We start from the raw sequence: 144,179 nt of genomic DNA, 5'->3' as shown, positions 1-144,179 counted from the left end.
TGAAAAATAGACCTGCTTGCGACCAAAACACGCGCCTACACCAGTGCAGGCCATTTTTTGGCACACCTTAGTAAAAGGGCACCTCTGTTTGGTAAAAGGACCCCTGATTTTGTACATGAAATCACAGTAGCAGAATTTTCATTGTTTGTTTATTTATTTATTTATTTTTATTGATTTACAGAGTCACATATATACAGAAGAAATGTAACTACAATTATTTAAAACCCTAGAATCACAAAATGAATCACAAGAAATGATACACACAAAACATATGATAAAATACAATAAAAACAATGCTGCATATTTTCTCCAAAACTTCACAATTATAATTTTTTCTTGTGGATAAAAGGGTTTTGAGGGTAATCATTGATGCCTCTTATTCATTTAAGGTTTGTTAATAAGATAGTAGAAGGATCTCTCCCTTTTTTATGCAAATGAGCTTCCTATGGACTCCTCCTGGTTTTTCCTCCTGTATATGGAGGAGTGGCCTAGTGGTTAGGGTGGTGGACTTTGGTCCTGAGGAACTGAGTTCAATTCCCACTTCAGGCACAGGCAGCTCCTTGTGACTCTGGGCAAGTCACTTAACCCTCCATTGCCCCATGTAAGCCGCATTGAACCTGCCATGAGTGGGAAAGTGCAGGGTACAAAAATAAATATATGTGGTCTTTTCCCGAAATTCTATATAGGTTGCCCAAAGCTGCATGCTCAATTTTGGGTGCGGATGCCAGATCTGCATCTTAACTAATTAATCATGCAATAACCATCACTGCTTAAGACCTTAAAAACCAGAACCAGGATCTTAAACTGAAAAGTACTCATGTAATATTATCTTCAAATTGACACATGCCCATTAACGTGTGTGGTTCAATTTTGTATTAATTGAAGTGCTTGCAAAGCACAAGTAGGAAGACCCAGATGCAATCAGTTACAATTATCAGGTTAGATGTAATCAATGATTGAAGAATGGTGTGAGAGCTACCTTACCCATGGATAATGGTGTATTTTTAAAATATTGAAAAGAAATGTTGCTTGAGAAATACAAACCTTACCAGGCAATCCAATTACAGTGATAACTGTTTTAAGCAACTTGCATCCTCACTTTTCTATCAAACTGTGTATTTTGCTGCTAGTAATGATGCATGAAATGTGACAACTTTCTATGCCACAGAAGCATTTTATAAGCTGCTCTACAGGTTACAACTAGCAGCAGTGGGTAGATTTTTGCTCAGAATTCATGAGTAGGTGTTGAATTACATCTCTGCTTGAAAGTTCAAGAATTCAGGATGGGCATGGGCGTACCTCTCCCAGCTTGGCTTGAATACAGGTCTGAATCAGTGAATATTTTCAGGAGTGAGGAGGGATAGGGCAAGTCAAATGATAAGTGAAAAGCTGAATGGTAGTTTTCTGAAAGTTTTCTCTGATCCATTTCAGATTTAAATTCAGTGAACATCTGACATAAATTTATTTGCTTAATCACTGGCAGTTTTGATTCAAGTGAAATCTGTGTAAACAAAATGGATTTGTTCAAAGAGGTTCATGATTATACCAATATCCAAACAACTGAGCTGATCAAAATATCCCAGGATAATGTGAATCTTCAAACACTGTGAGTGAATTCATAAATATATAAATGCTCACATCTGAACTTGGTAAACTATCAGAACCAGCCATATCTGGAAGCCTGGGGCTAGCCAGAACTGTGAATGGTGTGGTTATTTAATCTCATTTTTTTTTTGTAGCCTGTCCTGGAATGATTCTGATGATCTGAGCTCCCTTGTTTCTGTAGGGTTCTTACTTCAACCAAATCACTTTACCAATCCATAATAAAAATGCAGTACAAAGCCTTAAACTGTTCAGCAGTATGTTGATAGTACTTTATATACACAGGGCCCAATGTTCAGGACTCTTTAACAGGCCAGGAACAGCACCTGGCTGGATAAATAGCATGTAGCCAATATTCAGCGTGAGACAGCCAGTTATCTCCGCTGAATTGTGCTGGCGGCTAGCTGCTAACCAGCTATGTCGCACGACTGCTTATTTCAAGGATAAGCAGCACAAAATCTGTTTTACTGTTCTGGGATCTCGCCAGGTATTTGTGACCTGGATTGGCCACTGTTGGAAAGAGGATCCTGGGTTTGATGGATCTTTGATCTGTCCCAGTGTGGCAATGCTTATCTTCTTATGTTCTTATATTCAGCGCTAACCAGCTAAGTTGAGTAGGTAAGATAGGCCTTCTATTTAAGCGGCCTATCTTTAACTGCTATTAACTTAACTGGCTAGCACTCAATATTCACTGAAGGGTCCTATTACAAAGGCGAACTAGCATTTTTAGTGTGTGCTAAAAATAAGCAAGCGCTAAACGTTAGTCGCCCATATATTTCTATGGGTGTCGCTAGCATTTAGCGCACTAATAATGATTAGCGTACCCTAAAACTACTACTACTACTATTTAACATTTCTAAAGCGCTACCAGGGTTACGCAGCACTGCACAATTTTACAAAGAAGGACAGTCTCTGCTCAAAGGAGCTTACAATCTAAAGGACAAAAAGTGCAGTCAGTCAAATTGGGGCAGGCTAGATTTCCTGGATAGAGGTACAATGGTTAGGTGCCGAAAGCGACATTGAAGAGGTGGGTTTTGAGCAAGGATTTGAAGATGGGCAGGGAGGGGGGCCTTTGTAAAAGACCCCCCCCCCCCCCCAGCCAGTTAAGTTGCCACGGCCAAAACTGAAACTAGATATTCAATGTTGGTTGCTGGATACAGCTCGGCATTGAATATCCAGGGTCAGCGCCAATGGCAGCTGCTAACTGTGCTGCCTGCCGAAGGCTGAATAGCAGGGGGCCAGTCTTAAAACATGTTTCCTCAGAGAACAGAGCAAGATAGCAGCTTGAGCAGTCACTGGTGTGTTTACCTCTGATTTTTTTTTTTTTTACGTGCTTTTGAATTTACCTTTACAATGCTGTCAGTGTATGAAGGGAAGCTGTGGGTCATTCCCCTGATATCTCTTCAACCCTTCAGTTTAGGAAAAGGTGGATGCATTTGTAAGTCACAATCTGGGTGTGTTGGAGAGTGATGCCTTTGCTGCTGTGTCTCTGTCACTTGGTGAAACAGCATTATCCCACCCCCACCCCCGATTAACGTCCATCATTGCTTCACCAAGGGAGTGAGGGGGTGTTAGTGACACCGGCACCAGAAGATGATATAATGAGCAGTGAAACCTGGAAAGAGGGATTCCATCAACTTAAGCTCAGTGACTGTAGTGGCAGTGAAAGAGCCAAAGGAGCTCATTTTCGAAAGAGAAAAACATCGAAAAAGTGGAATAAATCTGCATTTGGACGTTTTTTTCACAAAATGTTTTTCTATGAAGTTCATCAGAAATGTGTTCAAATCACAAGGGGGCATGTCAGGGGTGTGTTAAGCAGGGGCGTATCTGCGTGGGGCCACAGGGGCCTGGGCCCCTGCAGATTTCGCCCTGGCCCCCCTCCCCGCCGTCAACCCTCCCCCGCTGCTTACTTTTGCTGGCGGGGGGCAACCCCCGCCAGCCGAGGTCCGACCCGCAGTCTTCATATTTCGTCTTCCTCCGTGGCCATGCTGCAAGGAAGTAATGCTGCAGTGCTGCTTCGTTGAATCCAGTTCGGAGTGGAAAGTAGAGGGTTAATATTTGAAGTGTGGTGTTAATGTTAGTTGATCATTATTCTTATTTCCTTTTCTTGGCTCCTTTCCCCTGTGAAGTGGACTAGAAGAGGATATTTATGTAAATTGCCTTGATTTCATTTTCCTGGAATTAATGATTACTGTTTCAAATACCTCCCTTTTCTTTTTTTTTTTTGTTTCTTTTGGGAATTGTAAAATGTGTAAATTGCAATAAAAATAATCATAACCCTCACTATCGATTTATGGAAATACAAAGTCACTCTTCTGATATTACCTATATTTAGAATAGAAGAAGGAAGAACATGAAGCAGATTCCTGAGTGAAACTAGTGGAACAAACTGCGAGAAGCTGAACTCATTTGGCCATACTTCAATTATTTCCTCACCTCAGTTAAACAAGCTCAGAAGCAGTCATCCACAGCTCCAATGAAAACAATATGCAAAATGGCAGAACACATACAAGAAAGAAAGCTAACACCAGGAAATGAAATCCTCTGCCTTAGGAAAGTTCAATGCATGATTTTTAAGGATGTACATTTGTTAATGTTCATTTGATTCCTTAAATGAACATTAACAAATGTACATCCTTAAAAATCCTTAAGCCATGCATTGAGCATGGCTTAAAAAGAGAGAGCCCTGTTGGAGCAGTTTTCCAATTACGATTTCCTTGCAAGTGTATTTTGATATTCAAGGATAAAAAATATATATATTCTTTGAACCTGAACAATTAAGGTCATTCCTTGATATGAGGAAAGACCAATGCTAATTCCATCTCTGGTTTATGGTTCTGTAAATTAAGGAGTACCACTGCTTGTTTTTCCTCAAACTTTAAGTTAATAGTACCAAACTTCCTTTGGTTTATCAATCTTGAATCCCATTCCCCCCTTTTTTTTTGTGGACTGTTGTAACCAGATTGTAGAGAAACTTTGTATGTATACTATATTCTTCAGTGCATTTGTGTTTATATCTGGTGTATCTTTTCAAAGATGTATTCTTTGTATTATCACTTAAAATAATAAATAAATAAATTAAAAAAAAAAGAGAGAGCCCATTACACAGTCCATGGCAGACAGTGGCTTTTTGTAAGCCGCTGACAGTTGTGGGCTGAATTAGGCCTGGATCCCCCATTGACTATCTGGGTCAATCAGCCACCTAGAAGTTAACTGGGCACATGCCGCTACTCAGACCACTGCCCAGTTAGATTGGTGGATAATGTTAAGACAGCCTTTTTGCTGTCCTAAATTTATGTGCTTACTTAACCAGTTAACAGACTGAATATTACCTTTAACCAGTTACGTGCTGGCTCAGCCCTTGGACCACCCTGGAACTTACCAAACAATGCTGACATGTTCAGAATTGATATTCAATGGCACTGCCCCATTAATTACCGCTGAATATTGGCAACTAGTCTGCTCAGTCTGGTTTAAGTGGGCAGGAGCCTCTTCTGCCTGCTTAAGCCACACTGAATATAGACCCCAAGAGTGTTTGAAAATTTGATTTAATAATTTTTAATTTTTTTTTATATGTATTCAATTTCCAAAACCTTTCAACATAAAGATAAGCATGACTCACAAAGTCAAGATAATAACAAAAAAGTAAGTGAAACAGAACAATCAAGAAACATTACATTCACAGGAAATACAACCACTATTCTACAATCATAAAGTAATATGGGAGAACAAGAATCATCTGGAAACATAATAGCAGACCAAACTGCAACCCAAGTGGTCATACCTTTAACAACCCTATTTCTACACTCTAAATAATTCCAACAGATCTTTAATCATAGGGGGTCAGCATTCAAAGAAATTTAACCATCCAGAAACAGCCAGTTGCATCGTCTGTTTGGGGCTAACCGCTAATTTTCAGTGGCAATTAACAGGTTAGAGCTGCTGAAAATAACTGGTTAGCACTGAACTGAAAACTGGCAATTTTGGGGGCGATCCGGGGCGCAATCAACACTTGGCTGATTAAGTGCAAATATTCAGCACTTAGCCGGCTTGGTTAACCGCATAAATAGAACCACATAAAAGTCAGTCCTACCCTTGGGTCCCTTTTACTAAAGCTTAGCACACACTAAATGCTAAGAACCCCAGGTATAAAGGGACCCTTTATGCAGTAACCTACAGCTGGTTAAATGCTGAATATCGCATTTAGGGGCCCATTTACAAAGGTACGGTAGGCTCTATGCACATGCAGTATGCCAAAACGAGACTACTGCCAGACTAGCACGCACCTTTGATGATAATTTCAGATTTGGCACGCGCCCATAATGCCTGGACAAATTTTTTTTTTTATTTCCTACTGCACGTGGCGTTTCCGGCATTAATCGGCAGTTGGCACGCGCTGACTGGTCACCACACATGTAGCACGTGAACCCTTACTGCTAGATCAATCGGTGGCATTAAGGTCTCAGGCCGTAAATAGGCATACGCTGGCTTCAGTTTTACTGCAGGCCCTTTTCCTGGCCCATTGAAAAAAAAAAATAAAGCCCTTTTTCCCAGATACAGTTAAAAACTGGCCCAGCATGAGCCCAAAAGATGTGCTTGCACTACCACAGGCCACTTTTTGCCATAGCTTAGTAAAAGGACCCCATAAGTGGCTATGCATTAGCCAGCTCCAGAAACCCGGAAATTCAATGCTGGTGCCCAGACATGACCAGTGGCGTAGCCACAGGTGGGCTTGGGTGGGCCAGGGTGGGATTGGGAAGGAAAGAGGGCCATTGTCAGTGGGCGGAAGGGGGCTCGGGGGCTTTTTCAAATACCAGGAGTGTGTGTGTGTGTTCAAGAACATGTCAAACCTGAAGAAACGAATTAAACCAATATGGGCTGATGGATAACCTTTTGTGCTCTGATCCACTGACAAAGTGAAGTACTTTAATGGAGTGTTTATGATGGGTTCACTTCCTGTATATCTCAAATGTATTTCGCTGATCTGTTTCAAATATATTCTGGCAGATCCACATATCTCATAACTAGACCATTTTATGATGGTTAAACTATGGCAAAATCTAAATTTTCTGAGACACTTGCTTTCAGAAGTTCAGCCTTTAGATGTGAGATTTTTCTTTCACGCAGGAAACCTTGGATATCTGCTCCTGGGCTCATATTGAATTGCAGACACTTCAGTGGCCCCTGCAACTGCTTGTTATTTTCACTATTATCCGCCTTTTAGAGCCTGGCTTTCTTCGTATTCTTCTCAATTCCCTGGTATTATCAAAACTGGATTATCGCAAATCTATTCTCATAGGTCTACCTGCATACCAGTTACACAGACTACAATTAGTACAAAATACCGCTGAAAGACGTCTTTACGGCAATAGAAGTACAATCATGTTAATTCCTTTCTTACCGCAGAGCACATGGCTTCCAGTGCCCTACAGGATTCCTTTTAAGATTAATATTTTATCGCATCAGATCCAATCCTTAGGTCTCCCTTCTTTCTTAGCCAGTCTCTTAGGGGTCCTTTTACTAAGGTGCGCTGAAAAATGTCCTGTGGTAGTGTAGGCACGTGTTTTGGGCTTGCGCAGATCCAATTTTCAGCAATGCCTTTTTAAAAATTTTGCTGAAAATGGACGTGCAGCAAAATCAAAATTGGTGAGCCTCCATTTAGGGTCTGAGACCTTACCGCCAGCTATTGACCTAGCGGTAAAGTCTCATGCGGTAACTGGGCAGTAATGATCTACGCGCATCAAATGCCACTTGGTGTGCTTAGCGGATGCACACCAGAAAATAAAAATTATTTTTCAGACACGCATATCGGACTTACACCATGTCAATAGCAAGCATAAATGCTGTAAGTTATACACGCAAATGTTGGTCTCTCCCATGCTCCTCTCTTGTGAACGTCTGCCATGCATTTACGCACTAAGCAAGTCGTATGCATTTTATTTATCTATTTTATTTTTTTTCCGTTAATTACATGGACTTGATGTACCATCCCTCTCAAATTCTATAAACTTGTATGCACAATTTTATGCTTAGAGCACAAAGATTCTCACACAAGTTATTGCGTATAACTTAACACAATCATTTGCCATTAATTGGCCTAAACAACTGATAATTGGCTGTAATTGGTGTTAATTTGTGCTAACTGGCACTAATTAGAAGTTACGTACATAAATGTCTGTAGTTGGGATTTTGCAAATTGTGCATGCAAAATCCACAGCAACTGCAAGGGGGGGGGGGGTGGACCTGGGAGGGGTATGGGCGGATCAGTGGAGTGCCTAGCACTTACACTCGTGGGTTACAGAATACTACAGTTAGGCACAAACATTTACACCTGCCATTGAGCTGAGCTGGTGTAAGTGCTTGTGCCGAGTTAGGCGCACAACTGTGGACTTACACTAGTGTTCTATATCCGTGCTTATGCACATAACGCCATTATAGAATTGGTGCATAGGTTGCATCATCCTGGAACCTCATTTTGGGCGATCTAGAGAGAATTACCCCCTTAAGGTTGAATTCTATATATGTCACCCAAAAAAATGCTATTCTATAAGCAGGGCTTAAAGTTAGGCACGGTTTATAGAATAGTGCTTATGCCCAGGGATCGCACTTAACTTTAGATGCAGCCATTTGCACCAGCTGAAACGTGGTGCAAATGTGTGTGTGCCTAAATTTGGCTAGTATTCCTCATATTTTGTAAAAATGCTCGTAAATGCTAGGAATGTCCCTGTTCCGCCCATGACCGTCCCATTTCAGTGTCCCTTTTTTTTTTTGCTCATGGGAATTTAAGCACATAGGGGCCCTTTTCCTAAGCAAAGGCAAAAAGTGGCTTGCAGCAGTGTGAGCATGTCTTTTGGGCATGTGCTGGGCCAGTTTTTCCTGCGTCCTGGAAAAAGGGCCTTTTTAAGAGGCCGGAAAATGGACGTGCAGCAAAATAAAAACCAGTACATGTCCATTTTCGGCTTGAGACCTTACCGCCACCCATTGACTTATCGGTAAGGTCTCATGCGCTACCCGGACGGTAGGCATGCAGTGGGCATTCACTGCCATTTACCACCCTGTGGTAGAAAATAGAAAAAAATTTCTACCGTGTATTTTCGGTGTGCACCAAATTCAGAATTACTGCCCGGGGGACGTGGTTGCCAGGCGGTAATGCTGATTTGGTGCATGCCGGACACGCGTAGGCCCTTATGCACCTTTGTAAAAGGGCCCCATAGGGCCCAATTTACTAAGCTGTGCTATAGGTGCGCTAACATTTTAGCATGTGCTAATGAAAGAGACACCCATAGGACAAGGAGCAATAGTGGGATTTGACCTGGCCATCTCTGGATGTCAAAACCAGTGCTCTAACCACTAGGCTACTCCTCCACTCAAATAAAAATTGTAAACCACATAGTCGCTTCAGGGATCACTTGTGGTATATCAAGCACTGAAAATAAATAAATGAGTACATATAGTGCTAGTTTATGATGAAATGTTTACTATAGGAGCCACCTTAAGAAACAGCTGCACACTAATGTGCTTCAGAGCTCAGAAAGCTTTCTGGAATGCAGGGAGTGTATCTGTGATCAGCTATCACTGACTCCTCTTTTTTTGTTACATTTGTACTCTGTGCTTTCCCACTCAGGGAAGGCTCAATGCGGCTTACATATTGTATACAGGTACTTATTTGTATCTGGGGCAATGGATGGTTAAGTGACTTGCCCAGAGTCACAAGGAGATATCTGTGCCTGAAGCGGGAATTGAACTCAGTTCTCCAGGACCAAAGTCCACCACCCTAACCACTAGGCCACTCCTCTTCTAGTCACTGTATAGGAATTTTTATGAGAACTATGTTGCATGGTTTGTTTGTTGTTTTAAGCCAAGTGAAAAGGGAAATACCAAAAGATAGAAACAAAAAAAATAAATAAATAAAAAAGGAAAAGGAGAGTCTCAAAGATAGGGTTGGGGCAATGGGAGGTGCAGAGGAGAGTCAAGGGAGTGGGAGGAATAGAAAAAACAGCTTAGAGGAAAAAATGCAGGGAAGCAAAGGGCGTAAACTAGCTTTACCTTGATCTAACAAAATGTTTAGGTTTCCTCTTTTAGTAAGAATTATTTACAACTGTGTATAACATTTTATTAGTTCTTTCATCCAAGCTGAATTGCAATCATACTACTACAGAAATATGCAGACAACCACAGGTATGGAAGTGGCTGTGTGAAACTTTAGATACTGAGCGTGACTCTCCTGACACAACAGCTCCCTCTGCTGTATAACTTTAAAATGTGCAGGAAGATGGAGTCAAATATATCTTGTTACAGGAAAGATCTCTTAGAATTATTTCTTAAAAGTATACGGCCTCAAACTAGTCCATATCTGCAACTTCTTACTTTGTTTTTCTGTTTCTCTTATCACATGGCCATGTGGGATGGAGCCCTTACCGCCACCTACTGAGGTAGCGATAAGGGCTCCCGCGCTAACCCAGTGGTAATGGGTCAGCATGCGGCAATGCTCGATTACCATTGGGTTTATCGCCATGCAAGCCATTTCCAGAGATTTTCTTTTACCACAGAAATGGCGCGCGCTCAGGGTGGGACTACCACCGGCGGCCACATTGGGCCAGCAGTAGTCCCGGAAGAGCAAGCAGTAAGCCCGCATTGGGCTTACCGTCGCTCTGTAAAAGGGACTTTAAGTTTGTCACAGGGTAGCCATAAGATCTTCAAGAGGAACTGGCATATTCTTGATATACATGACTGTTTAAAGAATTCATGGTTGCTCTTTCTAGAAATAAGAGAGAAAGATAACAAATTCAGGGGGTCTTCTACTGAGCACTGGTAAGCCGCTAAGTAGAAGAACCCCTGAAAACCCGCTTTCGATGGAACAATGCTAGATCAAAATTGCAGCAAATTTTGCTATAGATTAAAACTCTGAGAAATCTACTACAGAGTATCCTCTCATTTTCTGAATTTTATTTCAGAGACTTGGGGAAAAACTACGGTTCATTCATACTCACAAGCAAGTGGAAACATCATGAGAAATGCAGTGAATCCCAGCTCACCGGCTATGCCTGTTGCTGATCTGCCTGGCAGTGTCAACAATTGCTTGGATAAAACAGAAGACCAAGCACCTTGTGTGATCAAAACCATTGCTCTTGATGAAGAAACCATAAAGAGTAAGCAGTTACTGTAAATCTAAATGAATGGACTTACACAGAGCAATATTTTCATATTCTGACTGTGAATAGATGTCTTTAATGGCTGGAAGACACCCTTTTAAGTAGTTATATATCTTCAAATAGGTTATTTTTGAGCACGCAAAATAGGAGGTAGATCCAAGGAGTATATCAGAAGTCTTTATTGTATACAGCTGAAAGACGACTCAACACGGTCGTGCTTCAGCACAAAGGCCTGCCTGAGAGGTCAGGTGAATCTCTAATGTTTTGGCAAAAATGCTTAACAAAAGAGTATTGTCAAAGTCCAACGTTTGCTGGTCGGATGGCTAATGCAGCTCAGCATTTTTGTCCTATTGAGGATATCACAGGAATTTAACAGCCTGGACTTTGACAATACTCTTGTTAAGCGTTTTTTGCAAAAACATTAGAGATTCACCTGACCCCTGAGGCAGGCCTTTGTGCCGAAACACGGCCATATCGGGTCATCTTTCAGCTATATACAATAAAGTACTTGTATTTTTGGCAAAGAGAACTTACTACTAGAGTTCGGAAGATGCAATTTATATAGGCAACTTATCAAGGTGTGCTTGGAAATTGCTTTCAATCAAGCTAGTGACACCCAGCATAGTAGAAGATGTTTTTGTATCACGGCACGGGTAGGCAGAATGCTTGTCACCACTGGACATCACCCCTCTCCCTGCCCCCAGCCCTATATACATATGACACATGAACAGAAACTCACCAGCAAACCAAATATCGAGAAGAAATGTATTATTAAATATATAGATATATGATGGCCATAGCATGACTACTAAAACTCTGAAATCAAACAAAACAAGCCTAAGTCTAAGAAAATATAAAAAATTCAACTTTCTGTTTTCTCATTGCTCATTAACATAATTCAGTTTATTTTAATATGGAAGGAATGTGGTTATTCACCTGCACTGACACACAGCTCTCTTATGGGTTCCTTTTATCCACTTGCATACAGTACATTCTCTATGTCAGCACCTTGTAGACGTTTGCTTTCAATGTACAAAGGGATAGCAAAACTTCTCTTGCCAAGGAATCTGCACATTTTAGGTACAGCTGTAGCTAAACCTCCCGATTAAAACTTCCACTGCATCGAGAAAGGCACTATTGAATTTGCCCAAACCTACTCCTTAAAGGTGCCTGCCATTAGGGAGATACAAACAAGGAAAACTCTCCATGATCAAATCATGTGTAATGCACAGGCCAGTCGAGCATTCATAGTACCAATGAATTTATGTATCGTCAATTTGCTGTTAACGGCACACTATTTTTTTTATCATCCTTGTCCATTGCTTCCTGTGCATCCCTAACATGACAAACCTCACCACAGGCAGCACTCCTCCATGCTTCAGTTGCTGTGGTTCCTGAAAACTCCACAACACCAAAATAAGGGGTGTGTTACTAAGCCACACTAGCAGCTTCCACGCGATTCTTTTACTAAGGTGTGCACTAAAAACACTAGCACGCCATATTAAACAGGGCCCTAAGTGCACCAATTTATGATGACTACTAATATTTTATAGCTGCTGGTTGATACATCATAAGTCAAAAAACCTGCCACCATCCGTTTTAGTTATAATTACTGTCTTTAATGTGCCTGATATTATTATTTACTTCTTTTGTTGTTGTTGTTGTTGTTGTTTTTAGATTTATTCTTTATTGTTATCCATTATTATACAGCACAAACAATATATTTGCAATTTGTAATAATCTTCAAACCATTACCTCTATTAACATAAGTTGAAATTACTCTTATTACATTCGACCTAAACTTTAAAGAAATATAGATCCAAGAAAAGGAAATTTTCTAATACATATTAAATCAGGACAGGGAATGCTGCTGACCTATTGTCTTCCTCCAAGCTATCTTACAGCGTACAATCTGTTACTTGACTATCACATTTACATTCACTTCTTCTTTAGAAGCCAGGAAATTTTCTAACTGTTTAGGTTCAAAGAACTGAACATTTTTTGACTGGAATAATATTCGACATATACATGGAAACTTAAGCACAAGGTTGACCCCTAGGGCCAAAGTCCTTTGACGCATCGCTAAAAAACCTTTGCATCTCTTCTGTGTTTCTCTAGCAAGATCTGGATACATTCTTATCTTAGATCCTAATAACAGTGAATCTAAATGTCTAAAGAAAAGTCTCAAAACAGTGTTATGATCCATTTCTAGGGCAAAAGACACCAATACTGTAGTTCTTTGGGTAATTACTTCCAGTGAAGATTCAATGAAGGATGTTAAGTTCATACCCTCTCCCATATGTGCTTGAGAAATTCCTATTTACTTCTATTATCACTCTTTCTTTTTGTCATTTTTCAAACATCCAATTTTGGAAAAATTACGTTAGTCGTGCAAAATAAAGCTGCTGCTTTAAAGCTAAGTAATTTTTCCAAAATTGGATGTTTGAAAAATGACAAGAGAGAGTAATAATAGATAAGTAAATAAGATTATAAGGTACATTAAATACAATAGTTATAATTAAAAAGGATGGTGGCAGGTTTTTGACTTATGATGTATTGACCAGCCGCTATAAAATATTAGTAACGCTGTCAAAACTGAACTCTTTCCTCCACCTTATAATTAATTGTCATCATACACTGGTGCATTTAGAAAGCAAACTTAGCTTGGTTTTCTGGAGTTATAATTTATTGGTTTGCAAGTCTGAGTGTGGTTCCTGAAAAGTAATCTCTCAATTCCATTTCGAATGTTGCTATCACTGGTATTAAACAAAACAACCTCTTGTAATATAAATTGCAAGGTACTAAATGGTTGTAGATTCCTGTGAAGTGCAAAAATGAGAGAAGGGAAGAAGCCTTTGCACCCACTCCTCCACCCAGCATTTAATATGTATAGGGTAAGAAGGAAAAACCGTGGGTAAACTTTCTTCATCGGCATAAAAAACCCTTGATTTAATACTCTTCGTGCTAAAATCTTCACAGGAATAACATCAGTAGATCCAAAAATAAGCAGTAAAAAGAGACAACTTAAACTTCCAAATTACTTGTAAGACGAATGTGCAAAAAAGGTCAGCCACACCGACTATGGCCAGAGTTTCGTTATCATAAGCTGTCTCAAGGTGTGCATGACATGAGTGCAAAACGTCTTCAAAGTTATATCATTGGTATTAACATAACTGAGAAGTGCACATAATCTGGTCTATACATACTATGACAACTTTTACCCACAAGAGCACATGTAATGATAGAGCCACTAAAGATGAACATGAATTGACACTTTTTTTTTTTATGGTATGATGGAAAAATTCCCTGTGTTAGATTCATCAGGGAATAATTTCATGGAGAGAGTGGTGGATGCTTGGAATGCCCTCCCGCGGGAGGTGGTGGAGAGGAAAATGGTAACGGAATTCAAACATGCGTGGGATAAACATAAAGGAATCCTGTTCAGAAGGAAAGAATCCTCAGGAGCTTAACCGAGATTGGATAGCAGAGCCGGTAGTGGGAGGCGGGGCTGGAGGTTGGGAGGCGGGGATAGTGCGCGGCAGACTTATACGGTCTGTGCCAGAGCCAGTGGTGGGAGGCGGGACTGGAGGTTAGGAGGCAGGGATAGCGCTGGGCAGACTTATACGGTCTGTGCCAGAGCTGGTGGTGGGAGGCGGGGATAGTGCTGGGCAGACTTATACGGTCTGTGCCAGAGCCGGTGGTTGGGAGGCGGGGCTTTTGGTTGGGAGGCGGAGCTAGTGCTGGGCAGACTTATACGGTCTGTGCCCTGAAGAGCACAGGTACAAATCAAAGTAGGGTATACACAAAAGTAGCACACATGAGTTGTCTTGTTGGGCAGACTGGATGGACCGTGCAGGTCTTTTTCTGCCGTCATCTACTATGTTACTATGTTATTATAATATGAAAACCTGAAAAGAGATATGCTCCAGTTTTGCGGTCTTTCTGCATCTTTTGAGGAGCCTCTTACTGTGCATGAATGTTGTCCATTTCCCACCAAATGATCACTGCCCACGATGAAGTTTATGACCTTGTCCTGTAGAACTAATGCTATTAGCTCATCCCATAGCTGCTTCTATTGGCTCTGTCCCATGAAGGATGTGTTATTATTAACCAAACCCAGATGTGCACCCACAGTTCTAGCCAACAAATGACTGACCTCATATCCAGATGTGGTGCTGTGTTCTTGGCCCACCTGAAATAAACAGCATATTTTATTTTATTTTATTTATTTATTTATTTATGCATTCTTGTATCCCTCTGTTATCCAAAAACAAGTTGCAGTTCAAAGTGGCTTGCAAATTACATTCTGGCTAACAGTTACAGTATGGTTTACATTTTACAGTTTGGTTGAGACTTATAGTGATAGTTTACAATTACAGTTTTCATTTTGGTTGGGACTTATAAGCATAGTTTACGGTTATTAATCGGAATGGACATCGATAGCTAAGTTATTTGTTGTAGAATTTTTTTAAAGAGGTATGTTTTCAGTTCTTTTCTAAATTAAAGATAGTTTGTGATGCTTCTTGTGATCTTTGGTATTGAGTTCCACCATTTGGAGCCTAGGTAGTTAAAACCAGCCATGTAGATAGATTTGTAGGTTATGTTTCTGCAGTTGGGTAGGTGAAGAGGTAGGTTGCTTCTAGTTTCTGGGCTTGCATTTCTTGGGGATAGTTCTACCCAGTGCTTTTTTGGTAGAAAAAAAAGGTGCCGGTACTCATTGTGGGTGGAGTCACCACATATGGCCCCACCCCTATTATAGCCACACCCACATTTGCCACACCCCTTATACCAGCCAGAGCGCATATAAACAGACATCATTGAAAATATTATACTGGTATAGGAGAAAAATGTGATTTTTTTCATTATAAATAATTTCTGTGAGCTGTTACAGCTCCAGTATACCCAATGCAAAATAAGACAGCAGATGTAAATTCTCAAATTGGACATATTCCAGACACTAAAATGAAAATAAAATGATTTTTTCTACCTTTGTTGTCTGGTGACTTTGTTTTTCTGATCATGCTGGCTCAGTATCTGATTCATCTGCTATCTGTCCTCTTAACTCCATTTCCAGGGCTTCCTTTCCATTTATTTCTTTACTTTCCTCCTTTCTTCTTCATTTCTTGCCCTACATCCATAAGTAAAAGCTGGGTTCTCCGCAGACTTGACTGTCCAGTGGATCCAGCTTCTGCCTATTTTCTACATCCATGTGCAGTTTTTCTCCTCTCTTCCTTTTCCCTTATCTCATCTCCTTCCTCACTCTTCCCTCTCCTCCATCCATGTCCAGCATTTCTTATCTCTCCCTTCCCTCTCCTCCATACACCCATGTCTAGCAGCCCTCCTCTCCCCTGCCCTCCATCCACCCATGTCCAGTGATTCTCTCTTTCCCCTGCCATCCACCCATGTCCAGCGACCCTCCTGTCCCCCTGCCCTCCCCTGCCATCCACCCATGTCCAGCAACCCCCCTGTCCCCACCCTTACGGAAATTGGAAGTTATATCAGAGGGCAGGACACAGTGAAGGAAGGCCGGCCGATGAGGCGATTTTTCTTCTTTTACAGGCAGACGTAAGGCACCGCTCCGCCGCTTCGTAGATTTTTTTAAAGGCTGGGTCACGGTGCCGGGTGGCAGGAGAAGAGAGTCATCAGCACGGAGCTGGTAGGCAGGTGGGGACTGGGTCGGAGAGAGGACCTACAAAAAAGGTGCCGGTACGCTGTACCAGCGCGTACCGGCATAAAAAAAGCACTGGTTCTACCAAGTCTAACATGTATTCTGGTGGCAAACCAAATAATATTTTGTAGATGATGGTGCTTGATTTGAAGATCAGTCTTGCCTTGATTGACAGCCAGTATAATGTTTCGAGTAGTGGGGTAGCTCTTTCATATTTTGACTTCTTGAAAATTAGGCTTGTCACTGTATTTTGGACGGTTTGCAGCAATTTCAGTTTGTTTTCCTTGCAATGTACACTGCATTGCAGTAATCCAGTTGTGAAAGTATTGTTGATTGTACCATTATCCGGAATGATTATCTGGGAAAATAGTCTCTGTTCTTTTTCAAGTTCCATAGTGTTCTGAAGCATCTTGTTGTTACTGCTGATATTTGACTATCTGGTGTTAGGTGTTTGTCGAGAATGATTCCTAGTATTTTTTTTTTTAATTTAAATTTTCCAATATATCACCACATAAAGTGAATATGCAATCGGCATTATTTAACATTAGGAAACAAAAATGATAAGTATATATCTTTACAGCCCATTTGTCCACAAGTTAAAGAAATTTGATTCCAAGATTAAGGAAATTAAAAAAGAAAAAAAATACAAAAATTAATAATCAATAGATGCTTCCTCTGGTTCAGACCCCAGCCTGCTAAATTAGGGAAGGTTTACTATATTCACATCAACTCTTGTATCAATAAACTCTTTCAACTGTTTTGGATCTACAAACTGAAAATGTTTACCCTCAAGCATCACATTACAAAAACAAGGAAATCGCAAAACAAAATTTGCTCCCAATGCCACCACCCTGGGGCGAAGTTCCAAAAAGGCCCTTCGTCTCATCTGTGTAGGCCGTGAGAGATCTGGAAAGATACGGACCTTTGAGCCCAAAAACAGATTTTCTAAGTGTCTCAACGAAAGCCGTAGTACGGCATTCCTATCAGGCTCCAACGCAAAAGTGGCAAGCAGAGTTAACCTCTGAGTAACTATTTCTAATGAGGTTTCTAGGAATGAGGTAAGATTCATTCCCTCCCCTATTACGGGGGGGGGGGGGGGGTCCCACCTCCACTCCAGTACTCCCGATGTAATAAGCCCGTGTAATGGAAGGGAGGGAGTCCTTGTCCATTCCCAGGATGTCCACAAAATATTTTTTAACCATCTCCAAAGGAGAAATTAACGGCGATTTGGGAAAATTAAGAAACCTAAGGTTAAGCCTTTTAGTCTGATTTTCAGGGTATTCAAGTCGTTTATGTAGGAAATTATTGTCTTTAACCAAAGCTGTTTCTATAGATCCCATTTCTTGAATTTTGATATCCACACGTTCCAATTTCTGGGTTTGCTGTGCAGTCACTTGTGCTTGAAGCAGGGCAGCCTCAGAAAGAACTTCAATATCAGAAGAATTCTGCTTTAAAGTAGTTTGCATAGAGGTTTGGATATTGTAAACCATATCCCATGGTGACTCCAGCGTCACAATTGCTGGTCTAATCACTCCATTAGCCAGAGGAGGAGATTGAGGTAGACTATCAGTCCGAGCTAACTTGGAAACAATAGCTTGAGGCAATACCTTTGAAGCCTGTTGTAGTAATGTTTCCCGAAGTTGAGAATCTATCTCCGTTGCTGCAGTCACACCCTCAGACAGGACCAGCTGAGCCACTTCGGTGTCTGTCTCTGTTTGAACAGCCAGCAACTCTCCTCTAGGCTGGGGAGGTGCAATTCGCTCCACAGGGCTCAAGGAAGCCCCGTTTCCACTCTCAATCGACTCCGAAGGGCCGAGAGCTGCAGTGGGGGTCGAAGTTCCCTGAGGACCCGGTTGCTGCCTGGGAAATTGCAGGGTTGTTTGTTTCATCGTCGAGGAGGTCACAGGAACCGAGGGAAATTCCTTTACCTTCCCCCTCTGCTTCCCCATGGTTAACGAGGCTACAGAGGCACCGAGAGAAACTCACAAACACAGCAGCCTCCAGGAGCAAACACAGGTGTGTCTATTCACTGCGCCATCTTGGAGATTCCTAGTATTTTTAACTGTGTTTCAATTTGGTATGTTTGGTGGTTAATTGTGAAATTTTGGTGGGCTGTGGAGTTATGCAGGCTTGACAGTACCACGAATTTGGTTTTGTCTCTATTTAATTTGAGTTTGAAAGTTTCTTTCCAGTTTTCCATAAGGTCCAGACCTTTTTTGACTTTTTCCACTATTTCTATGATATTGTTGTTGAAAGGTATATAAATGGTGATATCATCTGCATAAATGAATGGGTTAAAACCCATGATCTCCACTTTTTTTCTGAGTGGAGCCATCAATACATTGAACAGTATTGGTGATATTGGGGAGCCCTGTGGTACCCCACACTCAGAGATCCAGGATGTTGATAGCTGATTGGACATATTTATAATGCAGGATCTGGTCTTTAGGAAGCCACTGAACCATGTGGCTACTGTACAGCTGACTCCCATGTGATCGAGCAGGGTCATCAGTGTTGTGTGATCTACTAGATCGAACACACTTGACATGTCACATCGCATTATTAGTATATTCTGACTTTGGCTTATTAAGCTTCTGAACTTCGTTAACAGAGTGGTTAGGACCATTTAAGTGCTGTGTTGTGGTCTGAAACCTGTTTGGGATTTATGTAGGACTGAGCATTTTGTTAGGTATTCCATTAGTTGTGTTACCAATCCCTCCATCGTTTTGGTCAATAGAGGTATTGAGGCTACTGGTCTGTAATTTGTGAGATCGCTGAGCTTGTTGGTTGTGTTCTTGGGGATTGTAGTGAGAATGATTTTACCCTTATCTTTTGGGAATTGTCCTTCTGTTAACATGTATGTGATATGTTTGGTGATGCATTTCATAAACCAGTCTGGTGGGGTTTTCATCATGTGGTTGGGGCATTTGTCTAGCAGACATTTCACAAGTGTATTTTGTCAGTAGTGCCTTTACTATGCTCATTTTGGGTGGTTTGAATTTGGATCAGATTTTGTCTGCCATGGTATGGGTGTCGTTGATTTTGCAGTCTTGTAGGAAGTCAGTGATGGATGTTTGTGGTATCGCGAGGTTAGATCTTGTCTTTGCTATTTTTGTTCAAAGTATTGAGCTAGTTCGTCTGCAGTAGGTGGTGTTTCAGCTGATGCCAGTATGCCTTATGCTTTCAGTAGATTGTTCATGAGTTCAAATACTTTGTCTGTTCTGGATTCATTCATGTGTTATAGTATTCTGCTTTGGCTTTCTTTATATTGTGTTTGTACATTCTTATTTCTTTTCTCCATATGTCTTTGTTTGTTTCTTTTTTGTTTTTGGCCCATTTTCTTTCTAGACTATGCAGGAGTCTAGAAAGAAAACTGCATAGTTTTTTTCACAAGCAGTAGCTCATCATTGAACCAGGGTCTTGGGTGTTTTTTTATTTCTTGTGTTTGTTTTAAGTGGTGCTATGTTGTCCAGTGTTTTTTCGCATGTTTCATCACAGCTCGTCATGAAATGGATGTCATTTGGTTCTAAGTTACTATGTTCAGTCATCACTGTTATCCAGAAGGTGTGGTTATCCATCTTCCTTCTGGTTGTGAGTGTATGTGGTGATTTTGGTTTTCTGTTCTTTCCATTCGCTTTCCATTGTAGTTTAAAAGTGAGCTTATTGTGGTCTGACCATGGTACCTGTTCCCATTTGTGGTTCTCTGTTGTGTGATTGTTGTTTGCTGGTAACCGGTGGGAAAACAGGTCCAATAGGTGGCCTTTTGTGTGGGATGAGGTGCCTTGTGCTGTTGTAAAGTTCCATTGGTTTAAGAAGTTCATTAGAGTTTTGGTGTTAGTATTGTTCTTGTTGTCTAGGTGCAGATTGATGTCGCCAATTAGTAGGACGTTTTGTTGGTTTGTACAGGTGTTTGATACAAAGTCCATGAAATCATCTTAGGCATTTGTCCAGATACCTGGGAGTCGATAGAACAGTTTGATACAAAGTTGACCTGTGAGTGTTGTGTCAGTTATTTTACATGGCAGGATTTTGATCGCTGAGGATAAATGTTTAGTGACAGGCTCAACGGTGAAAGTGGATTTGTATATTATTGCAACCCCCCTCCTTTCTTTTGTTTCTGTTTATGTGCATTATTTTGTATCCTGGTGGGCATAGGTCCAGCAGTATTGGGTAACCTTCTAGGTGTAGCCAGGTTTCTGTTATAAGTAGTAATCCTAGTTTTTCCATTTCAATCCAGTCTCTCAGTAGGGCTGTCTTGTTGACTGCCGATCACACATTTATATATCCTATGGGTATTTTCATGTATGTATCATAACTGACTTTGTTGTGTTTGATAATCTGTAGTTGTCTGTGCGGTCTGTCTGTTTTTAGGTTGTGATCTTGTTGTGTGTTGTTCTGATTTGTCTTTTTGTTGTTGGTTGTTAGTTTTGTCTCTATTTTGTTGTGAGGGTTATATTTTGGTTCTTCCAATTGATGATGGGAGGTCGTTGTTTGTCGGTGATGTGTTTGGGGATTTTGTTCCATTCATTCGGTTATGTCACTAGAATCCCAGTTTATTATCGTGCAGTATGAAGCCCATGTTCTTATGTTTGCCATTCTAAGTTCCTTTTATCACGGGGAGCTGCCTATCAGAAGTCCTAGTGTGGATCCTATTTAGGTACCCTTTAGTTGTTCTCCTATATGGTGTTTAGGCTCAGAGTCCTTTTGGGGATCCTATGTAGGGACCCTCTGGTTATTACTAAATTATTATTATCTCTCTATATAAAAGGCACCACCAACGTTCTATGAAGCCTCCAGCCAGAAGTGTGAAGGGGGAGAGATATCCGGTTTCCCCATGAGTGTCTGCCCCGCCCTCTCTGTAACACAAACAGTCAGTGAAGGAAAACACAGCAAAGCACGAAATCAAATCGCTCTCTCTGTAACAGTGAAGGACTCAGAGGGGGGAGGGGAGAGAGGGCAGAGGGCAGGGACACACACACTCCCACATGCACACAGAAGAAAACCTTGCTAGCCCCCGTTTCATTTGCATCAGAAACGGGGCTTTTTTACTAGTTATTAAATATATAGTATTAGAGATTTGAGGACTCATAAGAATGGGATCGCCAATGCATGGTATAGTGTCTTTTTCAGTGTAGAATTGTCCTCAAATGTTATTCAGCATGATACAATGGAGGCTGCATCAGTGGGAAGTGACTTGATGAAAGACAGTGGCTTGCACATACAACAATATCTGCAACAGTGAAAGCAGATAGGAGAGAAGTAGCTTGCACGTACGGCAATACCTGCAGCAATGAATACCAGCCCTGTAATGACAATCAAGGCTAGAATAAGATGTGTGGTGGAGATTCATTTTATTCATCATTCTGCATATTGAATTAGATCACAGGAGTATATGTGAGTCAGGTTGTTGGGTGAGAGAGCAGAGGTGTTACTCTGAGAGGTGGTGCTGTGGTTTGTTGTGGCAGCCAAGATAGGTGGTGGTGGTGGAAGGGGCGCACACCTGCCGCATTATCCTCAGACAAGGGGTCTCCAATCCAGGTTGCCGTTCTTCTTTTATAGGTCATACAGCACCGAATAGAGAGACCGAGAGACAGTAAAACTTAAATTTAACAGCACCTGTGGCAGGGCCAGTTTTCCCCCTGCTCCGGTCATGGTGGCTGTGATCAGTCTGTGCTGGCGTGCATAGGAGCCAAGTTTTCAAAATTATTGGGGGTGCTAAGCCCAATGGAAATAACCCCTCCCTGGACACATACAAGGAAGTTTCTCAATATTGGGGGTGCTCAAGCACCCACAGCACCCACAGAGTCGGCTCCAATGCTGGCGTGACCTCACACTCCTTCCAGGGCTCACAGAAACTCTTGTGGGACGCTGGTCTCTAGGGGCAAGATCTCTCTGTTTCATGGACTTTACCTGGCTTCTCCGGATGTCAGCTTCCTGTGATCCATCTCTGTTGTTTTTAGGTTCACCATGCAGTTCCTGTGAGCAGCTCCAGTCCGTTTTTGTTCGTACCAGGCTCGCTATGCGGTTCTCGGAGTTTGAAGAAGCCAGCCGATGGAAGGTAGATTTTGGATTTGATCTACCCCTGCACCTTCTCAGTTTGGATCGGGTCAGCTTCCTGCGAACAGTTCTGGTCCTTCTTTGTTGTTCCCAGGCTCAACGCATGGTCCACAGAGTTTGGGACAGCTAGCTTTTTAACTTTTTAGTTTTGATCTTTCCATGTGCCTCTGCTGGTTTGATCGGGGCTACAGGAGGCTCCGATTCACAGTTATGTGGGGTGGTCTGGTTCGGAGCAGGATGATTTGTTGTCCCACTGTTGGGATCTACCAGAGCGGAGCTCTGTATTAGGCTTTTCTCACCGCACCGCAGAAAGGGCTTTCAGGCTCTTGGGGCACACTCGTGGCTCAGCTTGCGGCAGGGTGCATTTTTCACAGTATCTCAGCCACCCCTCTGCCGAACCACTGATCCTTCCAGCTCTAATGCTAAGTCTCATGGGGCAATATCACGTGGCCTCTGCAAGATGGGCTCTCAGCTCCCAGAGTTCACTCGTGGCTCAGCTTATGGTAGGGTATGCTGTTCCCGATGTCTTGGTAGCCACTTTGCCAAGTCATCAATCTTACCCTGCTTTGGTGCTGACTCGCATGGGGCTCTGCCGAGTGGCCTCCGCAGCTTGCCCAGGTCGCTGTTGTAGACCGCAGCCTTCGGGCAGCTAGTCTCCACTCCACCTCATTATTCTCTCTCTGTTCTGTGAGAGGGAGTTGTGATTCACAAGGGAGAGAACCGGAAGGATGGCTGTAGGATAGAGCTCTGAAGTGGTATGACTTGTTAGGGCCATTTTATATGTTTTTTTAGGCTTACTTATTAATATAATATATATTAATATTATATTAATGTATTAATATTATATGATAATAATATATTTATATTAATATTAGGGTGGAGAACCAGAAAGCATCTCCAATTTTGTTCATTCAGACGTGACATACAATTTATAGTGGTGGGATTACTGTATGCATATTGAATTATTTGTTTTGGAGACGGACCTATAGATGCAGCAGCAATGCAGAATGAATGAAGCTGTAGCATCTCTTGTTTAAACCCGAGGCAGACCAGCACAAGCACACCAGTTAAATTTTGGAATAGTGGAAGCAGCTGAAGATGAAGCAATTCTCATACAGTAACTGGAAAAACGGTTCCAGATGTTCCATTCTGGCCACAGTGATAAGTATTTACTGAGGATATAATGCCAAGCGCAAGGATCTGTCTGGAAGACTGTGCAGCAATATCTCATTGCTGTATCACAGGCCATTGGATAAGTGTTACAGAGCTGAACATATGACCCTCTGAATTTTAATGGCTAACTGTTATGTAACTATTTCCAGTGTTTCATTTCGCTCATCATTTGGATTTTTTTTTTTTTTACAATTACCATATAAGGACCGTCATTCTAAAACTATTTCTTACTGCTCTCACTAACTCTACATAACCTAAAGCAGTGAAAAATGATCTATATCAATGTTTACTTTTAACAGTTAGATCTCAGAATTGTCCCTTAGTTTATCTTAGCTCCCTTAACCACAGGACTTCCAGCATGATTAGAGAGAATTAAAAATAGATTAGATAAATAAGGAGGAGATGGTAATACTTGCTATGTTATGTTTCTCTACTGCTTTACATTTTCTCAATGATGTTAGAAGTTCCACTAAGCTCCTATTGTCAATATAAGATTTTCTTATCCTAAAGCTCACTTACAAAAACAACATCAGTAACTCCAGCACTATTCACCGCAGAGGATGCATGAAGGAACATGCAGATGAGCTACAAGACTTCCCCAGTACCTAGTTGGTCACCAGAAAGAGTGCAGGGCAGTGGCATACCTAGGTTGGCTGACACCCGGGGATGGGTCGCAGCTACATCCCCCCAGTACATCACCCCTCTGCCACACCAACCACCCCGGCACATCACCTACCTCCCCATCCTCCGAAGTGCATCAACCTTACCACCTGGGGGTGCACGGAGCAGTTGTGTGGCTGTCGGCTCCACTGTTCCCCTGCCCCGGAACAGGAAGTAATGTCAGAGGGGGGCATCTGCAGGACTGCTCCGTGCACCCCCTTGCTGCTTGCACCTGGGGCAGACTACCCCCACCGCCCTGCCTTTGGTACGCTAGAGGTGCAGGGTAGCAGGAGTTGAGGCCCAAGTGGATCTGGCTGGAGCTGGGAGTCACCCTGCAAGACACAGGAAGGAATATATAGATAGACGAGATGGGCTGCAAGGTCTCCCTTGAGAAACCTCATTAATTACAGGCTCCTACTGCATGGCCTTGGGGCAGCTAAATGTAGACTCCCAGTTATAAAATTGCCCCCATAGTGGTTAAATGTTGTTCACAAAACTTAGTCCCACTTCAAAAATGCTGCTGGCCATTCCTAAACTTCTGTGAGTACATGTTTGCTGTATATTGAATTATGCAGAAAATATTTATCCATTTGAGGCTAGATTCTATACATAGTACAAAAAAAATCAGCACCGAAAGAAAGCGTTATTCTATAAGCTGCACTTCAAGAGAGGTGTAGATTATACAATAGTGTGTACACCCGGGAATCTCATCTAACTTGGTGCAAGTGTACCTGCCTACATTAGCCATGTATCCCCGTTATTCTATAACAACCCACATTAATTTTAGTTACGCCCCCCTTTACGCTCATGACCCTCCCATTTCTGCACCCCCTTTTTCAGATCATGCATACATTTTAGGTGAATAAATGCCAAATAAGTCTAATCAATGCCAATAATTGATTGTTAAAAAGCCAATTATTGGTACTAATTAGCTCATTTAGGGCCTTGTTTACTAAGTTGCATTATAGGCGCGTTAGCGTCTTTAATGCTCATTAACTATGTACGCGCGTTAACCGTGTATGTGCCTACAATGTCTCTATAGGCATATACACAGTTAACACATGTGCTAATTGTAAGCATGCTAAAATGCTAACGTGCCTTAGTAAACAGGGCCCTTAAATTGCACATGCAAATTGGCGGCTTTTATAGACTTGGGTGGTTGCTGGCAGCATTTATGCTGATCCTGTGCTTTTGTAATATTAGCTTTTTGTTCTGTGAGGGCTTCCAAGTATATACATATATCTGCAGTTACACACCTCACTGAAAAGTCACACGTGTGGTATGATTTAGCTTGATCTTACTGCCTTGTCAGAACGACTAATGACCCACTGTTAAGAAATTAAATTTAAATGTATAACCTGCTGTTCATTGGATTGTGCTTTCAACTAATTCTAATCCAGCTCCTGACTTTTTAAAATATATATATATTTTTTAACAGCACAAGTTCCAGAGGAATCTTGGCTCAAGAAACTTGGAAATTATAAGAACAGACTATCTTGCTTGAAGCGTTTTATTGGATTCAAAGAAAATACCACAAGTACAGAAAGAGGTACTTCAAAACAAGCCCTAGCAAATACTGGACACAAAATCCTAGGCTCTCACATACAGTACTCTCACATGAATTTGACAAATTTAGGGGCTTTTTACTAAAGCTTAGCATGCAGTAATGGACATTAGTGAGCACTAAGGGTTGAATTCTATATATGGTACTGAAAAAAAAGCGCTAATTTATAAGCCATGCTTAAAGTTGGATGTGGTGTATAGAAAATGTTTATGCCCAGGAATCATGTCTAACTTTAGGCATGGCTATTTGCACCAACTGAAATGTACTACAAATGTATGCACCTACGTTAGGCGCATATCCCTGTATTCTATAACAACGTGAATAAATGCTAGGAACACAGGCTCAATGTGGCTTACATAGTACCGTAGAGGCGTTTGCCAATTCGGTTGATAACAAATACAAAGTTATATTGTGGTCAGATGAGGTAAGTGTGGATCAGGCATCAAAGGTCGAAGGAAGTGAAGATTATAAATTGTCCAGTACGATCATTAGTTATGCTGTGTTGCTGGGTGCTGGGATATATGTTGGATCGGTGGGATAGGCCTTTTTGAAGAGGTGAGTTTTGAGTGATTTCCTGAAGTTTAAGTGGCCACGGATTGTTCTCACAGCATTTGTGAGTCCGTTCCATAGTTGTGCGCTTATGTAGGAGAAGCTGGATGCGTAAGTTGTTTTGTATCTTAGTCCTTTACAATTTGGATAATGTAGGTTTAGGTATGATCGTGATGATCTAGTTCTGTTTCTGGTTGGTAGATCTATTAGGTCTATCATGTATCCTGGTACTACACCGTAGATGATTTTGTGTACCAAGGTGCAGATTTTGAAGCTGGTCCGTTCTTTGATTGGGAGCCAGTGCAACTTTTCTCGTAGAGGTTTAGCACTTTCGAATCGTGTTTTACCATATATCAATCTGGCTGCTGTATTTACATCCCTATGCTCTCTTTGGGTGCCAGGATAATCTAGCGCCAGGAGTTTAGGCACCGGATCATTTAGATGCCAAACTGTGAGTGCCTAAACACTGCTTTCTGACAGCCCTGCTAACTTGATACTATCTTGATATTATATTATTCTGCAACACAATCACAGCTATGGATCCCACCTGAAAACGAGCTTCTGGTGTTTCTATTACACACTATACACATTCCCTTTCTTATCTCTCAAGTCATGTTAATAGGTGCTGTCCAAATCCCTTCTAGTCCAGCAAGCAATTCTCTATTTCGGCACATTTTGTACAACTCCATCATAACTGACAGAAGGCACAGGTGGGCCATGACGACAGCGAGTTTTGGAACCACCCTGTCCCTTTGGCCCTCCTCCTGATGGACGTTGTTGCAGACTAGTGCAGTAAGGGAAGGGGCCAAGGTAGGGTTACCATATTCTGTCCCCCAAAAAGGAGAACGCATGTCCTGCCCCCACCCCACCCGCCCCCTTTCACGCCCTCGCTCTGCCCCTGTCACATTTTCCCCTCCCCCTGTCATACACCCTGTCACCCCCTCCCCGTCACCCCCTCCCTTTACCTTACTACTGCCCTGGTGTTCTAGTGACCTCTTCGGGGCAGGAAAGAGCCCCCTCTTTCCTGCCTGGAGTGCTGCCCTGCATGCATCCTTCCTGTTGCTGATCTCGGCGCCAATTCAAAATGGCCACCGAGAGTTGCAGTCTCGTGAGGTCACTTCAACTCTCGGCGGCCATTTTGAATTGGCGCCGAGATCAGCAACAGGAAGAATGCATGCAGGGCAGCGCTCCGGGCAGGAAAGAGGGGGCTCTTTCCTGCCCCGAAGGCGGAAGAGATCACTAGACCACCAGGGCAGTAGTAAGTAAGAGGAGGGGAGGCTAGCAATCTGCCCGTTTGTCCGCCCACCAGCCTGCCTATTTGTCCAGAAATCTGGACAAATGGACAGATTGGCAAAACCTGTCCGGTTGCCCGAACATGTCCTTAAAAAGAGGACATGTCCGGGTAAATCCGGACATATGGTAACCCTAGGCCAAGGTGTCATAGAAGCCGGGGCAGGAATCCTTAGAGAAAAACTGGAGTCATGGTACAGAAGGAGGCAGTTCAGAAGGTAGGAAATGTCAATGTTAGTGTGGGTATATGAAGTACAGCTCTTAAGCACTCTCTGAGCATTTTGGCAGGTATGTGCACACTTATGCATGTACAGTAGGTGCTAGTATTCTAGACACTTATATATGGTAACAGCAGACACCTAGATTATAGAATTGCCCTCATAGTGCTGCTCAATATAGATATAATTTGAAATGTCTATATTAGAATTTTCAAATTGTATGTGAAATGTTTTAATAAAATTTTGCCTGTAGACTTTGTATAGAACAGAATATATCCTGCATGCTTTGACATGCATGATCTGTTCTTTTTCTATGAAACTGTTATAAATAGGCTGCTCTATTATTTGTGGGGAATAATGTTAGGGTATTATTTAACTGTGAGTGATTTTCCATTTTTGAGAATATTTCAGCTTTTTTCCCCATATTTCAACCATTTTGGTATTAAGGCGCCACCTGGTGGTTTTCAACAAAGAATCCATTTACTAGTGAATATGAGCATTCAAGCAATTTGTAGCATTTTAGAATTTACAGTTTAGCTCATTAAAAAGTCTTATAATAGGACCTGACCATACGACATGCAAAGTAAAACTTATAGGATATTCTTTTCCAGGCAAAATCTTCAGCCTCTATTTTCGTATCATGTTGTGGTCTTCACTAGTTTAATATTAGCGTTCTCGTTTTAAATTCTTATTTGTTTTTGTTTTTATGACAATAAATAGGCCACAAAAAGAAATAAAATCCCTACATAAGATTATTTGGATTTCTACCTAGTTAGACATTACCTGAGGCAAACTGTGAAAGAAATCTTCAGCTACCTGGTCAGATTAGGTGCATACATTGAAAATATTAAGGGCCCTTTTAGCAAGCCACGGTAGGCACTAGTGAATGCCTGTTGTGTGCCAAAGATCATTGCTGTAGGACATGCAGAGGCATCCCACATTAGTGATCCATTCACCACACACAAATCTCACACTAAAAAAAGTAGCTTTTATTTTTTAGCATGGGGGTGTGTTTATGGGCAGAGAGTAGGCATGCCCTGCACTAATCAGGTGGTGTGGGTACATTGCCACATGCTGCCAATTAGCACAGGATTAGCATGGGTGCCCTTACCTCCCAGTAAATAGGTGGCAGTAAGGGCACACGCGCTAATGACCACACGCTAATTGGGGAAATTAGCTTGTGGCCATTATGGAACCAGTGAAAAATGTGGCCATTTATCACCACGTTAAAAGTGACCTCAGCTCATGGGAAACCCATGCACTAAAAGTAGCATGGGTCACTTTCTAGTGCAGCTTAGCAAAAGGGCCCCTAAGATTTTTAATATTTAGTATATTTGTGGCACTTACACCTGTTCAGTATCTGTTTATATAATTCGTACGACAAAATTCATTCTTGATTTAAAATTAAGATGGACACTGCCAACTAAGTTTCTTATAGGAAAACTGGCCTCATCAGATCACTTTATCTGTGTGTCATCCTGTCCTTCCCAGCTCAAGGATTTATGAGCTATTCATCCAATTTCATGCAATTATCTGCCAAAAAACATGTAAACATGTGGTGATTTCATACAATATGACACAAGGGGAGCCTCATTGCCTCCAGATTTTACTTCAATGTTTGGTTAGTCAGAATTAGGTTTGTAGTTACAGTAACCATAAATAGTACAGCACTCGGTAACCCCCCTCCCCCCCAGGCTTATCTTTTTCATGGTTCCCCTGATGTCCCTCATACTGAATCCCTATTTTTTTCCTAGAGAGAAAAGGCCACTTGAAATCCTGGAGAGGTCAAAGAACATTCCCCCAGATTCTATATAATGTGCTTAGATTTAGGCATCGGAATCGGCATGGATTCTATAACACCGCACATAACTTAATTGGCACTGATTAGAATTTAGGTGCACAATTCGCTAAGCATATTCTATAACGTTATGTGCCAAACGTCTAATGTGAGAAGGCAAAAGGGGTGTGGTTATGGCAGGGAAATGGGCTTTTCATGGGCATTCTGAAATTTAGCTGCCTAGTGTGCCTAAATCTAGACACCGGGATTTACGCCATGTTTTAGTTGGCGTAAATGGATGCGCGCAGATTTAAGTGCTGAAAAATCAACTAAGCATATGCTATAATCGGCACCTAGATTATAGAATACACTCTGTCAGCGTTTTGAAGTCACCCCGGCATCGGTTAACACTGATCATTTTTAAGCCCCTAGCCATTAGCAGTCAGTGATCATCGATTGACTCCATTTCTTGCCTAGTTTCCCATGAGAAAAAAAATCATCTCCAATGTTTAATGTATTGCACATAACTTCTCATAACTTCTGTTGTAATAATAGTTTGCAAACATTTGTACCAAAGAAGGAATTTAAACATGAACTGTTCATACCATACCATACATGTATTTGTATCCCACCTATATCTGCACAAGAATCAAGGCGAGTCACAACAACTTAATAAAGCATGTCTAAAACATATCAGAAATCATTCAAGTGTTTGTTAAACAGATGTCTTCAATGATTTTTGGAACAACAAATAGTTATTCATTGTCCTTATAGATACTGGAATAGAGTTCCATAAAATACTAGATTAGTAACTAAATGAACTATCGTGAAGTTTTTAAAGTAACACATTCTGAACTTAGGGGCCCTTTTACAGAGTGGCTTACCGTTCACTCTTCTGGGACTACCACCAGCCCAACGCGGCCACTGGCAGCAGTCCTGCCCCAAGCATGCGCCATTTCTGGGGGGGAAAAGACCTCCCCCCCCCCCCGGAAATGGCTTGTGCGACAATCTGTCGGTAATCAGGCATCTCCGCATGCTGCCTGGTTACCACCGGGCTAGCACCAGAGCCCTTACCGCCACCTCTCTTACCGCATGGCCTTATGTGCTGGGGGCTTTTTTACCCACTGTAGTAAAAGAGGCCTGGCGCATGGGAAAATGGCCCCCGTGGCTATCGCAGGGTAAAAGGACCCCTTAATGTGGAACAGAATCAAGAAGTTCTGAAAGAAGATATGGATAATAATTGTATGTCAGAACTAAGGCATTAACTATAAATAATCTTAAAGACCATGCATGCAACTTTGAATTCTATGCGTGCGACAACAGGCAGCCAGTGTAAATCAATCAACAATGGCATAACTCGATCATATTTTTATACTCCATAAATCAGTTTTCCAGCCGTACTTTGCATTAAATGCAATCTATTCTGTAATTTATTTTGTATTCCTGAATATAAATCACTGCAATAATCTAGATATGATAAAATTATTGCTTGAACTAAAGCCCGATAATTTTCAAGAAAAAAATCATCATTTAATAGCTCTTAACTGACAAAGCTTAAAATAAATCTTTTTGCTCAAACCTCTCACTTGGCTTTCCATTGTTTACTGAGAATCCAATATAATACCTAAAACCCTACTAGAGGTCTCAAAATTCAATTGTTCCCCAGTCAATAAGACAATTTTATTGGGAACCTCAGATAAAGGTGAAGTAAAATATAACAATTTTGTTTTAGTTGTATTTAATTTCAATAAATTCATGGAATCTTTTTTACTTTATACTTTTTGTTTTGTAAAAAACCTCGAAACCAATTTAAAACAACTCCAGTACAACCGAGGTCACTTAATCGATCCAGTAATAATACATGATCAACAGTACGAAACACTCCCAAAACATCAAATTTTAATAGGACAGATGGAATTTTACAACTCAATAATTTTTTTACGTTAGTAACCAGAGTTAAAAGTAACAATTCAGTGCTATGATTGGATTTAGAACCATATTGAGTACTATCAGGTGAATTTTCGAAAGAGAAGGGCGCCCATCTTCTGACACAAATCTCCTAAGCATGCCCCAGTCCCGCCTTCGATACACTGCCGACACGCCCCCGTGAACTTTGGTCATCTCCGCGATGGAAAGCAGTTGAAGGCACCCAAAATTGGCTTTTGATTATGCCGATTTGGGCAATCTTGCGAGAAGGACGCCCATCTCCCGATTTGTGTTGGAAGATGGGCGCCCTTCTCTTTCGAAAATTCACCTGCAAATATCTCTACCTACAGAATAGGGGCTCATCCTTCTGTTTACATAATAGGGACGTCTCCTACTGTTTAGTCTACAGGCCACATTAGGCTTACCGCTGCTTTGTAAAAGGGCCCCTAATTCATCTGCAGCAGGATGGTAAATTTCAGAAACCTCAGTTATTGATGTTTTAGTATGATTATTAAAGATTTTAAGCAGCATTTTAAAATTTGAATTATTCTGTCCTATTAAAGTTTTATAATACTGCTTTGTTTTCTTCAGAAACTGCCTTTTGATATTTTTGAATCATTTTACGCCATAATATCATCCTCTGTGGATCTAATGTCTTTCTTCAAGCTCTTTCTAACTTGCAACAAGATCTTTTTCTCTCAATCTGTATACCAGGAACCTTTAAATATAAACTGTTCAGATCTCTTCTCTTGATAAATAAGAACTATAGGGCAATTTTAAAAGCCATTTTTGTGGGTCCGACTGTGCTTTACTCAAAGGGATATGCTTTATGAAAATTGCCCCACATGTATGAGGACAGAGCTATGTGTTTTCATGTCCAATGTGTACACATTTACCTGCATTAAGTGGAGGTATTTTGGGAAGTGGGATTACAACAGGGATTGCATACCACATGTAGTTTTGCATTTTCAACACTATCCCACGGACTCTATAAAGCGTGCCCAGCATTCCACACCAAAATCCAAGAGTATTCTATAACAATGTGCGTAATTTAATTGGCTTAACAAGCCAATCAGCCTTTTTAACAGCGCTTAACAAGCAATAATGAGCACTAATTGGCAATAATTAGGATTTGCGCACCCAACTCGCTAAGCATATTCTGTAACGCAGAGCACCTAAACTGTAATGTGTACAACTAAAAAGGGGCATGGTTATGGGTGTTTTGTGGGTGTTCCATAATTTATGCGCACTGTTATAGAATATGCCCTTCTGTGCATAAATCTATGCGCCGGGATTTACACCTTAATCCCTCCAGTGGTCAGCTGCTCAATGTGTGCCATTACAAGCATAGTGCTTAGGTGCCCTGCTGTCACTTACATGTGAGTTCTGTATATGTACGTTCGCTATGTGGGCATCCAGTTACAGAATTGCCTTTCACATGACTTAGCATTTCACTGATGTGAAAATGTAAAATAGGTGTGAAGTTTATACAAAACACACAGTACTTAAATACAAATATGAATATGTTTATTTGTGGCCCCATGTTAAAAGCTATTATTTTCTTCCAGATCTGCAGAGCACTTGCAGAACCTGTTTTGATGACAGTAGGAAGCCTTTGGAGGCAGCTGAGTGCTGTGCTAAAGGAGGCCAGCCGTACGTTCCTTACAAGTTGGCTAAACTATATATAAACAAGGTAAAAATCAAAAACAAGACTTCAACAATGGAGAAATGTTTTGTTCATATGGAGAAAAAAGTGTTAAAATGTTGCTTTAGGTTGACTGATTTCAAAACTGTGTACTTTAACGTAATCTTTATCGTCTCCATCCCTCAGGAGATTACGGAACTTTCTGTCATGGTATCTGCCATTTTAATTTCTTTCTTTCTTTTTGTGTGGGGGACTGATGATTCAAAGGAATTGTCTTACCATTACAGGGCCCTTGGAGCTCAATTCCGTATGGATATTCTAGATCAGAAAAGGGATGTCAATGTTGTGATGTGCAAATTTCTGCAATGTATTGTAAATGAAGAGCACAGAGGCGCTGAAAAATGGACCTGCGCATGTCCAATACACACGCCTACAACAGCGCAGGTCATTTCTCAGCGCACCTTAGTAAAAGGACCCCTGAATGTGTGAGTTGTGGCACTTATACACATGCAAGCAGCAGATTTTGCAAAACTGCAGATCCCAGAGGGGCCAATCTGTAAATTCAGAGTTTTTGAGGTAGTTTTGAACAATAATAATAGCAATAGCACTGTAGCTTGTATCTCCACAAATACCTCGCAGTTCAGAGCAGATCACAATTCACAAGAAGCTGGACATTTCCAGGAAATACAAATTATCTAGTTTGAGAAAAAAAATCCAGACTAGTTATTAAATTGTAATACGAATTTCCTAAATAAGTAGGTTTTGATATGTTTTTGAACCTGGAAATAATTTAAAGTAGTAGATAAAAGAATTTGAATATCTTTGTTAAGATGAGCGGCTTGAAATGAAAGAAGGTTATCCAATAATCTGGATCTTGTTATAGTTCTTAAAGAAGGAAAAGTAAATAAAGCAATTGATCTAGTGATCCTTGATATTTGAGAGAAAACAAAATGGGGCTAGCCCATACACCACTTTATAAATAAGACAAAAAATGTGAACACCCTCCAGTCTGCTGGTACCACACTTGAATTTAAAGATGTTACATTACTAATAATATGTGTGTAAGTTCACTTTTTTTTTTAAGTTCTTTCAATACTCCACTGCCGATCCCAATTCACTGATTGCGGATTCGACAGACCCGCTTCTAATGCTCTTTAAACCCAACGCTATCGAAGCGTTTCACCGCTAGGCATCTTCAGGGGTTTAACTTCATTTTTTTGTTATGTTGTGCTCCAGCTGCTACCACAAGTTTGGTTCCACCACAGGATCTCAGAGTAATGGCACAAAGAGGTGGGAAAATGTGGGATACAAATGCAATAAATAAATAAATAACAAAAAAATTAGAAGCGGGTCTGTCGAATCTGCAATCAGTGAATTGGGATTGGCAGTGGAGAAAGCTAAATAGTCAAGTCTATACAATATAGACTCGATGGTGGACATAACAGCCATAAGGAAAAGCAATTTTGGACACGAGGAAGAGACAGGATTGATTTACACTGTCACGAATCAGGACTTGGAGAAAGGACCATCTTTGAATGAGCCCAGCATATGGGATTGATCATTGGACTGTGGTTTAAAGCACAGGGACAATTGAATAAATACATCTATGTTAAGAGGTGGTATCTCAGATGTGATAAAAAGACGTTTAGGTTTAAATCAGTATAGAACAACTTCCTGTTAGTACTCGTGTCTGTATAGTATGTATATGAATTTTATGTTTTGTTTAGAAGAGTGTCTGATTAGAGTGAATGCAGTAGGATAAAACTAGAGGTGGCATATAGGGTGATAACACGTATTTAAGTTATATATAATAACATTTACGATAAAGAAAAAAATTATTTACATATACAAAGTGGTTACATAGTAATTATACAACTTTATATAAAACTGAGATACATTACCATACTTTTTCAAAGAATAAATCAGTTGAAATGCAGTATTCTGAATGGATTTCAACCACTTCAGTAATTGTTTAGGGGATCCTAAGTAGATAATGATAAAGTAATCCAGTGTACTTAGGATCAATGATTGTACTTTCAAATAAAAATGGTCTTGACAAAAGTACTTGCGAACCCACATGTCCAGCATGGTAATTCTGAATTTGGCGTGTGCTAAAAACATGCGATAGAAAAGGTCTCATGCGCTTACCCGGCGGTAAACAGCAGTGGGCATGTGCTGCATGATTACTGCCCAGGTAGCACAACAGACCTTATCGCTAAGTCAGTGGGTGGTGGTAAGGTCTCAGGCTGAAAATGGATGTGCGCTGGTTTTCATTTTGCCGCATTTCCATTTTCCAGCCCTTTTTAAAAGGCCCTTTTTCTAGGATGCAGTAAAAAATGGCTTGGTGCACGCCCATAAGACGCGCTCGCACTATTGCAGTCCACTTTTTGCTGTGGCTTAGTAAAAGGGCCCCTTAATGAGAGAAGATGTTTGAGACAGTGTATCTACATGGGATTCAAATGATAACTTAGAGTCCAGTAAAATGCCTAGCACATTTATAGATGGAGAAAATGATAAAGGTTCTGATTGATCCTAACATTTTTTTCCTCTTCCAATGTAGAATGACTAATCAATAAGAATTTGTTTTTCCTGCATTCAGCTTAAACTTATGCATTTTCATCCATAAATCTAGAGTATCGATGATGTCATGAAGTAGAACTGAGTGGGATGCAACCACCGACGTAGTGGGAACTATAACTGTGATGTAATCAGTGTAACTATAGAAATAAACCCCTAACCTCTCCAATGCATAGCCCAAAGAATGCATATAAACATTAAAGAGGCGAGGGGACAGTGGGGATCTCTGTGGAACTCCACTAGGATTGCTCTACTTTTCTGACAGATTACCATCTAACTTTACTTTATAGAATTGAGATTTAAAAAAAAACAGAAAACCAGTTGAGTACCTTCCCAGTAACTCCTAGACTTTCTAGAGATTGAAGAAGAATTTCGTAGCCCACTGAGTCGAAAGCACTGGATAGGTCAAACTGTAGCCCCAGAGCTTTCCTGCCTTTACTCAATAGTTTACGAGTATTATCTATCAATGAACCAATAACTGTCTCAGTGCTTAAGTTTGACCTAAATCCAGATTGTGAAGAGTGAAGAATATTATGATGATCTAAACAATCAGGCAACTGGTGGGTCACCACTCCCTCCATCAGCTTGCAGAAAAATGGTATAGAAGCTATTAGCCTATAATTTGAAATTATGTTACTAGGCTCTTTGTTATTCTTCATAATAGGAGTAACAATAATTTCTCTCAAGTCCAGGGGAAACTCCCCTAAATCTAATGAAGTATGTAACCATTCCTTGAAGCAGATTTCATAATATGAGAAGGGCAAGTATTCAGAATACAGTAAAAGGAAGTGTACTTTTTATATAAAGCGTCCACAAGGAATCAAGATATGAGAGAAAATTCCTCCCACACTCTATCTACAGATATTAAATCAGGGTTGGACATGAAAAGATCCTAATTTGGATTATTATTCATAAAGAGGTCCCTAATGGTTGTTATTTTGGAACTGAAATAATCCACCAACTGGGAGGCTGAGGGTCTTTTAACAGTCGATGAAGTAGTACAGGGTTCAACATCAGTAAGATTAAGTATCTTGAAAGAATTTTTAAAGTTAAAGAGTTACTAATAATTTAGAATAGTAATTCTTTGTTTTTGATTTTAATATGTTCTTGTAATCTTTATTTACCAATTTTCAACTCAGTTTATTCTCATCAAATGGATGTTTATGCCATGATCTTTCTACAGACCTGCATTTTCTCTTTAGAGCTAACAATTTAGAGTCAAACTGAGGACCTAACTATTCTGGTTCTGGATTTATATGGAGCCAGATTATCTAGAATCTCCTTACGAAGATAAAACCAATCATTAATAAAATCAAAGGATTCCTGAGATACACTTTTTTCAAGCGATTCACGTCTACCCATTCCATTCCACTCAGTATTTTATAGACCTCTATCATATCTCCTCTCAGCCATCTCTTCTCCAAGCTGAAGAGTCCTAGCTACTTTAGCCTTTCCTCATAGGAAAGTCATACCATCCCCTTTTTCATTTTGGTCACTCTTCACTGTACCTTTTCTAATTCCACTATATCTTTTTTAAGATGCAGTGACCAGAATTGCACACAGTATTCAAGATATGGTTGCACCGTGGAATGATACAAAGGCATTATAATGTCCTCATTTTTGTTTTCCATTCCTTCCTAACAATACCTAACATTCTATTTGCTTTCTCAGCTGCTACCACACACCGAGCAGAGGGTTTCAACCAGTGGTGTGCTGGAGCAGGCTCTCACAGGCTCTCGAGAGCCGTTTGTTAAGTTGTTAAGAATTTTGGGAGCCGGTTCTCCATGGCTACTTTAACAAATGGATCCCAAAATGTGGGCTTGGGCCCCTCCTGAATTCTCTTTTACTTTGCTGGTGAGAGAGAGCCCCCTGTTAACAATTTACCAGCACACCCCTGGTTTCAACGTATCATCAACAATCACACCTAGATCACTTTCCTGATCAGTGACTCCTAATGTGGAACCTTGCATCAAGTAACTATAGTTTGGGTTCCTCTTTACCACGTTCATCTCTTTGCTCTTGCTCACATTGTCATCTGCCATGTCCAGTCTCCCATTCTCATAAGGTCCTCTTGCAACGTTTCAGAATCTCCATGTGATTTAACAACTTTGAACAACTTTGTGTCATCAGCAAATTTAGTTACTTCACTAGTTACTCCCATCTTTAGATCATTTATAAATATGTTAAAAAGCAGTGTTTATAAGCAACTTGCAAATGTGAACATGGGGCAGATGAGATACATCCCAGGACATTAAGGGAGCTCAGAGAAGAATAAGCAGGTCCTTTAAAGGATGGGATTAATATATCTGTGGAGGTGGGGAAAGTTTCACAGGATTGCAGAAAGGCTGATGTGGTCTCCTTTCACAAAAGTGGAAACAGAGAAGAAGTGGGAAAGGCCAGTAAGCCTTACCTGGTGATGGGAAATATAATAGAGACATTGTTGAAGTAAAGGATAGTGAACTTTCTATAATCCATGGGGTAGCAGATCTCAAGGCAACATGCTTTAGCAAAGGCAGATCAAAACAAATGAATTTGATTGTTTTTTTCATTGGGTGACAAAAGAACTGGATTGAGGACATGCACATATCAGCTTTGATATGGTTCCTCATAACAGGTTTATAAATAAACTGAGAGGCTTGTGGGATCCAACTTGGTAAACTGGATCAGAAATTTGTTGACTGACAGACAACAGAGGGAGGTGATAAATGGAATTCATTCTGGTCAATATTTTGGGGAGTGATATTGTTGGAAGTATGCTATTTTCCAGATGACAAGATTAGCAACAGAATGGGCACCTCAGAGGGAGTGGAAAACAGGAGAAGTGATCTACTAAAATTAGAAGTTTAGGCTAATGCTCAGCAGGTAAGCTTTAACTTGAAGAAATGTAGAATGACAGTGCCTGAGGATCTCAAGGTGGCGCAGCAGTGTGGCAAGGCCGAAAAATGCTCAGCTGCATAGAGAGATGCATAATCAGCAGAAGGGAGGAGGTGATAATGCCCATGTACACATCATTGTTGAGATCCCACTTGGACTACTGTATGAAGCCATATCTTGCCATGGACATAAAAGACTCAAAGCTGTTCAGAGGAAAGCGACCAAAATGATGTGAGGTCTCTGCCAGAAAACATATGAGAAGAGATTTGAAGACATGAATATGTATACCCTGGAGGAGAGGAGGTACAGAGAAAATAAAATACAGACATTTAAATACTTGAACTATTTTCATGAAGAAGCAAACCTTTCCCATAAACAGAGAGGCTATAGAACCAGAGGACATGAAATGAAGCTGCAAGAAGGAAAACTTAAAAGCAATGTCAGGAAATACTTTTTCACAGAGGGAATGGTGGATGTCCAGAATGCTCTTTCACGGGAGGTGGTGGGGACAAAAACAGGGATGGAATATAAAAAGTTGTGAGATAAACACAGAAGATTTCTATAGGCAAGAGAAGTATATTCACTCAAAGCAAAACATAAATGGCTTTCACTCTTTAAAAAAAGGCATAGAACAGGTAACTTGTATGTAGCAGCAGTTACAACCCTAAAGACAAAGGTGGGGGGGGGGGGGGGGGGGAGTTAACCTGCAGAGAAAGGCAAGTAGAACTCTGGACACCCTTCTGGGTAGACTGGATGGGACTTACTGGTCTTTATCTGCTGTCATTTACTATGTTCCTATGATCCCAGATTTATTTTTAAGTGGTTCTTTTAGATCCTTTGAACAGCCTTTAATTAACCATGATGGAAACAGGATCAATAATACGGGTAGATGTTCTACTCAGTTTTATAAAGTCTACCATTTCTTTAGAAATATTAGGGTCAATATGTGCTGCAGGTTTAAAAAAATTACTGCAAAAAAAGATGTGGTCAACGTCATAGATTGGGTTCAGCTTACTTTCTGTCGAAAAGTTTCTTAGTCTTATATTTTGCTCCTAAGATCTTAAATGAAAAAATATTTTTGTCTAGTATTACATAATTTAAGATGAAATATTTGTTATTCTATTTTCATCCTTTAATAAAGCTCTGATATCCCTTTCATTTCATAACTTGAAGTTTATCTGAAATCCACAGTACTACCATTAGGGGTCAGCCTTTCATAGAGGTTTTAATAAAAGACTGCTTATGCATTCATTAAGCATGCTTAATTTTGAAGGACTATTTTATAATGCTTATACATTTGTTTGAAAAGTTTGTGCTGATTAGACTTTACTGTATTTGGATTTGGTGATGTTCCTGATCATTCAGGAAGATCTATGGTGGATACTCATTCATGTTTAGAGCAGAGCTTGAGCCAGTTAAATAGACTTATTTAACCGTCTAGGGAGCTTGAGACAATTGAATAAAGTTATTTAAAGGCTAGGGAGCTTGAGCCGGTTAAATAGGCTTATTTTGTCTGATCTCCTGAAGATGCCTTCAGCAAAAGGTGGAACCACGTCAGGATCGAAATTTGTAGGATCTTATTAATTTCACGCAAATGGTAATGGAATGACACAGTCATCTCCATCTGATTCAGCAAGAAATTATTGCAGTTCTCTTCAGTCGAGATCAAAGCGAAGGGGGGTCTTTTTACAAAGGTGTGGTAAAAAGTGTCCCTTTCTGTATCGCATCTGGAAAAAAGGAGTTTTTTTAATGGGCCGGGAAATGGACGTACGGCAAAATTAAAACTACCGCACACCTATTTGTTGCATGAGCCATTAACGCCATCCATTGACTTAGTGGTAAGGGCTCATGCACTATCCATGCAGTAAACACGCAGCACACGCCAACTGCTGATTACCACTGGGAATACCCCTCCCCCCATGGTAGAAAATAGAAAATTATTTTCTACCGGGGGATTCGGCGCATGCCAAACTGAGAACTACCACCAGATGCACGCGCTACACTGGCAGTAGTGCTGATTTGGTGCACACAAAACACGCATTAGCCCTCCCATGTCTTTGTAAAAGGGCCCCTAATTTGCTATATTTAATGCTTGGATTAAATCGTTGAAAGACTGCAGAACTTTTTACAGGACTGCCCAAGCATAGTTTGATGCAGTGATTGATATTTGAAAGATTTCAGCTTTTAGCTGAATCAGGTTGTGGAGTCTGAGCACCTTCACATTCACATATTTATACAATATAAATTTAATTTTAGATTCTCCATAAAATGTAGAGTTAGCTTTTATTGCCATGTACTATGTTATGTACCAATTTTCCAATGTTAGATTATGAATTCCAATAGAATTTGACATACCTATATGCATTAATTCGTAGGTTAATGCAGATTAGATTGATTTTGCACAAACTTTTATAAAGGTGTCTTAATAAACCAAATGTGAGCATATTGAGCAGTACTCAGTTAGACTTAAATGGGAAGTTATCAATGTGGACTACCTTTGTGGAGGAATAGCCTAGTGCTTAGTGTGGGGAACTGGGTTTGATTCCCACTACAGCTCCTTGTGACTCTGGGCAAGTCACTTAATCCTCCATTGCCTCAGGTACAAATAAGTACCTGTATATACCTATGTAAACAGCTTTGAATGTAGTTGCAGAAACTACAGAAAGGTGATATATGAAGTCCCATCCCCCCCTTATTTTACCACTAACTCAGGCTATTTTTGCACAGGTTCCATTTTATGCAGTGAGACCTAGTTACTAATATCTGGGGTTAACAGTAAAATAACACAACTGAACAGTTATCCAATAGGGTAATTGGAGGAAGGAAAGATGGTATGGAACTTCGATCATGAGTTGCATCAGCCTGTGCCAACTTGAGGAGAAGCCTGGGCAAAAAGAAATATCTTAAGAGCCCTTTTAAATTTATGAAGAGACAGTTCCACTCTGATAACTATAGAGAGCTCATTCCATGCCTTAGGGATCACAACGCCGGAGCAGGTAGACTTGATGACATTGAACCAGATATGTTGATAAGATGATATAGTAAGAAGACATATCAATGGACTTAAGGTATAAGAAGTATGAATAAAATGAAGGAAGATGAGAATGGTGATCTTGATGAACAATAGTAAAATATTTAAAAGAAATACAATAGGCAATTGGCAGCCAATCTTCAGACAGAAATAATGGGATCATGTGATCATGGTTTTTCTTTATTTCGCCTGGTAGTTTCTTCTGCTCCATTGGGCTCCCATCTCAGTTAAGACCAGTCTTCACTAAGCCTCCACAGCTCCATGTATGTTAATTAGTAATTACCTAGAGGGATTGCCCTGGGATTGGTAGCATGGAATGTTGATACTATTGGTTTCTGCCAGGTACTTATGACTTGGATTGGCCACTGTTGGAAACAGGATACTGAGCTAGATTGACCATTCTTCTGACCCAGTATGGTTATTCTTATGTTTTTTTATTCCATGATTTCCCCTGTTCTATATAATCTTACAACATAGATGAGTCATTGTATTAACAGTCCTCAACTAGGGACCACAGACTGTGGGCATCTTGAAAACACAGTAACATGGAACCTACATCTGGTTATTAGGGTACTAGGGCCAGTCCAGCATTTGGAAAGGTGACATAATAGAGAGCAGAGACAATGACCGAGAGAATTTAGTTGATTAGGCATATTTTCAAAGCACTTAGACTTACAAAGTTGCATAGTAACCTATGGAACTGTGTAAGTCTAAGTGCTTTGAAAATGAACTTGAGGCAATGGGTGCCCATGCTGCCTGGCATTAAGTAAGAAGAGGAGGAGTGGTAATAAATCAGGTTTGTTTTGCTGGCAAAAGGCTGATTTGACTTGGGTGTCCTGTACCATTGCACTGGGTCCATAAGAGTCACAATTGAGCAATGGCACGGGCTTCTTTTCCCCCATGGACTGGACCAATGCTAGACATGAATGGGCTCAGGGCAGACACTATGGAGGGGGCCCCAAAGCTTGTTTGCAGACTATCCCTCTTTCGACTTCAGGCAAATTTGGGGCCCCCAGTGACATGGGGGCCCAGGATAATTGCCCTGTTTGTCCACCCCTAATGCCAGCCCTGCCCATGGGAACAGTATTTCTGCCAGATCCTCAGTGGGTACTGGCCTAGGGAGCAAAGTCATTGCTCAGGAATTGAATCTAATGCACAGCACTGTCACTGTATCCCCTGGCCAACTCCTGTCCAAAAGTTGTCAATAACTTCCACTGTACAAAACTGAAGAACATGCAAAATTTGTTGATCAGTAATTTCTGTGTCTCTATTATATATTTTTTCAGGTAGTGGAAGACATGCAACAGATGAAACTCAAATACAAGAAAATCATTGAGGAATTGGAATTAATAAATGAAGACCAGGTGAATTTCTTTAGGAAGGGGATGTTAGTTTGTTGACTTCTTGAAAACAGCACCTTTTTTTAAGCCGCATTACAAACAGTTCCAAATTAGGATGAAGAAGTTCAGCTTTTATTAGCTTTATTGCAAAGACTTTATTAAAGTAATGTGAAGATACAGTACAGCAACTAAGATATATCTATTTATTATCTATTTCTTTATTTGGATTTATTAGCCATCCAAGGTGGTGTATGGCAGATACAAATAAAGATGACATGCCTGGGCCGTAAGTCGCAGTCAGCTAGAGCAGAAGGCAAACAAGTGCCAGGGGCCAATTCAGGGAAAGACATGCTAAATTCACATTTATCATCCAATTTATGTTCGTGAGAGGCAGAATGCAAGATCACCAAAAATAAGCACAATAAAATTTCAGCAAGCGTACTAAAATTTTTGTAGGCAAAGGAACCAATAGCTCCTATGTCTTATACTTTTTAGTATTTGTATGTTATTTATCTAATGCATAGTGGTGTTTTTATCTTACCTCCCTCTCATCTATTTGTAAATCTGACTCCCTCCTCCCCCCACAAGGCAAAACCTAATATCTGACAAAATTGTTAGAGTTTGAGCTGGTACTGAAGATACTTACTTTTGGCTTATGCAGTAATGCATTGCAGTTCACTGAAAACAGTTCAGTTCTCCTTAAACTCAGAGTAGCTAAATCTAGAATCTACATGAAATTGTAGCTAAACTTACACAAATATGTAAGCAGGAAGCGACTAGGTTTTGCTTTGGGAGGTCAGAAATATATAAAACAGAGCAACAGAAGCAAGCCCATGGTCTTGACATCAGTGTGTGTGTGGTGGAAAGAGAACTACTGGATCTAAGAGAAGAGGATTAGATTGAGGTGAAACGCCGAGAGGATGATGGCAGATTTTTGTGAGGAGGGTCTTGTGATTCTTGCTTTCTGTACTATTTCTCTATCGATTGTGTGGTGTTTCTCTTTTGCTGTCATTTTGAGTCTGTCTGCCTATTGGTCTCTTGTCTTTCTCGAGTTCTGCTGGCATATGAAATATGGTTTAGAAGAAAGGGGTGGCAGTGCATTAACATAGAGAGGAATGATGGCAGCAAGAATGAGCATAAGTGAAACAGTGAGCTTCAGAGGCCATGGAGTGAGCAGAGGGAAAGGGGCCATTATAGCAGTAACATAGCTACGGGGGGAGGGGGCCATGGGGGCCTGGGCTCCCCAAATTGGCTCTGGGCCCCCAGTTTGGCTGGTGGGGGTCCCCAACCCCTGCCAGCTAAAGCGTTTGTCCCGTGCTGGTCTTGCATTGCCTGGCACCCTTTCCTGTATTCAGTTGCTTTGCACACTCATTTTAATGAAACTGAGCATGCTCGCACATGCTCAGTTTCATTAAAACGAGCATGCACAGTGACTGAAAACAGAACAGGGTGCCAGGCAATGTGAGACCAGCGTGGGACAAATGCTTTAGCTGGTGGGGGTTGGGGACTCCTGCCAGCCAAGGTACCTTCATAATGGCAGTGTGGGGGGGGGGGGAGTGGCGGTGAAGGGGCAGAAGCGGCAGCAGGAGGAGGGTGGCGGCAGGGAGTTGGTAGTAGCCACGGGGGGGGGGGGGCGGAAGTGGCGAGCCAAAATGTGCCCCCCCCCCACCTTGGGCTCTGGCCCCCCTCCTGTCGAGGTCTGGCTACGCCCCGCATTATAGTGAAGAACAGCAAAATCTGCTTTGAAAATTACCCCCCCCCCAAAAAAAAAAAAAAAAAATTTTGCACTTGTCATTTACAACTGCTCTTTGGCATGCACAAATTTCCCGGGTTAATTTACATGTTTCCGGTCACCTTTTCTGAAGTGTGTGCATGTTCTAGTAAATGAGGACCCCACTGGTAATAGTGAGTAAAAGCATTTATTTACACACACGAAGCAAGCAGAAAGTACAGTGAAGCAAAAGATATGTTCACAACTAACCCAGGAATATTCAGTACTACCAAGTATGTGATCATACGACCCAATGCATTCCTGGGGAAATCCATTTTCAACTGCTCAGAAATCATACATACTACTAGTGTTTCATCTGACTCAGGCTGGACTTCCGTGCAAATTCAGCCCTCAGTCTGTTTTATTCTCCCAAGAAGAGTTGTGTCTTTAGTCACAGGAGCCCGCTGTTGGTGCTAGTGGTGCATATTATTATGTTTCATTCACTTTATTGTTTGTAAGCTTCCAAACAATCAAGTGAATGAAACATAATAATATGCAGACTATAACACAAATTACAATAAGTTGAAGAAGCAAATTAATGCATGTGCAGAACAAGATTCTTGAACAAGCTTCTTCATTGTTTTTTTTTTGGGGGGGAGGGGTAATTTATACTGTGTTCGGTACCCCCAGTCATTTTAAAATGTTGGCACCTATCTCATCAGTGCCTGGTATTGCAACGACTCCCTCACAGTAGCTTCAGTTCTCAGGCTGTTATCACACGTCAGACTGTGCCAGGGTGAGCGCAGCTGTTTTTCCACATTCCAAATAAGTTTTTCACAGAACTCTTTGTCTACTGATATGCTGCCAATCTAGCTAGTGAATTTCTATTGTGAGAAAGACCATATATTTTTCCCACACAGGGCCTGATTCTATATATGGTGCCTAAAATTAATGTGCGTTAGGCAGTCACGCCTAAGTGTATTCTAAATACCACGCGTATATCTACGTGCAGTATTTAGAATATGCTGGCATGGCTCATGCGACTAAATCTAGCCATGTCCATTTACACCAATGAAAAGCTGGCGTAAATTCCCGCATGTAGATTTACATGCACTGGCCCATACTTTATAACGATGTGCCTAGATTTTGGAATGCCAATGAAACACCCATTTCCACGTCCCCTAACCACGCACCTTTTTACCTCTGCATGTTAGAATTTAGGCGCAGAATACGCTTAGCAATGCTCATGAGTAAATTCTAATTTTTGCCAATTAGTGCATGTTATTGCTGGTTAAGAGCTCTTAACAATGCTTAACAGCTTATTAAAACAATGAATCTACATGCGTAGTTATAGAATACACCTAGATTTACATGCAGAACCGCACATAACTCTAGCTGCGCTATATAGAATTCGGGGGACAGGGCATAACTGAAAAGCCCTCTCAACTCCAACCCTGGCAATGGCTCCACTCTATCCAGGTGAACAAATGTGGATACTGGCTGTACACATATCAGGCAAGCAACTTCATGAAAGATTGTTTTCATGGGTAAAGCATCATTTTACCCTTGTAAATCTTTCAAAATTATCCTCCCAGCTTGCATGTTAAGGATTTTGGGGGCCTATTTATTAAACTGCTCTAAGCAGTTAGTGCAAGTGTTAGCATGTGATAGCTCTTGGTGTGGACCCATGGTAACAGAGACTGCACACTGAAGCCAGCCAGGGTGGTAAAAATCCCATGCTAGCTGCTTAGCACTGATAGGGTCAGGATCCAGGTGTGTCATGGATGGAGATGGGGGCGTGGCCAATTTTGACAGCTAGAGCGCAGGACGTTACCGCATGTTAGCTATCAGGATTGCAGGTAGCATGGCTGCACTTAATGCCAAGATGTGGTGTTGTGCAGCTGTGCTACTGGTAGTCTGGGAACACAGCCAAGGCCCTTAAAAAGAAATCCTGACCTCCCCCTGAAGCAATTTTCCACCTTCTCACAGAATTCCCCACTTGCACATCATCCCTCCTCACAAGACCCCCCCTCTCTGCTCCTGTCTTCTATTTGCTAGGGTTGAAAATGGCACCTATGACTCCTGGCATTAATTTCATGGCAATCACTCTTTATATAGCAGGTTGACACCTAGTGGTAGTACCAGAAGACTACCACTAAGGGTCAAAGCTACCGTTTTAAAACCTGGCAGCTACTGGATGGGCAGTAAACAAAAAAGCAAGGTGGATTCAAAGAGCATATCAAGAAGTCTTTATTGTAAACAAGTTGAGAAATGACCCGACACGGCCGTGTTTCGGAACAAGACCTGCCTCAGGGGTCTGGTAAATCTCCAATGTTATGGCAATCTAGCAAGAAAATATTGCCAACATCCAAGCCATTGAATCCTTAATTATACAATCATACTAAGCTGCAACGTCGTACAACCAGTTAGGGTTTGTGACTCAAATGATGCAAAGTCACAAATCCTAACTGATTGGATGATGTTGCAGCTTAGTATGTTTGTACCATTAAGGATTCAACGACTTGGATGTTGGCAATATTTTCTTGCTAGATTGCCATAACATTGAATATTTACCAGACCCCTGAGGCAGGCCCTGTGCCGAAACACGGCCGTGTTGGGTCATTTGTCAACTTGTTTGCAATAAAAGACTCCTTGATATCCTCTTAGAATCCACCTCGCTTTTTTGTTTACTACTCACGGTAACATGAGGTTGCGTCTCCTTTGTTCTCGTCTTAGCTACTGGATGGGAGCAGAGGGGGTCCACTCTTGACCCATCAACTAAATTACCAGGTAGGTGCTGAGGGGGGGGGGGGGGGTCAGGGATAAACACTGGAGGACCTGTACTCAAGAAGGTTTATGTTTGTTGGGGTCTTTTACGGGGAGGATAGTGTTCATAGGAATTTGGGTTGTGCTGCTGTAGCAGCAGATCTTTTTTTCTTTATACCAGGGTCCATGGTACATGTAATATGGGCCCATGCAGTAAGAGGATAATTTTATTAACTAGGCACTAGCATTTACTTACACTTTGCATGTTTAAATGTTTAGAATACTGGCATAGATATTCATGTGTGTATATGCCAACCTGCCACATGAGCGCTATAATGCAAATACCCGCTGAACTATGTGGTAGCCGTGCAGTTGAATGTTGACCTCTTTATCACCAACAATGTATAATAATTCTTCCTTTCCCTTTTCAGATTGAAAATGTTTTATAAACATAGCATGTATGACTTTGTATTAGCCAGTACTATCTAAGTTGTTCCTTCAGAGCTATTTGTTTCTTTCTCTTGACGTTCTTAACATTGTTTGCGCAGGAGGAGGACAGGATGGCTCTAAGAAGTCACTACAGTAGCAAAATGGATATTCTGCAATCCAAAGTGAAGGCTTACCAGGAGCAGATGGATAAGCAAAACAGCTACTTGGAAGGTATTATTAAGGTAAAATAGAATTCTAGACATGGACATAATTAATCTAAGGCAAGAAAAAAATCTAAGTTGAGTTATCCTGGCAATGATCCTCTTCCTAAAAGCACAGTATAGGAGTTAATTTTGTAACTGGATGCACACACTCATTATTTTATGCAAACTTCTGAAAGAGAAAGTATGATAACACTCAACCTACTGAAAACTATGAATATACATATACTAGTAAAAAAAAAAGGCCCATTTCTTAACGCAATGAAACGGGCGCTAGCAATGTAATGAGTTCCTGCCATTAATGTTTCCACGGTTGTATTCTGAATATAATTGTTGTTTACATGTGTAAGATTTCTTTATGTACAATATTTTTTGTGTAAACTGTGTTACAATGTGGTAAAAGGTTTCCTTGTTCAGGCCCTTCAATCAGTTTAACAATCACATCAGAAGAGGTCCTTACTCGTGAGAATGCAACATACAGTTGCCCATGTGAGAGACTGAGAGTGACAGTGTAAGAGAGAGATACACAGAGTGATTGTGTGTGTGTGTGTGATGTGTGTGAGTAAGTGACAAAGTGATTAAATGTTTGTCTTCCCTTCCGTTCTGTGTTCGTACCTCCCTGTATATGATTGTTTGTTAGAGATTCAATCCACTCCACTTCCCTCCTCCAAGTTCCGTTCTGTCTGATTGGTTCTTTGTTCCTGTGACGTCGCGTTTGTTTGCTTGGCAACTGTGCAGCATTCCCTTTCCTCGATGTGAGGGCGGGGACAGTGAGAGCCAATGAAACGCTGAACTACAGACTTACGAACCCTACACTGCCACTGTGCCACAGAGTCAGCTTCAGAATGTTGGAGGTGCTTTTTATTATATAGGATACCTGTGGGGATTACAGTTTTGGGGGGTTAATTTATGCATATATGTTTGAGTTTTGAAAAGTATGCACATTAGTGCTTCCCTAACACCACCCCAAGTATGTCTCTAAAAACATAAGAACATAAGTATTGCCATACTGGTCCAGACCGAAGGTCCATCAAACCCAGTATCCTGTTTCCAGCAGTGGCCAATGTAGGTCAAAAGTACCTGGCAAGATTCCAAAACAGTAAAAGAGATTTTATGCTACTTATCCTAGAACATGCAGTGAATTTACCCAAGTCCATCTTAATAATGGCTTATGGACTTTTCTTTAAGGAAATTATCCAAACCTTTTTAAAACCCTGCTAAGCTAACTGCTTTTACCACATTTTCTGACAACAAATTCCAGAGTTTAATTACATGTTGAGTGAAGAAATATTTTCTCTGATTCGTTTTAAATTTACCACTTTGTAGCTTCATTGCGTGCCCCCTAGTCGTAGTATTTTTGGAAAGCGTAAACAAGTAATTCACGTCTACCTGTTTCACTCCACTCATTATTTTATAGATCTCTATCATATCTCCCTCAGTCATCTTTTCTCCAAGCTGAAGAGCTCTAGACGCTTTAGCCTTTCCTCATAGCGAAATTGTCCCATCCCGTTTATCATTTTTGTCGCCCCTGAACCTTTTCTACTTCCACTATATCTTTTTTGAGAGGCACACTTTATAAAATAAGCCTAAATTTCTGTGCGGTTTATAGAACACGCCAAGTGCCTGTTCATGTGCTACTTTATGCATATAACTGACCTTGATTTATATCTGCCATTTTCAAGGCACAGACCGTAGAAGTCTGCCCAGCACTAGCCCCGCCTCCCAACCACTATCCCCACCTCCCACCACTGGTGCTGCCCCCCAATCTCCACTAAGCTTCTGAGGATCCATTCCTTCTGAACAAGAATGTAACAGAGATGTAGTCGGGGTAACCTTACACAAAACAGAACATAGCTCCTCCTTGCTAACTGTCCAAAACTCTGACCCTTATTCTCCCATCATCGAATCACCGTCAAAAACACGCAAATCCTCCCTATCACCCAACACCTGATCCAATATATCCATTTTTTTAATTCCAAAAATCCACAAACTCATCCACATTTGGCCCTAAAGAAACATCAGAATTCTTATAACCGTTCACCTCTTGATCCATCCAGTCTGACCAATAATGCCTGACGTCTATGCTTCTCTCTGCAACTAAGGGTCTCTTGAACATGGAAGAAGGAAAAAAAAAGTTTCCTTTTATTAATATCCTAAAAAGACACATGTTTGGGATGAGCACAATATAAAGTTTTCAGTCTGTTTTGGGTTCATATGACCTTACACACACACACACTAACCCACTTAATGGGCCAGATTCTATATTTGGTGCCAAAAAAATCAGTGTGGATAGAAAAATGCGACTATGCGTATTCTATAAACAGCATCTAAAGTTAGGCGCAGTTTACAGAATATGCATAGCACCATCCATTCTCCTAAAAATTTAGATGCAGTCATTTACACCAATAAAAACCTGGTGTAAATCCCCACGCCTACCTTTAGGTGCGGAATGGGTTATTCTATAACAGTGCATGCAAATTTTAGGAACGCCCATGAGCTCCCTTTTGAGATCCACGTGGTAGAATTTATGTGGATTACTTTATAGTATACGCTTAGCGAGCAGTGTGCGTAAATTCTAATTGGTGCCAATTAGAGCTGATAATTGCTTGTTAACATCCAATTATTGACGCTGCTTAGCTTGTTAACCAATTGGGTTGCACGTGCAAATCAAAATACACTGAGATTTGAGTGTGCAACTGAATTCGTACTATATAGAATTCGGGGGAATACGTGTAAATTTGTAGGCTAACATGCGTTACTAATGGACTGAATGTACACTAATGAATACATATTCCTACAGCTAGAGAAATAAAGCCAGCTAAGTATTTCATTGCATAGCTCAAACTAGATTCCATTTCAAATTTATATAGCAAATAATATTTATGTATGTTCTGCATGTGATTTCTTAAGCACTGCAAATGCTGGAGGCCTAGAATAGTCTTGAAATTGTCTTAGGAAAAAGCATAATGCAAGATTTAGAAAGAGACTGTAAATGTCTTTCTTGAAGTCTGTGCTCCAACAATATTTCCAAGGAAAAGGGTTGATAAGGTAGCTTTTAGTAGCTAAAAGAGATGCAGGAGAATGGCAAGCCTATGTGTGAGGTTTGTACAAGTCCAGTGCTAGATATGATGGGGCCCGGGGCAGACGCTAGGGAGGGGACCCCCAAGCTTTCTTGCAGATAGTACCTCTTTTAATTTCAGGCATGTTTAGGGCCCCCAGTGGCATGGGGGCCCAGGGCAATTACCCTGCTTGCCCACCATTAACACCAACCCTGTGTTTGTAACCAGCAGCAAGAAAAGAAGGTGAAGCCTAAAATGTTGCCTTCTACTGCTCTAGAGCAGTGGCGTACCTAGGGTAGTTGACACCCGGGGCCGGTCATTTTTTAACACCCCCCCCCCCCCCAAATCCAGTACTAGGCATACCGAGAATACAAAACACTCAGGACCTATAGAGCAATTCTAGCATATCATAAGCAGTAATTTCTACCAGTCACACAAGGAAAAGGAAAGCATCTTAAACACTACAGTGAGCTCTAGAACATCAATTCACCTATTGTAAAACGAAAACAGACAGATTAGTACAGATCGTAGATCCTGCACAGTCAATGCCAACTGAAAGCCATGTCTTTTTCACAAACACAGACACACCCTAATCCACTATAGAATACGTAATCATAAACTTTCTAGTTAGACTAAAATTAAACTGACCCCCCGATGCCAGACTCTGCATACAATGCAACACCACAGAAACAGAAAATGTCCCCTAGTACTGTGCAAAATATAAAGACAGCAGATGTAAATTTGAAAAAACTAACAAATACCAATCACCACTTTACAAATTAACAAATAGAAATAAAACAAATACAGAAAATAAAATAATACCATTTTATTGGACTAATACATTTGGCTTCCAGAGGCCAAAATCTCCTTCCTCAGGTCAGTACAGTATAGTGCTGTTACAGTATCCTATCCTGATCTGAGGAAGGGGGGTTTGTTCTCTGAAAGTTAAGTCAAAATGTATTAAAATTAGTCCAATAAAAAGATTACCTTATTTACATGTTCTATTTATAAACAACACAGCTACAATACTATATCCTAAAGCAAAATAATAAAAATATATATTTACAGTTTTCTCTGGTTTCTGCTTTCCTCATCTTCTTTTCACTGTCTTCCTTTCATCCAGGATCTGTCTTTGCTCGCTCTCTCTCTCTCTGCCATCCAGTGTCTGCCCTCTCTAATGTCCCTTCCATCCACGGTCTGCCCTCTCTCTCCCTTCCATCCACCATTTGCCCCAGTCTGCCCTCTTTCTCTCTCCCCTTTCCACCCACCATCTGCCCTTTCTCTCTGCCCCTTCAATCCGTCTGCCCTCCCTCTCCCATCCATCCAGGGTCTGCCCTGCCTCACGCTCCCCACTTCCATCCAGGGTCTGTCCCCTCTCTCTCTGCCCCCTCTTTTCAGCCCCCAGTTTCACCTGCCCCTATTTCCAGCCCCAGCCCACATCTCCCAGCCCTTTTCTCTCACCAGTCCTGAGCTCAGCCCCAGCCAGTTCTCCCTGTCCCCTTTAAAGCCCCCAGTTTCAGCCCCTGCCCCGTTTCAGCCCACAGTTCCAGCTCTAGCCCCCTTATCCCAAATACCCTCCTTTTCAGCCCCCTTCATCCACCACATGCTTTGCATCCCCCCTTTTCAGCCCCAGACCCATTCTCCCACCTGCCCCAGGCATGGACCCATTCTCCCTCCTGCCCCCTTGTCAGACCCCAGTTCCAGCTTCAGACCCCTTCTCCCCTCTGAGCACCCCAATCCCCTTCTCCCCTGTGAGCACCCCTCTCAGCTCCCCCACCCCTCCCCAATTCCCTTCTCCCCTGTGAGCACCCCTCTCAGCTCCCCCCACCCCTCCCCAATTCCCTTCTCCCCTCTCAGCTCCCCCACCCCTCCCCCATTCCCTTCTCCCCTCTTAGAACCCCTCTGAGCTCCCCCCACCCCTCCCCAGTTCCCTTCTTCCCTCTCAGCTCCCCCACCCCTCCCCCATTCCCTTCTCCCCTCTTAGAACCCCTCTGAGCTCCCCCTACCCCTCCCCAATTCCCTTCTCCCCTCTTAGAACCCCTCTGAGCTCCCCCCACCCCTGTGAGCACCCCTCTCAGCTCCCCCCACCTCTCCCCTCCCCTCTCCTCTGAGCTCCCCCACCCCTCCCCAATTCCCTTCTCCCCTTTTAGAACCCCTCTGAGCTCCCCCCACCCCTCCCCAATTCCCTTCTCCCCTCTCAGCTCCCCACCCCTCCCCCATTCCCTTCTCCCCTCTGAGCCCCCCCCCTCCTCCTCCGTGGAGAGCGACAGAGCCCTCTTCTCCTGCCACCACCCTGCATTTTTTTTTAAATCCATGCAGCGACGCAGGTATCCGCTCTGCTGTGTGCTGTGAAAAAAGAAAATCGCTTCGTTCGCTGGCGTCGGCCCTTCCTTCACTATGTCTCGCCCTCTTTTGAGGTAACTTCCTATTTCCTCGAGGGCGGGACATAGCGAAGGAAGGGCCGACGCCAGCGAACGAAGCGATTTTCTTTTTTCACAACACACAGCAGAGCGGATACCTGCGTCGCTGCATGGATTAAAAAAAAAAACGCAGGGTGGTGGCAGCAGACAACGGAGCACCCCCCCACCCGCCGACACCCGGGGCGGACCGCCCCCCCCCCTTGGTACGCCACTGCTCTAGAGGTCTGATAAGAGTAGGCAAATTTTGGATGCCTGCATGCTTCATTTGCTGGAGCTTCTCCTGGTCTTTCCCCTGAGATCCAACTGAGAAGCCTGAGGTCAGCAGGCTACACCTCCCAGTAGAACCCCTTTGCCTGGCAGAGGTGCCCTGACAAATTCTCTGCCAGATGACAGCAGACCTTTTTTAAATGCACTTCTCTCATATGGTCTAGTGGTCAGGATTCCCAGTTTTCACCCAGGCAGCCTGAGTTCAACTCCCAGAATGGGAAGGGTTTATCTTCTCCTACATACTGGCCCTATCCTACCATGAGGAAAGAAGGGGAAATCTTTCACTTCCTTCTCTCTCCTTTTAGCCCAAAGCTTGGTTAATTTACATGCCTTTCTCTACCATCCCTGCAATAAAATAGAACCTATGATGCATGCTAAATTAAGCAGCCTTGCGCGAATGCCACTAATGATATTTCTTTCCAGAGTTTCTAATACTAACCTCACTTTTGGTTTGGTACCACAATGTGGTCAGGATTTTATGCAGCTGCAATTACCACCACAGGGAGAAATTATTCACTTTTGGTTCAGTAATGGGTTGTTATATAGCTGCAATGACCTGCACAGGGAGGAATGCCCGCAGAAAAGGGAAATACACCCACCCTTAAGAAAGCAATAGTACAGTAGCAGAGAGTAATACAGCAATATAAATCCATCTTAGCAAAAGAACAGGCACAACCATCCTTTGTCCTAGGGTTATCTCCACAATTAAGACTATCATCTGTCTTCTCTCTTCCCTTCCTTCCTTCCTTCCTTCCTTCCTTCCTTGTTTCTTTCTTTCTCCCTTCTATCTTGTCTTCTTTTCTTCCCCTCTCGAACTTGTAGTTTGCATGGCACTGTTTTTGGTCCTCCTAATGGGGATACTTACATATTTTGGGAATGATCTTATGAAAGCTTTTCCCATGAAAAAGGGCTTTTGTAAATGTATTCACAGAATATGCACGTAAAAATACTCAAGATGACAAAAAGCCCAGATGTAGGTTTGTGTGGGAGTGCAGTCTGGTACAGCAAGGGTAGTATGGTGAAATATCAGCAAAGTTTATAAACTATACATGTAACACCTGCTACTAAGCAGGTGTAGATGTACACAGGGACATTTTAGCCATGATTGTTGCAGCTCTTGTGACTTTCTTTTACAAAGAACTTTATAAAATGGCCCCCGTATAGGAGGCTTCTTTTATTTTCTACCTAGGTGACCTGTTATAAAATTCTCCTCAAAGCTACTCTTGCTATTTAAAAATTGAGAAACATCAATGTAGTTATTTTGCAAACTGTGAAAATTTGCTCATATTGCAAAATAAATCAAATCATTTTTATATAACGATGATTGTTCTATGAATTCATCCATTATTTTTTTTCTGTTGGTGCTGCTCATGATAAAATGTATTTTCATTTGTTTCAGAGCCTGAGAGAGGAGAAAAGAGATTTGATAAAAGACAAAGCAGATCTCCTTCATCAAGTAAAACAAATGCAAGAAAGGTGGGAGAAAGAGAAGGTAACAGAAAGTAGGTTTCATGTGCCATCAGCAGTATAAAGATATAAAAAAGTAGCACTGGATTCATGACCTTGAACCATTTTGCCCAGGATTCTAAATATGACGTCTTAATTTCCATGTGAAAATCGAAGCGTATTCTATAACAGTGTACGTAATTTAATTGGTTAACTATCCAAATTCATCTTGTCATTTGCGGGACACAGACCCTAAGAGTCTGCCCAGCACTGTCCTCACATTTCAAACTACTGGCGTTTCCACTGAAGCCCTCTCCAGCCCATCCTAAACCGGATTACCATAGACAGGACCCAGACTGCACAAGCTTGCTCAGCACTGGTCTTAGTTCTTCATAACTGGAGTCGCCATCTAAGCGCCACTTGACATGCAAGCCCATATGCAACCATTTAAGTTTTGTTTTTTATGCCATACACCAGTAAAAAAAAAAGCCCGTTTCTCATTGAAATGAAACGGGCGCTAACAAGGTAATGACCTTCTGCCATTAAAGTTCTCCCCCCTCCTCTCCTCCCTCCTCCCCTCATCTCAGGACCCCGCCTGTCATCTCAGGACCCTCCTCCCCCCTGTCATCGCAGCATCCCCTCCCCCCTATCTCTCTCGTCTCAGGACCCCCCTCCGATGTCTGCGCCCCCCTCCTCCCATTTCCGCCGGCCAGCGCCTCCCTCCCTCTGTCTCTGTGGCCTCCGACAGCAAGGAGGACATGTGCGGGTGCCCCAGCCCTTCGTACGTGGCAGCTGCTGTTTAAAAGGTTTTACCTCCTGCTCGTCCGGCAACACTGAAGTGCAGCAAATACAGACGCTGCTTGATTCAGCTGTTTCTCTGGTCCCGCCCTCATTTCCTGTTTGCAGAAGGGCAGGACCACAGGAACTACAGAAACAGAAGCGAAACCACAGAGTTCCCTCGAGGGCGGGGCAGTGATTGGGAGTGCGATTACGAACCCTACAAACACTACACGGCTTCACTGCCACGCTGCCACAGAGTCAACTTCAGAACGTTGGAGGTGCAAATTATTATATTAGATTTTCTGGCTGGTGATAAATGAAAGGGAGGGACAGCCCTAACCTGAGTCCCTGAAGAAACTTTGTTTCAAACCCGTGGTGTCAGGCATTCCATCATATTCACAGGGAAGTGCAGTCTTCTTTCCATGACATTTAAGCGGTATTATCATCGGAGCCCTTAGAGCATGGTTTTAAGACCAGCGCAGGGCTGACAAAATAAGTTTTCTACTATCTTAAGTTATTCTTCTGTGCTGGCTTTGTCTGTTATTTTCAGTGCATTTTCATTATTAGTATAAGTGGGCACAATTTGCACAAAACTGCACATTATTACACATAAAAATTACCACTGTGAGTGAGTGGCCCAATGAATGAAGTGCAATGTTTCACCCATTCATGGTCTTCATCGACTACCGTGTGGGTGTATACATTTCTGAGGGCGCTTCTCCTTACTATATATCTGGTACTTTCTCCTGGTTTTGGATGTTAAATACATTTTCTAATTGGCATAAAAATTAGATCCTTTGTGTTCAGCCCTTGCCTTTTTGAATTCCATCACCATTTTTTTCTCCACCACCTCCCTCAGGAGGGGATTCCAGGCATCAACCACCCTCTCCGTGAAACAGAATTTCCTGACATTACTCCTAAGTCTACCACCCCACAACCTCAATTAATGTCCTCTAGATTTACTGTTTTCCCTTCTCTGGAAAATATTTCTTTCTATATTAACACCATTCAAGTATTTGAATGTCTGTATCATATCTCCTCTCCTCTAGGGTATACATACTCAGGTCTTCCAGTCTTTTCTCATATGTCTTTTGGCGCAAGTCCCATACCATTTTTGCCACCTTAGCAAGATGCAGCTTCCAAAAGTGAACACAATATTCTAAATGGGGCCTTACCAACGATTTGTACAGGGGCAGCAACACCTCCTTTCTTCTGCTGGTTACACCCCTCTCTCTCTACAGCCTAGCATCCTTCTGGCTACAGCAACAGCCTTGTCACACTGTTTCATCATCTTCAGATCCTCAGACATTATCTCCCTATCTGTGCATATCAGCCTCTCACCTCCTAGCACATACTGCTCCCTTGGATTTCTACTCCATAAGTGCATCACTCTGCACTTCTTTGCATTGAATTTTAATTGTCAAACATTAGACCATTCTTCTAACTTTTGCAGATCCTTTTTAATTTTTTCCATTCCCTCCAGGGTGTTCACTCTGTTACAAATCTTGGTATCATCTGCAAAAAAGGCAAACCTTACCTTCTAACCCTTTGACAATGTCGCTCACAAATGTATTGAACAGGATTGGCCCCAGCACCAATCCTTGAGGCACTCCACTACTCACCTTTCCTTCCTCCAAGTGAATTCTATTAACCACCACCTTCTGGCATCTGTCAACCATTTCCTAATCTATTTCACCACTTTGGTTCCTAACATCACTACCATTACTTTTCCAATAAGCAAAGTGAGGCTTATCAGCCTGTAATTTCCAGCTTCTTCTCTGTTACCACTTTTAGGAAGATGGACCACATCCACTCTTCTCCAATCCCATCTCCAATGATTTATTAAACAAATCTTTAAGAGGACCCACCAGAACCTCTCTGAGCTCCCTTAATATCCTGGGATAGATCCAATCCAGTCCCATGGCTTTGTCCAACTACAAATTTTCAAGTTGTTCATAAATACTTTCTTATGTAAATGTTGCCATATCCACTCCATTCTCATTTGTACCTTTGCCAGCCAATTGTTGTTCTTTTCCATGATTTTCTTCCATGAACACAGAACAAATATATTTGTTTAGCACGTTTGCTTTTTCCTTATCATTCTCCATATTGTGGTTCACAGTATTTTTGAACCTCACTATTCCATTTTTAGCCTTCCTCCTTTCACTAATATACCTAAAAAAAATTCTTCTCCCCTCCTTACATTTCTAGTCATTTCTTCTTCAGCTTGCACTTTTGCAAGATATATATCTCTCTTGGCTTTTTTCAGATTCATCTGGTATTCCTCTTTGTGGTCCTCTTCATGAGTTTTTCTGCATTTCATGAATGCCAACTTTTTTGCCTTTATTTTCTCAGCCACTTGCTTGGAGAACCATATTGGTTTCCCTTTTCTCTTGGTTTTATTTACTGTCAGATATTAGATACACTTTCCCCCATTTGTGAGCACCAGATCCAGCATTGCTCCTTCCCTTGTAGATTCTGTCACCATTTGTCTGAGCAGAGGTGATTAAATTTGCAGAAGACACAAACATGTAGATTGTGAAAAATTGCAAGAAAACCTTGTTAAGTTATGTGCATTGTTATAGAATCAGCACGGATCTCTAGGCACACTATATAGAATCCAGGGGATTATACATAGTGTTGAGTCATTTACCGAAATCTACAGGAACAGACCTTACAGTTGTAGATAACTATTGTCCTGTTGCCAGTATTCCTTGGTTGGCTAAACTGATTGAATTTACAGTGTTGCTCAGGTTGTGAGCCCTTGAGCCCAGGCCGAGGCCTAGTATAGGCCGAACAGGCACTACACACTACCCCAGCTACCAAGCCCCACACACACCACAACCAACTTACACCTCCAGAAAAGGGAAGATAGGCCATGAGGCCCGCCTGTATGCCTTATCAGGAACCCATTTACTCAGAATTCAAGCATGCGGGCCTCACGGCCGAACCGGAACAGACTCATACATAGGAAGGGGAGAAACACATCCAACAGAAGGGAAATGAGGGACTATGAAATAAAGATACTGTAGGCAGAGACCCTCAGCAGACAGGGAAAGAAAAGTCAGCAAAAATGGAGTGCGGAGCCTAACACACATACATCCAACACAGAAAGGGAATGGTGCTCAGCAATACAGAAGATAGTTACAGCAAAGCAAGAACTAGAATGGTCACAAGGGAAGACTTCACTAAGCAGACAACTGCCAGAAGCAGGGAAACTCTGCAGATAAAAGGTTAAACCAAACTCTGAAACACACAGCTGCCAGAGGCACGGAACACTGCAGATAAAGGGTTAAACCAAACTCTGAAACACAGCTGCCAGAGTCAGGGAACACTGCAGATAAAGGGTTAAACCAAACTCTGAAACACACAGCTGCCAGAGGCAGGGAACACTGCAGATAGTGGGTTAATCAGAAGTACAGAGAAAGAACACACAAACAACCACCCACGGAGAGAAACAAAGGGGCCAGAGTCTGCTACAAGGACAGGACTTACAAACAGAATACAAACACAGCACATGAGGGTAACTCCGAAGGAAGGGGAACTAAAAAAAACAAACTGGAACGGAATGAGGTAGGAGCTCACCACACAGCACCACAGCCAAACAGAGAGAATCCCAGGTGCAGAATAAAGAGGTAGACACACGCTGGAAGCAGCCAGCAGACAGAAACAAAGCAACAGAAAACTACAAGCAAGGTAAGGAGTAACCAAACTCCACAAAAACACAGAGCTAATAGCTCAGACAGAGCGAAGGGAAGGCTTCAGCAGAATAGGAATAACGCCAAAGCAGGGGTTGTAGGGAAAGGTAAGCTTAAGTAGATCAGACTGACATCAGCTCAGCCCTGACGGGCCGATCAGGAGCGATTCCAAGCATTCCCCTGTCTGACTAGCAGAATTCTAACAGAATCATAACATACAGTCAGCGAGCAGTTTCTTCATTTTCTCTTTTGTCATGATGTTTTACATTTTACCCAACGTGGTTTTAGGCTGTTGCACAGCACAGAATCTTTAATGTTGGCTATGACTTCTGAAATTGGGAAGCATTTAAGCAGAGGGAGATAGGTTGCCCTTTTGCAATTTGATATTTTGGCAGCCTTTGATGCCATAAATCATGCTTTATTTTTCTACAGATATGGTGAACTTGGAATGTCAGGAGCAGTTATGGACTGTTTCTCTGGATTTTTAATGAATAGAAAATAATGTATGAGAAAACAATACGTTATCCATTGTTTGGCAGCCAGGATGTGATGTTCCTCAAGGTTCACCACTATCACCATTATTGTTTAATACCTTTCTCAGCTATTAGGGCAATATTTAACACAATTAGGGATCTTCATACTGCAGATGACATCTTTCTTCTCTGTATTGAAGAAGGCACTTTTCAGAAAACAAAAAAATGAAGGAATATATTTCTCTGAAAGACCTATGGTCCAGGGAGAATCATTTAAAATTAAATAAATTAAAAATGAAATTGCTTTGGTTTGGAAATTATGATGACATTCCAGAGAAAGAGCTTATTTTAACACCTGGTGAAGTTTTGAAAATAGAGAGTGATTTGTGAGTGCTAGGAACAATTTTGGATTCTAAATTAATATTTGAGTCTCGGATTAAGAGTGATATTTTCGATATGACGTCTAAATCCGATTTTGGACGTTTTGCGAAAAACATCTACAAATCATGTGGCAAACATAGCAATTTTCAAACTAGAAATACATCTTTTTGTTTTGAAAATGGACATTTGCTAGATGTTTTTGTACTCAGAGCATTTACCTTTTAGGACAATTTAAAAAAAAAAAGTCCAAGGGAAAAATTCCCAAAGAACAGCCACTACAGTGGACTTCACATAAAAACTCCCATGTACACATCTCACCATTACTCACTTATATTGTATAGTGAGCCCTCCAAAACCCACCAAAAACCTACTGTACCCAACTGTACACCACTACAACAGCCCTTATGACTTTAGGTGTCACCTGTCAATGTCAATGCTATACTTCTTGACCACTGCTTTCCCAAAAGTAAGATTCAGCATGGTGTACAATAAAGGCAACATCCAATGTTATACAACTGTAGTAATAAACTTCTAATTAAGCCCGACTAAAAAGATAAGCTTTCAGCATTTTACAAAATGTCAAATAGTTCTGTTCCATTCGGATTATCAGTGATGTTAACTAGTCAAGTTATCAGGCTACCTTTAACTAGATTTGGCACTGGTAAATATGAGGCACTTGATTTCTTAAGCACCTCCTAGCACTATCAAACACAATACAAACCATATAAGTGAATGTAATCTATATATATAAAAGTCAAGACCAACGTTCTATGAAGCCTCCAGCCGGAAGTGTGAAGCGCCAGAGATATCCGGTTTCCCCATGAGTGAAGGAAAACAGCACAGCACGAAATCCCTCTCTCTGTAACAGTGAAGGACTCAGAGGGGGAGGGGAGAGAGATGCCCTCACTCTCTCTGTAACACAGAACAGCAGGAAACTTAACACTGAAGGACTGGACTCCAAGGGGGGAGGGGGAGGGAGAGAGGGCAGAGGGCAGGGACACACACTCCCACATGCACACTCTGAAGAAAACCTTGCTAGCCCCCGTTTCATTTGCATCAGAAACGGGGCTTTTTTTACTAGTATTTTCATAATTCTCACAGGTGAGACCTGGCTACATTTAAAGTGCACATTTACAGTTATTCATGTGTATTCATTATATTGAAACATTTTAGCTAACTGGTGAAACAGAGAAACAGGAAGCTTTGATACAAAACATTGATCTGGTAAAAGCCCATATCACAGTGGAAAATGTGATAAAGTCTTTGCACAAAAAAGAAAAAGATATGTCTGAATTTCTGCAGTGTGAACATACTGGGAATAGAGGGCCTAATCCACAAATCACAGTGAATACATTACTACAAACTGTTCTGAGCAAGGTAAGCATTTGCTTTTCAAGAATCATATGTTTACTGTTTATTCTCAAGATGTCTTGTGAAATCGTATTTACATTTTAATAAATCATTATAAAAACTAACCTTTTACTTAAGAAACATTGTAGCAGGAAGTATGTGATGGTGAATTCATGTCCTTGAGAGGCTGATGTAAGAAGCTGTGTTAGACAAAGTGCAGTTTATTGCTTTCAGTTTAGCGCTAGATGTTGTGCACTGAGATTTCCTGTAATATTGGCAAAGGTTGTTAGGCATGGACTGATCTGAGCCAGTGTCCCAAAAGAAGAAGGGCTTCAGACTCCCATCAGGAACTATTCAGCCTCCTGTGGATCTGGTTCTAACCAGCCCACTGCTAGCTGTCTTGTGTTCCATGTATATTTGGTTCCTTTGTTGTAACTGGCCCAGAGGGATCCAGCTTAGCTTGGTTTGCAATTTTCTGTCCTGCCTCTGGGCTTGTTCCCTGCTGGTTCATTGTATCCTTCCTTGAGTTTACACTGGTTGGTTCCTGTCTTGTCTAGCCTTCTTGACCTGAAGAACTGAATTAGTCTGTGTCTCATTTTGGTTACTGATGCCTCAGTATTCTTGCATCTTCTCATGTTCCTCAAACTTAAGTACATAAGTATTGCCATACTGGGACAGGCCGAAAATCCATCAAGCCCAGCATCCTGTTTCCAACAGTGGCCAATTCAGGTTACAAGTACCCAGCAAGATCCCAAAACAGTACAATACATTTTGTGCTGCTTATTCTAGAAATAAGCTGTGGATTTTCCCCATTTTAATAATGGCTTATGGACTTTCCTTTTAGGAAGCTATCCAAACTTTTTTTAAACCCCACTAAGCTAACTGCTTTTACTACATTCTCTGGCAGTGAATTCCAGAGTTTAATTACACACTAAATGAAGAAATATTTTCTTCAATTTGTTTTAAATGTACTACTTTGTAGCTTCATTGCATTCCCCCTAGTCCTAGTATTTTTGGAAAGAGTAAACAAGCAATTCATGTCTACCTATTCCTCTTCACTCATTACTTTGTGGTTCCTGTTTATTTTCAACTCACTTTTGAAGTTAAAGTGAAAATAAACTTTCTTGGCAGTTCCTATTTCATGCATAGTCTGTGGCAAGTATGATTCAAGTCTTTATGGTCTCTACCTCAGTGGCTACCCATGTCTTGACCACAAGACTCCATGAAAAAAAGGGATGTGCACAAAGCAAGGGGGGAAGTTATCAAGGTACGATAAAAGGTGAGCTTTTACCATACCTTGGTTTAACACAGGAGTCACCAACCTGTGGTTCCACATGTTGCTGACTACCATGGGAAATGAATAATCCTGATTGTAAGCCACCTCACAAACAGTGTTATTCCATTAGCCTAGGAACCTTGGGCTGCCAAACCTGATGCTCTCAGGTCATCTTCTAACATGCTGGTCATGGCTAAATTTTTCTGCCCCCATCATTCACTTCCAGTCTAACTACCCCCCCCCCCCCCAAATAGCTGAGCATCCCTCCCTACATGGCCCCAAATCAAGCCCTCCCAAAGCAAAAGCCTCCCTACTGGAAGTACCCCCCCCCCCCCCCAAGCAGAAATACCCTCACTGGAAGTATCCCCCCCCCCCACACACACACCAATTGGAAGGACCCTTCCCAACTATCAGAAGGGCCCCTTTGGGCCTACCTTACATTATCCCTGGGGTCTAGTGGGGGTCCATGCAGGATTGATTCCCAATCTATCCTGCCCTCGCTGCTCCCAGGATTTAAAAGCAAAAACATAATTAAAATCAACCTTCTCAGCAGATCAACCCAAAAGGGCAAATCTTTCCCTAGTCAGATATCCAGCAACAAGGGATTCTGAAGTCTTTTATCAGTTACTCATAATGCCCAATGGCATGTGATATTCAGCTGGGTATATCTAAATCTAGAAGACTTACATGTATAGTAACACAGAGTCCAGTGAATGTAGCAAAAGTGAACTGACCTGAGACAACAAAATTATTTTTAATTCTACAGGAGCTAGGGATTTGCATGTTTTATTGTACATTCAGTTTAGGTGCCTACAAACTGGCACATTTACAATTAATTTGTATGCATTAAAAGTATTGTAACATGTTAGAATATTTGTTAAAACAAATGTGTGAAACAATAAAAAAAAAACACTTAAAACCAGAAAAGAAGCCAAATGAACAGATATTGGGGTTTTTTTTGCCATGCACATCCCTAATAGTAATGCTACACCTCAGAATTTTACTGATATAATTAACGTTTTAGATTGAACCAACCACACTGCTGGCAGTCAGTCTAAGGAATACAACTATAAAGGCATATGAAAGTGTTTTACTGTAGAGCTGGAACATATCTTGAAAATCAGGGCATATCTAACTACCTGATCAGCAGCCATTGTAGTGCAATCTGCCTTTTAATCTCTTAGATTCATCTTATATACTGTGAAGTACCTGAGGTACAGCAGTTTGTCAACCATCTTTGCAAGAAGAATGATGCTGAACTAGCTGATTTGAAGAAAACATTTGACATTTTCTCCTATGAAACAACTGCAGGGAATGTGCCTTCGGACTATGACAGGTACTGTGTACTAGAGAAAAGTAACGAAACAAAAAAAAAAAAAACAACAACAGAAGAACTGCCCTCCGCAGGTACCACACAGAACAAGGAAACAGTGGAGGGGGACCAAAAACAGAAGTCTCACGCCAAAGGTGTCAAAATCAAACTTTATTTAGACCTTCACCAACTCAAAGCAAATCAAATTTCGGCCTAGATGTCCTGCACCAGGAGTCTAGAAGATCAGTGGTCAATACAAAAATATACATCATTAAATGTTCTATTGGGAAACCTAAAACTTTTTCAATATCTCACAACTGCATCTCAACAAGCGAGCTCACGATAAAGAATGTCTTGAATCTTTGGCATGAGACTTTTTGGTCTTCTCCAGTGTTTTCCTTGTTCTGCTAGAGAAATGTACCAATTCCATCCAATATTCAGCCAGCAGTAGGAAGTGTTCTTTTAAACATTGCCCAGCACCAGCCAAACAAGACCTGGATATTCAGCGTCAGGCCATATCCAAGCACCAGCACAGTATATCAGGATCTTTGGCAGCTGTTGGAAGCTATCCTAGCACTGCTGATATTCAGTACCACAAGTTTCAGGTTTCAAGTTTTTATTAAAATTTACTCTCCAGCCTAATGGCAAGTACCATCTAGGCAGCATACAGTCTAAAATCAAAGATAGGCTAGACTATTAGACGACAACACACAGTAGGGAAGAAGAGGGAGAACTCCAATTTTCGATAGGAAAGGGGGGGGGGGATGGAAACAAAAGGTATCAGAATTTTCAGACACACTACCGATATCACAAAAACAATGTGAATTGTGGGGCCCTTTTACTAAGCCGCATAGTCAGTCTGGGATTTTCCATCCTTTCAGCAGCCTCCTCTCTCAGCACTGAAACTCCTATGCATTGTACATTTTCCCTAATATCTAAGTGCATGTTTGTTTGTTGCGATTTATTAACCATCTTGATGAAAAGATCACCCACAGCAGCATTACAGCTTGACATAAAATGTATGAGGAAGCCATCATGATGATTTCTTCTCTGTTTTCTGAGTCCAACAAACGGGTTGCTGTGATCTTTTTCAGAAGTACTGTAAATACTAAGAGTAATTCAGAATATGCAGAACATGAGAAAATAGTACTGGATTGCATCAAAACAGGAGACATCCCAGAATGGATCTTCAGGAATAGTTTATATACCTCCATAACAGGTGAGATTATTTGTATTCATTTCTATTAGGTTTGACAGATTAAAGGATTAGATATATTGAAGAATGCATACCAAAGAACATATGATATAAAACCCAAGAAATACCATGCTACGGCAGATCAAGGGGACCCAGAGTCCAACATCCTGTCTCCAGCAATGGCCAATCAAGGTTGCTTGGAATAACCCAGAACTACAGGATATGAGGTTGCAGGGTGGCAGACGTAGGGATAATGTAAGGAAGTACTTTTCCACAGAGATGGTAATGGATGCCTGGAACACTCTTCCTGTAGAGACGGTGGAGTCAAAATCATTGAAGAATTTCACAAATGCATGGGATAAGCACAAGGGTTGGCTATATAGGAGGACAGAAACAAAACATGGCTGTTGAGATATTATGTTGGACAAGAGTAGTTGGGAACGGCCAGTGCCAGACTGACTTCTACCATCTGTGCCCCATAAATGGCAAAAGACGGGTGTGGATTAGGGAGCTAAGGCCAATGCTGGATGGACTTCTATAGTCTGTGACCTGCAAATAGCAAAAGATAGATGAAGATTAAGTGTGTATTTTATACCACTTTACTACGATCTCATGTATTTATTTATTAGGATTTATTTACCGCCTCTTTGAAGGAATTCACCCAAGGCGGTGTACAGTAAAAATAGATCAAACACGAGCAATAGGCAATTACAGCAGTAAAAATATTCAAAAACATTATAAAGTATGGCATAGATGGGCAAATCGAAAGGGGCGCCCAAGTGTTCCTGAGGACGTCCTCGCAGGACATCCCGGCGAAGGGGCGGGGAAACCTGTATTTTGAAACAAGATGGGCGTCATCTTTCATTTTGATAATATGGTGGGGACGCCCAAATCTCTCTCAGGAGGTCATCTGGTCAGTTCGGGGACCTTTTTGTGTCAGACTGGAAGGACCGTGTAGGTCTTTATCTCCTGTCATTTACTGTGTTACTATGGAGCTCATTTTCAAAAGGGAAAAACATCCAAAAAGTGGCATAAATCTGTATTTGGATGTTTTTCTCACAAAACATCCAAATTGGTATTTTCAAAACCAATTTTTAAGACCTTTTTCTATGAAGTCTATCAGAAGTACTTTCAGATCATGGGAGCATGTTAGGGGCATGTTAAGGGCGGGATCTGGGTGTTCCTAACACTTGGACGTTTTCCATAATGGAACAAAACAAACCATCCAGGACTAAAACTAAGACATTTTGAGCTAGACCTGTTTTTATAATGAATAAGGCACAAGAAGGTGCCCTAAATGACCAGATGACCACTGGAGGGAATCAGGGATGACCCCCCTTACTACCCCAGTGGTCACTAACTCCCTCCCACCCCCCAAAAAAATGTGATTAAAAACATTACCTACCAGCCTCTATGCCAGCCTCAGATGTTAAACTCAGGTCCATTAGAACAGTATGCACATCCCTGGAGTAGTCTAGTGGTGGGTACAGTGCACTGCAGACAGGTAGACCCAGGCCCATACCTCTCCCTACCACTTACACTTGTGGTGGAAACTGTGAGCCCTCCAAAACTCACCAGAAACCCACTGTACCACATATAGGTACCCCCTTCACTCGTAAGGGCTATGGTAGTAGTGTACAGTTGGGGGTAGTGGGTTTTGGGTGCCCTACTGCTCTGCTGGGATGTCAATGTGGCCAGTCTACTAAGAATGCTGGCTCCTTCTATATCCCAATGGTTTCATTTTGTGTGTTTTTCACTTGGACTTTTTTTTTTCATAAATGGACCAAAAAGACACACTGAGCACAAAACATCTAGCAAATGGCTATTTTCAAAACAAAAAGGATAAACATTTTGGTGAAAATGGCTATATTTCCTATTCAAAACTGAGACGTTTAGAGTAAAATGTGAAAAGTCAGATTTATCAAAAATGCCCTTCTCTGTACAACAGTTATAAAATTGTAAGGGCTCAAATAATCTTTTAGGTGACATATCATTTGCAGTCTATGAAAAATCTGCACTATCTTCTTAACGTAAGCCTTCATTGGTTAAGAAGGATCTAGGATCACACCAATGTATCAAATTTCATGGACAATGGATATAATAATGTCATCAACCACCAAAGAGTGAGAAAATTGGGCAAAGGGTGATTAGATAACAACAAGACCTGAGTTTTAGTCATATTCAGTTTTAAATGATTTGCCTTCATCCACGTATACATTGACAGCAAGCAAAATTTCAAATAGTCCAGACTTTCCGCTAAAGATTTTTCAATACTGAAACAAAACTGATTATCATCTAAATATAATTTGTATTGTAAAACAAAGCATTCAAAAAGCCTACAAAAACGAAGCATGTATAAATTAAACAACATGGCTGAGCAAGCTGAACCTTGAGGCACTCCAGACTACATTCAAATACCTATCTGCTAGGAAAGAGGAAAACCAAGCCAAAACCACACCTCTTATTCCAAGAGACTCAAGCCATTTAAGTAAAATGACATGGTTTACAGAAAAAAATGTAGCAGAGACATCCAGTAATTAGTAGATAAGAAAGACCTTTGCCAAAGCTAGTTTTGACAATATCTAGCACAGAAATCAATAGTGTCTCAGTATCATAATGTGCACAGAAACCAAACTGATGACTGTACAAGATGTTATTAGAATGAACTGGCCATAAACCAATTTTTCAATAACTTTAGCTAAGAATGTAATGAAGGAATTGGTCTGTAGCTATCAGTAGACAGAGGATCAGGTGTACCACATTTAAGCAGACAATAGACCTCAGCCTTTTTCAAAACATCAGGTTAAAAATAAAAACTTCATTCAATGATTTATTAGGTACTAGTACAAAAGGCCCGTTTCTGTATGAAATGAAATGGGCTCTAGCAAGGTTAACCCCCACCCTCCCTCGCTCTCTCCCTCTGTCCCCTCCGAGTCCCACGCCCCCCTCCCTCCCCTCCGAGTCCCAAGGCCCCCTTTCCTCCCCTCCGATTTCCAGGCCGTCCTCCCTCCCCTCTCCCACTCCCCTGCAACTCACCACTTTGTCCACAAGTTTCCAGGTCTTCTCTATGGGCTTGATTGGGGGTGTTTTTTTTTTTTTTACAGGTGGTGCATTCCCCCATCCCTCCCCTGGGAGTTCCATGCCCCCTCCCTCCCCTCTCCTGCGAGTTCCAGGCCCCCCTCTCTTGTGAGTTCCAGGCCCCCCCTCTCCTGCGAGTTGCAGGCCCCTCACTCTCTCTCTCTCCCTCCGAGTTCCAAACCCCCCCCTCAGAGTTCCAGACCCCCCTCCCTCCCTCTCGCTGTCCAAGTTCCAGAGCCTCCCTCCCTCCGATTTCAAGACCCCCCTCTGAGTTCCTGACCCCTGGACCCCCCTGTCGCGACCCTCTCTGGGCCCCCCTTCCTGCCGCCAACCCTGCCCCACTGCCGTCGCGTACCTGTGCTGGCGGGGGACCCCAAACCCCGCCAGCCAAAGTCCTCTTCTTCTCTGCACGGCGTTGACGAATGACGAATGATATGATCAAGTTTGAATCCATTTCTATGCGTGCATCTGACTCACAGAAACTTGATTAGATCATTCAGCAAGCAATGCCGCACAGCCGAAGAGGACTTCGGCTGGCGAGGGTTGGGGTCCCCCGCCAGCACAGGTACGTGACGGCGGCGGGGCAGGGTTGGCGGCGGGAAGGGGGGTCGAGAGGGTCGCAGCAGGGGGGTCCAGGTGTCAGGAACTCAGAGGGGGGTCTGGAACTGGGAGGGAGGGAGGGAGGTGGGGTCTGGAACTCGGAGAGCGAGAGGGAGGGGAGTGTGGAACTCGGAGGAGCTGAGAGCGAAGAAAAGGGAAGGCAGCCAACTCGCCGTGTGGACATCATACTGTGAAGGTGACGTCAGCCTGGCTTCGGAACCTAGCAGACCAACTCAGCCATGAACACAGGCAGCAAGACAAAATGTTGGAGGTGAGAATTATTATATAGGATGGGGCCCTTTTACTATAGCTTAGTGCATACTAATGAAATTAGTGCATGCTAAATGCTAAGAAGCCCATTTTATACTTATAACAGCTAAGAAGCTAACTATTGTACTTTTGAAAGATTTTACAATGGAGAGATGACAAAGGGGGCATTTTCAAAAGGGACGTCCAAGTTTTGATTTGGACGTCCTCGCAAAACGTCCCGATCCAGGGACGGGGAAATCTGTATTTTTGAAACAAGATGGACGTCCATCTTTCATTTCAAAAATACTGTCAGGGACGTCCAAATCCTTAAATTTGGTCGTCCCTAGATTTGGTTGTCGCTAGACATGGAAGTTTCTGATTTTCGACGATAATCAAAACCAAGGACGTCCATCTCAGAAACGACCAAATGCAAGCCATTTGGTCATGGGAGGAGCCAGCATTTCTAGTGCACTGGTCCCCCTGACATGCCAGGACAACAACCGGGCACCCTAGGGAGCACTGCAGTGGACTTCCTAAATTGCTCCCAGGAACATAGCTCCCTTACCTTGTGTGCTGAGTCCCCCAAAACCCACTACCCACAAATGTAGACCACTACCATAGCCTTTACAGGTGAAGGGGAGCACCTAGATGTGGATACAGTGGGTTTGTAGTGTGTTTTGTAGGGCTCACTGTTTCCTCCATAAATGTAACAGGTGGGGGGGTGGGCCTGGGTCTGCCTGTCTGAAATGCACTACACCCACTAAAACTACTCCAGGGATCTGCATACTGCTGTCATGGACCTGAGTATGACATCTGAGGCTGGCACAAAATATTTTTAATGATGTTTGTTTCGGGTGGCAGGGGGTTAGTGACCACTGGTGGAGTAACGGGAGGTCATCCCCGATTCTCTCCAGTGGTCATCCAGTCATTTCGGGCACCTTTTTGTGCCTTAGTCATAAGAAAAACAGGTCCAGCTGAAAACGTCCAAGTGCTTGTCAGGGACGTCCTTGTTTTTTTCCATTTTGGGTCAAGGACGTCCAAGTGTTAGGCATGCCCAACTTCCACCTTCGCTACGCCTCCAACATGCCCACTTGAACTTTGGCTGTCCCTGCGATGGAGTGCAGTTGGGGACGTCCAAAATCAGCTTTCGATTATACCGATTTGGACATTTCTGTGAGAAGGATCTTCCAATTTGTGTCAAAAGATGGGCGTCCTTCTCTTTCGAAAATGAGCCCGAAAGTTCTAACGGATAAACAGATGATTTCCCTTTCGATGAAACAGCGTATTCAAAATACTAGGTTAAAGTACTTAAGTAAAAGTAAACATGCATACATATTTTAATGCTTAAGTAAAAGAACACTGAAGTAAAAAAAGTTATTGTTAAGATTTTTATCCCAACAACTTTATTGCTCTACAATTTAATCCACTGCCTTTTAGTAAAACTAAATTTTGAAAATGACTGTCACTTATTTGGATGCACTGCTAAAGATGCTGCTCAATAACAGCACAGCAGGAAGAGGAGTGTTCAGTTGAATAAAGTTTCTTCAAATTAGACCAGGCTGTAATGTTGCTGATATCTTCTGACTGGGTCTGCAGGTATTGAACCTCTCTCTGAAACACTTGACTTCCATATAGCAAAGAATGTTTTACCATCATCATTAACATCTAGAAGAATGGGAAAATCTATAATACAAGTATGATAAACTGAACCGGTCTTGGTTTCAGCCTTGCTCGTTTTTTAATGAGGAAAAGCCTCGAGAAGCCCCCAGCTCTACTTTAGCCTCGGGGGCTGGGCTGCTTCATCATCAGCAAAAACTTCTTTTTAGAGTTGTAATAAATGAGTGATCCTAATAAATCTTTTAGATTGCTTAAGTTGCTAAACTTGTACTTAGCTTATGTTGTCGCTTGTTGCTTCTTTTTTCACGGCTCGCTATTTCTGATACGAGTCTTGGGGTCTTTCTACCACCTTGGATTCTGGATTCTGACCACGACCAACGATGGCCAGCATTTCATTGACCTGCCTCAGGGTCTGTGGTCTCCGTTATTATCTCTGCTGTGGTAGAGCATAAGAGACACGCTAGTATGCAAAATGGCCGCCCTTTAAAGCTGCATTACGTCATACGCCATCTGCATTAGAAGTAGTGCTGTCTATTTCATCAATTGCATCTTCATATTTATCTTCCTTATTATGAAGTCTAATTATGAGAAGGCTTTCACAAAGTTGGAATCGTTGTTGTTCTAACAATTTTTTATATGATAGCAAACTCTATATGAATGTCTTCGAAAACTGATGCAAAAACATCAAATACATGTGAATCCTTCAATCTTCTTAAAGCCAGATAAGTAGACTCTTATCAATCCACTGGACAGTCACCCTGATGTAAAATTTCCCACGGGATGCCCAGCAGCCTTTTGTGGTAGAAACATGTCTGTTCACCAAGAATTGCAGCCAGTTTCAGCTTCATCTCCTCTTCAAAGTGACCCGACTCATCACTGTTCAGTTTGGCTGGAGACCAGTTACCAGGTCAATAAACACAGTCAGCTCCATTGTTCTCAGAAGCTGTATTCTCTGAACAGAAGATTTTAAGATGAGATGATGTACTGTTGCTTGTATGAGGAGGTTTGCATTAGCAAAATCCAGTTCCAGTTATTGCTGCTTCATTTGGTTCACTGAGTAATTGTTATTTACATCTGCTTCTGTTTTAATATTTTACTTTTAATTACAAGCATCATTTGTAACTAAGTAAAAATAGTAAAAATTGGTAAAATTATCACTTTAGTAAAAGTATCAAATGTTTCCACACTCCTTTACAAGTAAACATGACAAAACTTTTACTTAAGTATAGTAACTAGTACTTTTACTTAGTTACTGTGCAACACTGTCTGTAGGACAGGGAAAGTCTGTCATGAAAGCTGACCACCTCTACCCCACCCCCCTGGTGCCCTTCCCTCAGTGAAGTGGCTGGCAAGGAGCCATGAATCTCTCATCATCAGCCACAAGTCACCATGGAACAGATGGGGTAGTGCTTTATATCACTACCCTGGGTGGCATCAAAGGTGGTGATACTGTACATTGGTGAAATTATCCTCATGGATAACTAAATCTGGCTGACAAGTTGTAAATACTATTGGTTTAGGTGGTTGCTGCAGCTCTTAGCCACAAATTATAAAATGCCCTCTAAAACAGCTTTTAGTTGGTACATGACCCCCACCCCCTAAACTCAATGTCATGCTTGAATTCAAAGATAACTTGCCAAAATACATGGAGATATTATCTATTTTATGAGTGGCATTTGGACCACACAGAATGCCATATATGCTCCCTGACAGCACGCAGGTGGAGGCCAGACAAGGCAGGAGCAGGCAGCAGATCAAAAAAGAGTGTGCTACTTGAATGCAGGTGGGTCATGCCGCACACCCAGGTTATGGACCAAAGCCATATTTTAAGGTATTTTATTATCCAAAGTGTGGGATGGAATCAATATGTTCTTATAGTAGCTGACCGTGATGACTTTATTCAGCATATGATTCACGATATGATTGAGGTCTATAAAATCCTGAGTGGTGTAGAGCAGGTAGAAGTGAATCGATTTTTCGCTCCTTCAAAAAGTACAAAGACCAGGGGACACTCAATTGAAATTATATGGAAATACTTTTGAAACAAATAGGAGGAAATATTTTTTCACTCAAAGAATAATTAAGCTCTGGAACTCATTGTCGGAGGATGTGGTAACAGCGGTTAGCATATCTGGGTTTAGAAAAGGTTTGGACAAGTTCCTGGAGGAAAAGTCCATAGTTTGCTATTGAAATGGACATGGGAAAACTACTGCTTGCCCCAGGATTGGTAACATGGAAGGTTACTACTAATTGGGTTTCTACCAGGTACTTGTGACCTGAATTGGCCACTGTTGGAAGCAGGATACTGGGCTAGATGGAACATTGGTCTGACCCAGTATGGATATTCTTATTTTTTTATTTTTTTTGTTACATTTGTACCCCGCACTTTCCCACTCATGGCAGGCTCAATGTGGCTTACATGGAGCAATGGAGGGTTAAGTGACTGCCCAGAGTCACAAGGAGCTGCCTGTGCTGGGAATCTAACTCACTTCCTCAGTTCCCCAGAACAAAGTCCACCACCCTAACCACTAGGCCACTCCTCCACTCCATATGCTCATTTCTTGTCCTTTTATTCTATTGCCATTATGTTATTAGAGTCAATATGATTGTAAATTCTGTTGCTATAAATTACAGTGAACAACTTACAGATTCTAAGTAAATACGTTTTTGGTTTATAGTTTTGGGGAGGTTACTTGGGTCTCTCTTTGGCATGATGAGTGTTCTTCCTGTTATTAGTCATTGTGGTTAGGTCTGACTGACTGATCTTTGCAGTTTTCTATATCTCCAAGAAAATTTAACTGTTTGGACCAAAAGTTGGGCACTTCATCTGGGCAGGGATCCTCCAGTTTTAGGCTTTGTTCAAACCTGGTCAGAGCTCTTTTTTTTGCTACTTGAGGCCACTATATATATTTGCCTTCTCCAAATTCTCCTGTATGCTGGACGGCCTTTCTGCTTCTTTATTTCTGCTCTATGGGGTCCTTGAATACATTTTTTCCAGCTTTGGTTGGTGGTATTTTAATGCAGTAAGTTCTTCTCCAGTTCTCTGTACAGTTACTTTAAACTCACACACATAACTTGATATCTTTTTCTTCTTTCTTCATAGCCTTGCAGATTTTCTGCTTCTGCTGCTGCAGTTTGTTTTTGGAGGGTATGAATTTAGGGTCTTCTGTTAGTACAGGATGTTTCAGCCTGATGTTTCAAATCTTTCCTGTTCTCTTTACTGATCTTGATCCTCTGAGTTACTTACTTTTCAATGACACTACAGCATGTAGTGATTCTGTTTTTCCTTCTCTGTTTCCATGGAGGAGTTATCTTTCCCCCTTTTTTCTGGCATTGTGCCCTTATTGTTGCAAAATACTGTATCCTGTTATTTTTGTAATAACAATATTTGGTTCCTTTTAGGCACATTCCCTGGGATTCTGTATATCGCGCTGAGATTTCCACACGGAAATCAAAGCATATTCCATAACAATGTACAGAAGCTAATTGATTAATCAGTGTTGATAATTGGATGTTAACAGCCAATTATCAGAACTAATTGGAATTAATTAGAATTTACGTATAATACTTGCTAAGCATATTCTGTAACGTGGTGCACGTAAATTCTAAGTTGCATAGTGAAAAGGGGGTGTGGCCATGGACGTGAAATGGGCATGTCATGGGCATATCTAAAATCTGTGTGCATTGTTATAGAATAAACCTGCTCCATGCCTAATTTAGGCATTGGGATTTACATCAGGTTTTACGTGACATAATTTGTCATGACTAAATTTTGTCGCGTGGACCAGTGCTTGGCGTATTCTATAAACCACAAGGAATTTAGGCTTATTCTATAAAGTGTGCCTAAATGAAGGTGTACTTTATAGAATATGCTTAAGCGAATTTCATTTTGGCATCCAATTTTTAGGCGTGATATATAGAATCTAGTCGATTGTGGCCTTGTTGATTTTAATTATCATGCTTTTTACTTTGGTTTAACTTAGGCAGTCTTTCCTTCTCTTGGACCCCAGCATAAGTATCCATCTCTATGTAAGCCAGGGGATCAAATGCCAGCTGTTCTAATGGTGCACATTAATGATAGCTTATATTTATGTATTTATTTATTTATTTCTGTGTTTTATATATTTGTTTCAGAATATTTCTAGTCTGCCACTTGAGTAAGTTCTAGGTGGATTACATAAAAACGTATGACTTAATCATAATACCCATAAATAACAATGCTCATACTAATATAAACATAAAAAATAAGTCAAATACACTAGAAAGCTCACTCATCTATTTGGGGGGGATGGGGAAAGGAAAAATCATGCCCTAATTAATAAAATCTATAGAGAAATGAAATGCTTTGATTTTCTTTCAAAAGTCACACAAATTCTTTTTTATATCTCAAGTATTCTGATAATTTATTCTAAGGTTCGGTCCGTGCAATTCAGAACTTCAGTTTATATGTATTCACATAAGAGGCAACCTCAGTGAAGGCTATGAGCCTTGGGAGTACCATGTTGGTAATTGTATAAGGAGCTGCATAGTTTTAGGTGGCAGGAAAGAGCCTAAATCAGTGGTTCCCAAACCTGGTCCTGGAGGCACCCCAGCGAGTCAGGTTTTCAGGATATCCACAATGAATATTCATGAGAGAGATTTGCAGGCAGTAGAAACAGTGCACACAAATCTCTCTCATGAATATTCATTGTGGATATACTGACAACATGACTGACTGGGATGCCTCCAGGACTAGGTTTGGGAACCACTGTCATAAATCATGGTTTCCTTATCATCCCTCCAGACCAGTCCAGATAATTGGGTTATGCACACCTACCAGCAGATGGAGACTGAGAACACTGAACTTTAGGGAGTTCTATATCTGTCATGTGCACCCCCAGACAGTCAATATTTTTCATTCTCCAGCAGATGGCAGATGTGGTTAAGCCTATGCACTCTGATCAGAGCAGGTAGGCCAAATAGTTAGAGACTATTGTTAAAAATAAAAATAAAAAACAGGAAAGAAATTGAGTTCAGTCTTTTTAACATTGCATAATTAAATGATATAAACAAACAAAACCTAGCACATCATATTACATTATTCATATTTGAAGTAGAAGAAGATGCTTCATAGAATTTTACCAGTGAATCCCAAACTTCATTACTAAAGGCACTCTGCTTTCTGATGGGGGCAAAGGGTCTTTTTAGGCTGTGCCCTAGGGCTGCTGTACTTGGGTTGCTGAGTACCTCTCCATCTTCCTGAAGCCCTCTGGTTGGGGATCCTCTCAGGAGCAGTGTGTGCCTTGGACAGTCTTCCCTTCCTGTCTGAGGGGAAGTCCTGGAGTGCCAGTAAGTGCTCACCTACAGCAAACACTTTGAAAACAACAACAAAAAAAAGATATTAGCAATAGTCTGTCTTGTACAGGGAAGATCCCAAGTTCTGTCTGAGTCTTTGGCAGGACACTATTTTGACCCTGTAAGGGAGAAAAAGCAGTAGCATCAAGCTTAAGAGGAACAGTTTAATCTTTCCCTCAGGACTGCGGCTCAACCTTGCCAGTGCCAGTCATACAGCAGGCATAGTGTGGAGGAGTCGGGCATTTGATGTCGCTTCTGCAGGGTGCAACCCGAAAGTTTGTCCACATCTGAATTGGCCCAATCAGACTCCCTGATGCTGACAGTCTGCATGTACTGCTCAATTGGAAGAGATGGTGGTGTCCCCAGCTTTTTCGGGAACTACCACCATATCGGACAGTATGTACACCTCAGAGAAACTGCTGTGGCTTGAGTTGATGGCAGGTCTGCTGCTGGTACTTTGTTGGTAGACTGTTTTAGGAAGGAGTGTCACCTCCCCCCCAGGAAATTGTTTTAGCAATATGTGAGGCCATTTGCTTATGTTAGTTGGGTGCGGTAGTGCATTTACATGCCTAAGTGACAACTTATAGAATACCGACTAGCGTAAAAGTACGCAGCATGATTTCATGGTGCATACTTTACTTATGGGCATGTGCATAGGTGAGGTATGGACAGAGTGCACAGATATGCATGTAAATTATAGCATTCTATCATTTGCATGAATTTGTGCCAACATCCAGGTGCGGGCATTTAGTCCAGCTATAGGACAGGTGTAGGTAATTGCACTTTAAATGCAAGCACATTTTTGGCCACTTGAGCTAGTATTCTATAAAGAAAATAGACAACAGAACTAAGGACCAACTGGTGCAAAATAGTCCTAAAATTATCAAGATCTATATAAGCCAAGCAATGTCCACAGATCAAAAAATGCACTGCTTACTGTACCGCACATGTTATATGCATCCTAAACCAATTAAACCTATGCACCCTATTAAAATTCCTATATGATTAACTTCTTCGTGAATTGGGACAGGTTGTAAATCAACCATATAATTCATTCAGACTATTATGGTGTAATCATCTTACCACTGGCATAATGCACATTGAGGCTCTTTTACTAAGCTGCGGTAAAAACGGACCTGCGCCAGCGGCAGCAGCCATTTTTGCCACGCACTGAGGCCCTTTTTACTGCAGCGGGTAAAAGGGCTGAAAAAAGAAATGGCCGTATGGTAAGATTGAGCTTACTGTATGGCCATGCGGGGGGGTGGGGAGCACTTACTGCCAACCACTGAGGTGGCGTTAAGGGCTCCCGAGCCAACCTGGTAGCAACTGGGCAGTGGTAACACCCTTGTGGAAATATTTTTCAAATATTTCTGCTAGTGCTGAAAATGTCATGCACTGGGGGTCAAAACTACTGCTGGTGCCTGCGTTGGGCCAGCGGTAGCTCTGGATTGGTGTGCGGTAAGCCCACATTGGGCTTACCACCGCTTAGTAAAAGGGCCCCTCTGCCATTTGCTGCTATGGCAAGAGAAATAGCCTAGTGGTTAGTGAAGTGGCCTGAAAGCCTACAAAGCTGGTTTCAGTTCCCATTACGACTCTTTGTGACTCTGGGCAAGTCACTTAACCCTCCATTGCTCCAGGTACAAAATAAGTGCCTGTATGTAAACCAGTTTGTAAACCACTTTGATTGTAACCACAGAAAGACGATATATCAAATCCCACCACCTTTCGGTGTTGTGTTTGTCTTCTCTACAGGCAAACGTAACATCACATCAATGGCATAAAAACAATAAAAAAGTGTAACTCATCACACAAGATAGACAAATCCAGATTAATAGCATTGATGACAACAATGATCCCTGTGGCACACCTCACTGAATATTATACCATATTGAAAACTCCTCAATTTGAATCTGCTGTACCCTTCTCTTGCAGATAAGATGAAAATCATTAAATTACATTTGGGCCATCCATCCCACACATTCAAAGCCTATCTAATAGAACAGAATGTACAAAAGAATCAAATGCTGCAGAGATATTTAAAAGAACAATTACAATACCCAATGTCCTTTGTAGGAAATGAGACCAGAAGTCTAATGTGGGAAACTAGTAAAGTTTTTGTACTATATAAGTAATAGTAACGAACATATTATACAATACCAAAGAACAGATACATTAAAAGGCAAATACACTTGTAAAAAGATATGCTGACTAACCAGAAGTTCGTGTCCTGCCAGAATCTGACTACAACACTAAGAATGATCCGAGGAGCAGCCTTTCAGATGACGTCAAAGAAATGCACAAGAAAGAAACTAAGGTAACGAGTTAACATTGTAGACCTAAGACAAGAACACATGAAGCAATTCACAATAGTTTGAAGAATATTGTAATTCCCTTTAATAGAACAGAATAGAATCTGTGTTCAACAGCATTTGCATTCTTCAAGGATTTGGTGTCGGTCAAAAAACATGTTTTGAATAGTATGTCACATCTATAAAGATGTTCTGCTAGCTTATAGAATTGAAGTTTTGCGGAAATAAGGTTATTGTGTTGATTTGCAGAAATAAGGTTATTGTGTTGATTATCTTAATATTGTAATAGAAACATTTCATTCTAGTGCAGCATTATACCTGGCTATGGTCTCATTTTCAAAGTAATCCGGTCATGCACCGGAGCATAGGGGGCAGGATTTGGACATGTTTTTCTCCTGGATATGGTGTTCCGCATGAAGATGAAATTGAAATACGGTCCTGTACTGGGGAACAACAGTTATTTAAACCTTTTTGTAATAATATGTGGCAAGAGGATTGAAGAATATCATTGAGATGACATTAGGATATCACTTCCTGTGGTTGTGGAAACACACTCTTGCATTTTCTATGAGGATGGGAACAGCGCAATTAGCAGCTGAAAGTGGAGTGTCCTCATCGTAGTTCCTGCAGAGATGTATGGTCATTGGTGATAAGGATACATGCCAATAAGAGACAACCGTTGTGTTTGAACAGCACACACAAGGACAGCATACCAGTGTGTAACTTTTTAAGACCTCCAGAGACCTACAGTGGTTTGAAGAACTATTGTGCAGGTGGAGCATTGCAGCACTGTGACTAAGACACCAGTGGGTGTAATTGCTCTATGCTGACCATTTGAATGAGAACTGACATTACTGAAATGTTGCAATGATGGTCCCAAGAAACACAAGCAGTGATATGTAAAATATAGTGCTATGTCATATGATTTAGTATGAAGTATGAATGAATGTGAATGAATGGGGTTGAGGCATGCATTGTATTTTAAGTAATGTATAATAAAGTTGGACATTTGATGCAATTAAAGTCTGTTATAAAAAGTAGACCGATACACATATATAAAAACAAAGAAATAATTTATTCAAACCAAGATAAAAGCTTTTTTCTTGGTTTGAATACATTATTTCTTTATTTTTATATATGTGTATTGGTCTACTTTTTATAACAGACTTTTATGTAGCAAGTAGACTGTTGCCTTTTTTGTTTTTCATTTGATGCAATTATACTTGAAACTCTAGAGAGTGGTTAATACAGTCTCATTTTCAAAGCACATAAACTTACAAAGTTACATAGGAGCTCACTTTCAAAAGAGAAAAAAACATTTAAAGAGTGGCATAAAGCAGCATTTGAATGATCAGAGAGAATTGCGTGCTTAAATTTGCATGCAATTATCTCTGATCATAGGTCCGGTAAAGCCCCGCACTCTTCCAGCGCTATTTTTAGAGCGCTGTTTGGAACAGCACGGGGCTTTTCATCATCTGCCTAAAAGTTAGGCGGAAAGCGTGCCAAGCTACCATGCTGTAAAAGTAGGAAAACTATTTTATTCTGAATGTATTAATTGGAATAGATCAGCTTTGGGAAATGTGCATCTCTGAAACCTTGAATTTCAGTTTCTATTTCTCTAGTATTGCTGTTCATGCAGAGTCTGATGTAGTCTCTGGGAGGTATTCTGCTACTGTTTAGTTTGTGTGTAGGGATCTGTAGCACTCTGACTTGTTTTGTTTTTCCAGCAGGAAGTATACTGCTATTCTAGAGTGCTGCCTTTATATAGGTAGCGTTTTTGTTATTTGAGCCCTGAACCTTATTATGACAGAGGTCTGGAATGTGTATGTGGGGTTTTTGTTTGTTTGGGGTTTTTTTAATATACTTTGATTATTGGAGCTCTGCAGGGGTTCTTCGTCCTTTAGGTTCTCTCTACCTTGGGAGAGATGGTGTTAAAGGGGCCCATCTCAATTTTTCCCCCCAGTATCCATTCAGTCCTGGCTACGCCATTGCACAGAGAACTATCTTTAACAATATACAAAAGTTTTGAGAACTTGCAGATACTGTTTAAAAAGTAAGCAAGAACAAGTTATCTGTGTTCACTTCCTAGAGATGAGCAAATTAATCTCTTACGTGCACAGTTGCTCTTTTCTGCATGAATCACTTTGTTGTCTCTGATGACATTTCACAGTAAGTGTACCATTAGTGAAAAAAATAAGAAAAAGGAAGATGTAGCTTTTGTTGAGGGGCCATTAGATGTACTAACATATAAAATTTCTTTTATTAATAGAGAATACTGACTAACATTTTGAGTGCCTCTTAGGACAAATGGTATGCAATGTCAAGAAATCTGATTACAACCAAAATACAGAAGAAATCTGATTACTCATACATATACGTATACCTTTTAATTCAGATTCCATCCCTAGATAAAATTACGTAGGATGGATTTCTATAGAAAAATAGATTATTTCCTTTAACTGGAGACAGCAAAATACCATATTAACTCAATCGTTTATATTTATTTCTGTCAGTTGCCAACTCTGCAACATTTGTTAATGCACTTAACAATGTCATTTTGTTTCCACTATAATAAGTGTAATTAACTGATGGAAGACTCACTGGTTAATACTATAAAACTACTTCTTTGTTTTCACCATTACCCCATAAAGCGATACTGGAAATGAGGGGTCTGCCTTGGGTGATTAACTGTGTTCCCTACAATGACCAATTATAGGTTGTTCTGTCTCTTCAAGCAATTTTTCCACAGAAACAGTGAAGCTAATTTTATAATTGGGCAGTAGGCAGTGAGGGCCTTTATAAAGTTTGCCTTTCTGAAACCTGCCGCCCAAGGCAGGAGTAACTTTGAATATGTGACAACTGGAGCAATTTTATAAGTGATGGCACCCCTGGATTCTATATAGGTTGCCTAAGGTTGAGTACACAAATTTAGGTGCCCATGACAGATACATATGTATAATACCCCTCTCAATGTCAGGAGTGGAAGCTTTCCCCGAGTCAGAGAGAAGAGTTGTACCTCGGTGCTCTTCAGGGCATAGACAGGGTTCCACTCAGCTGAGGCAGGCACAGACTCATTCAGCGTGGTCTGAATACAGTTAGGAGTCTGAATGGGACCATTCAAGAGACTCAGAAGAGGACCCTCATTACTTCTTCAAGAAGGAATCTTATGGGGTACCTGCTGATCTCTCCACACTTAAAAAGAGACATAAATCTCCACCTGAAGGTCTCTCTTTCACTGGTTTTGTCATGGAGATGGCATCTGCCATCCCATTTAAGTTAGAGATGGAGGAAGAGCCCAGGGCACAGATGTTAACTGTCCTGGACTATGAGTCTCCTCTTAAGAAAGAAGGACACAGTACCATTGCCCCCTATCCTAAAGGATGCGCTAATAAGGACCTGGGAATCTCCCCTATCAGTGCAGGTCACACCTAAGAAGGTGGATATGCATAATCATATCCAGAAGGCTCCTGGATTTGAGAGGGCTCAAATGCCTCCCCACTCTCTGGTGGTTAAATCCACCCTCAAACAAGCTAGGAGCTCCAGGACTCATGCCTCGGCACCCCTAGGTAGAGAGACTCAGACACTAGACTCGTTTGGGAGGAAAGCTTTTCAGGGCTTGGTGCTCATTGCCCACATCCAGTCCTACCAACTCTACACAGCCTTTACTTACAGACTTTGGCCTGCAGTACACTCAGTCTTGTGGATTCTGTAACACAGGACCAATCCAGTAAGCAGCTATAATATATCTGGCCAGGGGCACCCATGACTCTTTTGACATAGCATCCAGACTCTCCGCCATAGGTATGGGGATGTGCAGATTCTTATGGCTGCATATGTCTGACCTGGAACCAATGGTTCAGGAGAAGTCGGTGTACATTGTCACATCAGCATGGAATCTGAAGATAAAGTAGAAGAGTTTGCTGACCTCATTAAGAAACATACAGATAACATTCAAACCCTGTCTCGGCACCCTCCAACTGCATCCTCTTCCTCACAGAGGTTGTCTAGTGGGCCTAGGCAGCGGCCCTACTACTCTCAAAGGCATAGGTTTCTGCCACCTTCCTGCCCAAACCCCTCAGGCCTAGCTTTCACAGTCTCACCAGTCCCACCCACAGAAGCCCCAGCTGGCTCCCTAGTCGAAGCAAGGGACAAGCTTTTGACTGGCTCCAGGAGAGCATAGCTGCACTCAAATTAACTGTCCAGGACAGCTTACTGGTAGGTGGAAGGCTGAATTTTTACCATCACAGGTGGACCCTTGTAACCTCAGATTAGTGGGTTCTTCAAGTAGTCCATCTCAATTACACCTTGCATTGGCACCAAAGACCACCAAATTGCCCACTGAAAGCATCGTTCATCAGCTCTCAGCACAAGCACGTACTTGCAGCGGAAATCTTCACCCTTCTACAGGCCAATGCAGTCAGAAGAAGGGAAGGGATTCTATTCCAGCTACTTCTTTGTGCCCAAAAAGTCAGGAGGATTTTGTCCAGTCCTAGACTTAAGGGTCCTGAACAATTTCCTGGTCAAAGAAAAGTTCAGGATGATTTCCCTGGGCACCCTTCTCCCTATGATTCAGGAAAATGATTGGCTATGCTCTTTGGAGTTACAGTATGCCTATACCCACATTTTGTTATTTCCCAGTCATGGGAAGTATCTCAGATTCCGCATACGGAAATACCACTATGAGTACTGCGTTCTGCCATTTGGCCTCGTGTTAGCTCTCTAGATTCACCAAGGGGCCACCCGGCAGGAGGCAACCCGGCTAAACTCCCATGGTCTGTGGGATATTCAGTGCTGGGCCATTTCCAGAGACCTGTATTGAATATTTGGCTTATTTTTGGCCAGTTTAAACTTAACCAGCCAAGCCAATATTCAGCACTGAGCACTCAAGTTTAAACTGGCCAAAGATAGGCCTACTATTTCAGTAGCCTGATTTGGCCAGCAAACATAGCTGGCAATGACCCAAATATTAGCTGAGTGCTGACCAGGGATATTCAGTGGGAGATGACCAGCTATCTCCCACTGAATATTCGCAAATAACTGGTTAATGTCACATTTACAAGATAATTTGTAAATCTGAAGGTGCGGTTCTTCCAGTTCAGGAACAAATCCTAAATTTAGCTTCTTTTCCTCCTTTATTCTTTGAGAGTAAAGGACAAGGTTAGTTTATTTGTTCCACTGCCTTGGTTGTGAGTGTGTGTTCCCTGGATATTCGCCACGACTACAACCATCAGGTATCTGGGAGCACATCACTATCTCCTCACCTGTCCTACAGAAAAACTGCTTAAATACCTTTTACATCTCTCTGTCAGGTTTAAAAAACAACAACTCTGTAAGGGTTCATCTCAGTGCAATTAGTGCTTATTGTCTCCATGTAAGAGTTAAGCCCATCTCTGTACAGCCTCTAGTTGTTTGCTTCATGAGAAGTTTGTTACTAACAAAGTCTTCTGTCAAACCTCCAACTGTGACATGGGATCTCAATGTTGTCCTCATCCAACTGATGAAAGCTCCTTTCAAGCCACTAGATTCCTGTCATCTGAAGTATTTGACCTGGAAAGTTGTGTTTTTGGTGGTGGTCACTTCAGCTCACACAGTCAGTGAGCTTCTGGCCCTAGTAGCTGATCCACCTTACACTAAGTTTCACCACAATAGAATATTTCTATGCACACACCCTAAGTTCCTTCCTAAGGTAGTGTTGGGTTTCCATCTTAATTAGTCATTCATCCTACCAACATTTTTCCCAAAACCAAATACCCATCCTGGCGAGAGTGTACTGCAAGCCTTAGATTGCAAGCGAGCCTTAGCCTTCTATCTGGAATGGACTAAAGCCCATAGACAGTCCACCCAGCTTTTTGTTTCTTTTGACCCAAACCAGATGGGGGTAGCCATTGGCAAATGCACAATTTCCAATTGACCAGCAGATTGCATCTCCATGACTCTAGAGGGTCAAGTGAAAGCCCATAATGTCAGAGCCATGGTTATGTCAGTAGCCCACTTAAGATCAGCCTCTATAGAGGAGATTTGTAAAGCTGCGACGTGGTCATCTGTCCACACATTCACATCTCATGACTGCCTTGAGCAGGATACCTGACGTGACAGCCGGTTTTGGGCAAGCAGTCCTGCAGAATTTGTTCGGAGTCTAGAATTCACCCCCCTAGGCCCAGGTTTGTTCTGTTCCAGGCTGCACCTCCATACCTAGTATGTCTAAGGTTTCAGGTTGATTGAATTGTAGGCCTCGACATTTTGAGTCCCTATTGTCCTAGCACGGTTGTATTCAGTGAGAATACAATGGCCTGCTTGTCTTCAGAGAAAGCAAACTTAAAGATCTCAATATGCATTCTCCAAGGACAGCAGGCCAAGTATTCTCACATATCCTCCCACCTCCTCTTGGAGTTCTATTCTTTAGCTTTATAAAAGGGACCCGCGCTTGTGCATTGGGTGGAAAGGCACTAGCGCATACATGGTGGGATGCTGCTAGAAAGTTCTAACTATTATTGCTAGTCAGTGTCCATGCCAGGTTCCATTGGATGACCTTCACCCATCTGTGAGAATATTTGGAGAACACCTGCTCTAGGTGAGCACCTTTGTTTTATCTGCATAGAGTATGTAGTTTATAAAAAGCCATTTCTGAAGGTACAGCACTGCTACACCCATGGAAATGGCTTTGAAAGTTGTCGTAAATGTTTATTAGCTCTGTATGTTTCTTTTTTTTTTTAATTTGTAAAGTTTATTGAACAAACCACATAAAAATTACATTACAGTGTCTCATCCTAAACTCTATGAACATCCATCGCTCCCGCACCCGAACCTTGGGATACAGACATATAATCATTAAAGAATGCCACTCTGTATGTTTCATCTTGGACTTAACCTTTTACTCTTCTCCAAAACAGAAGCAACATTCAGCTAACGCTTTGAAAGTTAGTGACAAGAATGATGCTGGTGAATGGAATCAACAATCATTTGACCCCTGGATTTTTTCCAAACCACTTTTCTACTGATCAAATCTTATGGAAGTAAGTTGTATACAGATAGGTTGAAATAATTGGATAACATTTCAAAACTTAGATGGGGCTTTGTTTTCTGTCCATCTTCTTCCCCTTCTTTCTCTTTCCTGTATGTGGTTTGATTCTTTTGTATGCCTGCTATTCTTTCCTATCAAATATTATTGTTACTTTCTATCTCTTTACATACTTTTGTACCTATGTAAACCACCTAGATCTGCCAGTTAGGCTTGGCGGTATATCAAATCTAATAAACTATAAACCTATAAGGGATCATGGGATCCATTTACTTAGCTCAATAAGCTGTTAAATGTGGGAATTACAACACAGTAACAATCAGAGTAGGTCCATTATAACAGTACAGTACCTTATCAGGTAATTCCTGTATTAAATAGCTAACCCACAGGGGGCATGGAATGGGTGGGGACCATGTCTTACAGTTAATATTCAGGTGGATACAGCACATTAACAGTTAACAGTACATATAACAGAGAGCAGCTAAAAATCATATAGCCTATCCAGTCTGCTCATCCACACCAAACACTCACATCTTCATCTCCTTCAGAGGCCCTATGCTATCCACTATCTCTGCTTCTCCTCTAGAGATCCTATGTGTTTGTCCCATGCTTTCTTGAGTTCAGATACACTCTTGGTCTCCACCACTCCACCTGGAGGCCGTTCCATGCGTTCCCACCCTTTCTGTAAAGAAGTATTTCCTGTTAATATATGGCCTGGCTTTAAGGCTACCACTGGAATAGTGATGGCCAAAGCTATGCAGCCTAAAACAACTGAAAAAGTACTGACTAGGCCAAACAACAAGTAAATGATTTAATATTTGAGAATCTGCAAAAAGCAGGTCTGAATAATGAGTCCTGACACAAATTGGTACAATTTTTAAATCAAATACAGCACCTGTAATGAAAGAATGATGGATCAGATGAATAAAATGGAGCTTATAATTTTGGTATACAATGATACAGAGGTAATACAGAGTTCATGAGATGGTATGAAAAGTATGAAAGGTATGAAAAGTATTGCAGCCGGAAGATGTGAAACTGTTATCTCAACGCTTCCCAAAACATGTTGATAATTAGCAGTAGCTGAGAACGGAAGGAGGTGGGCACATCAGACAGCAGACCGCGTGGGAAAGTATGATCTCAGAAAGTGAGAAAGATTAGGAGCAAGGTTTCTCACCATTCACTTCTATGGAGAGGTTTGTGTATAAAAGAGGGGAGATTTTGCCTTAGTTTGGAACTCCTCCCCAACGCTTCTCTCAGACGGCAGGGCGCTGTGCAGATAAACCCAGAATCTGATGTCTGTATTTGTATCAACTTGAAGACTTGTGTTTGGGTAAGAAATAAAATGTACCTATCTATCTAAACCTATCTCTGTCTCTATTTTTATTGATTCTATCTTCTCTTTACCTAACATTTAGCCTACAAGGTAGATCACATACAAGTGACACTCAGTTTTGGACAGAAAGCAGTAGTTATGGGAATTAGTTTTCAATTACGGCTCCTACTGCCACCCCCTGGTGATTGGGTGACAATGGAGGTTAGAGAAACTATACAGAACCTGATATATGAAATAAGTACCTTTAGTCCCCCGTGTGACGGAGTCAGAAAGAGGTCTATAAGAAGAGGGAACTAAAAAAAAAAAAGAGTGGTGACCCCGAACGCTGCCCTTACTCGCTGCCCTTCTCGTCCTCCATTTGTACGCAAGAGGGGATACTTAAATTTGTGCGTTCAAATGTTCTATGTTACCTTTCTATCACTTTCTATCAATTTCTCTCACCTTTTCTTCCCTAATCTCCCTGCTGTTATTCCTTCCTTTTTTCTCTATCATGGACACTGCCCACTTTAGGGGTATTGGGCACTATTGTTCTGTCCAATTTTCTTGTTCTTACCCCTGTCTTTCTATTTTTTCTGTCTTCTCCCTTTGTTCTTTGCAGGTTCCCTTCTTTAGCACTACACTTGCACACTTTTTCTGACCCCTATCTTACATATTCTTTTACCGTCTTGCTGTCTTCATGCCCTGCGCTGAACTAATACACCTGCTTCCCTAAATTTCTTCTATCCTGTCCGTCTCTTTGATTTGCGTGATGTGCGCAAGAGTGTGCTTGTTGTGTGAATGAAGCATAACAACGAATCCAGGCGACTGCGATTGGGTTTTGCTGTAAGCTTATTTCAATGTTCAAAATCTTTGGATTGGTCTTTATGCTAGCAATTCTCGCTTAACAATCCTTAGAGATTGCGCATTTTCTGCTTCCAATCCCACCCTGTGTTCTGTCTTAATCCCTCCTTTTCAAATCCCTGTTCCCCTGTTCTTATCATGTATTCTGTTCTTTCTTCTTCTGTCGACCTTATTTTCCTCCCCAATCCCTTTTCCTGTTCTCCTTCATCCTAACTTCTTCTACCTATCTCTCCTATTAGTCCCCTGGGTCTAATCCTGCTCTTTTCTCTTCTGTATGTTCTAGGAGAACAGCACGCTTTCAGATTGCTCTCCTCTAAAATCCTTCTGGTTTCTCTGTTCTTATAACCACTCCTCAAAACTGACAGCCCCCACCTTTTCACATCTGCTATTGCCTTCACGTCTCGGGACTGTCCCTTTTATTATTCCTCCTCATTTTTTTCCTATTGGAAACAGTAATTACGGTGTTCAGCTTTGTAGCTGCTTACCGTCGTCCAACTGCTGTTTTCCTCTTATCTAATCAGTTCCTTCAGTCTTCTGAACTATGCTTTCCTGTCCACACTTTTCTCGGCTCTTTTTCATAGTGCAGCATGAATAACTGCGTAGTATCTCTTATTCCGTTCTTTTTCCTTTTGCATCTTTGTGTGTGTCTTTGCACTCTGTCTGCCGTCTCTGCTTTTCTTATTTCTCATTTCCACCTGTCAAAATCTTTATTATTTACTGCGTGGTTCAACTGATTGCTCTTTTTCACAGCTGTTCAGTCCTGTGCTCTCACCCCACCCCCATAGCCATTTTTCTTTCCTTAAGTCCAATCTGAATCCCTTCCTCCACAACATTTTGTTCTTGTCCCCCTTTTTCTGCCACAATAATCCTCCCTGCCCTCCTCTCTGGTGCTCTACCGACTCCTACACTATATGTCTGTGGTCCGTGTAAAATTTATAAGGGTGTGGCCCGCACGGTACCAATTGGGGTAACTTAATACCTTACATACACCTTTTTGGCTTCCTGTGCAAACCAGAAATCATTTTTTGATTTCCTAGAAAACTTTTCTTTTTCCTTCTCAGTCCCATGTGCTGTGAGGTTTGATTCTCTTTCCGGAACAAAGCTTATTACATTACTAGTAAATATATACTCCCTCTTGGGCTTCGAATCTGCCTTTGTAAATCTATTTAAACTTGCCCGAAGAGTTGTAAGTTCTAAACCCCTTTTTCTCACATTTTGTTAACATCCTTATCCAGGCTTCCGAAACTGCCATTTCTTTCTGTAGCTTTTAAAGGTTTTCCCTAACAAGTGCTGTAGTTCACTATCTCAAGGACATGAGAATCTGGGAAGCTTGCCCACTTTAGCTGCCTTATCAGTCCAGCACTGCTTTGGCAGAGGAGGCTCTACAGTTCACTTTTGAAAGCTCAAAAAAGTGATTTTTTTTTTTCCCCTTTTCCGTTCGTTTTTTGTCCCTGTTCTATGCTGAAGTGGTACAAGTTAAACAGTCATTTACACAGGTATTCTTTTTAACCCTCTGTCAACTGTATTGTTCCTAAAATCCGTCTAACTAACTCTCTCTCATGTCTTTCAACTCCGGTTTCCCCTCATAATTGTAAAATGACTTATCTTTTCATGCCTCATGCTGCCAAGTCCGTTATACGTGCACCTCTGAGCATGTAAGATTGTACGGATGTATTTCTGCTTTCACTTTTAAAATTATGGCACTGCATTTTAGTCTTACTCTGCATTCTCCTTTTATCAGGGCATACTTTTTTCTCCTCTTTTGTGTCATTTTATTAGGACGTTGTCCCCCACTTTCCAAAATTTTCTGCTCATATTGCTTTGACTTTTGAGCGTTTCTTTCTCTTTTATCTCATTTCCCTTAAACAATAGACCGTCTGAGACTCTAATGCTTTCTCATTCTGTCTCTGAGCCGTGATTTTAACCCCGAGACAGGTTTTTCTTTCTTTTTGTGCTGCAAGTGACAGTTTGATAGACCTTATCGTGCCACACCTTCAAACATACATTACTTGACTTTCCCCTTTAAAAAAAACCAGCTTTCTCCTTCTTTGTCCTAGTGTGGTTTCCTGTGATCACATTACAATGCTTCTAGGAAGCCTTAGTCCGGAAACTAAAAATTAACCCTTACTTAACAGAATCAAGCGATATGCTGGTAGTAATGAAATTTAGATTGCCGTTATTTTAAAAAAAAACACAGTAGAAGACATTAGAAATTTTTGCCTTAAAGGAGCTGTCGTATTAAGTGTAGAATTGACAGTTTCAGCTTTCATATGAACACATAATGATTACGGCTGTCTATCTGAGTAAGTAAAGTAATAACGCAGTTAGAATTGTCATACTTTCTCAAACTCCCTGGTTCCTTACACAATAGTTCCTAAGAACTGCAATACGTTTGATCTGATAAAATCCTATCCTGATTAATTATAACAGCAGAAAGTTTTAATATGAAAAATTAAACTTACAGTTTTTATGTGCTGTATAGTTCTATTTTCAGTAGCCGTAATGTCCAATGCTTGCAGTGAGCAGTAAACTCAAATTAAGCACAGGAAGCACACTTCCCTTCTGGTTTTTATTCTCCTTTTCCTATAACATCCACGTCAACATTAAATCCTTATAACAATTTTCTGTAAACCTCTTTGATGTTCTGGTTCTTCTTAAACTCTCTACAGGATTACTGCTAAATCATATTAAAAGTTTTACTTCCCAGAAGCAGTCTTTTAACCACAATGTTACCCTCTAGATAAGATTCTCGTATGCTTTGGATCTCCGATACTCTGGTTCTAGTTTCTTGTACTCTATTTTAATGGTGTACTCGTTTAAAAGAAATATAAGTTACAGCCCCAGCACCGTACTATCGTGTTAGTTTAATACAAGCCTGCTTATCTTCAGGAAACATTGATTTTTGAACAGTATTATAGATTGTCAGAATTATAAATTGTCCTCATATTTAAGTCCCATTTTAAGGACTATATTATAACGTTATCTACAAGAAATACTACACTTCCTCGCTTGCATTGTGATTTTCGTCCTGGCTTATTTTAAACACTTGTAATAATGAGCTAGGTTATAATATTTCTTGATGAATATTTCCACGTTCTAAGAATGACAATCACTTTTAAATAATATGGTTCTATAATGTATTAAATTGTGTAAGTCTTTATAAAAAGTTTTCTGTTTTTACTCGACAGCATTGTAAACCGGGATCCAACACAGAAAGTCACATAAAATTACAGTGGTTTATTGTTACATTAAGAGCTAGATAATCCCTTGTATAACTTATATGATAGTAGAAGTATTATGTACTATATAGAAGCATTCCTTTACTTTTACCTTAATAGATATGCATATAAAATAAGTTTTACCTTTTTGGTTGAGAAGATGGCTGCGTGCCATGATAATACAGCGTTACTTCACTTCTTCAGTTATTTCCTGTTGGTTCTTTATAACCCTGCCTTATCTTTCCTTCTAATGCTGCAGCTGTTCTGTTTGTCATCATTTGGACATATCATTTCAGTCACTGACTAGTATGTATGTTTTATGCCGAATCATTAGAAGTTCTTGGTGTAAGAATCACATGTTTTAATTTGTTTTTTCCCCTTTCACCTGTTTAGCCACAAAAGCTTCCTGCCATTGCATTCGGGTTTATTTTATTTATTATGTTCCTTTTCTGAGTGTAATTTGTCATATTTATAGGTATTAACTTGTCATCTTTGCACCACGATTTTGGCGTCCTGTTTGACAATTTATTGAATTACATGCTTCTCTTATGTTTTCCCGTTTAGATGCTACTTCCAACCTATCCAGTACCCGCCCCAAAAGCATTTAATATGTATTTAACTTTATTTCATTTATTCTAGGGCTATAACTCCCGACTACACATGTTATAATGTCTTTGTTAAAATACCTTTTCTTGCCTTTTGTTGAAATCGGTGTTTCCTTTCACTGGCTTGTTGGCTGGAAAATATTTCGTTTTTCTCTCTATTTTTACTATCACTTCTATAGTAATTTTCAGGGGCTTTTCCCTGGGACATACTATACTTTTCTTATATACCAGTGTCACGCTATAACTATTGGGTTTGATATCGATGCCTGGGGCTTACACCCATTGGAGGTGATCCTTCAATGGATGACGGTATCTCAATTAGTAGAAGCAGACTTCCATTCCATTTTAGGAGTGGCCTGCAGTTTTGGCAGTATTGCCCACCTATGAGTTACTTGTATAGATGACCGCGGGGTTAATAAAGAGACGTCTAACGACTTTCGTTGCGATTGTGTATAGGTTGACTCGGGCATTCAATATTTTTGGATGGTTAGCTTTTACACGAGAAGTTTCCTAACTTTCCAATGTTGTAGTTTGGTTATTCGTATACGAGATGTTCCCTAACCATAAAAATTTGAGTGGGTTGTTGTACACGAGAAGTTCTCAACTACAGGTCCTTTGGGGTGATTAGTCGTACACGAGAAGTTCAAACGTACACGAGAAGTTCACTAGTTAGCGAAAACCCATTGGACCGCTGCTCTTCGACTCATGACACCTTATTCGCTGGTTTCTTGAGTCCTTTTTGGGAGTGTTTGCAAGGTCCCTTTTTGGGGGCTCTGCCATGTATACGGGATAGTTCTTGGTAGGCTGGGAAACCGGGTTTCTTTATGCCTTTAGAAGCACACTCTGGGGAGTAGTTTTCATTAATTAGGGGTAGAGTAGTATAAATATATAATAGCTGACACTAGGTATTTATTCACTTATTCACTCCCTATGTTGGAGCATGAATGTGTTATGTCTCTGCATGTTCTACTATCAGGATAATCATCGCATGTTTTTGTAACCTGTTAGCACATTATCATTTCTAGGTCTCCTTGTTATCCCTGAAGCGGCTTTTTGAACCACTGACCTTGTACCAGGTTCTAGATCTGGTCAATATATATTATTATTAATCTAGTTCATTTTTTTTTCCTATAGCATGTTACAGGTCTGGAGCTTATTTTTAGACCACTTGCTTACCAGGTTCCGTCATTATATATATTGGGTGATGTATTATAGTATATAGAAGTATCATGTCTTGTTTACTATCTATATTTTGTTTCCATACACAGCTCCCAACATAACTTTACAGTTTATTTTCTGCCTTACATTACCAATTAGGTAGGCCCAGTTTTTACTATATAATATGTACACTTTATTTTTATTTCGCAGCTGGATCCTTAAAGCCTTCAGAATCGGCTGCCGCCCTTGAGGTGCCATACAGTCCGTCCCTCATATACGTACATATACAGACTTGATGCCAAGCTCTGCTGTTCCAGGCTGGAGATTATTGCCAGGTCCTTGTTTACATTTTGTAATTTAAAATTGGGAAATTTTTACTCCAATTCCCTATACTCTATACCTTTTATATTTCTATATCTTGCAATACGTTAGAACAATTGACAATTACTGGTACTAGCTGGAATTGCGGTAAAACACCCCATATTGGGACTAATATCTGCCATAGGCAGGTTAACCGTGGTTGGGGTGACAGTAACTAAAAATATAGATTTTGGAACATACACCTGTTTTAAGGTGTCCTCTAGTGAGGTGTTTGATTTTGCGTAACTGGTATATCTGGCCCCCTTGGATATACTTATAGTAACAGATAGTAGTGATATAAGTGTTTTATAAGACTAAATTTGCCAATATTATTTGACACAACCCAGATATCGGTGTTCTATCATACCAGAGTTCTGGTACCCAATTCATTATGCTGCCTCTTGAAAGAGTGATAAATCACTTCCCAGGAGACCGCATAAACCTTATAAAGTTTTGCCAAATATGGCATTCCTGGAATAAGTTTCAGCCTGGACTCTCGTGGCCCCGTAAAGGCACCTTTAATACCAAAACTCTGCAAAGGTTATTCGACTTTATTTACACATACACACCCGATTCCACCCGTCATCTCCACTATCAGATCCTCAGTAGATGGGTATCGACTATCACTGATCACGTGATCCCAGACACTGTCGATCTGACATCGTTATTGATACCTGGTGAGGCCAATCCTAATCCGCGGCCTAGTAGACGGCCCCCTGCAAGAGCCGATTCACCCATTCCACATAAATTCAATGGTCCTAGTGCTAACAATCAGTGCCGGGACTATCGCTCTCAGCCTACTCCCAGCCACCGAACTGAAGTACAGTGCAACCGTTGTTTCCAATTAGGGCATTACGCCATGGAATGTCCGTGCTGGCACTTTCCTCATAGTCAATACTGTCAACCTCCTTTGGACTCCCCATCGCTACGTGTCTCCCGGATGCAGATACGACAGTCACAGAGAGACCGCAGGCGACCGAATGACCTCCCTCGCTAATAACTCACATCTCCAAGACTGTAGGAATGATTACCCTGATAATCATGGCCGCCGGTCTCAACCTGAAAAAGGCCCCCCCGACACTAATAGACGACCTAGAGACTACCGTTCCCGGCCTAGTCCTGGTCGCTTTCCAGATGTCCAGTGCTATCGCTGTCAGCAATACGGTCATTATGCACGGGAATGCGCGCTACCTCCACAAAATGGACTTAGAAATCAAATTCGCCGAAATCAACGGCAAGAACGGCAGTCATTCCCTTTGTGAACCCAGATCAACGCCGTCCGCAGTGACCACAGACCTAGGGATCAATATTACCCACCCGTCCATAATGATTTGTAATTCACACTTACTCATGATACTCAGCTCCTCATTTAGTATCCAGAAACCATTTCTCTGTATATGTATTGGTGTGATGTTTCTGTTTCTATTACAGGTGACATGTTTTTATTTTATATTTCTCTTGGTTTCATTGCATTTGTATAATTATACCATACAAATGACCTAACTAAGTCAGCAAGTTAATTATTTGCTTTTATGCATACCTTCCCTGGGGAGTTCTTATCAACTGCAGGGATGAGCGATCCCCAGAGGATATTCATTTATGTCTATTTTTATATATATACCTGAACTGACTTATTTATGCCATTTTACTTTATACGAGATCCCTTTAAATAAAAGCTGTATATTGCTCATTGTTAAAATGTTTTCTGCTTTAACTATTAAGCTGTTTAAATTGATGTGACATTTACTTCTTTAGTTTTTTATGAATATAAAGCCTTCATTTTTGAAATCTCTCTATGATATGTGTGACATCTGAAAGCTTTTCATTATTTCCTTGTCTAAGAAAGAAGAAATATTTAATAACCATTATCTGTTATATGGAATGAATGCGAGAAATGCTCCCTTGAACTGGCCATTTGGGGGAGCATTTTGCGCTGATCATACAATTTGTAGTATTCTTGAACAGAGAATTGGTGAAGCTTTCGGACATGAATAAGGAAAATTATGCACTCCACTTTTTAATTCCTTTCTATTTACAACAGGTAATCACAATAACCCCAACTATTGTTTTTTTATCTGTCTGTCTTTCACTGCGAGTGATTGTGAGACAAACTGGTGTAGATTATTTGGGTGCAACGGTCCTGGAATTCATGCTTTGTGTATTTAACTAACACCTTGCTTCAACTAACTCTTGCCGCGTGGTGGATTTGTCTTGAAGCGATATACTTCTTCCTACTTCTTTGTCTGATTGAAAAGGGTTACTTAAACTCTATGTGAAGGTCAATCACTGGTGTCTGCACTTTTGAATGTTTTTTTCATTTGTCTTTTTCAAGGAACCTTTTTCTGGCATTGCCTTCTGAATATGCCTTGCTGCAATTCAGATGTATCATATTTTGTTTTTTTATTATTAAGCCTATTTTTATCTTACACCCTTCAGGGTGCTTTTTTAATTTTTTTAATTTTTTCCATTCTCGATGCTTTGTTTCTTACCAAGCCTCTTTCCTGGCCCCCATTTATACCCACGACCCTCCTCCTAGCATTCTGACTTCTTTCAATAACTTAACCACATAAATTGCACTACTGGTCTGTTTAAGTTTTGCCTTTCCCCAGATGGAGGAGACGACTGCTAGCAAAGAAGAGCTACCCGATAATGTATCTGATCTGAAGGCTATGTTGCAGCAAAGAATCGCTAAATTAAAAGACAGATGCACAGACCCCAACATTACCTGGTGTGAGAAACGAGACATTATTCAGCGTGAGTTTCGACAGATGCATCAATTGGTCCACTTGCTGGAGTTACACAAAGCTTTGGCCTCTACCCTTCTTTCTGAATCATCTAACTCGTAAGTCCTGCTGGCCTCCTGCAGCTGAGGGCTCAACCCTTGGTGAATGGTAGTCATCGTAGGTGAAGATTCCATATCTATTGGCGATAGATTGCGATGCATTGCCCTCCATACATCAATAGTTGAACATTTACCATCATCTCTAAATTCTAATTGTTTTTTTAATCTTCTCTTTTGTTTCATATACTTTACCATTGTTATTTGATCATGCCTTTGTAATAATTACCAATCTGTCTTGCTATTTATGTAAATTGGCTTTTCATTATTGAACCCTTCTGGGTTCCCTTTTGCCTTTGCACCTAATTAACACTGTTTTCTCCATGTTGACATTGTCTTTCATGTCTATTCAATTCACACTGATTATGCCCACTAAAATATAGCAATGTATCATTCAGGCATACAGTTATTTTGCTTATTCCTTTGCCAGTCTCTGGCTCTTGATGGACTAATTATGATGGTGTATGCCTAGAATAAAGACATGAAAAGATCCCACTTTGTACACCACAAGTACGTCTTCAAGATCTATCCAGGCCCAAATGATGTTAGATCCCCCAAGGTTGTGGCAATGACCTTTACACCTTGCAAACTACTGGACCACAAGTCTTGGGTCCATGTGAAAGATATACGTGTTTACTCAGCCGCAGAACCAGATGTTACATCTCAAGACCGGCAACTTCCTTCAGCAAGCCAGCCTGAAAACCCAGCCCTGTTGGATCTTCCAGAACTCCGTCCAGATTCTTCAACGCTTCCACCGCCTCAACCATGATCGATGAAAGAGAATTTAGAACTGATACTTAATTTGAGAATTACTGTTGCTGTTTATGGACATTATAGATTCATATTATGTTTTATTTTCAGTTTAGCAATAATCCTGTCTAGATAGTGAAAAGGTTTTATTTCCTTTATTGTTCTAAATGTTTTTCCACGAGTTTCCCCGTTATTTCTGTTTATGTAATTTAAATTGAAGTCGATATTGTTCAGATACAAGGGTAACATTATACTGGCTAAGATATCATAATGTAGATGTAAACTCTGTTAGTATCAACCTGTTATGCAATTGTTTAACTTTGGTGTAGGCTTACTTGAGCTGCATGTCTTTCTGTAGGTTTGACTAAGCTCCAAGAGGGGTAACGGATATATACAATGCTTCCCATACTTCCAGGTCATTATGCATATGTCAAGATCCATGCATGACCTTGGTTAATATAAATTTTCCTAGGATTGACCATTTTTTGCTGTATGAGGCAACCTCATACTTGCTATCCACTTATTAGTGCTCATGATTGGATGCCAATGATGAGTACTAGTAAGGTCCAGGAATCCCGACCTGTTTAAGGATTCTGAATACCTACAACCTTAAACAGCCTATTAGTATGATTCACCTGAAATTGCTATTACCCGCATACCTATATTTCATGGGATTTTGTAAATGAGCTCATGGATTAGTCCCATTCATAAAAACATTTCTCGCTACAGGTTTGAGTAAGTCTCAACCGAAAACTAAACAAATTGTACCAGTTGATCTTAAGACTCAGATAATTTGATGGCCTCATAGAATACCTTCTGGAACGGATGGTACCAAGGTACGTTAACCCTGGTGTCACCCTATGGGATAGGGTGAAGAGGGGAATGTTAATATATGGCCTGGCTTTAAGGCTACCACTGGAATAGTGATGGCCAAAGCTATGCAGCCTAAAACAACTGAAAAAGTACTGACTAGGCCAAACAACAAGTAAATGATTTAATATTTGAGAATCTGCAAAAAGCAGGTCTGAATAATGAGTCCTGACACAAATTGGTACAATTTTTAAATCAAATACAGCACCTGTAATGAAAGAATGATGGATCAGATGAATAAAATGGAGCTTATAATTTTGGTATACAATGATACAGAGGTAATACAGAGTTCATGAGATGGTATGAAAAGTATGAAAGGTATGAAAAGTATTGCAGCCGGAAGATGTGAAACTGTTATCTCAACGCTTCCCAAAACATGTTGATAATTAGCAGTAGCTGAGAACGGAAGGAGGTGGGCACATCAGACAGCAGACCGCGTGGGAAAGTATGATCTCAGAAAGTGAGAAAGATTAGGAGCAAGGTTTCTCACCATTCACTTCTATGGAGAGGTTTGTGTATAAAAGAGGGGAGATTTTGCCTTAGTTTGGAACTCCTCCCCAACGCTTCTCTCAGACGGCAGGGCGCTGTGCAGATAAACCCAGAATCTGATGTCTGTATTTGTATCAACTTGAAGACTTGTGTTTGGGTAAGAAATAAAATGTACCTATCTATCTAAACCTATCTCTGTCTCTATTTTTATTGATTCTATCTTCTCTTTACCTAACATTTAGCCTACAAGGTAGATCACATACAAGTGACACTCAGTTTTGGACAGAAAGCAGTAGTTATGGGAATTAGTTTTCAATTACGGCTCCTACTGCCACCCCCTGGTGATTGGGTGACAATGGAGGTTAGAGAAACTATACAGAACCTGATATATGAAATAAGTACCTTTAGTCCCCCGTGTGACGGAGTCAGAAAGAGGTCTATAAGAAGAGGGAACTAAAAAAAAAAAACATTCCTTAGATTACTCCTCAGCCTATACCATCCTATTCCCCCTCATTCCCAAGCTTCCTTTCAGTTGAAGGAGACTCACCTCCTGTGTATTTATGCCTTGGAGATATTCAAACATCTCTGTCATATCTACCCTCTCCTGCCTTTCTTTCAAAGTGTGCATATTGAGCTCTTTAAGTCTGTCCCCATATAGTGTTTATATTGTTTTGAAGGCGCAGTTTCCAGAACTATTCATACTACTCTAAAAGAGGTCTCACTAGAGACTTATACAGGGCACAATCACTTCTTTTTCCATGCTGGCAATTCTTTTCCCTATGAACCCAAGCATCCTTCTGGATTTCGCCATTGCTTGTACCACCTGTTTAGCCATCTTAAGATTTAACATACATGAAAAGCAAATAATGGAGGATTTTGCCTTTTAGCAAGTGTTAAATGGCAAGAATCCTACTGTAGGTTGTTCTCTTAGGGGTCCTTTTACTAAGCTGCGGTGAAAGGGGGCATACTCTAGCATCAGCGTATGTTTTTGATGCGCACAGAGGCCCCCTTTGATAGCAGCAGGTAAAAGGTTGTCTCTTTTTTTTTTTTTTTTAAAGAAATGGCCGTGCGGTAAGTGAACCCCTTGCCGCACAGGCGTTTTGGTGGGAAGAGCACCCCATATTTTTTTGTCTATTAGATTGTAAGCTCTTTGAGCAGGGACTGTCTTTCTTCTATGTTTGTGCAGCACTGCGTATGCCTTGTAGCGCTATAGAAATGCTAAATAGTAGTATTGAGGTGGCGATAAGGGCTCTTGCACTAAACCAGCAGTAAGTGGGCAGTGCTGATTACTGCCAGGTAAGCACTGGCGCTACAAAAATAGAAAATATTTTTGTAGCGCTGGAAACAGCGCACACTGAGGGTGGGAACTACTACCAGGCTCCTGCGGTAGCCCGGCGGTAGTTCTGGATTGGCAGGCGGCAAGCCCATTGCTGCGTGCCATCCCTTTAGTAAAAGGTCCTCTTAATGCAGGTTAGTAACTACCTATTTAAATTTGTTGGCATTTCTATTGCTTAAACAGCCCTATTAAGAGGAAGAAAGTCTTAACACAGAAAAAGAACTCTAAAACTGAGCTTTTTTTTTTCTTTTTACAGGAAACTCATTTACGCTTGCCAGAACACATGAAATTTAAAGAGAAGTGGATTTCCCCAAGTTTTTCCTTGTCTTCTAAAATAAAAGAGAGAGGAGTAGAAAGCCTTTTGTATAAATACTATTCTTTTAAGATCACCCACCAAGCTACGGACAAGGAATGAAGACATATTATCCAGGATGGCCTGCTGAATAATATATTACTGAAAATATTTTACTTATCCATCTTCAGTACTCTAATTGGATTAGTTCATTCTAAGGGACCTGTTTACTAATCTGTACTATAGGTGTCTCTAGCCTTACCGCGCACTAGAAACGCTAGTGCACCTTAGTAAACAGGCCCTATGTATTGTCATTTGGTTTTAGTAGATGTTTTATAATCATTGTAGATGTTCATTTTATAAATGTATTGTTGTTTTATTGTCTTAATTGTATTGTTTTCATCTTCTTTGGGGGAGGGGGCAATTCTATAACTGGGCACTTCCAGTTAGATGCCCCGAGGGGCAAAGCAGGAGCCTATTCTATAAAGAAGCCTGGGCATTTGGGTTAGATTATAGAATACTAAAATAACCTGGTATATATCCACCTAACATTTGGGCATTCACACTTATGCCAGCCATAGACTTGGCATATGTACGGGTGCTTAAGTGCAGCAGAGATGCATGTAGTTTATAGTATTCTATATAATAATTCTCACCTCCAACGTTCTATGCTTGGGACCGTGGCTCCCTGGCTGGAGGTGGTCTGCGAGGCAGACACGCATGGACGTCACTGACGTCAAGACAGCTGATTCCAAGGCAAGGGGAGGAGTAGGGAAACATGCGCAGCGTGTTTCCCTACTCCTCCTACTGCCTTGGAATCATCTGTCACCCCCCGCACTACGGCCCCCTCAAACCCCCCCTTCTGCGAACCTGTCGATTCCCCCTCCCCGGACCGCCGAAAAACGCCCCCCCCCCCCCCGCCGCTGAAAACCAGCCCCCCTGCCGCCACCGTTGTTCTGCTACCTATGTTTACAGCTGAAGTGTTGCTCTCCCCTTCGCGTAGGTTACTCAATCATCTTCACTGAAAGTTTATCTGCGTGCATCTGACGTCAGACACACGCAGAGGAACTTCCAGACAAGATGATTGAGGAAACTACGCGAAGGGGAGAGCAACACTTCAGTTGTAAACACAGGTAGCAGAACAACGGCGACGGCGGTTTTCGCCGGCACGGGGGAGGGGAATCGACAGGTTCGCGGAAGGGGGGGTTCGAGGGGGCCGTAGCGCGGGGGGGGGGGGGAATTTGCCTGCCTAAGGCCCGTTTCCTTGCCTACAGAAACGGGCCTTTTTTACTAGTTTACATATAAAAGTGAGAACCCTCCCTATGTCCCTCCCATGCTGAACCCCCTGCTATGCCCTCTTTGCAAATAGGTGCTATGGAAGTTAAGCAGGTATTTGCAGAATAGCTCTTAGGCAGTTTGTTGACTTTTTGACCCAATAAAAGTAGCTCTAGACATTTGAGAGTCCAGAGAAGCCTCCAATAGTGCAGTTAAGTCAAGAGTATCCAGTACTGAGACATCCCCTACAACTTTACTACCACCTTTCGATCTCTGAAAGAAGACAGATAAAAGGCCTTGGTTATCAGGGGGAAAGTCCCCTCTGGCTACTTCAGGACTTTAGCAAGATGCTTTTGCAACATATGAATAGATTTTTCCACTTTGGGGGGAAATTCCTGAACTGTAAATTTTTCCCTCTGAAACTGGTCCTCCATATTCTCCAGTTTTTTTTTTTTTTTTTACAAACGGTGACTGTCCCTAATCAGAGAGGCAGCAGAGTCACACAACCCTCATTCTGTTGTAATCTTGCCTCCTGATTCTTAACGGCGTCATCTGTCAGAGCAGCAGCAGTAAAATTATGAGCCACCATTGCTGTACATATAGTAACATATATTTATTTATTTATTGCATTTGTATGTCACATTATCCCACCTCTTTGCAGGCTCAATGTGGCTTACAATTCTTCATGGATGACGGAGGTAGAAGAGAACATACAATTGGTTTTACAGAGGGTTTGGGGTTACATGGTGGTGAAATACATGATGATTTTAAAGCAAAAGACATTAAAGAGCATTTCTGGATATATTAGAGATACGTGAAATACATGATAGTTTTAAAGCAAAAGACATTAAAGAACATTTCTGGATATATTAGAGATAGTGCAGTTATACATGTTGATCTTTATGATATACTAGTAAAAAAGGCCCGTTTCTGACACAAATGAAACGGGCGCTAGCAAGGTTTTCCTCGGAGTGTGTATGTTTGGGAGAGTGTATGTGAGAGTGACTGTGTGAGAGTCAGAGTGAAAGTGTGAGTGTGTGTGTGAGAGAGAGAGAGTGAGTCTGGGTGTGTGTGTGTTTGTGAGAGTATGTGTGTGAGAATGAGAGTGTGTGCAAGTGTGTATGTGAGACACAGTGTGAGAGTGTGTGTGTGTGTGTGCGAGAGAGAGAGTGTGTGTGAGACACAGATTCTCTGTGAGAGTGAGTGTATGAGACCAAGCGAGTGTGTGAGTGACTGTGTGGCACATAGAGAGTGAATGTGATACATTGTGAGACAGTGTGTGAGAGTGAGAGTCAGAAAGACATTGTATATGAGAGAGAGAGTGTGAGCCTTGCCCTCCCAATCCATGCCCATCTGTCCCCTGCCCCCTCCATTCATCCTTTTCCAGCAATTCCCCTCTCTCCCTGAGCCCTGCCATCTCAATCCATGCCCATCCATGCTTCTCTGTCCCCTGCCCCCTCCATTCATCCTTTTCCAGCAATTCCCCTCTGTCCCTGAGCCCTGCCATCTCAATCCATGCCCATCCATGCTTCTCTGTCCCCTGCCCCCTCCATTCATCCTTTTCCAGCAATTTCCCTCTCTCCCTGAGCCCTGCCATCTCAATCCATGCCCATCCATGCTTCTCTGTCCCCTGCCCCCTCCATTCATCCTTTTCCAGCAATTTCCCTCTCTCCCTGAGCCCTGCCATCTCAATCCATGCCCATCCATGCTTCTCTGTCCCCTGCCCCCTCCATTCATCATTTTCCAGCAATTGCCCTCTCTCCCTGAGCCCTGCCATCTCAATCCATGCCCATCCATGCTTCTCTGTCCCCTGCCCCCTCCATTCATCCTTTTCCATCAATTCCCCTCTCACCCTGAGCCCTGCCATCTCAATCCATGCCCATCCATGCTTCTCTGTCCCCTGCCCCCTCCATTCATCCTTTTTACAGCAATTCCCCTCTCACCCTGAGCCCTGCCATCTCAATCCATGCCCATCCATGCTTCTCTGTCCCCTGCCCCCTCCATTCATCCTTTTCCAGCAATTCCCCTCTCACCCTGAGCCCTGCCATCTCAATCCATGCCCATCCATGCTTCTCTGTCCCCTGCCCCCTCCATTCATCCTTTTCCATCAATTCCCCTCTCACCCTGAGCCCTGCCATCTCAATCCATGCCCATCCATGCTTCTCTGTCCCCTGCCCCCTCCATTCATCCTTTTCCAGCAATTCCTCTCTCTCCCTTCCATGACCCCCCTCGCATCCATGCTCTTCTGTCTCCCATGTCCCAGCATGTCCCGCCCCCTTCTTCCCCCCCCTTCGCATCCTTGCTGTCGTTTCTCCTCTGCCCTCCCGCTCCCATTGTTCAACTGCCCACCCTCTTCTCTTCCCCCTACATCCCTTTTTTTTTTTTTAAATTTACCTCCGTGGCGGCGGTTCCGGCAGCGCAGCGTCAGGGAAGGAGGCGGCCGCGGCGCTCCCGACGTCTAGCCTTCCCTTCGTTGTGTTCCGCCTTCTTCTGACGTCATCCTTGACGTCAGAAGAAGGCGGAACACAGCGAAGGGAAGGCTAGAGACGTCGGGAGCGCCGCCTCCTTCCCTGACGCTGCGTTTTTGTTTTGTTTTTTTTGCGCCGTCGACATCATGACGTTTGCCCTGGACGTCATGACGTTTGACGCGAGGGCGGGGCAGAGACGGCTGGCAGCCTGGCTGGCTTCACACCACGAACGCCACGAACCCTTCAGGGAGTGTTTTAGTGACTTCAGAACGTTGTCCTCATTAGAACGTTCACGGTGCGTTTTATTATATTAGATAGATTTTGTCAAAGAGATAAGTTTTCAGTAGTTTGCGGAAGTTGGTCAATTCATAGACCGTTTTCAGGTTGCGTAGCAGCGCATTCCAGAGCTGTGTGCTTGTATACGAAAAGGTTGATGCATGACAGCAGATAAAGACTGTACGGTCCATCCAGTCTGCCCAACAAGATAAACTCATTTACATGGTATGTGCTACTTGATATGTATTCCTGAGTTTGATTTGTCCTTGCCTTTCTCAGGGCACAGACCGTAGAAGTCTACCCAGCACTGTTCTTGTACTAAATTCTGGAGCTAACATCGAAGCCCCTTAAAATTTACATTCCAGCCCATCCCTATCTATTCAGTCACAATCAGGGCATAGACCGTAGAAGTCTGCCCAGCTCCCATTTTATTTCCCAATTATCGGCATTGCCACCCAATTTCCACTAACATTCCACGGAACCATTCCTCCTAAACAGGATTCCTTTGGGTTTATCCCACACATGCTTGAATTCTATTTTCCGTTTTCATCTCCACCACTTCCTACGAGAGGGCATTCCACATATCCAGCACCCTCTCTGTGAAAAAATACTTCCTGACATTAGTCCTGAGTCTGTCCCCCTTCAACCTCAATTCATGTCCTCTAGTTCTACCACCTTCCCATCTCCGAAAAAGATTCATTTGTGGATTAATACCTTTCAAATATTTCTCCTTTCCTCTAAGGTATACATGTTCAGGTTAGCAAGTCTCTCCTCCTACGGTTTGCACTGCAAATCCCATACCATTTTTGTAGCTTTTCTTTGCACTGCTTCCAGTCTTTTTACATCTTTAGCAAGATACGGCCTCCAAAACTGAACACAATACTCCAAGTGGGGCCTCACCAACGATTTGTAGAGGGGCATCAACACCTCCTTTCTTCTGCTGGTTATGCCCCTGTCTACACAGCCTAGCATCCTTCTGGCCATGGCCATCGCCTTGTCTCATTGTTTCTTCACCTTTAGATCCTCAGACACCAACACCCCAAGGTCTCTCTCCTGAGTCGAGCTTACTAATCTCTCCCCTCTTATTTGGTATCTGTCTTTCAGGTTTCTGCACCCCAAGTGCATCACTCTACGCTTCTTGGCATTAAATTTTAACTGAAAAAAACCCTGGGGTAAATAGGTCCGTTCGGTTTCTAGTAGTTATTTCTAAATATCATACATAGAAACCACTCCATTCTTTTCTATAAACCATAAACAAACTAGTGTATGTCGTGTAATACAAATTATTTTTTTCTTTTTTCTATATGCTGATAGTGCTCAGTAGCAGGAGTCACAGGATCGTCTTGCAGTATATTACTTTACCCGATTACTGTTTTGGCAGATTACTGTTCCTGATTACCCGATTACTGTTTTGGCTGATAACTGTTCCTGATTACTGTACCCGATTACTGCACCCGATTATTGCACCCGATTACTGTACCCGATTACTATACCCGATTACTGCATCGATTACTGGTTTGGCTGATTACTGTTCCTGATTACTGTACCCGATTACTGTACCCGATTACTGCACCCGATTACTGTTTTGGCTGATTACTGCACCCGATTACTGTACCCGATTACTGCACCCGATTACTGGTTTGGCTGATTACTGTATCCGATTACTGCACCCGATTACTGCACCTGATTACTATACCCGATTACTATACCTGATTACTGCACCCGATTACTGTACCCGATTACTATATCTGATTACTGCACCCGATTACTGGTTTGGCTGATTACTGTTCCTGATTACTGTTCCCGATTACTGTACCCGATTACTGCACCCGATTACCATACCCAATTACTGCACTCGATTACTGGTTTGGCTGATTACTGTTCCTGATTACTGCACCCAATTACTGTACCCGATTACTGCACCCGATTACTGGTTTGGCTGATTACTGTACCCGATTACTGCACTCGATTACTGTACCTGATTACTGGTTTGGCTGATTACTGTTCCTGATTACTGCACTCGATTACTGCACCCGATTACTGGTTTGGCTGATTACTGTACCCGATTACTGCACCTAATTACTATACCCGATTACTATACCTGATTACTGCACACGATTACTGCACCTGATTACTGGTTTGGCTGATTACTGTTCCTGATTACTGTACCCGATTACTGTACCCGATTACTGCACCTGATTACTATACCCGATTACTATACCTGATTACTGCACCCGATTACTGTACCCGATTACTGGTTTGGCTGATTACTGTACCCGATTACTGCACCTGATTACTGTACCCGATTACTATACCTGATTACTGCACTCGATTACTGTACCCGATTACTGTTCCTGATTACTGTACCCGATTACTGTTTGGCTGATTACTGTTCCTAATTACTGTACTCGATTACTGTACCCGATTACTGCACCCAATTACTATACCCGATTACTGCACTCGATTACTGGTTTGGCTGATTACTGTTCCTGATTACTGCACCCGATTACTGTACCCGATTACTGCACCCAATTACTGCACCCGATTACTGTACCCGATTACTGGTTTGGCTGATTACTGTACCCGATTACTGCACCTGATTACTATACCAGATTACTATACCTGATTACTGCACCCGATTACTGCACCTGATTACTGGTTTGGCTGATTACTGTTCCCGATTACTGTACCCGATTACTGCACCCGATTACTGGTATGGCTGATTACTGTTCCCGATTACTGTACCCGATTACTGTACCCGATTACTAGTTTGGCTGATTACTGTTCCTGATTACTGTACCCGATTACTGTACCCGATTACTGCACCCGATTACTGTTTGGCTGATTACTGTACCCGATTACTGCACCCGATTACTGGTTTGGCTGATTACTGTACCTGATTACTGTACCTGATTACTATACCTGATTACTGCACTCGATTACTGTACCCGATTACTGTTCCTGATTACTGTACCCGATTACTGTTTGGCTGATTACTATTCCTAATTACTGTACTCGATTACTGCACCCGATTACTATACCTGATTACTGCACCCGATTACTGATTTGGCTGATTACTGTTCCTGATTACTGTTCCCGATTACTGTACCCGATTACTGCACCCAATTACTATACCCGATTACTGCACTCGATTACTGGTTTGGCTGATTACTGTTCCTGATTACTGCACCCGATTACTGTACCCGATTACTGCACCCAATTACTGCACCCGATTACTGTACCCGATTACTGGTTTGGTTGATTACTGTACCCGATTACTGCACTCGATTACTGTACCCGATTACTGGTTTGGCTGATTACTGTACCCGATTACTGCACCTGATTACTATACCCGATTACTATACCTGATTACTGCACCCGATTACTGCACCTGATTACTGGTTTGGCTGATTACTGTTCCTGATTACTGTACCCGATTACTGTACCCGATTACTGCACCCGATTACTGTTTGGCTGATTACTGTTCCTAATTACTGTACTCGATTACTGCACCCGATTACTGTTTTGGCTGATTACTGCACCCGATTACTGTACCCGATTACTACACCAGATTACTATACCCGATTACTGCACTCGATTACTGCACCTGATTACTATACCCGATTACTATACCTGATTACTGTACCCGATTACTGCACCTGATTACTGGTTTGGCTGATTACTGTTCCTGATTACTGTACCCGATTACTGCACCCGATTACTATACCTGATTACTGCACCCGATTACTGTACCCGATTACTGCACCAGATTACTATACCCGATTACTGCACTCGATTACTGGTTTGGCTGATTACTGCGATTACTGGTTTGGCTGATTACTGTACCCGATTACTGTACCCGATTACTGCACCAGATTACTGTTTTGGCTGATTACTGCACCCGATTACTGTACCCGATTACTGGTTTGGCTGATTACTGTACCCGATTACTGCACCTGATTACTATACCCGATTACTATACCTGATTACTGCACCTGATTACTGCACCTGATTACTGGTTTGGCTGATTACTGTTCCTGATTACTGTACCCGATTACTGTACCCGATTACTGCACCCGATTACTATACCTGATTACTGCACCCGATTACTGGTTTGGCTAATTACTGTTCCCGATTACTATACCCGATTACTGCACTCGATTACTGGTTTGGCTGATTACTGTTCCTGATTACTTTACCCAATTACTGTACCCGATTACTGCACCCGATTACTGTTTTGGTTGATTACTGTACCCGATTACTGCACTCGATTACTGTACCCGATTACTGGTTTGGCTGATTACTGTACCCGATTACTGCACCTGATTACTATACCCGATTACTATACCTGATTACTGCACCCGATTACTGCACCTGATTACTGGTTTGGCTGATTACTGTTCCTGATTACTGTACCCGATTACTGTACCCGATTACTGCACCCGATTACTGTTTGGCTGATTACTGTTCCTAATTACTGTACTCGATTACTGCACCCGATTACTGTTTTGGCTGATTACTGCACCCGATTACTGTACCCGATTACTACACCAGATTACTATACCCGATTACTGCACTCGATTACTGCACCTGATTACTATACCCGATTACTATACCTGATTACTGTACCCGATTACTGCACCTGATTACTGGTTTGGCTGATTACTGTTCCTGATTACTGTACCCGATTACTGCACCCGATTACTATACCTGATTACTGCACCCGATTACTGTACCCGATTACTGCACCAGATTACTATACCCGATTACTGCACTCGATTACTGGTTTGGCTGATTACTGCGATTACTGGTTTGGCTGATTACTGTACCCGATTACTGTACCCGATTACTGCACCAGATTACTGTTTTGGCTGATTACTGCACCCGATTACTGTACCCGATTACTGGTTTGGCTGATTACTGTACCCGATTACTGCACCTGATTACTATACCCGATTACTATACCTGATTACTGCACCTGATTACTGCACCTGATTACTGGTTTGGCTGATTACTGTTCCTGATTACTGTACCCGATTACTGTACCCGATTACTGCACCCGATTACTATACCTGATTACTGCACCCGATTACTGGTTTGGCTAATTACTGTTCCCGATTACTATACCCGATTACTGCACTCGATTACTGGTTTGGCTGATTACTGTTCCTGATTACTTTACCCAATTACTGTACCCGATTACTGCACCCGATTACTGTTTTGGCTGATTACTGCACCCGATTACTGTACCCGATTACTGCACCCAATTACTGGTTTGGCTGATTACTGTTCCTGATTACTGTTCCCGATTACTGTACCCAATTACTGTACCCAATTACTGTACCCGATTACTATACCCGATTACTGCACCCGATCACTGCACCCGATTACTGTACCCGATTACTGGTTTGGCTGATTACTGTACCCGATTACTTTACCCGATTACTATTACTGTACCCGATTACTGTTTTGGCTGATTACTGTACCCGATTACTGCACCCGATGCTTCATTCAGTTATTCAAAAGGGAAATGAGTTCTAGAACTTCCTGCATTCCATAGCCGGGATCAAGCTGTCCTGAAAATCCAGGAACACTACACAGGATGAATAATAGCTTTGGGCTAAGACATCTGCCCCTCAGACCTGGGAAGTGCTGCTTGCTTAGGCCCTGATGCTCAGAAGCAAATGCGAATGCAAGAGGCCATTAGCACCAGACTAGCGCCCGCATTTGCTGGCGCATCATGTTTGAAGGCCCCCCACCATGGGGAATAGTGTGTGCACCAAGTGACAGCGCAACAAGAATGCAAATGCATGCTGATGAGCTAATTCCCTATTCCTCCACAATGCTTAGCAGCAAGCGTGCCAAACAAGGGCATGCTTGCTGCTGAAGATTCTACGCCAGCTCAGAGCTGGCGTTAGGGTGACCCATAAAGAAGCAGCAACTGCATGGAGATAGGATAATTCAGGAGATTGTGGGGAAATAGTGTTTCCTGAATCCTGTGCTGCATTCACCTCAGACTTGTTGTTACCCCCACCTGCCTGCCCACCCGCCTGCCTGTGCACTGGACATCCCATCCCTTAAACAGACGGTACCTCAGTTTCCTTACACACCTCAGCCCTGACACAAACCCTCAACAGCCATCTGTGTGGAGGGTGCTGCAGGCTCCGCCACACTGGGAATAACTAGTGAGGTAATTAAATTCGCCGATGACACAAAATTATTCAGGGTCGTCAAGTCGCAGGAGGAATGTGAACGATTACAGGAGGACCTTGCGAGACTGGGAGAATGGGCGTGCAAGTGGCAGATGAAGTTCAATGTTGACAAGTGCAAAGTGATGCATGTGGGTAAGAGGAACCCGAATTATAGCTACGTCTTGCAAGGTTCCGCGTTAGGAGTTACGGATCAAGAAAGGGATCTGGGTGTCGTCGTCGATGATACGCTGAAACCTTCTGCTCAGTGTGCTGCTGCGGCTAGGAAAGCGAATAGAATGTTGGGTGTTATTAAGAAGGGTATGGAGTCCAGGTGTGCGGATGTTATAATGCCGTTGTATCGCTCCATGGTGCGACCGCACCTGGAGTATTGTGTTCAGTACTGGTCTCCGTATCTCAAAAAAGATATAGTAGAATTGGAAAAGGTACAGCGAAGGGCGACGAAAATGATAGTGGGGATGGGACGACTTTCCTATGAAGAGAGGCTGAGAAGGCTAGGGCTTTTCAGCTTGGAGAAGAGACGGCTGAGGGGAGATATGATAGAAGTGTATAAAATAATGAGTGGAATGGATCGGGTGGATGTGAAGCGACTGTTCACGCTATCCAAAAATACTAGGACTAGAGGGCATGAGTTGAAGCTACAGTGTGGTAAATTTAAAACGAATCGGAGAAAATTTTTCTTCACCCAACGTGTAATTAGACTCTGGAATTCATTGCCGGAGAACGTGGTACGGGCGGTTAGCTTGACGGAGTTTAAAAAGGGGTTAGATAGATTCCTAAAGGACAAGTCCATAGACCGCTATTAAATGGACTGGAAAAATTCCTCATTTTTAGGTATAACTTGTCTGGAATGTTTTTACGTTTGGGGAGCGTGCCAGGTGCCCTTGACCTGGATTGGCCACTGTCGGTGACAGGATGCTGGGCTAGATGGACCTTTGGTCTTTCCCAGTATGGCACTACTTATGTACTTATGTACTTATCAACAAGTCGGCACCTCTTCTTCCTCCTCCCCCCTCCGGCAATCTGGGCATGCATTCAAGGGCTGCGCCTAATGCAAAGTCTTGGGTACATGTGCCAGGCACCATCATCCCCCTGGACTCCCTAACACTCAACGCTAACAACATGCCTAAGTTTCTGTGTCATAAGCTTTGAGCATTAGGTAGCTGTTTTGCAGTGCTCTTACAGCGGTATCTTTCTGGTGCTGCACTGAACAGCACCGGAGTTTTGAGCATCTGGGCCTTAATTGCCTGGTTCAACTCCCCTCATGGTTGACTCAGTTTCACACAGTTCTGACCTACCTAAACTCAATGGTAATTATAAGTGAACAGTTATGCTTTTATCACCTGTGTTAAGGTATTCTTATCTGAAGTCTTTCTTCTTCTGGGACAAACTCCCAATCTTGTGTATTCTTTGGGTTTTTGTTAATCTTTGTAACCAGTCTCTCTCGCTCTCACTCTCTTTTTGTCTCATTAGCTTCAGTTAATTAGGAAAATCCCCAACAAATAACCCTAAATCTGCTATTTTTTTTCAGTCACAGGACAATCCAAAACTGAAAGGAACAGACAAAAGTAAGTGGTTTCATTGTCTGAGGAAGACAGCAAGTCAGTAGGGTTTCCTTTATTAAAGCCAACCACTTTTCATCTACTAATCTCCCTGGCTTTAAACCTTTTGCAAAGGGCATGTCAAAGAGCATCCCCTGTCTACTTTTTTTGTTGTTTTCATTCACCATTTACAAGAGGGAGTAAAAAGTGTAGGGCAAAGAGGCATGGTTCACGCGTCGCAATGACAATGCATATTATATGGTCAACAGACTGAGTGGCACGTGTCATAGTTGAAAGTAGTTTCCATTCTCTTCATTGTGCAATAAGTTCTCTTTTCCCCTCCCCCTCCCAAATGATTCATCAAGTTGGCTCAGATTCAACACAGATTAAGTGTTTTGCTTGCAGGGTCTCTTCATATGACTAACCTAAATGTAGGGAACTGAAGTAGCAATTTGAGCCTTCCTTTGTTGCAGTTGAATGTGTATATATAGAATGGTTATACCTCGGTTTTGTTACTGTAATGCTGATCACAGACCTTAGGGTGATATCTGCGGTGGAACAGGAAAAGAAAAGAACCTGAGAGCTCAAGTTTCAGAGGAAAGGTAAGGCCTTGGTTTCTGCTTTCCCTATTAACCAAGTATCAAGCTTATAGAAATGGGCTATGCAATGCTTTAAGACAAAGATGGCAGAATGCTTTGGTTTTAGTAATCAAACCAACATATTTGACAGGTGTGGAGGGGCATTTTTGATATGACATCTAAGTCTGGCTTTGGACGTTTTGCAAAAAACGTCCAAAATCCGAATAGAAAAGATGGTCATTTTTGAAAAAGAAAAACGTCTATCGTTTGTTTTGAGATTTTTTTTCCAAAAATACTGTTTATAACAAGGTTTTGTGCTTTGGACATTTTGTTTTTTGGTCCATTTTCGAAAAATAAAAAAAAAAGTCCAAATGAAAAGCTTAGAAAAGCAAGCCATTGGGATGTAGGAAGGGCCAGCAATTTTAGTAGACTGGTCCCCCAGACATCCCAGAAGATAAATGGGGCACCCTAGGGGCACTACAGTGGACTTCAAAAACATGCTTCCAGGTACACATCTCATCATTGCTCCCTTATTTTGTCTGCTGAGCCCCCCCCCCCCCCAAAAAAAAAAATATATATATGCTTCCCACAACAGTACACCACTACAATAGCCTTATGGGTGAAGGGGGCACCTATATGTGGGTACAATGGGTTTCTGGTGAGTTCTGGAGGGCTCACAGTTTCTACCACAAATGTGACTAGAGAGATAGGGACATGAGTCTCCCACACCATGGTGCACTGCACTGACCACTACACTTCTCTAGGGATCTGCATGTTGCTCTAATAGACCTGGCTCTAACATCTGAGGCTGTCATAGAGGCTGATAAGTCATATTGTTATTCACATTTTTTGAGAGTGGGAGTGGGTCAGAGACCACTGGGGGTGCGGTATTGAGGGTTCACCCCGATTTTTTCCAGTGGTCATCTGGTCATTTAGGGCAAAACATCTTAGTTTTAGTTTTGGACGGTTTTGTTGTGTTCATTATGGCTGAGAAACGTTCAAATCTTAGGAGCGTCCAAATCCCGCCCTTAGTACGCCCCCAACACGCCCCCTTGTGTTTTCAACGCACTTCTGACGGACTTCATAGAAAAACGTCTAAAAATTGGTTTTGAAAATATCAATTTCGACATTTTTGTGAGAAAAACATCCAAATGCTGCTTTATGCCACTTTTTAATACATTTTTCTCCTTCAAAAATGAGCTCCACAGTCTCCTTCTACTGCAAAGATCTGTGCAGCAACTGAAATGTACTCTTCCAGGAATTCTGTGAAAATTATGATTAACTTCTCTAACTAAATTTCTTACTTTTATGTCTGTAAATTCCTGAATGCCTACAACAGTATAAATCAAATGACATTTATTGTCTTTCTGAAACTATAATAATACTATCAGAGAGAATTGAAAGAAAAAAATGTTGATATGAAATAGGTGTTTACATCTATATATCCAAAACCAATATATTATTCAAATTATCATACATAGGACGCTCTTCGCGCTGGAATTTAGTACGCCAACAAAGCAAGAATAAAGAAAACTCTTGACAAAGTTTCCTAGTTCCCACTATACCCAACAATGTTGCAATAAAATTGAGAGTATGACGGAAACTGTGAAAACAGACTGTACAAAAATTTGAATTGTTTAAGCGTGATATAGTTCAAGGTCAAGACGACACAACTGCATTGTCTGGAATATTTCACCACTAACCTTCTTCCAAAAGGGAGAGGTCTGAAACATATCGGTGGATGGAAAGGAATATTATTTAAAATCCACAGAGGCATTTTCACCATTATGTACCAGTTCTGTAAAACTTGGCAAGACTTTGAAGCAATTCTGGTAATGAATATTTTAAAAAAGGGCCCTTTTACTAAAGCTTAACGCAGGCTAATGGAATTGGCGTGTTTCTTATCATTTAGCACACGCTAATCTTTAGTAAAAGGTCCTCTTAATGATTTATAGCTTATTGTCATCTGCTCTAGTATGAAGGAGGGAGAGAGTGAGGTTAAGGGGTGGTGGGAGAAATTTAGAGAAATACTCAGATCTAATAAGGACTCAGTAGAGAATGAAAGATTATGAAGGGATTGATTAAAGATATATTACTGCATGTAGATATTACTTATCTAAATATACATTAAACTAAATAAATATATTTAAAGGAAACTTTTCCCATTTGTGGAGTTGCCAGTGGTATAAATTTCAGGAATGTCCATTTTGAAAAAATCTGAAATGCCCTTTTTTTCCCCCCTGTTGTCTATAGTGCAAATTATTGCACAATACTGCACACTCTGAATAATAGGTTCACTATTGAAGAATAGGTTGCATTATTTGAGCAATGGTGCACTTTATTGCCTTATAGTTTGCCCATTGTCCGGTAGTGCACACTATTATTAACACTGCCCTGAAACAAACAACAAATATCTGAAATCCCACATGAAACAAAAAATCATGTAAATGATACAGGAAATTACACAAAACAAAACTTGTTGCCCTAATAGATTTCCCATCAGATTAAGGAGAAGAATTGTTTGTTTGCAAATAGCCCTCCTGCAATATGGCTTAAAGTATGCATGTTGTTCCACAATACATGTACATTTTCTGAAGGTATATATATAGAGGCCATTTTCAATTTTATGCATAAAAAAAGGAGAAACAAAGGTTTTTGTATATTTTGTACCCTTGGTAGGTAGTCTTTGGGTAAAAAGGTTACCATATTTTTGGCTTGCAAATATGGGACACATAGGTAGGATCAGGTGAGGTACGCTGTGGTCAGGAGGGGCAGGACAGGGTGGGGTCAGGTGAGGTGGGGCAGAGTGGGGTTGGGCAAGGTTGGGCCTTCTCAAGACAATTTTCCACCATAAAAATTATAATATTCACTTCTCTCTCTATTCCACCCTTCCAGTTCAGCTATTTCCATCTTTCTCTGTGCTCCCCCCTTCCAGCCCAGTCATCTCCATATCTCCACCTCTCTGTCTGTCTCTCTCTCCTCCCCTCTTCCAGACCAGCCATCTCCACCTCTCTCTGTGTTCCCCCTTCCAGTCTAATCATCTCCATCTCCAGTCCAGCACTTGTACCTCTCTCTCCTCTCCCTTACCCTTCTGGCCCAGCATCTCTAATTCTCACCCTCTCCCCTCCTCCAGTCCCCACTCCCTTTGTGTGTATCTCTGTTGAGTCATACTCCCTCTGATGTACACTTCCTGTTGCCATGGGGGCGGGATCTGGCAGAGATGCACAGCATGCTTAAGCTGAGGCTCCATGCACTTTTTAACAACAATGTCACCGGGGGGGGGGGGGGGGGGGAAGGTCTGTCAGATATGCCAGATGGTTGGATTAGCGAAAGATGAATAATCAAGACTGTACTGTAGCTGAGATATAAACAGTACCTAAATTTATGAAATCATAGGATAAGCAAAGACACCGGAAGGAAGGAGCAGGAGCGCAAAGGGAGGCTTGAGGAGAGGGCTGACACCAAGTGGGGTGGCAAAAGGGGGAGATGCTGGACTGTGAGGTGAGGTGAGTGGAGCAATGGCAAACTACCAATATGGCATTTCTGTTCCCTTTATTAAAATTTGGAACAGATGGTTGCCAAACAAGAAGGAGTAGTGGACAGAGGTCTGAAATCGGAGACAATCCAAAACTAGGGATATCTGATAACCCTAGTAAAAAGTACCCTTGAACTTTTGCCCAATGAGGGTAGTTTGAAAATTTCCCTCTGACCTATTCAACCAAATATTGTATACACTTTTAAAAAATACCACAGTACATGCATTGTTTCAATTCCTGTTCTATTTTTTCTCTACCTCCTGGGAGTAAGGATTGAAACCACACACCTTCTTTGTATTTTCAAAAGTAAATACATTGTTTTGCTTGGAGAAAGTACTGATGGGAAAGGGTGCTCCCAAGTGTCTGAGGGGACTTTTCCTTATACATGCACCTCCACTTTGAAAATCAGTGCAAAGTACACAAGTAAAAGGTAATCACAGATTTTGCAACAACACCAGCAGTAAGAAAATTATGCCAAGGAAACATTGTACATACCATAGATTGTAACAACCTCATAGGATACTGCCAGAGACTGCAGACTGCTACCTGTGTTTGGTCATCAGCATTGAATTTCTTGAGCAATAGTTGTCTTTGTGTGTGGAGTGGCCAGTATCCCAACAAGTGGCTTAATGGTTAGAGCAATGGGTTGAGAACCCAAGAAGTCAAATTCAAATCCCACTGCCACGTCTTGTGATCTTAGGCAAGTTACTTAATCCTCCGTTGCCTCAGGTACACACTCGGGGGTCCTTTTACAAAGCTGTGGTAGAAAGTGGCCTTAGCGTGCCCTTACGTGATCTTTCTTGCATGCTAAGGCCATTTCTACGCAGCTAGAAAATGGCTGATTTTCCATTTTCTGAATTAATGGCCGTAGTAGGTCAGGGTTAAAATATTATGGGAAAATGAGGGTGTAAATCTGTGTGCCTAAATGAAGCACTTTAGGTTGTAACATGGCTATTTATAAGCTAGGTATGTAAATGTTTAACATGCCCCGCCCATGCACTTCCCCCTGTGCATTCCCCCATCAATTTATGCACTATGGACTCCTTTCAAAAAGCCATGTTAGCAATTCTGGTGTGACAAATGTGATGAAGCCCATGGGAACTAAATGGGCTTCATTGAATTTGCCACAGCGGAATCGCTAGCACAGCTTTCTAAAGGAGCCCTATGTAATTTGTGTTCTCATATTCTAGAATACCACTGAGGTTATGCCTAGCTCTTGCACATGTGAATGTTACATTCACAAATGTAAATGCTCATATTGAGTGGAGTGGAGTGGAGTGGAGTGGAGGAGTGGCCTAGTGGTTAGGGTGGTGGACTTTGGTCCTGAGGAACTGAGTTCAATTCCAGGCACAGGCAGCTCCTTGTGACTCTGGGCAAGTCACTTAACCCTCCATTGCCCACCACATTGAGCCTGCCATGAGTGGGAAAGTGCAGGGTACAAATGTAATAAAAATAAATAAAATTCATAGCCTTATCACCAAATTCTATATATGGTGCCTTATGTTGTGCTCACTACTTTGACTGCATGGCCAAGTTGCACACACAACTTAACTGATTAACAAGCCAATAATCAGTACATAACCAATTGGCAGCACTAATTGGCTTTAATTAGAATTTACATGCACAACTTTCTAGGTGTATTCTACAATGCAGTGTGCATAAATTCTAATGCACGCATTCAAAAAGGGGGCATGGAGTGGGCAGGTTGTGGGCATTTCAAAAAACTATGCCCAGTATTATAGAATAAACCTGATCTGCGCCTAACTTAGGTGTAGGTATTTAGGCCTGGTTTTAGGTGGCCTAAATGGGTGTGCCTAAATTTTAGGCACAAGAATGGCATGTGAGCATATTCTATAAAGTATGCCTAACTTCAGGCATATTTTATAGAATCACGCTAACTGTATGGTTTTACTGCACCAAGTTTTAAGGCGCCATATAAAGAATTTCCCCCTAACCCCCAGATTCTACATAGCGCGCCTTGAGAGTTAGGGGGGCAATGATGTGTTTTAATTGCTCAAAATCATCACCATCAAAGAAGGTTTTTACAGTGTTAGCATGATCCCAACATTCTCCTCAATAAAGATCAAAGCAAAGAAATCATTTAGGGGCCCTTTTACGAAGCGGCGGTAAGCCCAACATAGGCTTACCGCTCGCTAAAAAGGATTACTGCTGGGCAACCGCAACAGCCCGGTGGTAGTTCCTTCCCCCAGCATGCGCCATTTCCAGCGCTGTAAAAATATTTTAATTTTTGTAGCGCTAGTGTGTACCCAGTGGTAATTGGACAGTGCTGCTTGCTGCCCGGTTGCCACCAGGTTAGCTCGAGAGCCCTTACCGCCACCTCAATGGGTGGCGGTAAGTGCTCCCCCTGAAAGGGCCATGCGGCAAGTGGTTCACATGCCGCATGGCCATTTCTTTAAGAAAAGGAAAACCTGCCTTTTACCCGCTGCGGTAAAAGGGGGCCTCGGCATGCGTAAAAAACACATGACGACGCAAACGCAGGCCCCCTTTTGCCGCAACTTTGTAAAAGGATCCCTTACTTTTTCTGATAATACCTTATCCTCCCTGAACACTCCTTTCCCCTCTTGGGCGTTCAGCTGCCCAGCTGACTTCCTCATGGGCTTTTTACTTTGCATATACTTGAAGAATGCTTAGTATCAGCTCTTACTTCTACAGTAGTTGCTCTGAATATAATTTATATGTATACTGTAAGCCACTGTGGTCCAGTAAAATTGCAGATTTAACTTGCATATGAACTGCATTATGGTTGCCACTCATTATGTACATTCACCGTCACCACTTAAGTGTCTGTTGTCCCTGACTATACGAATAATGGGCCCAATATTCAGCTGATAGTGATCAGCATTTTGTTGACTGTCTCTGAAATTAAACTCAGACATTTGATGCCGGGCCATGTCTGGGCACTGGCATTGAATTTACAGGTTGGGGGAGCCAGCTAAAGCATAGCCAATTTAGCACCCTGTATTTTATTTATATTACAGTTGTACCCTGCACTTTCCCACTCATGGCAGGCTCAATGTGGCTTACATATTGTATACAGGTACTTATTTGTACCTGGGGCAATGGAGGGTTTAGTGACTTGCCCAGAGTCATAAGGAGCTGCCTGTGCCTGAAGTGGGAATTGAACTCAGTTCCTCAGGACCAAAGTCCACCACCCTAACCACTAGGCCACTCCTCCACCCTGCACTATAGTCACACTAGTGTTTTTAGTGCGTGCCAAAAATTAGCACATGCTAACACTAGAGACAACCATATGTGTGGCTCTAGCATTAGCGCATGCTACAGCTAAAAATGCTAGCGTGCCTCAGTAAACAGGACCCTAAGTGTTATATTCAGCATTAACCAGCTATGGTGAACTGCATAAAGATAGAGCTGTTATACAGTCCTATTTATGCAGTTAACCTGACCGATTAAGTGCTGAATATTGGCACTAACTGATTAAGTGCCAATATTTTGATTAAGGCCTGAAGCTATACTGAATAAAATCCTAAATCCCGGAAGCAGCTGGGCTAGCGAAACATAGCTCTATGTCGGATTGGGTTATGGCAAACTGAAATAGATTGAGTTTCTGTCAGACTGTGCAAGAAGTATCTGAAGGGAAGCTTTAAGATAAGTGAAACTTTGATTACGATATATGTCTTGACCTGAAATATATATGCAAGAGAGTATATTAGTAAAGAATTTCATATCTACTTTTAAAAATGGACTGATGAAGATAGCGGGTGTGAGAAGAAAGAGCCTGGATACCACAAAGAGTTGGACGCTATCCATCTTCTGATGGTCTTAGGACGTTCCTGTGATGGAGATAAATTGAGACCACATTTTTTGCATTCAGTTGTGGAGATTAATTTTATCATTAATGCAGGCCAACTCAATATCACACCCCTAGTCTTCTGGTGGATCAGTGGTAGTTCTTCTTGATTTCCATTCTCCAAGATGGAAGGGGGCTGAGATACTGCGCAACATTCATTCCCTTTGGTGGGATGAGTCTCGGCTATCACTGAACAACACCCCTAATGGACGAGCATGGGGTGCAAGTGCACCAAACATCAGAGTGATGATCTCTGCCCCCTGGCCAAGGACCCTTAGAGTACTGCAATTATTGCTCTAGGTAGAAGCAAGGGAGAGCTTTTAAAATAGTGGGGGTGGGGGGGGGGGGGGACCCAAGTAGTTGCACATGAAATTGAATGGAGCTACTATAGTCCAATAAAGGCTGGTCAGGGCTGGGGTCACACATGTAAGGGTCCGGGTCAGAAACTAGGAAGGGGGCTCCAAAGCTTACCTATAGACTTTGTCACCTTCAGATGGAGCCAGGATTGGAGCTCCCCTGTAGCAAGGGGGCCCAGGACAATTAACCTGGTTGCCACCCCCTAATGCTGACTTTGCTGGTTCAGACTAATCTGAAACATCAAAGGATTAAGAAGAAGCTAACCCCCACCCACATCTCCTAGTTCAAGTGTGGATTAAACTGAATTGTTTCACTCCATCTTACTTTGTTCAATACAAAACACCTTTGTCATCTACAAAAATACAAATTCTTTACCTTGTAGCAGATTTTTGAGTTTTTTTGAGAAAATCAAAGCACGTAATGAACATAACACAACTCTTCCGCTCTATGATCCCTAATGTGACTTCTGCCACATGGGACATTATCTTACCACAAACCACATTGTATTTGTTCACACCGGAGTCGGCAAATGCCTCTCCGGTACTATGTAAGCCACATTGAGCCTGCAAATAGGTGGGAAAATGTGGGGTACAAATGTAACAAATAAATATTTTCTTGCAAAACTTTGCTGCTCTCACTGTTTTCCCATTTTTCTCCCCTTTTGAAACAGCAAATAGCAACATCTTAGTTCTCTGACTCCTCAGAGCACAGCCTGTACGTTTCCAGTTTCCCACCGTTCTCTTGGCCAGAATATTTACAACAGAGTAGCTAAGCAAAATAAACACAGTAGGCCTAATCAAAATTCTGCATGGATCTCCTCAGTAAAGGTAGAAAGGCAATGATACACATTTCCCACTCACAAATGTTAAGGAATAATTTGTATGCCTCTTGACACCTCTATTCCGTGGGGAAATTAAGACTCCAATAAATATATATATTTGCAAAATAGTCCTGGAACACTTTTTAGTGTAAAGGTGTCATAGAAGTGCCCTTTATTATGGAGGAAGAGCAGCAGGTGCAGGAGTCAATCCTGCAAGGTAATGCTCCATTGGATTTGGGTCCAGCACCTTAAATGCTTGGCCATCACAATCTGTTAGGCAGCTCAACTGATGCTGAGGGACTGATCAACAAGCCATACATTACAACTGAGTGCAAATCTTTAGCGCACAACTTTCTAACATACATGCCAACACAGTAAATTAATGGCATGCAAACTACCATAAAAGGTGGAGACAGACAGTGGGTAATGATGTCACTGAAGCCGCATTCTGGTTATTAAAGTTATTGTTAACCAGCGAGCAGCTCCAGTGACTTCATAGTCCCTCTGGCCTAGAGGCATAGCCAGGTTTTGACATCAGTCGGAGCAGACTTATAAAATAGGCGCCGGTTGGTGTCAACTAGACAGCAATGCCTGTGTTGTTGCTCAGGTGCACTGGCTGTGGTGGGCAATGATTACTATAGGCTGTCTCTGTTGTGTCCTGCCTAAAAGGAAACAGGAAGTTACATCAGGAGGCAGGACGCAGCGAAAAAAAGGGTGTCCCTGATGAGCACTTGGACGACTTTACTTGGTCCTTTTTTTCTTACGCTCAAGCCATGAAAAGGTGCCCGAACTGACCAGATGACTACCAGAGGGAATCAGGGATCACCTCCCCTTACTCCCCTAGTGGTCACTAACCCCCTCCCACCCTCAAAACAATTTTTAAAATATTTTTTGCCAGCCTCTATGTCAGCCTCAAATATCATACCCAGCTCCTTGACAGCAGTATGCAGGTCCCTGGAGCAGCTTTAGTGGGTGCAGTACACTTCAGGCAGGCGGACCCAGGCCCACCCCCCTACCTGTTACACTTGTGGTGGTAAATGTGAGCCCTTCAAAACCCACTGTACCCACATCTAGGTGCCCCCCTTCACCTGTAAGGGCTATGGTAGTGGTGTACAGTGGTGGATAGTGGGTTTTGGGGGGCTCAGAACACAAGGTAAGGGAGCAATGCACGTGGGAACAATTTGTGGTCCACTGCAGTGCCCCCTAGGGTGCCCGGTTGGTGTCCTGGCATGTCAGAGGGACCAGTGCACTACGAATGCTGGCTCCTCCCACGACCAAATGGCTTGGATTTGGTCATTTCTGAGATGGGCGTCCTTAGTTTCCATTATCGCCAAAAATCAGAAACGACCAAGTCTAAGGACGACCATCTCTAAGGACGACCTAAATGTCAAGGTTTGGGCATCCCCGACCATATTATCGAAATGAAAAATGGATATCCATCTTCTTTCGATAATACAGTTTTCCCCGCCCCTTCACCGGGACGTCCTACGAGGACGTCCTCAGGAAAACGTGGGCGCCTCTTTCAATTATGCCCCTCTTTGTGTAAATCAGATGGGCTTTTGTTTGTGTGGTGACTCTACAGGATGTGGAGACCACTAGTCCTGAGCATTTTTATTTTGAGTTATTTTTATATTGCACTAAATGAAAAATTAGATATAATAGGCATCTCTGAGACCTGGTGGAAGGAGGATAACCAGTGGGACACTGTCATACCGGGGTACAAATTATATCGTAGTGATAGGGTGAATCGGATTGGTGGAGGGGTAGCATTGTATATTAACGAGAGCCTTGAATCAAATAGATTGAAAATTCTGCAGGAAGCAAAACACTCCTTGGAATCACTGTGGATTGAAATTCCATGTGCAAAGGGGAAAAGGATAGTGATAGGAGTGTACTACCGTCCGCCTGGCCAGGACGAACAGACGGATGCGGAAATGTTAAAGGAAATCAGGGACGCAAACAAACTGGGCAACACAATAATAATGGGGGATTTCAATTACCCGCATATAGACTGGGTTAATGTAACATCTGTACACGCAAGGGACATAAGATTTCTTGATGAAATCAAGGACAGCTTCATGGAACAGCTAGTTCAGGAGCCGACAAGAGAAGGAAAAATACTAGACTTAGTCCTTAGTGGTGCTCATGATCTAGTGCAGGGGGTAACGATACGAGGGCCGCTTGATAACAGTGATCATAATATGATCGGTTTTGATATTGGCATTGAAGGAAGTGAAACTAGGAAATCAAGTACGCTAGCGTTTAACTATAGAAAAGGTGATTACGACAAAATGAGAAAAATGGTGAAAAAAAGACTGAAAGGAGCAGCTCGCAGAGTAAAAAACTTGCATCAGGCGTGGATGCTGTTTAAAAACACCATCCTGGAGGTTCAGGACAAATATATTCCACGTATTAGAAAAAAGGGAAAAAAGACTAAACGTCAGCCGGCGTGGCTAAACAGTAAGATAAAGGAAATCATTAGAGCCAAAAAACAATCCTTCAGAAAGTGGAGAAGAGAACCAACTGAAAGTAACAGGATAGATCATAAGGAATGCCAAGCCAAATGCAAAGCGGAGATAAGGAGGGCAAAAAAGGACTTTGAGAAGAAATTAGCGTTGGAAGCAAAAATACATAGTAAAAACTTTTTTAGATACATTAAAAGCAGGAAACCGGCCAAAGAGTCGGTTGGGCCGCTGGACGAAAATGGTGTTAAAGGGGCGATCAAGGAGGACAAAGCCGTAGCGGAGAAATTAAATGAATTCTTTGCTTCGGTCTTCACCGAGGAGGATTTGGGGGGGACACCGGTGCCGGAAAGAATATTTGAAGCGGGGGAGTCGGAGAAACTAAACAAATTCTCTGTAACCTTCGAGGATGTAATGGGTCAGTTCAGCAAGCTGAAGAGTAGTAAATCACCGGGACCTGATGGTATTCATCCCAGAGTATTAATAGAACTAAAAAATGAACTTGCGGAGCTACTGTTAGAAATATGCAATCTGTCCCTAAAATCGAGTGTAATACCGGAAGACTGGAGGGTAGCCAATGTTACTCCGATTTTTAAGAAAGGTTCCAGAGGAGATCCGGGAAATTATAGACCGGTGAGTCTGACGTCGGTGCCGGGCAAGATGGTGGAGGCTATTATTAAGAATAAAATTGCAGAGCATATACAAAAACATGGACTGATGAGACAAAGTCAGCACGGATTTAGTGAAGGGAAGTCTTGCCTCACCAATCTAATGCATTTTTTTGAGGGGGTAAGCAAACATGTGGACAATGGGGAGCCGGTTGATATTGTATATCTGGATTTTCAGAAGGCGTTTGACAAAGTGCCGCACGAAAGACTCCTGAAGAAATTGCAGAGTCATGGAATTGGAGGTAGGGTATTATTATGGATTAAGAACTGGTTGAAAGATAGGAAGCAGAGAGTAGGATTGCGTGGCCAGTATTCTCAGTGGAGGAGGGTAGTTAGTGGGGTCCCGCAGGGGTCTGTGCTGGGTCCGTTGCTTTTTAATGTATTTATAAATGACCTAGAGATGGGAATAACTAGTGAGGTAATTAAATTCGCCGATGACACAAAATTATTCAGGGTCGTCAAGTCGCAGGAGGAATGTGAACGATTACAGGAGGACCTTGCGAGACTGGGAGAATGGGCGTGCAAGTGGCAGATGAAGTTCAATGTTGACAAGTGCAAAGTGATGCATGTGGGTAAGAGGAACCCGAATTATAGCTACGTCTTGCAAGGTTCCGCGTTAGGAGTTACGGATCAAGAAAGGGATCTGGGTGTCGTCGTCGATGATACGCTGAAACCTTCTGCTCAGTGTGCTGCTGCGGCTAGGAAAGCGAATAGAATGTTGGGTGTTATTAGGAAGGGTATGGAGTCCAGGTGTGCGGATGTTATAATGCCGTTGTATCGCTCCATGGTGCGACCGCACCTGGAGTATTGTGTTCAGTACTGGTCTCCGTATCTCAAAAAAGATATAGTAGAACTGGAAAAGGTACAGCGAAGGGCGACGAAAATGATAGTGGGGATGGGACGACTTTCCTATGAAGAGAGGCTGAGAAGGCTAGGGCTTTTCAGCTTGGAGAAGAGACGGCTGAGGGGAGATATGATAGAAGTGTATAAAATAATGAGTGGAATGGATCGGGTGGATGTGAAGCGACTGTTCACGCTATCCAAAAATACTAGGACTAGAGGGCATGAGTTGAAGCTACAGTGTGGTAAATTTAAAACGAATCGGAGAAAATTTTTCTTCACCCAACGTGTAATTAGACTCTGGAATTCATTGCCGGAGAACGTGGTACGGGCGGTTAGCTTGACGGAGTTTAAAAAGGGGTTAGATAGATTCCTAAAGGACAAGTCCATAGACCGCTATTAAATGGACTGGAAAAATTCCTCATTTTTAGATATAACTTGTCTGGAATGTTTTTACGTTTGGGGAGCGTGCCAGGTGCCCTTGACCTGGATTGGCCACTGTCGGTGACAGGATGCTGGGCTAGATGGACCTTTGGTCTTTCCCAGTATGGCACTACTTATGTACTTATGTAAGGGCCTTGCCCAAGAGCAGCTGAGCCTACTTTCAAATAGGGCCAGACACAAAACCCTGCAAAAAGACACCCAAAACCTATACTGAAAACTTACCACACCATAACAGCCCTAACCCAACTATGGAAAGACAGAGCTACAAATATTACACTGAGCCCTAGAGAACTGTTTCCCTAGGTGGTCCTGGAGTACCCCCTTGCCGTTCAGGTTTTCAGGCTATCCGCAATGAATCTGCATGAAAGAGATTTGCGATGTAATTGAGGCAGTATATGCAAATCAATTTCATGCATATTTATTTTGGATATCCTGAAAATCTGACTGCCAAGGACCAACTTGGGAAACACTGCCCTAGAACACTAAACTTACCACACCATAACAGCCCTAACTCACCTATGAAAAGACAGTGCTATACATATATATGTTACACTGTGCTCTAGAGCACCAATATACCTACTATTGGGAAACTGGAACAAGCTGCACTGTTACACATTTCTACACAGACACTACATGCTAGCAGAATCCTTCATCTCAGTCGCACTTGCAGAACATGGACAGACCCTCATCTAGATAACATAAGAGTAGCCATATTGGTCCAGACCAATAGTCCATCTAGCCCAGTATCCTGTTTCCAACAGTGGCCAAGCCAGGTCACAAGTACCTAGCAGAAACCCAAATCGTGGAAACATTCCATGCTACCAGTCTAATACAGACTAAGAAGCCACAAAAAAACCATACAGTCAAAAGTTGAAATAGAGACCCCCTCCTCTTTACGCAAGAAAGCCAAACTCTATAAACAGTGCAATACTGGTAAAAGAGAAACAGAAATGCATTTTCTCCTGTACTTTGCAAAATAAAAATAGAAAACAAATTTACATTTTACAAAGCAGGTACATTTCAGTCTGGGAATTCTTTGCCAGGTTGGCCTTTTCATTTCTTCTCTCTCCTCTTGTCTTCTTCCTTTCCTTCTGTACATATGTCTAACACTTATCTTTTGTTTTTTGTTCCCACTATCAAATAGTTGTGTTCAGAGCTGCCAACTATTTGATCCAGTTCCAGGAGGGCGATTTTTCAAACAGTCCTAGTGTGAACTCACATCCCAAATTCATGTGGGATTTGCAGCTCGTGATTCTACCCATCGAAATCTGTGCTGCAGGTTCCATAATGCACCAGGATAGGACTATCAGAAATCCAGGACTGGTCTAAAGTCTCCCTCATGAAACTGGATAACTTGGAAACTCTGTGTGGAGGTTCTATACAATATTACACCATACAAATGCAACACTTGGTAAGTGGATTTAGGGTCCCTGATTGCAATGTGACTTAGTTGAGCCCTGTAGTATGTAAATTTGGGGTGGGGGTGATATAAAATAAGGCATGGTTATTTCACTGCACAACAGGAGATAGATTGGCCTTGAAGGGGGAGACAAACCAATTGTGTTTGAAATTTTTCCAGGTTATTTGGACCCCTGCACACTAAAGTAAATTCTGACTTTAAAATAAAGTCCAAACTTCTCAACTTTCAGGCTACAGGTGAGATACCTGATTCTTCTCTTAAATTTAATACTTATTGCTTAATTAATTAATTAATTAATTAATTAGCCCTGTGAAACCTTTTCTTTCTTTCTATCTTGTCCTGCCAAGCTCTGATTGATAGGAAGAGAGAGGAGAGGCTGTTAAAACAGCATTGAATTCATTTGAGACTCAAAAGTAACATTTTACACAGCTGTAATTATTGGGAATATTTAGATTAAAAAGTTATAATTCTTAGACAATTTTAAAGGTTAATTCAATTGGAAATTCTTTGGTCCTGGTCCCACCCAGCTAGAGAATTCCCTTGATAAAACAGCAGTTAGCTGACACTTGGGGTTACGAGGTAAAGTTTGCCTTTTTGCGGATGACACCAAGATTTGCAACAGAGTGGACACCCCGGAGGGAGTGGAAAACATGAAAAAAGATCTGAAGAAGCTAGAAGAATGGTCTAACGTTTGGCAATTAAAATTCAATGCGAAGAAATGCAAAGTGATGCACTTAGGGAGTAGAAATCCAAGGGAGACGTATGTGTTAGGCGGGGAGAGTCTGATTGGCACGGACGGGGAGAGGGATCTTGGGGTGATAGTATCCGAGGACCTGAAGGCGACGAAACAGTGTGACAAGGCGGTGGCCGTAGCTAGAAGATTGCTAGGCTGTATAGGGAGAGGTGTGACCAGCAGAAGAAGGGAGGTTTTAATGCCCCTGTATAAGACGTTGGTGAGGCCCCACCTGGAGTACTGTGTTCAGTTTTGGAGGCCGTACCTTGCGAAGGATGTCAAAAAAATGGAAGCGGTGCAAAGAAAAGCTACGAGGATGGTATGGGATTTGCGTTCCAAAACGTATGAAGAGAGACTTGCTGACCTGAACATGTATACCCTGGAGGAAAGGAGGAACAGGGGTGATATGATACAGACGTTCAAATATTTGAAAGGTATTAATCCGCAAACAAATCTTTTCCGGAGATAGGAAGGCGGTAGAACGAGAGGACATGAAATGAGATTGAAGGGGGGCAGACTGAGAAAAGATGTCAGGAAGTATTTTTTCACGGAGAGGGTGGTGGATGCTTGGAATGCCCTCCCGCGGGAGGTGGTGGCGATGAAAACAGTAACGGAATTCAAACATGCATGGGATGTGCATAAAGGAATCCTATGCAGAAGGAATGGATCCTCAGAAGCTTAGCTACAATTGGGTGGCAGAGCAGGTGGGGGGAAGAGGGGTTGGTGGTTGCGAGGCGAGGATAGGGGAGGGCAGACTTTTATACGGTCTGTGCCAGAGCCGGTGATGGAAGGCGGGACAGGTGGTTGGGAGGCAGGAAAAACTGCTGGGCAGACTTATACGGTCTGTGCCCTGAGAAAGACAGGTACAAATCAAGGTAAGGTATACACATGAGTTTATCTTGGGCAGACTGGATGGACTGTGCAGGTCTTTTTCTGCCGTCATCTACTATGTTACTATGTTACTATGTAAATGAAGGCTCCTGGCTCCAGATTCCAGTCCTGGATCCAAATGAGCCCAAAGAAAGGGGAAGAGCCACATTTTCAAAAAAGAATCAGAGGAGAGGGGTTAGAGAAAGGTAATGTAAGGGGAAGGATTCCTGATGAGAACCAGATAGAATTAAAGACAATGGATCTACTATGTGTGGAGGATCCCTAAAGGGAGTCAGGGAGGGGTGGAACATGATACTCCTTTAATGGAAAGAATGAGCTTCTCCCTCTGATAATAGGACTCCTCCGAGAAAGATCTGATAGCCCTAGTCTTTAGGCGAAATCCTCTGCAGAGTCCTGACCTCTGTATTTGTTTTCCTGAACAGCTGACTGGAAGCCTGGTGTTATAAAGATGGAATATATTGAATTTAAATGGAAATAAGATTAAATTAAACTCTCCTTTCATTGGGGCACATGGAATTACATCTTCATGTCATCTGTTTTGCAGAAGTTGACATTTTAGACACACAAATGGATTATTCTGTTTTGAGGCATGTTTCAGGGACAAGTGGTTTTATAAGTCAAAATAAAAATAAATATTTTGTTTCATGCAGATCTCTTGTGTTTGTGCATAGCTAAACGGGCTATAAGCCCTTAATGCAGTCAATTAGTTTTCTTAAATTTTGTTCTTGTGATGACTTATACTGTGCCAAAACTGAAAACTCTTTCTCTTTATCTGGTCAATAATAAAAGGAGCTCATTGTGAACACTATCCACCCGAAAAGGTTGTTTTGTGGCTGTACATGAGGAATTGTGATGTTGAATAAATAAGTGTATGTTTGTGGCCCTAGTTATGCATCCAAAGTTTATATAATCCTTTCAAGAAAGCTATTTAATCATTTAACTTATTAGTAGAACATAACCACAGAGGCGTAGTATGGCTGAATTTTCAATATGGTAATACTAGAGCCCAACTAAGGAACAGGTTATTTCACTGAACCAAACTTGCTTTCCTTGTGCCATCACCATCCAGCTGGATAGGCAGTGTCTTAAAAAGGTGGAGGATACAGGATTTTTAAAAAACATTTATATCACACATTATCCCAAGCAAACACAGGTTCAACGTGGCTTACATTTGAAAATACAGCGAGACAGAATAATAGAATTCAGTTATATCATGGAAGCAAGTACATGGAAATGTCTGAAACATTTGACAAAGTTGAGATTAGCAACATTAGGCATATAGATAGCTGGGTGGCTGGTGGACGTGAGGATCGCCTGGTGACTTGCCTGCCTGGTGCGAAGGTGGCGGACCTCACGCGTCACCTAGATAGGATTTTAGATAGTGCTGGGGAGGAGACGGTTGTCTTGGTACATGTGGGTACTAATGACATAGGAAAATGTGGGAGAGAGGTTCTGGAAGCAAAATTTAGGCTCTTAGGTAGAAAGCTGAAATCCAGATCCTCCAGGGTAGCATTTTCTGAAATGCTACCTGTGCCACGCGCAGGGCCCAAGAGACAGGCAGAGCTCCAGAGTCTCAATGCGTGGATGAGACGATGGTGCAGGGAGGAGGGCTTTAGATTTGTTAGGAACTGGGCAACATTCTGGGGAAGGGGGAGCCTATTCCGAAAGGATGGGCTCCATCTTAACCAGAGTGGGACCAGGCTGCTGGCATCGGCGTTTAAGAAGGAGATAGAGCAGCTTTTAAACTAGAAATGGGGGGAAGGCCGACAGTCGCTCAAAAGAGCATGGTTCGGGATAAGGTATCTTTCAAAGATATCACCATAACAGGGAAGATAGAGTATCCTGATAGTGAGGTTGCAAAAGAGATTGTAGTAGATCGGGTATCTTTAAATAACAATAAAAATCAGACAAAAGATTGCCAATTAATACTGTCAAGTACTAAGCATGATGTACTTAGGAACAACAAACATAGTTTGAAATGTCTATATGCGAATGCCAGGAGCCTAAGAAATAAGATGGGGGAGTTGGAATATATTGCACTAAATGAAAAATTAGATATAATAGGCATCTCTGAGACCTGGTGGAAGGAGGATAACCAGTGGGACACTGTCATACCGGGGTACAAATTATATCGTAGTGATAGGGTGAATCGGATTGGTGGAGGGGTAGCATTGTATATTAACGAGAGCCTTGAATCAAATAGATTGAAAATTCTGCAGGAAACAAAACACTCCTTGGAATCACTGTGGATTGAAATTCCATGTGCAAAGGGGAAAAGGATAGTGATAGGAGTGTACTACCGTCCGCCTGGCCAGGACGAACAGACGGATGCGGAAATGTTAAAGGAAATCAGGGACGCAAACAAACTGGGCAACACAATAATAATGGGGGATTTCAATTACCCGCATATAGACTGGGTTAATGTAACATCTGTACACGCAAGGGACATAAGATTTCTTGATGAAATCAAGGACAGCTTCATGGAACAGCTAGTTCAGGAGCCGACAAGAGAAGGAAAAATACTAGACTTAGTCCTTAGTGGTGCTCATGATCTAGTGCAGGGGGTAACGATACGAGGGCCGCTTGATAACAGTGATCATAATATGATCGGTTTTGATATTGGCATTGAAGGAAGTGAAACTAGGAAATCAAGTACGCTAGCGTTTAACTATAGAAAAGGTGATTACGACAAAATGAGAAAAATGGTGAAAAAAAGACTGAAAGGAGCAGCTCGCAGAGTAAAAAACTTGCATCAGGCGTGGATGCTGTTTAAAAACACCATCCTGGAGGTTCAGGACAAATATATTCCACGTATTAGAAAAAAGGGAAAAAAGACTAAACGTCAGCCGGCGTGGCTAAACAGTAAGATAAAGGAAATCATTAGAGCCAAAAAACAATCCTTCAGAAAGTGGAGAAGAGAACCAACTGAAAGTAACAGGATAGATCATAAGGAATGCCAAGCCAAATGCAAAGCGGAGATAAGGAGGGCAAAAAAGGACTTTGAGAAGAAATTAGCGTTGGAAGCAAAAATACATAGTAAAAATTTTTTTAGATACATTAAAAGCAGGAAACCGGCCAAAGAGTCGGTTGGGCCGCTGGACGAAAATGGTGTTAAAGGGGCGATCAAGGAGGACAAAGCCGTAGCGGAGAAATTAAATGAATTCTTTGCTTCGGTCTTCACCGAGGAGGATTTGGGGGGGACACCGGTGCCGGAAAGAATATTTGAAGTGGGGGAGTCGGAGAAACTAAACAAATTCTCTGTAACCTTGGAGGATGTAATGGGTCAGTTCAGCAAGCTGAAGAGTAGTAAATCACCGGGACCTGATGGTATTCATCCCAGAGTATTAATAGAACTAAAAAATGAACTTGCGGAGCTACTGTTAGAAATATGCAATCTGTCCCTAAAATCGAGTGTAGTACCGGAAGACTGGAGGGTAGCCAATGTTACTCCGATTTTTAAGAAGGGTTCCAGAGGAGATCCGGGAAATTATAGACCGGTGAGTCTGACGTCGGTGCCGGGCAAGATGGTGGAGGCTATTATTAAGAATAAAATTGCAGAGCATATACAAAAACATGGACTGATGAGACAAAGTCAGCACGGATTTAGTGAAGGGAAGTCTTGCCTCACCAATCTAATGCATTTTTTTGAGGGGGTAAGCAAACATGTGGACAATGGGGAGCCGGTTGATATTGTATATCTGGATTTTCAGAAGGCGTTTGACAAAGTGCCGCACGAAAGACTCCTGAAGAAATTGCAGAGCCATGGAATCGGAGGTAGGGTATTATTATGGATTAAGAACTGGTTGAAAGATAGGAAGCAGAGAGTAGGATTGCGTGGCCAGTATTCTCAGTGGAGGAGGGTAGTTAGTGGGGTCCCGCAGGGGTCTGTGCTGGGTCCGTTGCTTTTTAATGTATTTATAAATGACCTAGAGATGGGAATAACTAGTGAGGTAATTAAATTCGCCGATGACACAAAATTATTCAGGGTCGTCAAGTCGCAGGAGGAATGTGAACGATTACAGGAGGACCTTGCGAGACTGGGAGAATGGGCGTGCAAGTGGCAGATGAAGTTCAATGTTGACAAGTGCAAAGTGATGCATGTGGGTAAGAGGAACCCGAATTATAGCTACGTCTTGCAAGGTTCCGCGTTAGGAGTTACGGATCAAGAAAGGGATCTGGGTGTCGTCGTCGATGATACGCTGAAACCTTCTGCTCAGTGTGCTGCTGCGGCTAGGAAAGCGAATAGAATGTTGGGTGTTATTAGGAAGGGTATGGAGTCCAGGTGTGCGGATGTTATAATGCCGTTGTATCGCTCCATGGTGCGACCGCACCTGGAGTATTGTGTTCAGTACTGGTCTCCGTATCTCAAAAAAGATATAGTAGAATTGGAAAAGGTACAGCGAAGGGCGACGAAAATGATAGTGGGGATGGGACGACTTTCCTATGAAGAGAGGCTGAGAAGGCTAGGGCTTTTCAGCTTGGAGAAGAGACGGCTGAGGGGAGATATGATAGAAGTGTATAAAATAATGAGTGGAATGGATCGGGTGGATGTGAAGCGACTGTTCACGCTATCCAAAAATACTAGGACTAGAGGGCATGAGTTGAAGCTACAGTGTGGTAAATTTAAAACGAATCGGAGAAAATTTTTCTTCACCCAACGTGTAATTAGACTCTGGAATTCGTTGCCGGAGAACGTGGTACGGGCGGTTAGCTTGACGGAGTTTAAAAAGGGGTTAGATAGATTCCTAAAGGACAAGTCCATAGACCGCTATTAAATGGACTTGGAAAAATTCCGCATTTTTAGGTATAACTTGTCTGGAATGTTTTTACGTTTGGGGAGCGTGCCAGGTGCCCTTGACCTGGATTGGCCACTGTCGGTGACAGGATGCTGGGCTAGATGGACCTTTGGTCTTTCCCAGTATGGCACTACTTATGTACTTATGTACTTATGTACTTATATATACCCAACTGGGCATTTAAAAGTTTGTCCTTTAATGATGCTGCATGTTCAGAAATCATAGCCATAACTAAAGACAGTTATTCAAATAATATTATATGCACACACCAGAACAGGTATCCATGCACACACTGCAAAAGTAAACAACAACTTCTACAGAGTACATCCAAAATTTAATTTTTAGTTCCTTATTTCCATCTTCCAAAATTCCAGACAGCAGATGTATAGATCAGCAGGACCCAACGCACTCCAAAACAAGTAAAATCAGAAACAACACAGTTTATACCTAATTGTTCAACCACCATTAGGATTTACCTTTGGGTTTAAAAAACAATACCATATGCATGTAAAGACTGGATAAATGAATTAAAACAAAGTTTAAAGCAAATGCCTTTAATATGTAATACTTGTTAGCAATCATGAAACAGTGATATGAATATTCACATAATAAGCAACCTGAGCCAACAGATTTATTTTCTATTGAATAAACCTAAAAGGGTGCTGAACTGGTGGTACATTTAGTCTGATTGGACAGGTGGCACATTTAGACTGACTGGACAGAACTTCTGCATGAAGGAAGCCCTTCCCTCATTATTCAATAGCTCTCTGCAAAATAGTAGTAATAAAAAAGGCAAGTGTATTTTTATAATATACCACTGCAATCCACAAAACAAAAAGAGCAAGTTCCCACATGCCATCTTTTTCTTTTGATGTAGGCACAGGAAAAAAAAAGATGTTAAATGCTCCCAGGTTTCAACCTAATAGATGTTTCTTTTTTAAATTGTGCTTATAAATAGTAAGTCCAATTGCTGGCCACCAAAACAGACATCATGTTTTGAGAATCAGGTACTTCAGGTGAAAAAAAAAAACATTATCTGCACAAATACAGGGAGTCCCTACAACCAGCCTCTCCAAAAGACACAATGAATTAAAATGTAGAACTAATTACTACTCTAACCGATGAAACCAGTTCTTCCTTTGTGTACATCCATATGATACACAAGCCAGCATGTTTAAAAATATAAGTGAGATCAAATAAAAATGCTACCAACCATTAAAAAAAAATGACAACTTGAATAGAGCAGATCCTAGATTTGCTTGTTTTGTTTTGGGTAATGGCTGTGCGGAGAAGAGGGAAAGGGAGACCTACCTAATGGCTTCAAGTTTTTGATGTCAAGCTCCTTGTTCATGCCGCTGCCTTCCCAACTTAGCTGCAACAAAAATGAAGCCCTGTGTGAGGCCATAGACCTATGCATACCACTGCCAGTTTCCTTCCTCCACTCCACCCCCTCACAAACAGGATGTTACATCTTGGGGGGGGGGGGGGGTGGAGGAGGGAAATCAGCAGAAGCGGCTGTGGTTCACATAGGGCTGTGGCCCAGTGCATGGCTTCATTTTGTTGCAACCAAGTCGGGGAGGCAGCAGTGCGAGTTAGTCAACGAGGAGAAGGGAAGCTCATGGTTTCTCCAGGCTGCCGCGAACTGAAGAAGGCAACAACTGGGAGGAAATGTTAGTGGCATAGGCACCGCTTTCTCCTAAAATCTGTTTGGTTGAGCAACTGTTCCCCCTGTGCCCCCCTAGCTACACCACTGCCCTGGCCGTCTCTGCATTTTGCTGCTTCTGTTCTCTGCAGAATGTTTTTGTTCTTATCCTGTTTCTCGTCTGATGCATATTATCGTGGCATTAAAAAATGTGTGCGGGCAGAGAAAATGGCGCACACCACGATAACCTGCCACAGAAATCTTTTATATAGGGATTGGCTCAAACTTTAAGAGAAAGGGGGAAAAAGAAGAATTTCCCCCTTAATTCCATATGACCAAGCGGGCCTGGAAGCCCTCCCCCCTACACACCCAAAAAAAGAAATTCCGTATGGCATAGATGGCCCTAAATCCCCACACCTATCCAAGGCACCGATGTATTAGACCATCGGTATTACAGCCAATTAGCATTGGATTAGCACCAACATTAATCTAGACAGAATGTTCAGAGGGTTTTAGCGCAAGAAAGTGTGCACCAAATATGGCTGCAAATTGTATTTAAATGTAGTCAAACAGATGTTAATGAGATCATTTGCTATTCCCTCCCAATGCTCAGAGAAGAGCAAACAAACTCTGCTCTTAATGCTGGAAACCTACTGCCAACTCAGAGCTGGCATTGTGGGGATTGAAGAGAGGATTTTTTGTTTAAAATCTGCCAGTTTTGATTTATTTATTTATTTTTCTTTTTGGAAGAGGAAGGAAACTCATGCAAGCCTCTAAGCACTGGTACTGAGAAACAAATGTGTGCGAGTCCAAGCAAACCTGAAAATGAAAGCACACATTGGTGCCTGTTTTCTGCACTTAAATATACGCCTTTCAAGTTTAAAAAAAATGCTTTTGAAAAGCTTATATTTAAAGGTGCAGAAGAACGGTGCCAATGTGTGCTTCACTTACAGAATTGCCTGGGCATGTGCACGAGCTGTGCTTACCGCAAAACTCTTGTGCGCATGCTCCAGACACGTTTTTTCCCCCCTTACTTTCAGTCTCACAGCACGCACAAGATTTGAATGCCATTAGCTCTGAGCATTGGAGGGCTATGTTTCTGTGCTATTTCTGTGGTATGAGGTGGGTGTTGTTTGTTTTATTGCTGGAATTTTCAGCATTGTGGCCCAACCCAGGAATTCCTGATGACCACAGTGAATCCCAAAGCACCCCCCATCCCCTCCAAGTGGGCCCTGCACAGCTCTTTCCCCAAATCAATACTCGGTTGCTCCTGCCTTTGGCGCTGTCATCTTTCAAAAACACCTTATCACTAGCAGTGCATTCAAAGTACCACTAGGTATAGGCCTGCCAGTTAAGGGGCATTTTCCTTAATTGGCAGGCTGGCCCTTAGCAGTACATCTTAACCAAGATGGGTTGAGGAATGCATGGAAGGAGGGGGAGGTACCTAAAGCAATGGAGAATCAAGTAAGTTGCCCAAGATTACAAGGGGTGGGAGTGGAATTTGTGCCAGGCTTCTCTAGTTCTCAGCCCAGGACATGAATTATGAGGCTGTTTCTTCACCATGCTATTCAGCAGGTCTAAACTAAATAGATAAGTTATTCATTTAAAGGCTTACAATTGTTGCCAAATAGATAAGGTCCAATATTCAGTAGCACTTCCAGCATGAGTAAGTACTGTACACTGGGATCAGCCACTGACTTTGAGCTGCATCTTGCAGATAATGTCACTGAAAATCATTACTGGTCTCCCAGTGGATAGTGCCAGGGTGGTTCAAGATAGAGTCAGATCTTATTTGGGCATGGCTGATATTCAGCGCTGATACCAGATAATTATCCAGGTAAGTTAGGACAGAAAAATAGCTGGAAAATTAAGTTTAGTAAAGAGAATAGATGCAAACAATTTATTTGCTAAAGAGCAATAGCCAGTAGGAAATCAAAGAGAGACACCTCTGCCTTTATTAGCAAAACTTATCTGTTCATCAAAACACCCCCATTCCGACGTGGCCAGCATTTTGTGGTGCTAAACAGGATTGCATCAGGGAAAACAGTGGACTGTTACAGCTGAACAAAACAATGACAAATCACAGAAATAATAAGTTTAGATTAACAACCACAAAGCGGCCTTTTTACCAAACTGGGTTAAAAAGTGGCCTTAGCAATACACGACCACCTCAACTTCCAGAAATCACTAAAGACCGACCTGTTCGAGAAGGCATACCTTACTGATCCAACTTAAGTACCTGGACTCAGCAACACAACGAAACCATAACCTGCAACGAACATTAAACAACTCTTCTTCTCTCGATTCTATTATGTGTCTGTAACACATACATCTCATTCTCTACCACATCACTCTGTATTTGTTTCATCACCGGAGGCGGCTTACACTTCATGGTGCTATGTAAGCCACATTGAGCCTGCAAATAGGTGGGAAAATGTGGGGTACAAATGCAACAAATAAATAAAAATAAATAAATTTCTGTGCCAGCTGGGCTAGGTCAAAGGTGGGGGAAGTTGGTATTCTGCCCATCTCCTCCAGCTCTGCAGTAAACAGGAAGGACACGGGGGAACTGGAAGTGGTTGTGGCAGTATGTGACATCACTAGAGCCAGGCCAACCACTGTGGCATCAGTGCAGCAATTTGCTTCATTAAACAAGACACAGCCTGGCTGGTGCAGGGTCTTGAGCACCTGTGTGGCTCAAGGTCTGCTACATCCTGCCCCCCTTCGAAGCAGGAAGGACAGAGGGGGGCAGAATACTGCAGGCCTTGTTCATGCGTGCTGGCCTTGTTGAGTCTTGTTTAGTGCCAAGGGCTTTTGCAGAATTTGTGACCCTGCTCCCAAGGAACCACTTTCCAATCTCAGAATAGAATATACAATATTTACCCAGCACCCTCAAATAGTTATTTGCTACTGCCTATTTTCAGACTTCTGAATGGATGAACCAACTGCCTAATGACTGATTCTCGTTGCTTTCTTTCTCATAATCTATCACACTCTCCTACACTTTCAAAAGAAAAGTAGTGTTCCAGAGTCAATGAAGACAATTTTCCTTAGCTTCATCTGGTGTATTCATTTGCTGTATTTAAACCTAGGGCTGGGGCAAGGACACTGGGCACCCAAGGGGAACCTTGAGCCCTCATGGCCCCTCCCCATTCAATTAACCATCCCCCTGCCTCTAAGACATCATACTTTTAAATATTACATTTTGTTTTGTTTATATATGCATGTATCACACACACAAATAATAATGGGAAAAAAAAAACATTTACCTAGGTATAAGGGCTAGTTGAAAACTGCCCACCCTTTCTGCAGGTAAAAGTGTGAACTGATGGTTCTTTGCATAAATGTGGAAATATTGTTTTGTTTGACTGCACCTGCTCTTTGCTTTCCCCCACAAGCTGCTGCCCCAGGCAACCACCTAGTTTTGCCTAGTGGTTGGGTTGAGCTTGGTTAAACCACTTTAAAGGTAGTTTACATTCTTCTATGCCTCTAAAATGGCATTTTCTCGTGTACACTGAACAGTATGCAATAATTACTGCTGTATGATCTCAATGTACTGCCCTATCCCTAATAAGCACTTATGGAGAGAAGGTTCTAGAATTTCTCTTTATCCTTTAAACTTACCATCCTTTATTCTTTCCAATTTAAAGACCATGATCTTGCCCATTACTAGATTCTTCTGGATCTATTTTTTTGAAGAGAAGAAGGGAAGAGAGTATATGAGAGAGTAAAGGTGTGCAAATGCTTTCTTATCAAAGCAGAAAGTCAGTACAAGCAATTTTGAACTATAGTATAAAGTTCGTTGATCTTTGCAACCAGTGAATTGCCAATATACATGTAGCAGCAGAATCCAGTAAGGCGGCAACTCTTTAGTGATCACATGATAAGCACGCAATTTAATTTGTTATATAAAGCCAGCAAAGCAGTTGGATAAATAATGAAAGACCTAAGTTACACAATAAGAAAAAAATGCAAACAACTTGTACAAAATGTTTCGTAAGACCTTTGCTCCCAGAGACTTTTTATTTCAGGATAGGGCAAAAGCTGCAAAGCACTCATTACATAAGATTTTTATTGCACAATTCTTCCTCAGTCTATCAAATTCTTCACTGTAGTTCAGTCATTTCATCAAAAGGAAGGTAATATTTAAAGCCTTTTCAATGGGTTGAATATGCACATTGGTTTGTAAGCCATGCACTTTATCTGCATTAGTTGGAGACCTTCCTTGGAAAGTAGTTACTTATTTTCAAAATGATGAACATTATTTTACCTTGCAAAGCACCCACAGGGGGAAATAAAACTGGTGCAAATCTCTTCAGGTACTTTATCTTGGAGCAATAATCAAAGCAACACTATAAGCATAGTTTTGATATTATTATTAATATGAAATGGATCACCCAAGGCCCAAGCCAGGGTTACCACAGCCAAGTAAGCACCTTCAGGAGCAGTAGAAGGAGGGGGATCGTAACATCATAGGGTCCAGACCAAACCCTCCACTCCCTTCTGCTGCTGCCTACATTGTTCTCTCCATTGCCTTAGGTCCTGGTTTGCAGCAACAATCACAGAAGCAACAGTAACCTCTGATGCAGTGGAATGTGAGAGGGTGAGATTAGCAGGGCCTTTATGAGCACATGAGCTCAAAGGATCTGCAGTATTGTTACTGGTGCTTCTTTTGAGTACTGCTGCAGGTCCAAAGGTACAGCAGTGGTAGCAGCAAGGGGTATTGACCCGGGCCCCTTAGACGGCAGCTTTACTGATAGTGGTAGTACCACAAGGCTACCAGTAGGGTCACCCTGATGCCACAGGAAGCAGGAGCTACTGGGGACTGCTACAGCTCCCAACTCACTAGAGTATGCCTGGAAGGGGCCTATGGAACACCATATGGCTCCAGAAAAAAAGAGGCTAGATTGAGCCAGTCCAGATTTTACTTCAATTGAAAGCAATGGAAATAAAACCTGAACTGGCTTAATCTGTCCTCCTTTTTCTGGAGCCAAATGGTAATCCTACTAAGGGAGGCTGGGGGGGAAAAGGGGGGATTTCGATGATAAGGGAAGTCTTTAGGACGGGTATAGGGTTACCATATGGCTCCAGATAAAGGAGGACAGATTGAGCCAGTCCAGATTTGACTTCTATTACTTTCAATGGAAGTAAAACCCGGACTGTCTCATTCAGTCCTCTTTTTTTTCTGGAGCCATAAGGTAACCCTACCATGGGTGGGAATGGCATGGATGTCATCAGGGTGGGAGGAATATCATTGGGGGGGGCTCTAGTGGGAGTGTCATTCAGGGTGACATGATAGAGATATATAAAATAATGAGTGGAGTGGTGGATGTGAAGTGTCTGTTCACGCTTTCCAAAAATAGTAGGACTAGGGGGTATGCGATGAAACTGCACTGTAGTACATTTAAAACAAATAGAAAATGTTTCTTCACCCAACGCGTAATTAAACTCTGGAATTCGTTGCCGGAGAACGTGGTAAAGGCGGTTAGCTTGGCAGAGTTTAAAAAGGGTTTGGACGGTTTCCTAAAGGACAAGTCCATAGACTGCTACTAAATGGACTTGGAAAAATCCACAATTTTGGGAATAACATATAGAATGTTTGTACGTTTGGGAAGCGACCTGGATTGGCCGATGTCGGGGACAGGATGCTGGGTTTGATGGGCCTTTGGTCTTTTCCCAGTATGGCATTACTTATGTAGGGTGGGGCTCTAAGTTGGGAGTGGGGCTTTTTTATATTCCCAACTCATATTTTTAAATATCTTAATTATTTCACATCCTTTCCAACATAGTGAAGTTTTACTCCCTGCCCATTTATGTAGAACTTGAAAAGTTAAAGACATCCTTATTGTAAGTGTAATTTGTATGTTTATCTTAGGAAGGGATATTGAACAGTTGGGGAGGGGGGGAGGAGTTATCAAGCTATATTAGTTCTCTAAGTCATATTATTTACCCATTAACGTATATTAAAGGACACTAATGCAAATTAAATTACCATAATGTAGCAATAACTATGGCACCAAGGGCTACATAGTAATGAGATGCACAACATGCAAATGCATGTAAATCAGTCATTACTATATAAACACTATAATGTGAATTGCAGTGTCCACTGGGTTATTTTACCACCTGGAGATATCAGGCTGTCAAACTGCGGGCTGATACTGTTGGGCCATCTCTTAAAAAGGCCAGCCAGGAGTGGCCCAAGGCAAGATGCTGCCTGAGGCAGGGCTGAGATGCTGCCCCCTCTCCCACCAGGCCGAGTTCTGGCATCTCCCCCCTTCCTTCCATATGAGAATCACTGCCACTGCTGGCTTTTTAAAAACATAAAAGGAAGATAAAATCTCTTCCCCCCCCCCCCCCCCCCCCCCATATTAGCTCTGGGACCAGCCAAAATGTCAGGTCTGGCTACACCACTGCTTCCCACAGAACTCCATTTTGCTGTGTTAGGTGCGTTTTGGCACCTAGTGCAACTTAGTAAAAGGACCCCTTAGATTGTAAGCCCTCCAGGGACAGGGAAATGCCTATTATACCTGTAGGTAACTGAACAAAGTTGTGAGCTAAATCTCAATTGCACCATGCTGTCTCCTGAGTTAACAGGTTACTGCATGGCAACTCCCTCTGCCTATCTGTTAGGCATAATCACCCCGTTCTGCATTATCTGTTAATACAGAAATTAGGACATACTCAAAATCAAGACACAGTGTTAACTATTAGCACATATTAACTGCTGTGTTAACAGAAGGTAGCTTAGTATATAGGTTATACATTCCCAGATACAGTTGTTAAATATTAATTTTCCAAGTACTCATGGAATCATGTACCTCTACAGCATTTTATTTCATTACAAAATAAATGTCTTTGTAAATGTTGGTTTCTTTAGAAATCTCTTACTTGATATCTACCTCTATACCACTGGTCTTCACCTAAGTTCTCTTGCCCCCCACCCACACCCCCACCCCACAATTTCTTTCCCTGGCTCTCTCCCTCTTTCTCATCTTATCTTTGCAAGCAAAAGTATTTGCACATTCCCATTGTCCTTCAGCCAGATCTCAGCTGAATACTGCCCTTCATGCTTGAGAAATATGAAAATGTTACATTTGCTAGAGCCCTGCCCTGGCATACTCTGCTTTAACGTTAATAGAATGCCAAGAGAGAGAGAGAGAGAGTGTGTGTGTGTGGGGAGGGGGTGGGGAGGCGGATTATTTGCACTGTTATATGTTAATTAGTAACACTAGAGGAGGGGTTCTCAACCTAGTCCTTGGAACACACCTAGACAGTTAGGTTTTCAGGATGCTCACAATAAATATACCTGAGATATATTTGCATGCACTATTTCCATTTATGCAAATCTATTTTATGCATATTCATTATGGATACTCTGAAAACCCGACTGGTTGGGTGTGTCCCCAGGACTGGGTAGAGAACCCCTGTCCTACAGGTATCAGTTAAATTATATTCTTGTGTGAAAAAATACATCTAAGACTGAAGTGCTCATATTTTGTATGGAAGCTATATGAAATTTTCAGAATCTGTATATATATTTGTTGGAGGTGAAAATGCTGGTCTTATACTGTTCCTAAGCTCACTAGCAGGCTTATTTTCGAAAGAGAAGAATGCCTATCTCCCGATTTGTGTCGAAAGATGGGCACCCTTCTCTCAGGGTCGCCCAAATCGGCAAAATCAAAATCCAATTTTGGGCGCCCCCCAACTGCTTCCTGTCACGGGGACGACCAAAGTTCCCGGGGGCGTGTTGGAGACGTAGCGAAGGCAGGACTGGGGCATGCCTAACATATGGGCGTCCTCAAGCGATAATGGAAAAAAGAAGGGCGTCCCTGATGAGCACTTGGCCGACTTTACTTGGTCTATTTTTTCTTATGACCAAGCCTCAAAAAGGTGCCTGAACTGACCAGATGACCACCGGAGGGAATCAGGAATGAACTCCCCTGACTCCCCCAGTGGTGACTAACCCCCCCCCCCAACCTTAAAAAAACAACTTTAAAAACATTTTTTGCCAGCCTCAAATATCATACTCAGGTCCACCGCAGCAGCATGCAGGTCCCTGGGGGGGGGGGGGGGGGGGGGGGGGAGCTGTGTGTGTGTCAGCAGAGGCATAGCAAAGGCGTGGATGTCCTTCTTTCAAACATTTTGGACATCCTAAACTGCCCCCCCCCCCCCACAGGGATGGCCAAAATTCAAGGGAGTGGAGTGGAGGAGTGGCCTAGAGGTTAGAGCACTGGTCTTGCAACCCAGAGGTGGCCAGTTTAAATCCCACTGCTGCTACTTGTGATCCAAAATCCAAATAAATAAATAAAGGGGGTGTTGGAGGCATAGCTAAGACATGGATATCCTTCTCACAGAAACATCAACATCTTGGACATCCTCAACTGCCCACAACAGGGAGGCACCTAACACTTGGACATCCTTGGCCCATACTAAAAAAAAAAAAAAAGATGTCCCTGACAAGCACCTGGACTTGTATTTTTTTTAAGGTTGTAGACAGCTATTATACACGCAGCTTATCTGTGTGTATGAAGCCGTCTGTGGCATGCGCAGAGCAGCCATGCATAACGCTTGGCTGCTCTGCACTGGCTTCCCCTCCTTAGGAAGGAAATCGTGTGCAAATGAGCTAACATTGAGCAGCTCATTTGCATGCAGTTTCCTTCATGCATGCCTGTTCCTTTCCGAATCGCTAAGGGATCGGTAAGGGAAGGGCTTTTTCCATTCAGTTAGTGCATCAGTTAGTCCACTGCAGTGCCCCCTAGGGTGCCCGGTTGGTGTCCTGGCATGTCAGGGGGACCAATGCACTACAAATGCTGGCTCCTCCCACGACCAAATGAGTTGGATTTGGTCATTTTTGAGATGGGTGTCCTCTGTTTCCATTATGGCCGAAAACCGGGGACGACCTTCTCTAAGGTCGACCACCTCAACATTTATGTTGACCATCCCTAAGGTCGACCTAAACGTAGAGATTTGGGCGTCCCCGACCGTATTATCGAAATGAAAGCTGGCCGCCAATCTTGTTTCGATAATACGGGTTTCCCCACCCCTTCGCGGGGATGTCCTGCGAGGACGCCTTCAGGAAAACTTGGGCACCTCATTCGATTATGCCTCTCTAGGAGGCCTTTTTACTAAATCTTAGTGCATGCTAATGGAATTAGTGCACACTGAGGGGGCCTTTAACTAAGGCGTGGTAGGCCTAACATGGGTCT

The 144,179-nt window shown here is 42.0% G+C and overlaps 1 long non-coding RNA gene across 1 annotated transcript; it reads right to left on the bottom strand.

Annotated features, from left to right (window-relative positions):
• Window positions 1-76,664: 76,664 nt before the first annotated feature.
• LOC115462372 lies at window positions 76,665-138,697 on the bottom strand. The gene is made up of 3 exons (XR_003940835.1): window positions 138,595-138,697; window positions 119,780-119,880; window positions 76,665-76,783 (listed from the first exon to the last, which is right to left on the bottom strand). It is a non-coding gene; the product is annotated as an uncharacterized LOC115462372 (long non-coding RNA).
• Between the last annotated feature and the right edge of the window lie 5,482 nt (window positions 138,698-144,179).

This window comes from Microcaecilia unicolor, chromosome 2, assembly GCF_901765095.1.
Source record: "Microcaecilia unicolor chromosome 2, aMicUni1.1, whole genome shotgun sequence".
NCBI classification, from domain to species: Eukaryota; Metazoa; Chordata; class Amphibia; order Gymnophiona; family Siphonopidae; genus Microcaecilia; species Microcaecilia unicolor.
This window is presented reverse-complemented; position numbering and strand designations above follow the sequence as displayed.